The following is a 144179-nucleotide window of genomic DNA, read 5'->3' as shown; positions in this document are numbered from 1 at the left end:
GATCTCAAGTGCGGGGGTCGGAGGGGGGGGAAGGCAGTTGGGATGAAGAAAGGACCACTAACTAAATGATAGAGGGATGGCTCTGGATGGGAGATATGTGCTGAAAGTAGACTAAGGACCAAACATGATGGCCTCTCATTATCTGTATTGCAAACCATAACTCCCAAAAGTAGAGAGAGAGCAAGAAGGAAGGTGCCTGCTGCAGAGGCAGGGGGTGGGATGGGGTGGGGGTGGTGGGAGGGATACTGGGAGCATTGATGGTGGAAAATTCATACTGGTGGGGGGATGGGTGCTTGATCATTGTATGACTGAAACTTAATCATGAAAGTTTATAACTGTATCTCACGATGTTTCAATAAAAAATTAAATTAACTAAGTACCACTTACAGTTGCTGAGAACACAAGCACAGAGAAGGGAATCTTATCAAATATGTAAGAACTTGCACAATGGAAACTATAACATGCTGCTGAACGAAATCTAAGGATGAAGCTGGCTTCATGGATCAGAAGATGATGTAATATAGATGTATAAGCTCTCCCCAAATCAATCTACATACATATTTAGTGCAGTGCCATAAAGATTCTACCAAGGTTCCTTGTGAAAAAGATAGGCTTGAAAGAAAAGAAAGAAGACCACGGTGTAGCCCAGAACACAAAATAACAATTAAAATATTGGGACAAAGAAGATGCTCAGCAGACTGGTGTGCGTAGTTTTTCTGTTTGGTTTTGGTGTTGGAACCATACCTGGTAGTGCTCAGGGATTACTTCTGGCTCTGTGCTCGGGAATCACTTTTGGTGGGCTTGGGGGACCATATGGTATGCAGGGATTGAACACAGATTGGGCATGTGTGAGGCAAGTGCCCTACCCACTGTACTATCTCTCTGGCCCTAGTGTACATTTTTTGCAGTTCGAGGCCTGGATTCAGTTCCCTACACCAGACAAGGCCAGAATTGAACCCTGAGTATTGGAATATGTGCTTCCCTCATGCCCCCAACAAAAATTAAGAGGGTAGAGTTTGTAGCTCATGGGTTGAGCACTTGCATTGTATGCTTTTGTGTGAAACCCTGAGTTTGATCCTGGCTCTACAGAAAAAAATCTGTAACTAAGCGGTGCTCACTTCTTTTGACAGCATATGCACTTACTGGGAAGGAGATGTAGAGGAGTGAGCCTGGTTTGTACAGAGGAGGTGGGTTTGTTTCTATACAGAGGAGGTGAACCTGGTCAGAACAGAGGAGGTGGGTCTGGTTCTATACAGGGGAGGTGGGCCTGGTCTGTATGAAGGAGGTAGGCCTGGTCTCTGCAAAAGGCTGTCATGCAAATCCGTGAAGCTCTCTGTGTTTTTCAAATAGAATCATTTGTTGTAATCAATCTTCAAAATAAAAACCATAAATAAATAAAGAGGATGCAATCACCAGCTACGGACTAGGAGGAAAAAAATGCATATCACATATCTCACAAAAGGTTTATTCACATCTAGGACATATAAATGTGTCACTGTCACTGTATCACTGTCATCCCCGTTGATTGTCGAATTACTCGAGCGGGTGCCAGTAACATCTTTATTCCTCCCAGCCCTGAGATTTTAGCAGCCTCTTCTTACTCATCTTTTCCCATAGATTGAGGGCTCTTTCAGAGATAGGGGAATGAGACCTGTTGTCATTACTGTTTTTGGCATATGCCACGGGGAGCTTCCCAGGCTCTGCCCATGCGGGCGGAATACTCTGGGTAGCTTGCAGGGCTTTTTGAGAGGAATATAGTTATATATTTTTCTGTTTGATTTGTTGCCTACTGTCTGAACCCCATCAGATATGGTGCAGTAATTGTGGAAAATGGGGTGCAGTAATTGTGGAAAATAGATAAACGTGTACTTACCTAAATACAAATCTCAAAATGGCAGTAAGAATTCAACAGTTTGAGTCAGAAACAGGCAAAATGCCTGACTTCACATTTTTCTGGAGAGGTTGTATGGATGGGAAATAAGCACATGGAAAGTGCTTATTTGTACTAAGTGGTGATGCAAATTAAGAACATACTGAACGGTGACTACATGCCCAGAAGAAGAGAAGATCCCAAATCAAAGTAATAGTGAAGGAATGCTGGCACGAATCGGGAGGAACCAGATCGATGTCTAAGCACCGGGATGGAAACTGGTATAACTGCTTTAGAAGTAGTTTGGCTATTTCTTAAAAACTAGGTGCCAGTCTGGGTAGGGATGGGTTCTCGATCATTGTATAACTGAAACCCAAGCACAAAAATTTGTAAGTCTACAACTGTACCTCATGGTGTTTCACTAATAAAAATTAAAAAAAAAACTCTAGGTGCCAGGGTAGGGGTTTGCCTTGCACACAGCTGACCCAGATTTAATCCCCGGCATCCCATATGGTCCCCCAAGCACCACCAAGAGTAATTTCTGAGTGCAGAGCCAGGAGTAGCCCCTGAGCATTGCTGGGTATTACCCAAAAAGCAGGAAAAAAAAAACACACCCTCTGGAAAGAAAGATGGCGGCCGCACGGGAGCCTTGTGGACAGCAGGTTTGAGCCGGGTTCGGCGGGAGCGGCAGGGACCTCATGGGAAGGGGGGCTTTGTGGGCCGTCCCCCATGCCCCACCGAGGTCGCCAGCTGCCCCCCACGAGCGGCTCTCCGGCAAGGCCACGACTCCAGGGCACAGAAACCAATCTCTTAACTAGCTAACTTTTAATAGAAATTCTTCCAGGGTCAATAAGTAAAATAGTAGAAATTCAAAACCGCGCAGCCGCAATAGCGGCCGCACGACATCATTTTATTCTTAAACCAAGTTGTAGAAAGCAAATCATTTCACAACACTGTTTCAGCATGTCTGATTGTGGGGGGTGGGTCGTAAACTCTAAACAATTGTGCATCTTCTATCGAAATAATCTATCTAGTCAAAGTAGATAGAGTATTAACTAGAACTCATCTGCCTCACAAGAATTGGGAGGGGTGGGAGGTGGGGGTCTATTGGGGTTCGGGGTTAAAAATAAGTATTGGTAAAGGGAAATGTGTTTGATATCTACATGACTGAGACCTAAACCCGAAAGCTCTGTAACTTTTCCCACAGTGATTCAATAAATAAATAAATTATAAAAAAAAAATACACCTAGGTGTCAGAGAACTCATACAGCAAGTAAGACACTTGTTCTGCATGCAGCTGACCCAGGTTCAATCCCTGGTACCACATATGGTCTCTCTAGGGAATGATTTCTTTTGAATTAATTAATTAATTTTATTTTGCGGCCACATCTGGGGATGCTCAGAGGTCACTCCTCGCTCTGTCCTCAGGAATCATTCCTGGTGGCACAGGGGGGCCAATGGGGTGAGATGCCGAGGATTGAACCCAGCGCCTCAGGAGTGATCCCTGAGCACAGTGGGTGTGACCCCAAATACAAAAACAAATGAAAGCTCAGTTTTTGTTTTGCATTATAATCTGACAATTAGAAAAAAAGTTGTGACAATACCACTGTGACAACTCTGCCACAGTTACTCTAGAGAAATGATCTCCCCCCCCCCCCCCCACACACACACCTAGCTCTGTTTGTGCTAGCCTCAAAGCAGAAACCCAGATGGCCTTCTTTGGGCGAGTGGCCTGATAAGTGCTGAGTGTGTGTCCCATGGAGTCGGCCTCAGTCACACACTGTTGTGGAGTGCAGGGAGAGCTCCTGGCAATGCCGCTGGTCTCAGGGAGAGCTCCTGGCAATGCCGCTGGTCTCTGAGGCCACACTCCCTAATCCCCACCTGTGCATCACTGTTGACTTCATTTCCTGTCGGTTTTCATGGCAGAGACAGGAAGGAACTCGGGCCTGGCTTCACAGCCTCCGTGTCCCAGCAGGTGGCTCGGTTATGACCTGCCCCCACTCAGGACAGAGCAGGTTGAGGACAGGGAGCCGTGACCCATCCCTCTCTCCAGCTGCTCTCTGACACAGGGCCTGGAAGAGCTAGACAGAAACAGTGATGTCTCCATGGTTGAAACTTCCAGAATGTTTCGTGCCTGAAGGTAAAGCTACCCCTGCAATGATCACTCCCGTGGGCTAATATAACATTATCTTTAATTAAGAGAATAAGTAGGAAGAGTGCAGTAGGTGGGTGCTTCCCCAGCACATGGCTGACTGTTCTATCCTGACACCCCGTATGGTCTCCTGGGCCTGGTCTGAGTACAGAGCCAGGTGTAAGCTGTGAGTACCACCAAGTGTGGCCCCCAAACCAAACCAAAACTAAAACAGAAAGGGACAAAAACCAGACTGTAAAGTGTCCCCTGGTCAATTCATATGGCAATAGATGACCCGAGGCCTTGTTCTGAATGGAGGAAGTTGCCAGCCAGGGAGCGAGTACAGTGGGTAGGGCACCTGCCCTGCATTCAATCACCAGCATCCAAATGGTCCCGAGCCTGCAGAGCCAGGAATAACCCTGAGCATCACCAGCTGTGACCTGAAAAAACAAAACACAAAACAAACAAAAATAGAATACAGTTACCTAAACCTGTCCTCATGATGGAGGGAAGCAGGTAGATAGGAAAGGGCCCCCCAAGGCAATGGAATTCCCAGGGGCTACTCCTAGCCACCCTGCCCTAAGGCTGTCCAGACCTACCTTGTGAGCACAGGAATTAAGGCCTGACCAGACTTTCATCTGGCGCCAAGAGACCCAGAGAAAGCTGAACTTCCCACCCCCCTAAAGGAAACCCAGCAGGAACAAAGACCAGAAAAGGAGTTTCAGAGCATTTGATCCACCACTCCCAACTCTACCTGCCAGGCAACTACTCTAGAGATGGGCCTTCACCCAGGTAGAAGCCCCCCATGGGACAGGTTGGATAAATCCCATAATAGTCACTTGAACAAAGGAAGCGTGAATATGCTGCCCGAGTTCAGGTGCTGCCTGTGCCCACGCGTGACATCCGAGCACATGTGTTACCCGCATCAACCCTCTTGAGATGTGTGCTGGGGCTCTCTTCACTTCTGGAGAGGTCTGTGTTCTCACCTGAGCATGTGACTCTTATTCCCACTTTGTTCCCTCCTTCCCCTTCTTCAACTTCCAAATAAACTCTGTTTTTACTTCACTGCTGTCACCCTGAAATTCCTTTCTATGAGAAAAGACAAGGACCCAGAAACCCGGGTTAGGTCCTAGGACTAATTTTCCCTTCCTGCAAAGAGCAATTCCTTTCTCCAGCCTGAGTTCGTGGATCCCTGAGAAATCGGGTGGTGGTGAACAACTCCTGTGCTAAGAAGACCAAGTGGACGTCACCAAGTGACTTGGTGGCCACCTCAAGAAGCTCGGAGGGGCCTTGGCCCGTGCTGTGCAGGGGCTCATTGCAGACTTTATCTGTCCTAGCCTTATTGGCTAATCCTGGGTGGCAGCAGAGGATCAGGAGAAAGTAACCGTCTTTCTCTTCTCCACCTCACATGAGCCACCGATGGGGGCCTGCTGACGTCACTCACAAGGATGCAAAATCCCGAAGAGTCCAGAGCATTTGGCCAGACCCTCACCTGTTTCGCTGATGCTCTTGTGTCACTCTCACTAAGGAATAACTCTTTGATTTCCTCAGTGGAGCCAGGATCACACTTGCCTATTGAGGGTGGCGGAGGAGGGGCTTCTCACGGATGCTCAGGAGGTTCCCACCAACTGGGTCAGGCGTTCAGTGTGAGGCCCCAACGTTCTGTGGGTACTGGGCTGTGCCTCCTCTCCCCTACAGTGCTCCAGGACCCTCCAGAACCCCCTTGGCAGTGCTGGTGAGGGGAACCACAATATCTGCTGCCTGCAAGACATCTGCCTGACACCTACACTCTCCCGCCCCAGAATCATGCTCTCTCCTTTCCCTCAAAAAGCCCGGGAGTGCACTGAGGGCCTGGATGCTTCCCGTAGATGCAGCTTCTCGCACCAGGCGCCAAGGGGGATCGCGCTGCACAGGCCGGCACTGTCCGGGCATTAGAGGGCTGCTAATGCCTCCCTGTCTTAGCCACCTGGTCCGTGCTGGCTTTTTTTTAGGGAGGATGAGGGTTTTCGCTCCAAACCTGGGGGAATGCTCAGGAGCTATTCCTATTTCTGTGCTCAGGTGTGAAGCCCAGTGTTGCTCAGGACTGACTCCTGGCTCCATGTTCAAGGGCAGCTCATGGCAGTGCTCCAGTGCAAGACAAGTTCCTGAACCCTCAGTCCTAACTCTCTGGACTGTGGTCCAGTGGGGGGACACACCTAGCTGTGTTCAGGGCTCACTCCTGGCTCTGTGTTCAGGGATCATTCCTGTTTTTTTAAATTTCTTTTGCTTTTTGGGTCACACCTGATGATGCACAGGGGTTACTCCTGGCTCTGCACTCAGGAGCCTAAACCTGTCCTAAACCTGTCCTCATGATGGACATGATGGTCCATCATGAGGACACACAGGAGTTGTTCACCACCACCCGATTTCTCAGGGATCCACGAACTCAGGCTGGAGAAAGGAATTGCTCTCACTGGTGGTGCTCAGGGGACGATGTGGGATGTTGGGGATCGAACCTGGGTCAGCCTTGTGCAAGGCAAACGCCCTACCCGCTGTGCTATTGCTCCAGCCCCTCATTCCTGGTTCTTGATCAGCAATCACTCCTGGTTCTGTGCTCAGGGCTCACTCCTGGCTCTGAGCTCAGGGATCACTCCTGACAATCTCCAGGAACCAAATGGGATGCCAGGAATTGAACCTGGGTCTGCTGCATGCAAGACAAGCTTCCTACATGCTGTATTAGTTATTTAGCCCCTTAATTACATGTTTTCATACAGTACTTTCTATTTATTTCATGTGAATTAGTGTTGTCCTGGAAATTAAGTTGTTTTCTAAATTGTGAAAAATCTTTTTAAAATTTTCACCATGTTTTGGAAGTGCAGTTCTATGGAATGAAATACATTCACAGTTATGTGCCACAGATTTAAGAACTTTTTTATCTAGCAAAACTGAAACTCCTTCTCCTTGTCTCTATGGATTCACCTACCCTTTGGGACCTCATGTAAGTGTAATTGGGTCATATTTTGGGGGCTGGAGTGATAGTACAGCGGGTAGGGCATTTGCCTTGTATGCGGCCGACCTGGGTTCAATCCCCAGCATCCCATATGTTCTCCTGAGCATCGCCAGAAGTAACTCCTGAGTGTAGAACCAGGAGTAACCCCTGAGAATCACCGGGTATGACCCCGTTCCCCCCCAAAAGCAAAAAAAAAGGGTCATATTTTTGTGTGTGACTGATTAGAAACTCCAAGTATACTCCATATTATCAGAATTCCCTTCATTTTGAGACTGAAAATATTTTGATGTATTTATTTTTGTTTTTCTGGTCACACCTGGCAGTGTACAGGGGTTACTCCTGGCTCTGCACTCAGAGGTCACTCCTGGCAAGGCTCAGGAGACCAGTATGGGGTGCTGGGATGGAACCCCGGTCAGCTGCGTGCAAGGCAAATACTCTGCCTGCTATACAATATCTCCAGCCCTATTTTACTGTATGTATAGTGATTCCAGGCTGGAGTGATAGCACAGCGGGTAGGGCGTTTGCCATGCATGCAGCTGACCTGGGTTCGATTCCTCTGTCCCTCTTGGAGAGCCCGGCAAGCTACCAAGAGTATCTCGCCCTGCAAAGCAAAGCCTGGCAAGCTCCCCGTGGCGTATTCAGTATGCCAAAAACAGTAACAACAAGTCTCACAATGGAGACATTACTGGTGCCTGCTCGAGCAAATCTATGAACAACGGGAGGACAGTGCTACAGTATAGTGACTTCTTACTGAGAACTCTGGATGTAGTTGAGATAGGCCTTAAAATGCTTTTCCCAGTGAACCCATCCAGAGAAGTCCTCAAAGACCTTGTTTGCACGATCTTAAACAAATGTTGTTTGGGCCAGGAAGTGAGCTTGAAGGGCATATTGGAGGCCCAGAGTCACTCCTGCCACCACATGGTGCTCGGAGCACTGCTGGGAGCTTTTCCCAAACACTGAGCTGGGTAGACCCCTGGAGGATATTTGGGGGAGGCCACAGACAAGACCAGAAATGAGTATCATTGCCAGAGCTTTTGGGCTGGAAAGCTTAGGAAGGGAGACAATAAAGGGACAGTAAGCTTCACTATGGAAAGTCAAAATTAAACAAATTAGCAATTCTTCATTACTTCGGTAATGAAGTGGTAGCTTAAGTAATATTATCTCAGGGCTGGGGAGATAGTGACTGGGACAGTGCGAAGGGTCCTCATCACTTTGGTGGTGGTGAAAGTACAGGAACACTGTACAGCAAAATCCTAATTATGGGTGCGGCACACCCGCTGGGACTCAGGGCTTACTCCTGGCTCTGTGCTCAGAGATCACTCTGACTGTTCTTGGGGTTCCATATGTGGTGCTGGGGATCAAACCTGGGTCAGCCATGTACAAGGTAAGCACCTTACCCAGAGTTGAAATTTTACTTATGTAATGAGAATAGGCATGTTATTTTATTGTATTAAATAGTTTTACTTTCCTTATTTCTATAGGTGAAAATCATATAGCAGTCACCATTTGGCTTCCTTCCCCTGATTTGTTTTCTGAGCATTCTATTTTCTATTTCTTTAAGTTTTGATGGGCTGGAGTGATAGCACAGCGGTAGGGCCTTTGCCTTGCACGTGGCTGACATTGCCTACCTGAGTTCGATTCCTCCGCCCCTCTCAGAGAACCTGGCAAGCTACCGAGAGTATCTCGCCTGCTCGGCAAAGCCCGGCAAGCTACCCGTGATGTATTCGATATGTCAAACACAGTACAGTACTTGCCTTGCACATGGGCAACCCGAGTTCAATTCCCAGCATCGCATATGCCCCCCCTGAGCACAGAAAGAGGAGTAAGTCTTGAGCACAGCTGGCCATAATTCAAAAACCTCTAAGTGCCTGGCACGAAGCTTCTTAGCCCTTTGGGAGTTCCTGCGGGTGAGAAGGTGCTTGTTATTCTCTAGGGTCAGAGTGAGCAACACAGACTTCAGGTACAGGAGCTCCAGGTTCTAGCCCAGCAGCACATGGTTCTGTCATACTGACCAGGGAAGGAGTGACCCCTGAGCATGGAGCTGGCGGGAGCCCCTGAACACCACTGGGTATGGACCCCAAACTCCAAACAGCAACAGAACACACAATCAACCTCCATCGAGCCAGCCTGAGTTTCTGCTGAGAAGGTCCCCGGAGAGGCCCCAGAGGACTCCTGTGAGAGAGTCTGGGGCTGGGAAGCGCCTGGTGAGTGAGAGGGTTGGAAATTCTACATCTGGAGAGAGAGGGTGACCGAGCTACAGCACTAATGGCTCATGGTTAGATCAGCATTGCCCGTGGGATGAGACGCCCATAAATTCCTCTGAAGGAGGGGTTCAGACAGGTTCCCGGCAGACTCCGGGCTCTCGATTGGGCTACTTCTGAGCTGTGCTATTATAATAGGCCAGTAAAGATAAGTCAGATAATCCCCTGAGCTCTAGCCCATTGTTAAAGCTGAGGGCCCCGAGGAGGGGCCAGAGGAGCCCCTGAGCTATCAGAACACGCACCTCCCAGGTGCTGAGGAGGGTGTGCTGGGTTGTCTTGAGGACCCAAATCCCTAAGCTCAGACTCACGATTGGACTGAGTTGAGTTGTTGGATGCACACTCGGTGTCGGAGAGAGTTCAGGAGCTGGACCCAATCCACACAGCCTCTCTGGATCCTGAAAGAGCACAGTCTTGAGCACAACTCAAGAAGAAAGAGCATCGGGGAAGGAGTTTGAGCAGGCCAGCCTGTGCGACAGTGTCCGTCCGGCTTCAGGAGCAGAGACGCTGGGCTCAGTGGCTCTGCGAGGACCCACTCACCTTGAGCACAGCAAGGCTGTTCTCATCAAAATGATGAGACATTTACCAAAGACACAGGGGCTTTGTTTGGGGAGCCACACCCACAGTGCTCAGCTAACACCTGGCTTGGTGCTCTTCAGCATTGAGCCAGGAACAGACTCTGAGTGCTGTTGGTGTGGCTTTACTCTAAGCCCAGATAAATAAGTAATTTTAAAAGAATACATAATAATATTTAGGAATAAAGGCTTTTTAACACATGATATTCGGAGAGAGAGAGTGAGAGAGAGAGAGAGAGAGAGAGAGAGAGAGAGAACAGTGGATAGAGCATTTGCCTTGCATGCAGCTGACCCAGATTTGATCCCTGCCATCCCATTTGGTCTGCCCTGAGCACCACTGGGAGTGATTCCTGAGTGCAGAGCCAGGAGTAACCCCTGAGCAACAACACAGGGTATATCCCCCTAACAAAAACAAAACAAAAGACAAGTGGGGTTGGGCTTGGGGAAGGGCATTGTTATAGGGAAGTGGACGCTGGTGATAGGGTTAGTGTGGAAATGTTGTATGCCTGAAACCAATAATAAATAACTTTGTAATTTCACAGCAACTACATTTAAAAAGCAAAACTAAACAAAAGAATAACATACTTTTAAAAGGTAAAAGGTAAAGACCCTCCCGTTGATCGTCCATTTGCTCGAGCGGGCCCAGTAACGTCTCCATTGGAGACTTTGTTGTTACTGTGTCTGGCATATCGAATACTCTCGGTAGCTTGCCGGGCTCTCCGAGAGGGGCGGAGGAATCGAACTCGGGTCGGCCATGTTGGCCGCTTGTAAGGCGAACGCCCTACAGTTTGAATCCTTGCAGGTGGTTTTGAGTGATTTATTCTGTCCAGATTCACCCCACACTGTTGACCACAATCCCTGGCATTGTTGGTGTGATCCTGACCTACCATCACCAGGGTGGGACCCTGGACGCTGCGACACTGACCCGTCTAACAGCTCCGGCAAGCCTGCTGGCAAAGAGCTCAGACTATTTGTTTTGGGGCCACAACTGGCAATGCTCAACTAGGTTGCTCCTGGGTCTGCACGCAGGAATTTCTCCTGGTGGTGCTCCAGGGACCATAGGGAATGCCGGGGACTGAACCCAGGTCAGCAGCATGCAAGGCAAATGCCCTCCCTACTGTACTATCGCTCCATTTCAGGATTTTTTTTCTTTTTGGGTCACACCTGGAGAAGCTCAGGGGTCACTCCTGACTCTGCACTCAGGAATCACTCCTGATGGTGCTCAGGGAACCATATGGGATGCTGGGAATTGAACCCGGGTCGGTTTTGTGCAAGGCAAACGCCCTACCCGCTGTGCTATCGCTCCAGCCCCCATTTCAGGACTTTTGAGATGCGAAGTCTGCCTTAACTCCTCAGGTTGGTCACTGACATTATACCCATTCTCTGGAAAAGAAAATTAGTCTTCTGTGAATAATTCTTTCAACAAATCATTAACCTATTGGCATTAAAAAAACAAAAAAGATGGTGGAGGAGGCTGGAGTATAGTACAGCGGGAAGGGCACTTTCCTTGGATAAGGCCGACCGAGGCTCCATCCCTGAAATCTCATATAGTCCCCTGAGCCCTGACAGGTGTGATCCCTGAGCACAGAGCTGGGAGTAAGCCCTGAACACCACTGGGCATGGCCCCACAACAAAACAAAATAGATTGTGTAGAGATAAATATCTGGTTTTTTTTTTGTCTTTTTTGGGTCACACCCAGTGGTGCTCAAGGGTTACCCCTGACTCTGCACTCAGTAATTACTTCTGGTGGTGATCTGGGGGACCATATGGGATGCTGGGGATTGGACCCAGGCCAGCCGCGTGCAAGGCAGACACTCTACCCACTGTATGATCGTTTCAGCTCCTGTAAGTAGCTGTCTAAAGATGCTGATTTAAATGTAAAAAGCAGAGCTGAAGTGATCCTAGAGTGAGTAGGGCATCTGCCTTGTCCACAGCTGACCTGGATTCTATCTCCAGTACCCCATGTGGTCCCCTGAGCCCACCAGGATTGATTTCTGAGTGCAGAGCCAGAAGTAAACCCTGAGCACTGCTGGATATGAAATAAATAAATAAATAAATAAATAAATGTATATGGCTAGAGAGATAATACAGGGCTTAAGCTGACATGGATTCTATCCCTGGCACGGTAATATGACTCTCTGGGTACCACCAGGAGTGATTCCTGAGCACGTAGCTAGGAGCATGCCATGGGCACCAACGGAGCAAAACAAACAAAAAAGCACAGTGAAAGCAGAGACAGAACAGGGAAGGGGAAAGGATCAATCCTCTAATCCTGGTGCTCCGGGGTCCTCCTGGAAGCACTGCAAGACTCTGGGGCACTGGGTGTCACACCTGCCTCCTGCATGCACGGCTATGGTGCTCTGAAGGGCTCAGGGAAGCTCTGAGGTCTGAGCCACCGAGTACTGGGCCCCAGAGTACTCAGTAAGCACTAGGCCCTTTGCACACGAAGATACTGCTGTGTGCAACAGACATGGCTATCAGCTTGCTACTATTATCTGAATCAAGAGCCAGTGTTTTTCTCTTCATTCTGCAGGCTGAAATACGAGATGAAGCTGCGGTATTTGGTTCTTTTAAGTGTGTCTCCTTATTACCTTCTTCTTACATAGTACAAGGCTACCCTTTGATCTGTGTATTACCTCTATCCTCATCTCTTCTTATCTTTTTTTTTTTTTTGCTTTTTGGGTCACACTCGGTGATGCTCAGGGGTTACTCCTGGCTCTTCACTCAGGAATCACTCCTGGTGGTGCTTGGGGGACCATATGGGATGCTGGGAATTGAACCCGGGTCGGCCTCGTGCAAGGCAAATGCCCTACCTGCTGTGCTATCGCTCCAGCCCTCCTCATCTCTTCTTAAAAGGACACTTGACTACCAGGAAGATGGTTAAAGAGCTGCAGCTTATGCAGGAGTCCTGGGGCCGGTCCCCGGCACTGCTGGGAGTGACCCTGAGCACAGGAGCAGCTTCTGAGAAACGCTAAGTATATCCTCTCCAAAACACAAAATAAAACTAAAAAGGATCCCAACTATATTGGATGAGGTTCTTATTCTACCTTAGTCAGCTCTGTCAGGACTAAAGATGGCACAGCAGGAAGGGCACTTGCTTTGCGTAAGGCCGACCCAGTTCGACCCCTGGCATTCCATATGTCTTCCCGAGCACGGCCAGGAGCGATTCCTGAGTGCAGAGTCAGGAGTAAGCCCTGAGCACCGCCAGATATGCCCCCTGCCACAAAAAATAACGAGCTCTGTTATGACCCTAGTTCCAAGTACAGTCATATCTTGCGGTAGTAGGAGTTAGGATTCCAGCACAGGAAATTTAGGAGCTACAGCTCAGTTGTGGCAACACCATCACAGATCAGTGAATGAGGTGCAAGCACTTGTGAAAGAAAAGTCAGAGGACCATTCTCAGGGGGTGATGCTGGGGTTAAAGGCAGACTGGCCATCAACCCTGGTTTCTGGGAGGGGCCTTTAATGCTTTAGAACTTTCTGAGTAATAAGTGCTACTACATTTATGAGCGTCTTAAAGACCATTTGAGCTTGTGCTGAGAGACAAAGTTATTCTGGATGGGGGCTGGTCCTGTGAACTGTTTGCCTTGTCTGTGGAACAGCCCTTGGTGCTTGAGGGCTCCTCCCTGCCCTGTGCTTGGGGAAGCAGGTGCTGCTGACCACCAAAGCAGGGCTGCTGCAGGCTTTGCAACTCCTCTGACCCACAGTTAACCCCTTATAGGACTCAAGAGGTAGACCAGGAGTGAAGGCACTTGCCTTGCACCCAGCCAATCCCATTTCAATCCTCGGCATCATAGACGGTTCCCCAAGTTTGACTAGGAGCACAGAGTCATGAGTAAGCCCTGAGCATGACTAGGTGGAGTCCAAAAATTAGAAAACATAAAGACCACCCGTTGACTACAGGGCTAGGGCTTTGAGCCATGTAATGTCAGAGCATCTCAGAGAAAGCTGTGAGGGATTTAAGATTGAGTCTAATCACAGTCAACAATCAAGTCAGTCTGTGTTTGGAAATCCCGTTCAAAACTCTGGCTGGAGGAACCTGGCAGATGGCTCCATGGCTAATGCACTGGCCAGGCCAGAATGAGGTTGGAATGAGGTTGTGGGTTCAAACCCCAGCACTGCCTGCATGGAGCTCAGGGGTCACTGTTGGCAGTGCTGGGGGGGACCATATTTGGTGCCTAGGATTGAGCTGGAGTTGGGAGCATGCAAAGAAAGGGTTTTTTTTACCCCTGTGCAATCTCCCTATGCCCACAAACTCGATTCTTGGTTCTGTATAGTGTACTGAGGTCACACCCCTCTATGCCCCCTTGGAAAGGAAAAGAGAAATACACAAAATTAGGGGCACCAGAATCCGGTGGAGTGCACAGGGAGGGGGGGTGACGTGTCCTGACAACAGAGGCGAGGTAGGCATCCTTTCCATCAGCACTTAGCACGAATTTCTCCATCTGCTTCATCACATATTTACACATCATGTATTTCATACACCTATTTGGCTGGTGTTGATTTGGATACTGTGTTTTTCCAGGGGAAAGTCAAACCCAGGGCCTCACTTATTTAAGGTAAGTGCTCTATTGCTGAGCTCAATCCTTGCCCAATTTGATTTCTTTCTATTAAACTCTTAACTCTACGTTGAGGGTTTTCCTGAGTCCTGTGAGTCTCTTTCACAAAGCCTTGACCAGAAAGTGGCAGTGGGCAGTGCTTTGATTTGCAGAAATGAATGTGGAGTCGATATATTAGGGCACTCAAACCTCTCATCCCGGACCAGCTGCTCTGGGTACCCAATATCAGACTTGCACGACAGCACCCTAGGTAGTGTCAAGAAAGGTGGTCACCTTGAAGGGTCATCAACCTTTGTGATGAGAAATCCCTGCGTGGTATGGCTACCCATAGAAGTGATTGGTTTGTTACAGGACAGAGGCTTGAAGCAACTGATGGAATCTACAGAAACATCAAGAGTTTACTTATCAGAACACTCCAACTCTTCTTTGCAGCTTTGATCTGAGCTCCTGTGGGGTAAGAGAGTAAGAGTAAGAGATAACAATTTCATGCATGTTCTTATTTCATCTTATTTCATCCAGGATATAATGGAGCACACAGTACAATGTCCAGAGAGAGTGTCCAGCAGATAAGGCACCTGTTCGCAGGTAGGATCCTGTGCTCCTCATATGATCCCCTGAGCTCCACCAGGAATGATCCCTGAGCACAGAACCTGGAGTAAGTCCTGAGCACCACAAGATGTGGCCAAAATCCACTCCTACCCCAAAAGGGCAGGAGTTCCAGTCTAAATCCTGGAAACCCCCGGGAGCTCCAGGGGGCTGTTTGGGCAACTTGCTCAATTTGGGAGGACTTCATATTTTTTTTTCATTTATGAAAGTAGGTAATTTCTTTTTATAATAACTCACGGGTCTATCACCTGTAGAACAAGATCATACCATGAAGGGAAAAAATGAGAATAAATTATATTCCCAGTAGGGATGGACCTTAAATCATATTGAGCAGAAACAGGCAGATGCAAAGTATGACACCATTCATATAAAGTTCAAACCCAGACCGACAGGCTGTGTGAGCGGGCAGCGAGCCACTGCCGGGGGCATGGCACCTAAGATGACTAACATAAGGACAGTCCAGAACAATGGGAATGTTTTATTTCTTGAGCTGGGTGTGAGTACACATGTGTTTTCACTGGTTATAAGCACAGATTTCTATACTTTTCTGAATGTAATTGTAGCACTGTAGCACCGTCCTCCCATTGTTCATAGATTTGCTCTAGCGGGCACCAGTAACATCTCCATTGTGAGACTTGTTATTACTGTTTTTGGCATATTGAATATGCCACGGGGAGTTTGCCAGGCACTGCCGTGTGGGTGGGATACTCTTGGTAGCTTGCCGGGCTCTCCAAGAGGGATGGAGGAATCGAACCCATGTCGGCCGCATACAAGGCAAACACCCTATCTGTTGTGCTATCCCTCCAGGCCCTGTATGTAATTACTACCTAAAAAGTAAATGGCAGGGGGGCTGGAGAGAGAGTACAGTGGGTGAAGCTCTTGATATGCATGTGGTCAACCAGGTTATCCCCAGTGTCCCTTATGGCCCTCTGGGTACTGTCAGGAGTAATTTCTGAGTGCAGAGGAGGAGTAACACCTAAGCACCACGGTGTGTGGCCCCAAAACAACAACAACACAAAAGAAATTAAATTGAAGGAGGGCTGGAGAGATAGCACAGGAGGAAGGGCACTTGCTCGGCATCTGGTCAACCCCAGTTTGATCCCTGACACCACACACAGTGGTGAGCACCACTAGGTGAGATCCCTGAACACAGAGCCAAGAGTCATTCCTGGGAACTGCTGAATATGGCCCAAACAAAATAAAACAACTGAAATACGAGTAAGATGGCTCAAGGGAGTAGAACTCAGGTCTAGCTACAAATTTCATCCCTGTACTCTTGGTGCAAATGGGCCAGAGCATTACTGCCCTGGGCACAAACCATCACACCTGGACCACCAGGCCTGTGTGGCTAGAAGTGGACCTCGGGTCACCAGTATTCAAACAAAATGTTCAAACAACTGACTGAAGAGAATATATATATATATGTATATACATATATACATATATATATATATTTGTATCACCTGAAAGTTTTTTTCTAACATGGAACACACTTGTGTTATTTATCATGTCCCCTGCCTTGTTTGTTTGTTTTTTTGGGCTATCCCTGGCAATGCTCAGGGCTTCCTCCTGGCTCTGCACTCAGGAATTAATTACTCCTGGCAGTGCATGAGGGATCGTTTGTGATGCAGGGGATCAAACCCAGGTTGACCACGTGCAAGACAAGTGCCCTACCTGCTATACTACCACTCCAGTCCCTCCCTGGCCTTCTATCTCTGGCCAAAGAAATATGCAAGTGAACAAAGCAGTTGAAGAAAATTCACAGGTCCTGAGGAAAAGCAGGGTGGCACAAGAAGGAACCTGCATTGCCTTGGGGCTAGGAGGCATCTTGTCTCCTGCGGAGCCGGTCACTTGACTTTGCTGAGCCATGGCTCTCTCCTTTGATTAGTAAATGTCCAAGCCATGCCCTTAGGGGTGATTAGGCGGAGTTCCTGACCTGCTTATTCCCTGGCCTGGCAGCCACACTCACACCCCACAGGCACTGCTGTGCCAGCTGCCCAACTCCATTGCTTCTCGTGTAATCTCTCCAAAGACACTGAACTGCAAAAATTCCAGGTATGCCGTTTTTCAGGCTGAGAACTCTGGAGTTTTCTTGGAGAGGGGGTTGGCAGCCCCGTCCCCCCTTACTTCTGGAAGCCACACCCACATTCCACCGTTGCCACTATGTCAGCTCATTCATTGGTCCAACTGTACAAACTCATGATGAAATCTCAGAAGAAATGCAAGCAAGCCGCAAAAATTCACGAGCACTCTGGTCTTTTTTTTTTTTTTTTGGTTTTTCGGTCACACCCGGCAATGCACAGGGGTTACTCCTGGCTCTGCAGCTGCACTCAGGAATTACTCCTGGCGGTGCTCAGGGGATCATATGAGATGTTGGGAATTGAACCCGGGTTGGCTGAGTGCAAGGCGAACACCCTACATGCTGTGCTATCTCTCCAGCCCTGGTACTCTGGTCTTCTGGCTGTAAACTCTGGGGCACCCTGGGAAAGGGGCCTGGGACACGGCACCCTCCTGCTGCAGACAAGCCAATGGTCCCACTTAATTGCTTAACAACTAATTTCTGCAAAGATGCCAAACTGCTGAAAATTCCAGGGACACAGCTTTTCAGGCAGAGAACTCTGGGGTCTTCTTGGGGTGGGGGTGGGAAGTCTCCATGCACCCCACCCTCATACTACCAGAAGCTCCAACATCCAGACCCACATCCCACAACTGTAGCTGTGTAAGTTCATGGTCCAGTTACATACCCCAGAGTTTCTGAAGCTTGCATAGTGCAACATCTCCCAACTCAACCATACTGACAGCCCAGTAGGACCCACCAAATAACACCATTCTTCTATGGGAATGCACCATAGAAGCCAACTACACTCGATAAACAATAACATAAAAGGCTCAACGGGCAACAAACAGCTTAGCAAACCCTCAGACAAGGACTTAGTGACTCCATGGTGAGATATAATAATTGTCACACATTTTCCTTTATCAAAGTATTTTTGATAATTCCACTAGCCATTTAGTTGTAAAAATCCATATAAAATATTGTGTGCCTGCTAAGGAGGCAGGCCGGGAAGATGGGAACAATGGTGGAGGGAAGGTCCTGCTGGTGGTGGGATTGGTGTTGGAATGTTGAACGGCCATAACAACTGTCTTAGGAATAAAGTTGCCAACTGTAGCCCTGTAGCACTGTCCTCCCATTGTTCATCGATTTGCTCGAGCAGGCACTAGTAACATCTCCATTGTGAGATTTGTTGTTACTGTGTTTGGCATATCGAATATGCCATGGGGAGCTTGCCAGGTTCTGCAGTTCAGGCAGGACACTCTTGGTAGCTTGCTGGGCTCTCCGAGAGGGATGGAGGAATTGAACCCAGGTCTTACCCTCGGGCAAGGCAAACGCCTTACCCGCTATGCTAAATTTGCCAACTACAGTGTTTAAATAAAGAGGGGGAGGGGGGTAGTGCCCAAGCAGTGAGTCACTGAGAGTCAAACAGGCCCTGCGGTGGCTTGCTCCTTGTGCACACAGTGGAGCTCAGACAGCAGAGAGCATGGCCAGCAGCATGGGAGGGATAGCAGAGCTTGAGGGGCCATGCTGCCCTCTCCTGCTGTCTGGGTCGTGGACTTGGGGCCCCAGATGTGGGCTGCTGGAAAGACACGGTCTCCAACGGCTGCTCACCCGCAGGCATTTGTTGGCTGCAGCCTTCAATAATATGGCTGGAGCAAACACAACTTTCCAAGAAATGCAGTTCACCTTTCTTACCTTCCAGGAAACCCTTTGCTGTTCCAACTGCCACATTCAGCTATTGCTGGGAAGGACTGTGCCAGGCGGCGGTGCCAAACACAGCCTTCCTGAGTGACTCTAAAAACTGAACTGAATGGCGATTTTATGTCTGATGGGAGCTTTTCCTGCCAACCAACTGCCGACAAGAGCTGATGCTGGCCAGGCCGAAATCTCGGCCTGAACATTTCAGGAAATGTTGCAGGAAATTGCGTGGGTGTAGAGGAAGGTACCTCTTAGCTGTGCTGTGCAAGAAGTAACCAAGTGCCTAAAAATGAAATGCCTAAAATATATGATTTTAAAAGTACATTAGTAGGTCGGAGAGGTAGCATGGGACAGGGTAGGTATTTGCCTTATAAGCAAGCACCAGGATCAAACCAGACCTACCAGATTTAATCCCTGGCAACCTTTGGTCCTGCAAGCCTAACAGGAGTGATCCCTGAGTGCAGAGCCAGGAGCAAGCCCTGAGCATCATTGAGTGTGGGTCCTGTCTGGTGCTGTCCTCCCCAAGAAACGTCTGTTAAATGTCTGGACAGTGATCTCTGTGAGCATGTGCTCAGGGCCTGAGACGAGACAGACCTGGTGGCAGGTCTGATCCTCCTGTTTAGCCTGATCATCAATGCCAACTTCCATCAACAATGCTCAGAGGGCAGCAGGACCAGCATACCCAACAAAACTTTTGTCTCCCAGGTCACCATGGCCTTGGAAGGGTGGGTAGGCCTCAGGAGAGTTTTCTGGGAGCACAAGATGATATAATGCCTTCCTGGAATAGACACACCGAAGCGTAGAATGAGGAGGTGGAGAGACAGTACAGCAGGCAGGACACTTGCCTTCCACTCAGCCAACCCTGCATCTCTGACATGGCGTATGGTCCCGGATCGCCTGAGCACAGTCAGAAGTAATTCCTGAACATCACTGGATGTGGCCCCAAGACCAAAAACAATCAATCAAATTAAATATGCAAACAGAAATGTTTGTCGAAGGAGAAAAGGAACCTCAAGGCTTTTATTCCATTATTTTTGTTTATTGTTTGGGCCATATCAGGTGATGCTCCAGAGCTACTTCTGATGGTGCTTGGAGGACCCGGAGGTGCTGGTCTGGAGTTTGGAATGGCCACATGCAGCGTCAGTGCCCAGCCTGTTGACTCTCCTTCCTGCCCAGAAACCCAAGGTTTGAGCATCATCCTTTTTTTTTCCCCCTTGCTTTTTGGGTCACACCCGGCGATGCACAGGGGTTACTCCTGGCTCTGCACTCAGGAATCACTCCTGGCAGTGCTCAGGGGACCATATGGGATTCTGGAAATCGAACCTGGCTTGGCCTCATGCAAGGCAAATGCCCTACCTGCTGTGCTATCGCTCCAGCCCCTGCATCATCCTTCTTAACCACATGACACATGTGGCTGTGTCAGGTGGGGGAAGCTTTCTTGGTGGCTTGGGGGCATTCCTGGAGGCACTCAGCCTATGGTGCAAGTCTGACAGTTAAGTTCTTGTCTTGACTGAGCTGGGGATCATACCTGATCATGCTGCGGGGACACAGGGGGAGGCAGAGATTGAGCTCAAGGTCTCTTGCACACAAGGTGTGTGCTCCAGCCTGTGACTGTGAACCCAGCCCTTGTTTTTTGCTTTTGTTTTGGGGCCACACCTGACTTGTAATCTCGGCTTTGTAATAGAAGACTAAAGGTTTGCCCCCATCTGATAGTTTCCTTGTCCCAACTTTCTATACCACAGATGATTGAAGCCATCCAGTGTTTGTCCCTCTGACTATGTGTTTATCTTCTTCTGATTATACTTACCATGCTACCCTCCAGTTCCACCCACTTTGCAGCAAGGTGCAAGATTTTATCTGTCCTTATAGCTGAGTAATATTCCATTGTGTAAACGTCCTTATTAATTCAAGTGTTGTTGGATGATTGGGTTGTTTTTGAATCTTGGTATAAAGTATTTCTCACTATAATAAAAATAGGTATGCATTGTTTTGGGCCACATTCAGTGGTATTCAGGGATTACTCCTGGCTCTGCACTCAGGGATCATTCCCGATGAGCTCGGGGACCATATGGGATGGTGGAGATCTGTTGGATGACATTGATTTGTCCTTGCTTCTCCTGCAGGAAGCTTAGGTTTATTGAGTTATTCCCACCAACAGTGCCCCCAAGACACACTCAGGCACTAATAATCCTATATCACTTTTCCTCTTTCCTTCATGGTTTAGCAATGTCCTTTTTGTATAGACACAGGAAGACAGTTGATGCTATGCTTTTGTAATATGGGAGTTGACTCTGAATATTATTTACTCTTGGGCATCCATCATATTTACTGACTTAAGCCTCAGTTGCTCTTACTTTGTAACACCCCCAAGAGCAGGGTCCTGCCAAGGGACTTTGAATGGACCCATGGCAAGCTATAAGCTGTCCTGGCATTGAAAAGGGAAAAGCCAAGCTCCGTAAGAAGTATAATAATTTAAGAGCATGTTCATGAAACAAACTGTCATGACCCAAAACAAGAAGTAACTGAATAAGGACTCTGCTGGGGTTAGGAAGACTAACCTGGCCCGAGGACTGTAGTCTGGGATATATAGTGAGATGTCACCAGGAAGAACCATTTTTTTCTCTTTTTGGGTCACACTCGACGATGCACAGGGGTTACTCCTGGCTCATGCACTCAGAAATTACCCCTGGCAGTTCTGGGAGAACCATATGGGATGCTGGGGATTGAACCCGGGTCTGCTGCGTGCAAGACAAACGCCCTACCCACTGTACCATTGCTCTGGCCCCAGTTAATCCTTTCTAAAAAAAATCTCTTTTGAGATTTATTTATGAGTTTCTGGGGCAAGGCTAGTAGATGAGCTTACCTAGTGGCACTGGGGGTGGTTCATGGGCATGACTGCCAGAACTTCCAGAAGCACAGGGAGATGGTGGTAGGTAGCCCACCCTGACTCTGAGAAACCCTGGAGATTTCAGTCACAAGACCCATTTACCTGATTTTTCAGCAGGTTAATGTCTCAGTGAGGTTCATCCCCAGACGATGGAGTCCAGCTGGAAGCATGGCAACCTTGCAGTATGGGAGCAAGTGGCTGTGAGATCTCTGTCTGGACAGGGACCAGGCTGACTGTCTCCTCTCAGGCGTGTCCCAGATGTCTCAACCAAGCACAGGGGTCTGAAAAAAATGTTCTGTGGCTTGTGGATCTCTTTCCAGGTTTATTTATCATCAATTACTCCTTTTTAAAAGCTCTTTACCAGAAGATCTGTTTGCTTTTGGGTCACATTTGGCAGTGATCAGGGATTGATTATGTGCAAGGCAAGTGCCCGACTTGCAGTACTCCGGCCCCAAATAATTAAAAAAAATTTATTGTAGGGACTTGATTTTCCCCACGGTTCTAGCAATATTACTCACATTGGTAGTGGCAGGGTTTCATGCATAGAACACTTCCATCACCACCAGCGTTCGCTTCCCTGCACCAGGCCCAGTGTCCCCCGTCCTCAGCCCCATCTCCCTGCCTCCATTAGGGATATGTTTCCTACTAAAGATCATTTCTCAATTTAAAATTCTGTTGCCTTTGGATATTCGTTGCTCCCTCCTTTGTTTCTCTGTATCCTACATATGAAGGAGATCGTTCTCTGTCTGTCCTTTCTTTCGGACAATCTTCACCCAGAGTGAGTGATACTCTCCAGTTCCATCCATATAACAACGAATTATGATCTTTGCATGATTTCATCATTTCTTATAGCTGAGTAGTATTCCATTGTGTATATATACCACAGTTTCTTTATGTACTCATCTGTCCTTGGATACTTGTGTCGTTTCCAGATTTTTGGCCATTCTGAATAGCACAGTAATGAACATAGGAATGCAAGTATCTTTTCTGACTAGAATATTTAGACCTTTGGGGTAAATGCCAAGAAGCGGAGTGGCTGGGTCATACAGAAGCTCTCAGTTCCCAGTTTTCGTGAGAAGTGTCCATATAGTTTTCCAAGGTTGAACCAGTTGACATTCCCACCAGCAGTGAATGAGAGTTCATCTTTCTCCACCTCCTGCCAACACTGCTCATTTTGTCAGCAATAGATTTGGAATTTTTAATTTTTTTAGGATACAACTAATAGTACTCAGGGCTTATTTCTGGTTTTGTATAGGGATCACTCCTGGTGGGAACTGGTAGACCAGATGGGGTGCCAGGGAATCAAACTCAAATTGATTGTGCAAAGCAAATGCCTTACCTGATGTATTATTTCTCCAGGGTCCCAGATTTTTTTTTTCTTTTTGGGTCACATCCGGCAATGCACAGGGGTTACTCCTGGCTCTGCTCTCAGGAATCACTCCTGGTGGTGCTCAGGGGACCATATGGGATTCTGGGAATCGAACCCGGGTCGGCCGCGTGCAAGGCAAATGCCCTACCCGCTGTGCTATCACTCCAGCCCCCCAGATTTTTTTAAAAAAAGTAATTATAAAAGATATATTTCCCCTACTTTTCTAGCAATATTACTTACATTAGCCAACAACTGGAACCATCCCAGGTGCCCACTGGCAGAAGATGTGGTGTATGTGTACAAAAGAAGATAATTCAGCAAAAGAGTACAGTGTAGCCATTTGCAACAGCAGATGAATCTAGAGGGGTTTATGCTTAAAGGCAAACTGCGGAGGATTTCATCAGATAAGAGAAACCAAACAGACTTAACAGAATAAAACACCAACTTTCACTATATTACTATCATTTTGTGATTTTGGCCAGACCTGCCTGTGTTCAAGGCTTAATCCTTACTCAGCACAGGGTTCACTACTGAGTAGGCTCAGGAATATACGTGGTCCCAGGGAGTGAACCCGGGTTAGCTGCAGGCAAAATTGTCCTACCCACTGTCCCATCTCTCCATCCTCCAAATTAGCTTTCAGACTATAGGACCAAATTAAAGGGAGGGAGGGGGTCAGACACAGTAAAACCGGTGAAAGGATGATGAAACAGTGAAGGTTGGACTTAGCCCCCAGTGGTGAGTTTCTCTCACTGGGACCACCATCAAGTCACTCATTATTCTCTCCCGCTGAGCTACACCCCAATGTTCTGAATCCTGATTTCATTTTCTCACTTTAATTTTTTCCTTTTATTTTGCTTTTTGGATCACTCCTAGTGATGCTCAAGGGTTTCTCCTGGCTCTAAACTCAGGAATTACGCCTGGTGGTACTCGGGGGGACCCTCAAGGATGCTGGAGATTGAAACCAGATCAGTCCCATGCAAGGCAAAAATACCCCAACTGCGGAACTACCCGCTCCAGCCCCTGTTTAATTTTTCACTTGATCACTTGATCACTTGACTTCCCGTTAATCGTCGATTTGCTTGAGCGGGCACCAGTAGCGTCTCCATTTGTCCCTGTCGCGTGCTAGTGTAGCCCAATGGTGTCTGTTCATTCTAGGAACACGAAGAGCCTCAAACTGATCGTTCATGATTTTGATGAAGAAGTCTGACCATCTGGTAGGTGGGCGGCCACGCGGTCTTTTGACATCCCGTGGAATCCAGTCGGTAATAGCTCTAGTCCAGCGGTCGACTCTAAATCTCATTACGTGACCAGCCCATCTGATTTTTGACACCTTGGCAAATGAGACAGCGTCCCTGATTCTTGATCGTTGACGAGGTCGAAACTCTTTCTCTCATTTGAGTGAAACATGATACTCCAAGCATAGCAATTCCTCTTTGGGAGACCCGAATAGTGTTCTCATCCTGTTTTTATAGGGCCCAGGTCTCTGAGGCGTGTTAAGTTTAACACCTTCAAGAGCGTCGTTTAATTTTTCATTTCTATTAAAACACCGCGATTTACAAAGTTGTTTATAATACAGTTGTTTCAGTCACTTAGTGTCCCAGTACCACCAGTGTGACCTTCCCTGCACCAATGTTCCCGGGTTCCCTCCCAACCCCAATATGCCTCCTTGAGCACATAACAAATTTACTTTATATTGCAACTCCAGCAAAACTTAAAGAAATGACCAATAGAATGCTCAGAAAACAAATCAGGGAAAGCCAAATGGTGATTGCTATATGACTTTCACCTATAGAAATAAGGAAAGTAAAACTATTTAATACAATATAATAACATTCCTATTCTCATTTACATAAGTAAATTTTCAACTCTGGAATCTAAAATATATTGCATTAAATTTCATTTTATACTTGGATCTCATTATGGTAAAATTATGCATTACCTGTCATTCACGGTCACGGTCTTTCCGTTGTTCATCGATTTTCTCGAGCGGGCCCAGTAACGTTTCCATCATGAGACTTGTTGCTACTGTGTTTGTCACATCAAATATGTCACGGGTAGCTTGCCAGGCTCTGCCGTGCGGGCAAGATACTCCCGGTAGCTTGCTGGACTCTCTGAGAGGGGCAGAGGAAACAAACTCGGGTCGGCCATGTTGGCCGCTTGCAAGGCAAACGCCCTACCGCTATGCTATAGCTCCAGCCCTACCTGTCAATAATAAACTTAAAAGAAAAACCTCTGTGCTAATATATTTTGGAGTTTATATGAAATAGGTCTATAAATATTTTTCCCCCTACACTTTATTAAATAAAGTTTATTAAATAAGAGTTTATTAAATAAGAGTTTAAATACTCTGGTTTCCAAAGTTATTCATGACGAGTTGTTGCAGGCATTCAGTGTCTCACCAACACTCTCATCTATCTTTTACCATTGTCTCAGTTTTCCCAAGCAGCTCTCAAGCCTGCCTTCTTAGCAGGCCCACGATAATTTATTTTATATTGCTTGTTACTAATAAATTATTAACAGAATGATCAAAAAACATTTCCTTGGAAGAAAATTAGTGTAAATTGTTGCATCTCACCATTGCGGCCACCTAGGAGTCCACCTTGGAGGGATTACCAAAATCTTACAAGTTAATGTAACTTGTGTTAATGTTTTTGTTAGTTGAGATTGGTTGGCTTCTAATTTACATTCCATCCTATCTCGTGCACTACTACTGTAATATCAGTGTCATAGAGTTTGGAGTTGTTTTTGTTTGATTTTTGCTTTTTTTGGGGGGTCACACCCCACGATATTCAGGGGTTATTCCTGACTCTGCACTCAGGAATTCCTCCTGGCGGTGCTTGGGGGACCATATGGGATGCTGGGAACTGAACCTGGGTCAGCCGCGTGCAAGGCAAACGCCTTACCTGCTGTGCTATTGCTCCAGCCTGATATTACATTTTTAACTGAGGGGCTGGAGTGATAGTACAAGGGCTAGGAAGTCTGCTTTGCACACAGCTGACCCTGTTTTGATCTCTGGCACTCTGAGATATCCCTGGATGTCTCAGCCAGAAGCCGTGTCTGGGAGATTTAGCAGATCGCTGGTCTCTTTTGAGCTTTATTTATGAGTCTCTGGAGTAGGCTGGCTGGTGAACTTACATGGCACCAGAGGTGATTTGTGGGCCCTTTTTCCACTTTGGACATATTTTTATATTGCGTGACTTACCAGTGGTCTTCTCCTAATCAAATCTATTTCCGAGAGCCTGTTAAGGTATTTCTAATACTCAGAACATAATGTTAAAAGAAAATATGCAACAACTATAGTTAGGACAGATTTAATTATTTTTGGCAGCCTCAGGTTCTTAACCCACATCAAAGCAAGTGCTATGTCTTTCAGTCACCATCCAGCCCTACATTCAGGCAAAAATTATCTCTTACTGTTTTAAAATTTTATTTATTTTTACTAAGGGCCTGGAGTCAGGAAGACAGCGAAAATTACTGTTCCATCAGCTAAGTTTGTGGCATTTATTACATTTTATTTTTGCCCCATAAAATACAGGTAGATGTCACGGGATGGGAGTGAAGAGGGTGATTCATATTCTGAAGGCGATAATCGTTCCAATCTCCTACCCGCAAATCCCTGAGCACATTAAAGCAGTGGTTTCCAACAACGCATCTGGAGCCAATCTGAAGGAGTAAGCAAACAAGTTCGAAATCACTGCATCAGAGCTGGAAATAGTACAGAGTTAGGGTGCTTGCCTGGCCTCCCACCAGCCGTAGTTTGACTCCTCAGCACCACATATAGCCCTGTAGGCACTACCAAGAGCCACTCCTGAACAGAGCCAGGAATACCCGGTGGGGACTCCCTGGCACAGCTCTCAAACTCAAACACACTCTCCCCTGCCCCCCGGTAAAAAGAAAATAACAGGTTTTTTTTTTCTTTTTCGGTGACAGCCAGCGATGCACAGGGTTTACTCCTGGCTCTGCCCTCAGGAATTACCCCTGGCGATACTTGGGGGACCATATGGAATGCTGGGAATCGAACCCGGTTGGCCGCATGCAGGGAAAACGCCCTACCTGCTGAGCTATTGCTCCAGCACCCGAAAAAAGCACTGTCCTGTATTACTGTCCTCCCATTGTTATCAATTTTCTCGAGCAGGCACCAGTAACGTCTCCATTGTGAGACTTGTTGTTACTGTTTTTGGCATATCGAATATGCCACGGAGAGCTTGCCAGGCTCTGCCCTGCGGGTGGGATAGTCTCGCCCTACCCACTGAGCTCTTGCTCCAGCCCTCTCGAAAATAACAGTTTTAAAATACAAATCAGGCTGGAGCTCTCTCCCACTCAGCAGGGTGAGGTCACGCTCTGCATGCATGAGGTCTGGATTCAATCCTTGGCACTGTGTAGTCCTGAGCAGAATAGCCCCAAGCACTTCCAGGTGTGCGCCCCACTTCCAAAAATAAAATAAAACAAAAACTGTGTTAATTTGCAAGTGAGACGTTTAAAAAAAAAACACCAGTGCCTTAGTTTGACTGAAACATACATATATAAATTCTTTGTAAATTTTCCATTTCTGCTTCATAAAATTAAGATACACTATATGTGAATCATAAACTTCATTCAAAAAAAGAAAAAGATTAACTGCCTGCCCTCTAGGAACTCAAGTGGCAGTCATTTTCTAGAAGTCAGTGACAAACTCCAGGTAGAGCAGCGGTGGTGCCAGATGCAAGACCTCACGGGACAGGGGGAGGAGTGAGACCAACCCAATGGGACTCTGAGATGATGCCACACCCAGCCACTGCCAACTTAAGTTCCCACATGGCCAGGATCCAGAGTCACACAAACGAACCTCGGACCCGGGCAACCTGCTGCTGCAGCGACCTCTCCAGATCCTGATTATTAGCATTGTAGCACTGTCCTCCCGTTGTTCATCGATTTGCTCAAGCAGGCCCAGTAACGTCTCTATGGTGAGACTTGTTACTGTGTTTGGCATATCGAATACATCACGGGTAGTTTGCCAGGCTTTGCCGTGCTGGCGAGATACTCTCGGTAGCTTGCCGGGCTCTCCGAGAGGGGCGGAGGAATCGAACTTGGGTTAGCTGAGTGGGCCGGGTGCAAAGCAAACGCCCTACCCGCTGTGCTATCGCTCCAGCCCCCCTGATTATAAAAATTTTAGAATTCCTAGAGTGACATTATATTGTATCCATAACAAACATTACAAAACACATTGTCTAGCATTGCCTTTTTGGTAGGTATGAGTGGTGGTGGGACTGGTCTCGAAATATCGAAGGTAACTGAAGTAGAGAAAGAGAGGATTGTGCAAAGGGGGAGGTGTGGAATGGGGGAGGGGGGATACTGGGGATTTTGGTGGTGGGATTTTGGCCTGGATAATGTGCTGGTGAAGGGATGGGTGTTGGATTACTGTATGGTCGAAACTCAAACATGAAAGCTTTGTTACTGTACCTCATGGTGAATCAATTTAAAAAAAAATTAAGTTTGGGCCAGAGTGATAGTACCCTGGGGAGGGTACTTCCCTTGCAGTGTGGCTCCTCAGAGCTTGATCCCTGTTACCCCACATGGGCACCACAAGGAGTAATTCCTGAGTGCATAGCCAGGAATAACCATTGAGTACCAGCGGGTGTGGTAACCCCCCAAACAAACAAAATTATTTTATTATTATTATTATTATTATTTTGGGGTCACATCCAGCAATGCTCAGGGGTTACTTCTGGCTCTGCACTCAGGAATTACTCGTAGCAGTGCTCAGGGGACCACATGGGATGCTGGTGATTGAACCTGGGTCAGCCACGTGCAAGGCAAAAGCTGTACCATCGCTCTGCCCCCCAGAGAAAATTATTAAGTCAAATTTGTTCAAGTATAAAAGCTGTGTACCCACACAATATTCCAGACTTCACACTCCAGTTCTGTAAGGTAAAGACCCCTACAGGAGCCTTCCTCTATACAAATGCTTTGCTCCTTGAACAGAGTGAAAAGAGCTCATCGAAAAAGCAGAAGCCAGACACATGTCCCAGTCCTATTGCTCACATACCAGCCCTGTTCCAGAGACTCAGGATTAAATCTCGAATGAGATCAAGTAGCCGCAAAAATTTCTCAGTTACCCAGTCCCGGCTGAGACCTCCAGTTAAATGTTCTAGCCACATCTCAGGCCACACAACACCTCCAAACTCTGCAATCCCAGTAGGAGAACACCAAACTCTATGGAAATGCAGTGTTGAAGTCAACTGATCTGAATAACAAAAACATTAATACAGAAGGCATAGCTTGCAACAACACCTTAGTAAACCCTTAGGCAAGGACCTAATGTCCCCATGATGAGATACAACAACTTTCACTAATTTTCTTTCACTGAAATTTTTTTTATTAATTAATTTATTTTGAATACCCATTCCTCCACCAGTGACAACTTCCCACCACCACGGATCCCAGTATCCCTCCCACCCCCCACCCCCATCCCACCCTGTCTCTGTGGCAGGGCATTCCCTTTTGTTCTCTCTCTCCTATTGGGTGTTGTGGTTTGTATAAGAGTTAAGCCTGATTTTCAGGGAGAAACGTTGGATGATTTATTTTCCATTGATGACTTTGTATATAGGGAGATGTCGTGCGGCCGCATAAGTGGCTGCGCGGTTTGGAGTAAAAGTCCTGGTTCCCGCATACTCGAGCTATGCTTGTAGAAGCTCATGGTCACCAGGGTTCCATCTGGAGGAGGCGGGATGCGGCACCTACCCCATCTGGGACTTCCTGGTGATCTCGGCTCTTTTTGGGACCTGGTGCATTCTCCGGGAGCTGTGGAGCTGCCCAGCGGCCTTTCTTTTTTCTCACTGAAATATGTTTTGATCATTCCATTAGCCATTTATTTAGTGGTGGGGACAAGCAATAGAAAATAAATTCGTGTGGGCCTGTGAAGGGGACAGGCTTGAGAAGTGGTTTGGAAAATGGAGATGGAGACAATGGTGGAGGGAAGGTGACAGTGGTAGAATTAGTGTTGGAATATTGAGCATCTGTAACAAATCATCAAGAATAACTTTGTAAACCACAGTGTTTAAATAAAGTGGGGGAAGAAAAAAACCCAAGAACTCGGTGGCCAGAATGGTAGTACAGTGGGTAGGGTTGCCTGCATGTGGGTTCGATCCCTGATTTCCCATATTATTCCCCAAGCCCACCAGGAGTGATCCCTGAGTGCAGAGCCAAGAGTAAGCCCTGAGCACCATCAGGTGTGGCCCCCAAAACAAAAGAAAACAAGGCAAAACCTCCACAGAACTCACGTGGCAGGGAGAACCTAGATACTGACGGGGAACAGAATTTCGTGAGGATTTTTTCCAACTGAATAGTAATCAGATTCATTACTGTACTTTGCAGTCAGACCAGCTCACGTCCGTCATGGTCTACCTGAAGATGGGACCAATGTTCAGTTCTTTTAACAGAATGACATGCCCTGAGTGTGCAGTATTTTTCTTTTTTTTCTTTCTTTTCTAATAACTGTGCTATCACTCCAGCCTAAAGTAGATTTATTTGTCTTTCACTAAGGTTTTATCTTGAGGACATAACTGTGTCATCACCAAGCCCCACTCGATTCGGAAGAATGGTTCACTTCACTTGATCACTTGACTTCCCATTACTCATCAATTTGCTCGAGTGGGCACTAGTAACGTCTCCATTCATTCCTGTTGCGTGCTAGTGTAGCCCAGTGGAGACTGTTCATTCTAGGAACACGAAGAGCCTCAAACCGATTGTTCAGGGTCTTGACAAAGAAGTCTGACCAGCTTGTAGGTGGGCGGCCACGCGGTCTTCTGACGTCCCGTGGAATACAGTCTGTAATGGCTCTACTCCAGCAGTTTTCTCCAAATCTCATTACGTGTCCAGCCCATCTGATTTTCGATGCCTTGGCGAATGAGACAGAGTTCCTGGTTCTTTTTTTTTTCCCTTAAATTTTTATTAGTGAAACACCATGAGGTACAGTTGTAGACTTACAAATTTTTGTGCTTGGGTTTCAGTTATACAATGATTGAATACACATCCTTCCACCAGTGCCCATTCTCCACCACCACTGATCCCAGTATCTCTCCCACCTCCCATCCCCCCCATCCCACCCTACCTCTGTGGCAGGGCATTCCCTTTTGTTATCTCTCTCCTTTTGAGTGCTGTGGTTTGCAAAAGAGACTTTGAGTAGCAATACTGATATCTCCCCTGAAGCGTTCCTGATTCTTAACCTTCATCGGAACTCCAGATTCCTTCTCTCTTTTGAGTGTAACGTAATACTCCAAGCATAGCTCTTTGGATTCCTCCTTGGGAGACCCGAATAGCAAATAGCGTTATCATCATGTTTTTGTAGGGCCCAGGTCTCTGAGGCGTATGTTAGTGCAGGGAGAACAATGGAATTGAAGAGGTGTGCCTGGAGATAGCCACAAAAAAATGCCTGTCTTCGAAAACTATTAAGCTTATTTGCCAATGTGACTTGGCACATGCCTCAGGCAACCATAAGCAAACATCCAAACTCGCAAAGTAGTGCAGAGAAGCGACCAAGAAAGACCTCAAAGAGAGAAGAGCAGCAGTGCTGGCAGATGCGGCAGAAATTGAGAAAAGCATTTGCAACGCCCGCCTGTCCTTCGCCAACTACAAGACCAAGATGACTGCCTTCCAACGTCCTGATGGATCTATCACATCTTCCAGAAGGGCAATGGAGAAGATAATCCAAGACTTCTACTAAGATCTCTTCGATAGCCACGTCCACCTGCCCACATATCAAATTCCGCAGGATGGATATGTTGTTCCCAATGTTCTCCCTTCTGAAATTCAACATGCCATTTCATCCGTAGAGAAACAAACAGCTCCTGGCCCAGACAAGGTCAGACCTGAACACCTGAAGAACCTGCCATCAGTACTCATCAATACACTGGCTCGGCTCTTCACTCGCTACCTGTCTGAATGCAAGGTTTCATCCCAGTGGAAAACCAGCAGGACTGTACTACTGTACAACAAAGGAGATATCCACGACATTGGCAACTATCGCCCAATCTGCCTATTGTCTGTCATCTACAAGCTGTTCACTTGAGTCATCCTGAATAGGATTGGCAGAACACTAGATGGAAGAACAACCATGCAAGCGAGCTGGGTTCCACAAAGGATTCAGCACAATTGACCATATCCACACGATAACCAAGCTCATTGAGGTTTCTCGGGAGTTCAAGATTCCACTCTATCTAATGTACATTGATTTAAAGAAGGCCTTTGATTCTGTTGAGATGGAAGCGGTCATTGAAGCCCTAGCCAATCAGGGCATTCAAACTCAATACATCAGGATCCTCTGTGAGCTGTATTATGGATTTGCTACCAGGATCTCACCATTCTACAAAGAAGTGATCATTGATGTCAAGAGAGGGGTTCAGCAGAGTGATACCATTTCACCAAAACTCTTCAGTGCCACCCTCGAGAATGTCATGCAACAATTAGAATGGGAAGGAATGGGAGTGAAGATAGATGGTCGGCAACTATACCACCTCCACTTTGCTGATGACATCATTCTAATGATGACACCAAACATCAGCCAAGTGGCACAAATGCTGACCGACTTCGACCGTGAGTGTGGAAAGGTCGGACTACAGCTGAATCTCACAAAGACAATGTTTATGAGAAACAGCCTCGTTCCTGACGTTCCATTCGCTCTCAATGGAACGACCATGTCCGAATGCAACAGTTATGTGTATCTAGTTTGAGAATTCAACATGACAAATGACCTGGCACCCGAGCTGAGCAGGAGGAAGAGAGCGGCTTGGAACGCCTTCAAGAGCGTCGAAGAAATAGCTAGGAGGACAAAGAACCTCCAGCTCCGGGCATACCTCTTCGAAGAATGGTTAGTATAGCATTATTAAAGTGGTAGGGAGAACCTGGCCAGTTCCCTGTGGCATATTTGATATGCCAAAAACAGTAACAATAACAGGTCTCATTCCCCTGACCCTGTAAGAGCCTCAAATCATTGGGAAAGATGAGTAAGGAGAGGCTGCTAAAATCTCAGAGCTGGGACGAATGTTACTGGTGCCTGCTCAAGTAAATCGATGAACAACGGGATGACAGTGATACAGTGATGTTAATTAAAGTGGAAATGAATAGTGTGAAGGGCTGAAACCAACAATAACTGACAAAGAATAATCTCCTTCTATAACATCGTAAAATGTGTTAAGTAAAAAAAGGAAAAATGGGCAGGGAGAGAAGGAGGCAATGGGGGTTTTCAGATTGAACGAGATCCTCATACTTCATTCAGTCCATTCAGTCCTGGCTAGAGTGTTCCAAGTGGAAACAGGATTATAAGGATATAAAACATCCACTAGACTTTGCTGTACAAACTTGTATTCCAAGCCCATCCTATCCACTTACGCTTCCAGCTCGATTACTTCCCAGCCTGGTGGGCCTGCGGGAGAAGGAGCATGTATCTTCTCTGAATCCAGTGTTTGTTGTAAGACTGGTACATCTGGGAATCAAGTCGGTAAACAAGGCAGCAGAGGTCTGCTGGATCATCACTAAAGTCAAAAAACTGACTGATAACATATGTGATAGAGGGGCTGTTGGGGATCATACTCTTCAGATGTTCTCTGTACATTTTACAAGCACCTTTCATGTATTCATTCACAGATTCAGACTCGGTGTGAGTTTTTTTTTTTAATTTTTAATTTTTTGCTTTTTGGGTCACACCCGGCGATGCTCAGGGGTTACTCCTGCACTCAGGAATTACTCCTGGTGGTGCTCGGGAGACCATATGGGATTCTGGGAATCGAACCTGGGTTGGCTACGTGCAAAGCAAATTGCTGTCCCAGCTGTGCTATTGCTCCAGTCCCTCCATGTGAGTTCTGCCTCTGGCCTAGTAAACAGTGTAGGACACGGCATTCAGGTCTTGATGCAGCTACTACCAACACCAACATTGTACATGGGCCGAGCTGTGTGCAGTATGTCTACCCTGCCTGTTGCTGTATGTAGGCTCCCTGGGAACGCCAGGATCACCCATGAGGAAAGTGTTCATCGCTTTTCTCTGTGGTTTGACAGTAAAAGTCCTGGAGCCATTTTCTGCTTCTGCAGCAAGTTGCCTTTTGCTATTGCAAAGGTTTTGCTTTCTTTTGCTCTCGGCTCTGTGCCTGGGGGGGTCACTCCGGACAGTGCTGGGAGCTGACCTTGGGGGCCACTCTTGATAGTGCTGGGTGCTGACCTTGCGGTGAGCAGGGTGGCACCTGGGGCTCTTACATGAACGACCTGTGCGGCAGTCCTGTGAATTCTCCAGCCCCAACAAGGCTGTTTCCATTAGAATCAATGACAATACCAAAATTGGCTAATTCCTACTGAGCATATTCTAAAGTATCTTCAAAAAGAAGAAACCTGAAGACCTTCTATATTGTGGGATGGAAATGATCTTTACTTTCAAGACACCTGGGCTTTATTTTTTTCCAAGGGTGGTCACTTCTGGCAGCTCTCCGAAAACCATCTGATACTGGGGACAGCCCCCAGGCTCCTGCATGCAGGGCCGCACTCCAGCCTTTGAGCATCTCCCTGGCGCTGGAATTTCCTGTTTGACAGATGGTGTGGGAATGTTCAGTGCTGGCAGGTGTGACAGTGATTTTTATAGCTCACAAAGGGAAGAAGAAAATAATGTCATATGACCATTTAATTTCTTCCCCTTTTTTGTGTGTGGGGGGCTCACAGGCAATGCTCAGAGGTTACTCCTGGCTCTGCATTCAGGGGTCCCTCCTGGCAGGGCTTGGTGAACCATATATGGTGCTGGGGATTGAACCCAGGTCAGGCGTGTACAAGCCAAGTGCCCTACCCATTGTACTATCTTTCACGCCACTGACCATTTAATTTCTGATAACTATTATTCTCTTGAGGCTGGAGCGATAGCACAGTGGTAGGGCATTTGCCTTCCAAGTGGCCAACATGGCCGACCCGAGTTCGATTCCTCTGCCCCTCTCGGAGAGCCCGGCAAGCTACCGAGAGTATCTCACCCGCACAGCAGAGCCTGGCAAGCTCCCCATGACGTATTCGATATGCCAAACACAGTAACAACAAATCTCATGATGGAGACGTTACTGGGCCCGCTCGAGCAAATTGGTGAACAACGGGAGGACCGTGACCGTGATTATTCTTTTGAAATGATACTTGCTGTTTCAATCCTATTTACTTATTGAATTTCATTTCTATTTATTAGGGTTTGGGGCCACACCCAGCAGTGCTCATAGCTGACTCCTCGCTCTGCACTCAGGGGTCACCCCTGACAGGGCTCTGGGTCCATTCTGGGTTCATATCTTGGTGTTGGGGATTGAATCTGGGTGGCCAGGTGTGTGCAGGGCAAGCACTCTCCCTGCAGTATATCCCTATGGTCTAGCTTCGACTCTACTTATAAGAATTTATGGGGGGGGGCTGGAGTGATAGCACAGCAGGTAGGGTGTATTTTCCTGGCATGCGGCCGATCCAGGTTCGATTCCCAGCATCTCATATGGTCCCCTGAGCACCTCCAGGAGTAGCTTCTGAGTGCATGAGCCAGGAGTAACCCCTGTCCATTGCCAGGTGTGACCCAAAAAGAAAAAAAAGAATTTAGGGGGCTGGAGAGATAGTATAGTGGGTAAGGGGTTTGCCTTGCACAATGTGGACCCAGGTTTGATCCCCGGGATCCCATATGGTCCCCTGAGCACCGCCAGAAGTAATTCCTAGACGCAGAGCCAGGAATAATCCCAAATGTTCCTGGGGTGACCCATAAACCCGCCCCCCCAAAAGAATTTAATCTATGAGAATAAACTTTTTTCTCTCCCACCATACTAGTGGTGCTCAGGGACTATTCCAGAAGTGTTTAGAAGACCATGCGGTACCAAAGCATGTGCTCCAGTCCTGTGACCTGTCTCTTGCTCCATGAACAGTTGTTTGGATTTGGGGGTCACACCTAGCTGTGCACAAGGCTTATTCCTGGTGGGTCTTGGTGCCTGGGATGGAGTCTGGGGCTGGGAACAGGTTGGACAAGGACCTAATTACCTATCTTATCTCTCTGGCTCTGAACACATTCTACTTGCAGAAGAAGCATCAGAGGTAGGTGTCCTAAACGTGAGTCTGCAGCACCATGGAAGAAGGCTATCATTGACCTCTAAGCTGGCCCCGCTCATTTCTACAAATTGTTATGCACTATTGGTTTCAGAAGGGAACATAAAGTACCAGTGAGGTGGATTGAGGATGAATAACCTGCCAGCTTACCTGAAGTCACTCCAAGTGTCCTGAGACTGTGACTGCCAAACATAGTACAGGAATCCTAAAGGGAGTGGACAGACCGGGCCTGACTAGGTGGAAAAGTGTCTGCCCTGCAGCCAAGAAAACTGGGTTGCATTCGCCACACCTTAAGGGTGGATATTAAGTGTCCTGCAGTCTTCTGAAAATAAGGACATTCATGAGGAAGGAATTAAAATGTGATACTTGCATGTAATAAAAGCTGAATAGGGGTTGGGGAGATGACCCACAGGGCTGGTTTGGATCCTTTGTATGTTGGAGGCCTGGGTCCAGCCTAGCCCGGGGATGGTCCCTGAGCACTGGTAGGTGTGAACTCCTAGATTCTGAATAGACTTATGCTATGAATTGGTTATGTCTCCCTGATACTTATGGGTCCTTTTTTGGTGGGGGAAGGTTGGATTCCATCCAGTGATCCAGTGGTGCAGAAGGACCCAGGTCTGTGTTCAAGAGTGACTCTGAGCACTGCTGAGGAATCCAACTGGGGTTAGCAGACTACACATGAGCACCTCAATTCCTGCACTATCTTTCTGTTTTTTTGTGATAAACTCATACCCCTTAAAGTGGTCATCATGATCACGATCACGATCATCCTGTTGTTTGTCAATTTCCTCGAGCAGGCACCAGTAACGTCTCCTTCTTCCTAGCCCTGAGATTTTAAAAAAGCCATTTCAATGCTTTTTCAGGATTAGGAGAATGAGACCCATAATTGTTACTGGTATTTGGCATATTGAGTACGACACGGGAAGTTTGCCAGACTCTGCCGTGCGGGCAGGGTACTTTTGGTAGCCTGCCAGGTTCTCCAAAGGAAAAATAAGATAATAAGATGTCGGAGCTGGGTTTTATAGTCTCTGCGTCTGGCTGTTGATGGGACCAACCTGGCGCTGGAGGCAGCTGGTGGGTGTGACGCCTACCTACTGGAAGATGGGGGGTCTGGGTGGAGAAGGCCCAATCCCAATCCGAGTAGGCTTTGGAGACCTCAGCCCCGGGACCCGCATGTCTGGGTCCTTCTGCCAGTTCTTCCATGCATGAGACCTGTCCAGACGTGTGGAGAGTGGTCCCAGCATGGCTGTGGCTGGCTTCGGAGGTCCTCAGCTGCTGGGGTTCGGCTAGCGACTGGGTGGGGGGATGGAGAGAAACTCAACCCTGCCCCCTCCAAGGGGCCCCGGTGAGAACAGCCAGGCATGGGGGCAGGAGACATGACAAAAAAACCCCACAAAACAAACAAACAAACAACCAAAAATGTCATCATGGCCGGAAGTGGGGGAGGTGTCACCTGCTGTAGTGCTCAGGGCCCCCCTAGCATGTGCGGTCACAAGTTACCAAGGTTTGGACCTCAGGCTCCCCTATGCAGAGCATGTGTTTCCCCCTTCAAGCTCTCTCCCTGCCCAGGAAGCGGGGACTTTGAAGCCATCAGACCATGAAGGCAGAGCCTTCAGAAATGGGATGAGGGAGGTGGGGGAAACAGGGAAGATTGGTGGTTGAAAATGTACATTGGTAAAGGGATGCGTGTTGAAACACCATGAATGAAACCCAGCTGTGAGCAACTTTGTAACTGTGTATCTTAGGTGACTCAAAAATAAAAACTAAAAAAGCTTAAAAAAAAAAACAGGATGTGTCATTCTAGGAAGCCACGCATTCTAGGGTGCGTCAGTTCCTCTGGCCTTTGCCACTGTGACCGTGGTCTCAGAGACTGTCCTCTGCACATCAGGGAGGTTGGTTCCTGGCACCTTGTCTGTGGACTTTTTGGTGTCAGAAATGTTAGGAGGGGCAGAGACATTCAGTGGGCGGAGAGCAGGTTTGCAGGCAGGACACGGGGTCTCAGACCCCACACCGCATGCCACACTGAGCACTGCCAGGTGATACAAAAAACAAAAACCAAACAGACACAAAAGGGAGGAATGTTGTTTAGGTCACTATGGCACCTTGTCGGAAAGCTAGAATGCATAAGTGACCTTCCTAATGACAGGAGGACTGAGTTAGTAAAGAAAGACTTTACAACAAAGACACCACAAATATCTGACTTCAGAAGTGACTTCTACTAATCACTGAAAGAAAAATCAGGGACCGGATTGATAGTGCCATAGGGAGGGTGCTTGTCTTGCACGCAGCCATCCTGGGTTCAATCCCTGACACCCCATATGGCCCCTTGAGCCCATCAGGAGTGATCCCTGAGCACAGAACCAGGAGTACGATATGAGCACAGCTAGGTGAGGTCACAAAACAAGTAAGAATTGATACCATTCTCAAACTCAGCACAGTGAAGAGAGAATTCTTCAATTAAGATCAGCATTATTATCCCACTATAAAAATTATATAAAGATTCTATCTGTAACTAGATAAGATCTCTTAAAAATTTTTTGGGGGGTTTAGTCACACCTATTTGTGCTCAGGATTTACTCCTGGCTCAATAGTAAGGGCTCAAAAGACTATATGAGGTGCCAGTTTGAACCCAGATCAGCTGTGTGCAAGATATGTGCCCGACTTGCTGTCCTAACTCTCTGGCCCCCCAAAAGTTCTTATAAATATAGGTATCAATACAAAATAAATTAACAGTAAAACTGAATTCAGAAGGTCTGGAGTGATAGCACAGCGGGTAGGGCATTTGCCTTGCACATGGCTGACCTGGGTTCAATTTCCAGCATCCCATAATGTCCCCTTAGAACCACCAGGAGTAATTCATGAGTGCAAAGCCAGGAGTAACCCCTGTACATCACCAGTGTGACCCATAAAGCAAAACAAACAAACTGAATTCAGCAGCATACTTAAAAGAATTATTCCTGAATGCAAGGATGATTGAACATACTACAACTAAGAAAGTAAGTAAGAATAATAGAAGTAGTAAGGCAAATGATCTCCATTGATGCAGAAAAAGCATTTGCTGGAACTTAACTCTCCTGGGACCAGAGCGACAGTCCAATGGGTAGGGTGTCGCTTTGTGAAAACACTGAATGTGAACGAGAAATGAGCCATCTAGACCGAAGCCTGACATGCTATTTTTAAGGTGAAGACATGTGGTGACTTGATTGAAAACGATTTCGCTTCATTAAAAAAACAAAACAACATGACAGCCCGTCATGCTTGCAGACTGTCAGTGCCAATAAACATAGCTTGATAAAAAGAATAATCTACTTAGCAATGGAAAGGTGGTATGCGGCGAGGGGCAGGAGAGAGAGTCCCAAGGGAAGGGCAGTCTTCATATGGGAGGTCTGTGGCCAGTCCCTGGCACGGCAGGGGCCTCTCACACCTCTTGGGTGACCCCCCCAGCACAGAGCCAGGTGTGACCCCAGAGCACTGCCTGGTATGGAAAACAATTTGGTAGTTGCTCAGAAAGCTAAACACTGAATCACCATCTGAGTCAGAGACTCTATTCTTAGATGCATAAAAGAAAAGCAGGCAAACATCCAAACATTACAACATAGTAGCGAAAAGGTGACAACAGCCAAATGGCCATTAACAGACACATGGATAAAACATGATATGGTAAATACATGTAACAATGTTTTTCAGACATGAAAAGGAATAAGGTTCTGATGCATGCCATCTCCTGGATGAAACTAAAAGACCTTACTCTAATGAAATAACCCAGATATCAAAGTTACACATATTGCTGCATGACTTCATTGATATGTTAACACTGTCCTCCCGTTGTTCATCAATTTACTCGAGCGGGCACCAGTAATGTCTCCATCGTGAGTCTTCTTGTTACTGTTTTTGGCATATTGAATACGCCACGGGGAGCTTTCCAGGCTCCGTCATGTGGGCAGGATACTCGGTAACTTGCCGGGCTCTCTGAGAGGGACAGAGGAATTGAACCTGGGTTGGTCGCGTGCAAGGCAAACGCCCTACCCGCTGTGCTATCGTTCCACCCATTTATATCGGTCACGGTCACGGTCCTCCCGTTGTTCATCGATTTGCTCGAGCGGGCCCAGTAACGTCTCCATCATGAGACTTGTTGTTACTGTGTTTGGCATATCGAATACATCACGGGTAGCTTGCCACCCATTTATATGAAATACCTAAAATAGACAAATTCATGGAGACAGAAAATAATTGAGAGATTACCTGGGGGTAGGGAAATGGGGGATAGTTGCTTAATGAAGCCGGACCAAGAGAACAGAAAAGATGGGGCCAGAGCAACAGGGAGGGCGTTTGCCACTGGGTTCAATCCCCGCATCCCATAAAGTCCCCCAAGAACATACAAGAGTGACTCCTGAGTCAAGAGCCAGGCATGAGCATGAGCCAGCCCTGAGCATGTCAGGTGTGGCAAAAAAAAAAAAAAAAACCCAACAACAACAAAAAACAAAGAAAACAGTAATAATAACAACAAAGATAGCAGAAAAGAGAAACCACAGATGAGTATCTCATATAACACAGATGCAACCAAAGACTTGGCTAATTGGTTACCATACTTCTTCTCTGATGTTTTGGTTTAAGGGGTCAAACCTGGTGGTAAATAGGGGTTACACCTGCATGGTGCTTGGAGGTTGCCCCTGGTGCAGTTCAGGGGACCCTGTGGTGCGGGGGTGGATGTACCTGGCCTTCTGGGTGCAGCCTGCTGAATCTCTCTGGCTCAGTGTTTGCACGTTAAATCTAACATGTGTGTAAACAATTATCCACCACAGCCAGTGGGGCCCCTTTCACACATGCTGGGCAGCCTGGCTCAACAACGAGGAATGTATGAAACAGGATCGTGCTAAGGATGAATGCTCCTATGCTCATCTCATTTCACGCAGAAAAGCATGTGACAAAATCGGCTACCTGTGAGCGGTACCCCAGGCACCTTCCTGATGCCAAGGGTGGGTCCCGGAGCTCCCCCAGGAATGTCGCCCCTGCTGAGCACTGCACCCAGAGTGTGCACAAGCATCACGAAAGTGTGCGATCCCTTCTGAGCACTGCCACCATGTATGTGCCAGTGAGTCACAGTGACAAAAACAAAACAACGGCCTTAGTGAAAGAAAATAGTTCAGTGGAACTTAAGTTATGGGACAAACACAAATATAGCCAATTGATTTTTGGCAAAAGCGACCTAGTCTTACTTTTTTTTTTTAATTGTAGCTAAGGTAACATAGTTAAAGGTAAAGGTAAAGGCCCTCCCGTCGATCATCGATTTGCTTGAGCGGGCCCAGTAACGTCTCCATTGTTGTTACTGTGTCTGGCATATCGAATACGTCACGGGGAGCTTGCCAGGCTCTGCTGTGCGGGCGAGATACTCTCGGTAGCTTGCCGGGTTCTCCGAGAGGGGCGGAGGAATCGAACTCGGGTCAGCCATGTTGGCTGCATGCAAGGCAAACGCCCTACCGCTCCAGTTATAATAGTGTTAATGTGGGCCAGAGAGATAGCACAGTGGGTAAGGTGCTTACCTTGTACATGACTGACCCAGGTTTGATCCCCAGAACCACACATGGAACCCCAAGAACAGTCAGGAGTGATCCCTGAGCACAGAGCCAGGAGTAAGCCCTGAGTCCCAGCGGGTGTGCCCCACCCATAGTTATGGTTTTGCTGTACAGTGTTCCTGCACTTTCACCACCACTGAAGCGATGAGGACCCTTCGCACTGTCCCTGTCAGCTCCAGTACCCCTCTTCCTCCCATTTTACCTTTCCAACAATTGGTGATGAAATAATTGGACAGTCACATGCAACTACAGACCTTATCAGTTTGTCAAAAAATGATCTCAAAATGGATTATAGATCTAGATGTAAATCTGTGAAGCTCCTAAAATAGCAGAAACCTAGGCTACACTAGAGTTGGCAGTGACTTTTTTTTTTTGCTTTTTTTGGGTCACACCCAGCAATGCACGGGGGTTACTCCTGGCTCTGCACTCAGGAGTTACTTCTGGCAATACTTAGGGGACCATATGGGATGCTGGGAATCGAACCTGGGTCGGCCACGTGCAAGGCAGACGCCCTACCCACTGTGCTGTCTCTCCAGCCCTGGCAGTGACTTTTTAAGGCCTCAAAGGATGACCCCATAGAAACTGGATCCTTTTATGCTCAATGCTATTCCAGGACTGGAGGCCCCTAGATGCCACGGCTCCTGAAGCATCAGTGCCAACCTCCCTGTAGAGCTGCCAGACTCCCACGTCCATGACGGTGCCAACCCTTGGGGTCATCCTGAAGACTGAGCAGGAGCAGCAGTAAATAAGCATGGACGAGGAGGGCAAGTGTGGAAACAATTCAATGTGCATTTATTGGAAGTGACTTAAATGACCAATTACTGACAGTAACTAGTCTCAACAAGAACATTCTCTCAGGGTCCAGGGATTGGGCTGAGATCTCTGGGCCTCCTCAGAAGGGGGTGGGGCAGATCCCTCTTTCTGCCTGAATGCCCTGCAGCCTGAAGCCACCCGGACACCCTCTGATATAGACATGACCCAGCTCCACAGCTGAGCCTCACCAAGCAGCCCCGCCACCAACTGTCCTAGCTCCACAGTTCCTGAAGTGTGTGGCCAACGTCTCATCATTTCACAGTTTAACAGCCCAGCAGGAGCACAGCAAATGTGATGGGAAAGTCGTGTAGATGCCACCAAGCTTAGTGAGCAACAGTAACCCAGGAGGCTCAGCCAGCATCAACCAGCCCACGTTACCCTCAGACGATGACCTTCGAACAAGCGTATGAGAACAGTGATCACAAGTAGACTTTTATCTATATTTTTTGATAATTCTGTTTGCTTTTGTGTGGTAAGAAGGAATATGAAGCCTGTGCCTGCTCAGGGCAGACTGGAGTGCGAATAAGAACCTGGAGACACTGGTGAAGGGAGGGACACCAGACTGGTGGACGGATTGATGTTGGAACACGGAATGCCGGAAACAACTGTATTAAGAATGACGTGGTAAATCACACTGTTATTATAAAAATAACTTACATCACTTCACTTCATCACTTAACTTCCCGTTAGTCGTCGATTTGCTCGAGCGGGCGCCAGTAACGTCTCCATTTGTCCCTGTCGCGTGCTAGTGTAGCCCAATGGCATCTGTTCGCTCCGGGAACATGAAGGGCCTCAAACCGATCGTTCATGATCTTGACGAAGAAGTCTGACCATCTGGAAGGTGGGCGGCCACGTGGTCTTTTGACATCCCATGGAATCCAGTCGGTAACAGCTCTAGTCCAGCGGTCGTCTTTAAATCTCATTACGTGACCAGCCCATCTGATTTTCGACACCTTGGCAAATGAAACAGCGTCCCTGATCCTTGATCGTCGACGGATGTCAGAACTCCGGATTCTTTCTCTCATTTGAGTGAAACGTGATATTCCAAGCATAGCTCTTTCAATTCCTCTTTGGGAGACCCGGATAGTGTTCTCATCTTGTTTGCGTAGGGCCCAGGTCTCTGAGGCATATGTTAATGCAGGAAGAACAGTGGAATCAAAGAGATGTGCCCGGAGCCGGAGGTTCTTCATCCTCTTAGCTATTTCTTCGACGTTCTTGAAGGCGTTCCAAGCCGCTCTCTTCCTCCTGCGCAGCTCAGGTGCCAGGTCATTTGTCATGTTGACCTCTCGACCTAGGTACACATAGCTGTTGCATTCGGAGATGGTCGTTCCATTGAGAGCGAATGGGGCGTCAGGAACAAGGCTGTTTCTCATAAACATTGTCATTCTTATAAACAGTAACGTACTGTGGAGTCCGGCTGCATTTCTGCCAAAAGCCACTGGGTTTTGAGATTTGTTTCTGAGTTTCTGGGATCATGGCCGTTAAGCAGCTTGATCAGGAGCCAGAGAGGCCATTCGTGGGCGATGACTTGGAGTCTCATTGGGGTGGAGAGGACAAGCCCGGCTCCACCCCCATCCCGTGAGGCCCTCTGTGTCTCGTCACTGGGGGCCCAAATGTGACTATCCAGTGGCCTCAGATGGATGGCGGCCACTGGGCCGCCAGGGGGAACAGGCCAAGGCACGAAACCTATTCTCACCTGGGTTGGCCCAGCACCGGTAGCCTACTGCAGAGACCAGACGCATTTCTACCTAAAGCCACTGGGTTCTGAGATTCGTTTCTGAGTCTCTGGGATCATGTCCATTAAGCAGTTCAATCAGGAACCAAAGAGGCCTTGCCTCCAATTATATAGCTGAGCCAGAGGTGGTTTGTGGGTGTGTTTCCCACATACCTAACTTTTGGCCGTTTACTTTCTTGGTAAACTTTGCCCCAAGTTTTGGGGGTCTGGCCAAAGGCACAGCAGCAATTTTGGGGTATCTGCAAGTCTGAAGGCGCCATGAGGCTGCTGATGCACTCGCCTCACAGGTACAGATTGACCTGCTAGCGGCACCATACCCCCTGACTTCATCCTTTATAACAGCTGCATAGTATTCCATTGTGTAGATGTACCGAAGTTTCTTTAACCAGTCATCTGTTTTCAGGCATTTAGGTTTTTTCCAAATTCTAGCTATTATAAACAGTGTTGCAATGAACACAGAAGAGCAGATGTCATTTTTACTATACTTTTTTGCAACTCTGGGATATATTCCCAGAAGTGATATTGCTTGGTCAAATGGGAGCTCAATTTCTATTTTTCTTTTTTTTTGCCTTTTGGGTCACACCCAGCAATGCTCAGGGGTCACTCCTGGCTCTTCACTCAGGAATTACTCCTGGCGGTGCTTGGGGGACCATATGGGATGCCGGGGATTGAACCTGGGTTGGCCACATGCAAGGTAAATGCCCTACCGGTTGTGCTATCGCTCTGGCCCCCTCAATTTCTAATTTTTTGAGAATCGTCCATACTGTTTTCCTAAAGGGCTGAACCAGTTGACATTCCCACCAGCAGCGAAGGAGGGTCCCTTTCTCACCACATCCGTGCCAGCACCAGTTGCTTTTGTTCTTTTGGATGTGGGCCAGTCTCTGTGGTGTGAGATGATATCTCATTTTTGTTTTGATCTGCATCTCCCTGATGATTAGTGATGAAGAGCATTTTCTCATGTGCCTTTTGGCCACTCAGGCTTCCTCTTTGAGAAACTTTCTGTTCATTTCATCATCCCATTTTCTTATGGGGTTGGGTTTTTTCTTCTTGTAGAGTTCAACCAGTGCCTTGTATATCCTTGATATCAATCCCTTATCAGATGGGTATTGGGCGAATATCCTTTCCCATTCTGTAGATGTCTTTGTATTCTAGTTATTGTATCTTTTGAGGTGCAGAAGCTTCTTAGTTTGAGATAGTCTTTGGGTCTATTATTTCTTTGGCTTCTGGGTCATACCTGGTGGTGCTCAGGGATCAACCCTGGTAGTGGGGAAGGAGGGGCATGCGGGGTGCTGGGGACTGAACCCGGGTTGGCCTTGTACAAGTGCCCTCCCTGCTGCATGTAACCAGCACTCCTGACCTCTTGTTTCAGTACTGGAGGATCAAACCCACATCCTCACAATTGCAAGGGAAACACTCTATTGCTGAGGGTATACCCGTGTGCTCTCTGAGGACTGCTCTATCTCTAGCGTGCGTAAACACACACACACACACACACACACACACACACACACACACTCCAGACTCCCAATGTAATGTACAATACCCGCAACAGATGTAGCATATGAGATGTCCAGCATGAGGCTGCCGGTTGGACACACAGCAGGTAGGGTGCTGGCCTTGCACGCGGCCAACCCAGGTGTGACCCCTGATTGATATCCAATATAGTATCATGAGCATCACCAGGAATAATTCCTACTCCTGAATGCAGAGCTAGGAGTAAGCCCTGAGTATCACCAGGTGTGTCAACTCCCCACCTCCTGGACCAAAAAAACATTAAAAAACAAATTATGTCAAGCCAAAAAGCCAGACACAAATATGTACTTTATCTTCCCACTTAAATGAAAACTTAAGAAAAGAAAAACTCCTGGGGCAGAAGGAGAGACAACAGGAGCTACGGCATCTGCCTTGCCCACAGCTGCTCTGGCCGCTCCAGTCTCTGGCACCGCGTGTGGTCTCCGTAGCACCCCAGGAGTGATCCCTGGACACAAAAACTGGAATATACCCCCCCCCCTTTTTTTTGTTCCTGTGCCACACCCAGCAGTGCTTAACACTTACTCCTGGGTCTGTGCTCAGGGACCATATGGGGTGTTGGGGATCAAACCACGACCAAGGTTCACGGTATGCAAGGCACTTATTTCATCCTGGCCCAGGAATAGCCCCTGAGCACTGCTGGCTGTGGATCAATTTCTTCCCCTGTAATGCCCTCACCCCCCGCTCCCACCCCCCAAAGAGGAGACCAGACAAAACCTATCTGTGATGAAGACCAGGGCAGGAGAATGGGAATATCCCGAGCACAAGGTATTTGATCTGAGGAAATGCTGAATTAGGCTTTGAGTGCTTACTGAGAATAGGCCACAATAGGATGATCATTCCTTGCACGCAGAGCACCTCCGGTTTGATCCCTGGCACCACATATGGTCCCCTGCACCCCCGCCAGGAGGAACCAAGTAGAGTCAGTGGCCCTGAGCATTGCCAAGTGTGGCCGGGCCAAAACAAACCAAAAAAGCTCCTCTGTGGCCAGGTAGAGAGCGTGGTTTGGTAATTGAGTGGCTTCTGAACATTCTCCACCTTCTCTTTGATGGTCACTTCAGTTGTTTCACCTTAAGAATGTCTGAGGGGGCTGTGAGCTCACCCTCTGTGTGCAGGACGCCTGCTGAACTGACTCCAGCCCTGCGTTGTCTTTTTTTTTTTTTTTTTTTTGGCTTTTTGGGTCACATCCAGCGATGCTCCTGGGTTAGTCCTGGCTTTGCGCTCAGGAATTACTCCTGGTGGTGCTTGGGAGGCGGGACTATATGGGATGCTGGGAATCAAACTTGGGTCAGCCATGTGCGAGGCAAAGGCCCTCCCTGCTGTGCCATCGCTCCAGTCCCCCGCATGGTCTCTTGAGCACTGCCAGGAGCAAGCTCCAGGCACAGAGCTGGGAGCAACCCTTGAGCACTGCCAGATGTGCTCCCACACCAAAACATACTTACTTCTTACAAAGTAGAGCTAAGAGATGGGTTGATCTTTTTGGGGGCTACACCCAGTGGTGCTGGGGGCAAACGCAGGGGTGCGCAGTGGGTAGCGCCTCAACTTGATTGTAAATCTCTGGCCCCTTGTTTTAGACTAAACTGTTTGGGCCACATCGGGGAGTGCGTGGGGACATGCACTGCTGAGGGTCAGACCTGTGCTCCTGCCCTGTGAGCATCTCCTGGCCGAGCGTGTCTTCAAAGAATGCTGCGAAGAATCCAGACAGACACCCACCTGGCTTCATATGCACTTACACAACTTGTAGTAAAACAACTTCCAGTCAGAGGATGGGGGAGGACGGGAAGAGGAGAGTGTGAGAGGGAGAGAGAGGGTGAGAGAGGAGAGAGAGGGAGGCGGAGAGACAGAGACAGAGGCAGAGGGCGAGCACTTAGGTTTCTTCGAGCATACATCTTAAGCAAAGACAAGATGTGGTGTAACTCCAGTGCAGAAAATGCAGTTCTTTTCAGTACCTAATTTTCCGAATTAAGATTTACTTCTTTGAACTTGTTTTCGGGCACATATTGGGGTGCTCAGGGCTTGCTCCTGGCTGTGCGCTCAAAGACCACTCCTGGTGGGCTGGGGGACCATTATAGGGAGTCAGAAAGGGCAGACGTCCTACCTGCTGTGCTTCCACTATGGGTCTCCCTTTCTTTATTCAAAGCTCTAGAATTCTCAAGACTCTTTCTTGTTCACAAATCCCTAACAGAACTAACATAAAAAATATATGCACAAGCGTATGTCCATACAAAAACAGAAATGTGCAAAACTGGTCTATCTGTAATTGCCCAAGCCTGTGAATGACCAAATGTCTTTTGAGGTAAATGGATAATTTGTAGAATATACTCATATTGGAATACTTGCTATAGCCACAGAATATTTGCTACTTGGCAATAAAAAGCAATAAATGATTGAAATAAGGCACATGAATAATCTTGGTTATGCATCATGCTTGGTAAATATTCAGCATAAAAGATTTTCTCCCGTTTAAAACTTCAGAAAATTGGGTTGGAGTGATAGTAACCAGGTAGGGCGTTTGCCTTGTGTGATGGGGCTGACCAGGGTCTGATCCCCACATCCCATTTGACCCCCTGAGATCTCCCAAGAGTGATCTGAGTGCAGAGCCAGGAGCAAACCCTGAGCACTGCCGAGTGTGGCCCCAAACAAACAAACAAAAATCCAAAAAAATTGCAAAATAATCAAGTGACTAAAGGTAGATTAATAATAGCTTGGAGATGGGTGGGTAGAAACACTAAATAAGAATTCACAGCACAGGAACACTTTCAGGCTCTGATGAGGTTAGCATTTTTTGGTTTCACTCCTGCCTCCCCTTTATCCCCCCCCCCACTTTTCCCCTCCCCCCTTGTGTCCCCACATTCTCTGACTGGAATCACTCCTGGTGGTGCTTGGGGGACCAGAGGAGGTGGTGGGTATCGAACCAAGCTTGGCTCAAGGAAAGTGCTCTATGCTGTGCACTATCATTCTGGTCCAAGTCGACTCTTGGCTGTGACTTCTTCAGGGAGTCCAGATCTGCTGCTGCTGCCTGGCTGGTGGCGCTTGGGGGTGGAGCCCAGCAGTGCTCCGGGACTCAGTGGTAGAGACTGCACCTGGGCTTTCTCTGTGCAAACAACAGGCTCTGTTCAGTGACCTCTCTCCGTTCTGAAATGCGACTCCCCCAAAGAGGCTCTTTCTCACGATGCGGTGAATGAGTCCTTTCCCCTGCCCATCCTGACTGCCGAGTCTGCTGGGCCAGCAGAAGACTTGCTTCCAGGGCAGTCCAAGGCCGGCCAGGGTGAGACGCAGGCCCCTAACACCTGAACCCTGTGTTCTAGAAAGCATTTCTTAACAGAAACGGGGCACTATCTGCACAAATGAGAAGCTGAAATGAAGCCACTCCTTCTGGCGCAGTTTCCCCCTGCTTCACTGTCTCAAGCCAGCTCCACACACTGAACCCCTGATGGGAGGTCCTCGCAAGCAACTAAGTCTCCACTGTGGTCTCACGGGCGCCTGCAGGGGAAGGATACATGTTGGCTCTCGCGTCTTTCTCCTCCTATTCCTGAGCAGGAGTGCTGACCATGGCTACAGGAGAGAAGCGGCAAGTCAGGGTGAGGACAGCACAACTGTCATTCAGCGCCAGCCAGGCCTGGCAGACTCCGCCTCTCAGCCGGTTAGGAGCAAAGCTGCCTCCCAAGAGCAGCATGTAGACAGGACGGAGGGGACCTGGCTGCACTCACATAGAGCAAACGGCACCCCGAGGACAGCCACCCACAGGCACCCAGTGCCCCCAGGCTCCCCGACTGCGGCCTCTGCTACCCTCAGTGACGACTTTCCACCCGCAGCGCAGAGCAATGCAGGAGCCAACACGCTCCACCTCTGAGACGGGCTTCAAAGCACCAGCACGAGCGGGACTTTCCCTGCAGTGAAAGACTCAGATGGGTTATAGACAATGAAGGGATGCCTGGCACCAGGGGACTCAATAAAGAGAGAAACTGTCATGTACAAAAACCTCTTGAGTCCTTTATTACATTTGGAGATGTGGAGTACAGACAGTTAACAGCATCGCACCAGGCACGGAGTACTGAGAACCCAGAGTGGACTCGGAACGAGCGTCCGGAGGCGCCCATGTGTCTGCCTGCTCGGCACCGCTCCACAAACCCATCTCCCGACACACACAGGACACACAAAAGAACGATTTCACTCTGAAATGGTTCTTCCAAGAAAAGGAGAAGGCAAGGAAAGGAAAAAGAAACAAAAGATGAGACTCGGTAGGTGAGCCGGCTGGAGCGGGCCGGCGGGCAGCTGGGGTCCACCGGGAGAGCCGGCCTTGGTGCCCGGGAGAGGCTGGACTTCAGTGTCGAGGGAACAGACGGTCCGAGGGGGACTTTCAGTCTGGGCCCAGGCCGGGTCCTGCAGGGATCCACCAGATAAATAGAGTCTGTGAAGTGGGAGGCTGGGGAACGGCCATCTACCCCGGCACTGATTCTGAACGGCCGACACTGGTGAGCGGGAGCCGCTGATGGCACGGCAGGGAGGAAGGTGGGAGGGGGCGCCTGGGAGGAAGGACGCAGTCCAGTCACCGTGTCACGCCAGGCCTGATCCGCGTGTGCCACTGGACGCCAAGGGTCCCTCTGCTTTCACACCGGGAGGAAAGCTTCCCTTATCTCAATGTTCCACGTGAAAATTGCCGAAAACCCTCCCCCCGCCCCCATCATCATTCTTCATCAATTCTGTTTCCGAAGTCCTGATTCTTCTGCGTCTAGACCTTTTCTTTCCGCTTCAATTTTGCCACCTTCTTCACAGTCCCATTCTTGTTTAGAAGCTTCAGGACACGATCTTTGTGGTCCAAGACCTTCAGCATGGAGTCTCTGGCCTCGCTGATCTGGTCCATCACCAGCTTGCACCTCTGCATGTTGCCCTGGAACAAAGCACATGGAAGCATTAATCCACAACCCTCAAGACAATCAGCTCTGCGCAGAATGCCTCCTGCCTGGAGGCCATTCTGCGGCTTTCACTCAGAAGCAGAGGCAGTGGTTCTTGTCCACCCAAGGCTAAAGTGCCATGGGTGGGGAGGAGGAAGATGGGAAGATGGGAGGAGGAAGGCTCTGGGCGAGCAGGAAGGCCGGGCCCTGCTGACCTGTATGAGCTCGCTTATCCGGTGCAGATCGTCGTCCGTCGCGGCCTTCTTCTTTGGGATAATCCCTTCCTGCAGGTTGGTGAGCCTTTCATAAACATCGTGTTCTAGATTCGTCTGCAAGACATGGAGGAAGGGCCTGGTGACCTCAGAGACACTTGGATTCACATGCAGTCACCCCTGAAAACTGGCACCAGACCTGTCTGGGGGATAAAGGCCTTTCTCCCAGGGACTGAGGCACTGCAAAGGGTGAGATGATGGTTAAAGTCTTCCTTCAGGGACGCCTTTTAAAGAGTGCTCAGACTGTCTGCTGCATCTGGGAAAATGAGTCTGCAAGTTTTAGAGAAGCACGCTTTCCTGCTCAGTGTAAGCCACAGGGCATTATTTAGATTTTTAAATTAGTGTTGTGGGATCGCTGCTCCTCTTCTGACAGGCAGATTCAAGAGACGAAGCCTTGACAGCCTCCCCGATCGCCTCAGTGGAAAAGGGGCTCCCTCTCTGGGGTTACAGATGTGGCTGGACCCTTCACACCGGCCAGCGATGTACCACACAACTTACTCCCACTCACCCTCAGGGAGCACGCAGGCATCACAGAGGGCACGCGGCAGCAGAGGCCTGGTGGTGCCAGAAGGTTCCCATGGCAGACGGGCTGTGGCTGGCTTATCTGGGCCCGGTGCCCATAGGAGCAGAGGGAGCTGGGTACAGTACAGTTAGTTAGGCCACCCGAGGAACGGTGACACACAGTGCTAAAGCCAATTCTAAGTCTCAGACCAAATTTGTTCCATGAATTTTGATTCTGGGTATTTGGAATGTGCACTAAGCTTTTGTGCCACACCAGATGGTGCCAATGTGCCAGCTGCTGCGGTGGGGCTTGGGACTGATGCCAGTGGTGTGGGGGAACACGCAGGGCTGGGGCCGAGCCCGGAGCTCCGACACGCAGAAGGAAAGGCCCCAGGCACCTGCACTGCGTCCTTGGCCCCCAAATAAATCTATGGTATGATTCCTTCTGTGAACAGATTCAGCAATGATTATATGGCACCCATCAGAGTGTCCCCAGGCCCTACGAGGACGAAAAATGCTTTAGAATCACGCGCGAGGACGCACTCTATGAACTTATGACACTCCTCCCCATGATGCACCGTGGCACCTACCAGCTGTAGTAACTGGGCAGCGCAGAGGTGGACCTTCCAGCCTTGGGCACGGCAGGACACTCCTTTCTGATTAGCTATTTCCTGCAGCATCGCTTTCTTCTCCTCTAGAGCCATGGGGGAGAAAAAGCATCTTTCAATTCCACAAAACTAAAATAATTTGTGTTCACGCTGTCAAGTGCCACTATTTTGCCCAGAATTTCTATACTTAAACTGCTTTTGAAACTTTTTTTTTTTGCATTTAAGTTATTTGGAATAGAGGTCACAGCATGAACAGAAAATCCCTGTTGTGCATGCCAGAAGCATGAAAGTATCCGCTGCTGGCCTCCTGAGTTCAGGAGAGAGCAGGCTGACATTCGCGTCTCTGGAGTGGTGTTCAATCTCAATGCCAGAGCGTGTGCAGGCAGGCACGAGTCTCAAAAGCTCTCTGGTGCTGTCCAGATTTGGGGAAAATCACAAGAATCAAATCCGAGTAACACTTCAAATCTGGTAGAAAAACCCAATAATCAGAACCTTGGCAAATCAATATAAAGTAAAGCTTTGGATCAAGGAGTTCACACTGGCACTGAGCAGGCCGGCTGAGGGTGAGGCAAGCGTCGCCTCTCCATTCTGGTGATGAGCTAGTCTTGGTTTGGGGGCCATGCTCTTGGTGCTCAGGATCCACGGGGTACAGGGATTGCAGGCTGCTTGCATGAGGAGCACGTCATCAGCCTCGGAGCTCTCTCCAGCTAAGCAGGAGATGCAACGGAGACTAGTGTCCTCACACACCAGTGACTTTGCCCCGCCACGTTCTGTTGCAGTGCTCAGGGGCTGAGGCTGGCTGCACAGTGCCCGGGACACATCTGTAGATTGGCTGGTCACGCAGTCTGGGGCATGACTCTCTGAATCTGCAGCCGTACTCAGGCAAGGCAGGCAGTTCGACATTTAAGGCGTAGCCCTGGAAGCCCATAAAACCTTTGAAAAATTAAGGGCTGGAGCCACAGTACAGATGATAGGGCGCTTGCCTCGGATGATAGTCTGCTGCATATCATACAGATGATATGCAGAGGACCCATATGGTCTCCTGAGCATCACCTGCGTGGCTCCAAAACAAACCAAACAAACAAGACCCCAAAGAAATAACAGATCTGTAACTGGGTTTCTCTAATAGAATCCAGAACTCCAAAATAGAAACACAAACCAAGTAAGAATGTCAAAGGATCTGAAGATACACTTCTCTGAAAAAAGAAACACAAGTGGCCAATGAGCACACACATGAATTCAACAACATTAGGTACCAGGAAAACGCAAACCAAAACCGACTGCTTTACACCCACCAGGATGTGAAGGTAAGGAAGGAAGTGTGGGGAGGATGTGAAGAGATGGAAGCTTCAGGCACCACATGTGGAAAAATACAGGATGCATTTGCTTTCTATCTGGTTGGTCTCAGACTCTGAGACACAAAATTTCATATCCTACCCAGAAATTCCATTTCTAGTTTTCCCCTTTCAGACATGGGCACCCCGTAGAAGGATGCTGTTATTAAGCTGAACGCACCAGATCCCTTACTACTGGAGTAGCATGCGGATTATACTGTGTCTTATGGGTCAAAGAAAGATGACTACGGAGACTGTGTGTCGGAATATTGGAGAATGAGTGCTATCTATCTGGGCCCAACAGTGATGGATTTTGTGGGGCAGCTTCACTGCATGAACAGAGAAGAAATTCTGACACTCACTAAATCATGTCAGCATGAGTGTGGTAGACTGAGTACTAGTATTGGCCACGACCCTCGACACTCATCTCAGTTTGTCCAGACACTTACTTTGTATGATAGTATTAACGTGATTGGTGTAAGCAAAGTTGTAGGATCCGTTCAGAGTCTACAGAAAGACGATGGTTCTTTTGCTGGAGACATTTGGGGAGGAACTGATACAAGGTTTGCTTTCTGTGGGGATAGCAACTTCGGCTCCCCCGGCGAAGCTGGACACTATTAAGGTGGAGAAGACAACTGAATTTGTTTTGTCATGTATGAGCTTCGATGGTGGACTTGGTTGTAGTCCAGGATCTGCGTCTCATGTGGGGTACATCTACTGTTGCACAGGATTCCTGTTATTACTAAGTCAGTTGCATCAAGTAAATTCTGACTTACTGGGTTGGTGGCTTTGTGAATGGCAGTTACCATCAATGGAAGGCCAGAGAAGCGACCAGATCTATGTTATTCATGGTGCGTATTGGCTTCCTTAAAGATAACTGGGAGACTTCACTCGACTGAGAGACTGCAAACTTAGCATGCCAAGATGAAGAAACAGGAGGATTTGCAGACAGGCCTGGGGATATGGTGGATCATTTTCATACTTTATTTGGAATTGCGGGATTATCACTTTTGGGAGAAGAACAGATTAAAGCTGTTAGTCCTTTTTTCTGTATGCCAGAAGAAGTGCTTTAGAGAGTAAATGTTCAGCCTGAATTAGTGAGCTAGATTTGTTAGTGCAAGAGTTACTCAATATACATTCAAGTATTAATACTTGTTAAAGTATTTAAAAATTGTCTATTAAGCAAAAATAAAGGTAAAAGGTAATGGCCCTCCCATTGTTCATCGATTTGCTCGAGTGGGCCCAGTAACGTCTCCATTGGAGACTTTGTTGTTACTGTGTTTGGCATATTGAATACATCACGGGGAGCTTGCCAGGCTCTGCCGTGCGGGCGAGATACTCTCGGTAGCTTGCCGGGCTCTCCGAGGGGGGCGGAGGAATCGAATTCGGGTTGGCCATGTTGGCCGCTTGTAAGGCAAATGCCCTACCGCTGTGCTATCGCTCCAGCCCCAAGCAAAAATGACTAAGTTAATATTTGTGATTTTAATGAATTTGTAATTATACAAAAACAAAACAAAACAAAAAAACCGACCCAACAAAAAACCCCCCAGAAATTCCATTTCTAGGTATACGGTCAAGAAAAATGGCAGCATATTCCTACAGAAATCTGTAGACCAATGTTCGCTGCTATTCACGATAAAAATGCAGAAGCTGACCCAGAAAGTGCAGAGAGCAGGTTAAGGTGTGTGCCTTGAATACAGCAGACCTTGGTTTGATCCTTAGCAATCAGATCTGATTCCCCCGAGTCCTGCCAAGAGTGATCCCTAAACACATTGTCAGGAGCAAGCCCTCAGCACGTCTGGGTGTGACCCAAGCTCCCACCCAGAACAACAGCAAACCAAGGCAGAAACATGCTCAGTAATCACTCCTGGTGGAGTTGGGGGACCCTATGGGGCGCAGAGACCAAGGCCAGTTGGCCATGTGCAAGACTAGTGCCCCACCGCCTGTGCCATCTCGGTTCAGCTACTGTTCTAAAAAAGAAAAAAGGAAGCAAAGGGGTGTCAAGTGTTTGTCCCTCACCCATTTCTCTCATGGGTTTCATTTCCCTGGGGCAGGGATGCAGCCCAGGGTGCCACTGACGCGGGCACGTTACCACCCTGCCTCTTCAGCTGCATCTTGCATTACTATAGTGTCGGAACTAGGAGAAAGCAAGCACCAAACCCTGTGGAAGCTGCCCCGGTCAGAGGGAGGAGACTCTGTGCCGCTCCCCCACCTTCCCCGTGCCGGCTCTGTCTGCAATGACTGTTATTCTGAGAGTGTTCTTGGGATTCCTTTGAGATTGATTTTTTTTAAACTAAACATAATGTCCTTGCCTCCATCTAAGCTGCCGCGTGATCGATAGTTCTGTCCTTTCCAACCTTAGTACTCAACGGCACCACCGTTTATTGAACCACTCATCTATTTATGCTCATTCCTGTCATTTCTAGTCTTTGCCCATTACGAGGAAAGCCACTACGTATAGCTGTGCACAGAGATTTGTGGAGACACAGGTTTGCATTTCTTCTTGAATAAACTTCCAAGAGTGCAACCATTGGGTCACTGAGTTAGCTGTCCAGTTTTTGTGAAACTGCCAAATATTTATTAGAGTAACTCGGCAAGACAGGAGACATAACTGAACTAGCCCACTCCCTTGGGGAAAGGAGCCTTCAATCTTCAAGGTCCTCAGGGCTGAGAGCAAACGAACGAGCCTCTCCTCAGATGCACGGCTGAAGTGCAGGGGCAGGGAACGCTGTCCACGCCCACCCCTGGCCAGCGCCACTCCCGGGGCTGCAGCCGGAACACGGGTTCCCAAGACGGATGGACAGATGGAGGCTTCCTTGCCGGCCGGGCTGCTGAGGCTAGCACCGGGAGGATGCCGGCAGGAGTGGGGACTCCCTGGGCTCAGCTCTTCGCTGTCTGAGGCAGATGCTGCCTGCTTTGGACTCCCTGGGCTGGCTGCTTGGGAAACGGTGGTCCCGGCGAGGAGAGCCAGGCAGGAGGCCCCACTCCCTGTGCCTGGTGCCCACCAGAGGACGGTATTTGGAGCAGCTGGCCATGGCGCCGCCTCAAAGGGGCCGCCACAGTGAAGGCAGCCGGCAGCGAACGGGTGGAGCTGACCGAGGTCTGATACCCTGGGCTGGACAGAACAAGGCAGCTCCCAGGAGCCCTCTGACAGAACAAACAACAAACACGGTCCTTCTGTTGTTAATCCATTTGCTCAAGTGGGCCCAGTAATGTCTCCATTTTGAGACTTGCTGTTACTGTTTTTGGCATACTGAATATGTCATGGGTACTCTCAATAGCTTGCTGGGCTCTCCAAGAGGGGTGGAGGAATTGAACCCAGTTTGGCAAGGCCGGCTGCGCACAGGGCAAATGCCCTACCACTGTGCTATCGCTCCAGCCCCATATATATATATACAATTTTTTTTTTGCAACATCCAGTGATACTCAGGGATTACTTCCGGTTCTTTGCTCAGAAATTGCTCCTGGTGAGCTCAGGGGACCATATGGGGTGCCAGGTACAGAACCTGGGTCGGTCGCATGCAAGGCAAGCACCTACCCTCTACTATCACTCCAGCCTGACATAGTTACAATTCTGAAAGGGGAGACAATGACATAGAATCAGAAAGATGAAACAAAAAATGAATAAAAAAGATAGAAGAGGATAGAATCTGTTTAATCTGAAGTTTTCATAGGCACAAAAAAAAGACAGTATTAGGCAAGACACAGACTCAAACTTCCGAGTAATTGGAGAGGAATGCTGGGGTAGAGGCGAAGAAAAACAGAAGAAACTGAATCTCCAGGATACACCGTCCACAGGAAAGGTCAAACACACTAACCAAAAAACAAACAACAAAACCGGCAGTAATTATACCCCCTAACAGTGACCTTAGATGAGGAAGGTCTCAATCCACCAATCAAAAGACACAGAAAGGCTGTGTGGATAAAAAGCAGCATGCATATGTATTTCGCATAAAGAGACTTCCTGGGCTGAAGACAGACATCTAGAGTGAAATACAGAGGTAAGGTATTTCAAGTCAGGCAATAAAATACCACCCAGGTATTCAAAAAGACGGCGTCGCTATCCTTCTCCCCTGCTGCTCCCCCACCCAATGAGGCAGAGTCCCTCCGTTTCTCCTTCTGTAATTTCCAGGGGGCTCCCAGTAGCCCCCTCACCTGGGGCCCAAGCATGGCTCCTGAGCACTGTGCTTCCTGTGATCCTGCGAGCACGGCCGAGACCGAGCAGCCTCGCCCCAGCACAGTCGGAACAGTAAAGACGAAGAGGGGAACAAGGAGAAGTCCACCAAGCTCGAAGGGCAGAAACAATCTCACCGAAGCACAAAGAGCACCAGCTGGCTCAATGAAGTTCTCCTCCTACGACTTGAGTGACACCAGAATGAGGATGTTTAATGAACTCAAAGAAAGGAGGGCACAGGAAGCCATTCAGTGTAAGAGTGGAAGTGAATAAACTACTACATTCAGAAACGAAGAACATATAGGCGATGTAAGAAAGTCAATAGACGCTCTGAAGAGCAGAGTAACAGAAGGGGAGGAAAGCACTGAGGAGCTCCTAGATGAGAAGGAAACACTAGGAACCAGCAGAAGGTGGAAGACAGCCCGAAAAGAAACGAACAGCATAGTAGAGAACTACGGGATGAGCTCAAGAGGAACAACACACAGGATACACACGATGGCCTTTCAGTATCTGTGCTGCAAACCATAAAACCCAAAGGGAGGGGGGATGGGCGGAGGAGGAGGAGGAGGAGGAGGAGGAGCAGGAGGAAACAGTACTTTAAAGTATCACTGAGGGGGCTGGAGCAGTAGCACAGTGGGCAGGGCCTTTGCCTTGCACGCGGTTGGCCCGGGTTCGATTCCTGGCATCCCATATGGTTTCCCAAGCAGCTTCCGGAGTGATTCCTGAGTGCTGAGCCAGGAGTAACCCCTGAGCTCTGCTGGGTGTGAGCCAAAAAGCAAACAAAACAAAAAATCATTGATAAGAACTTCCCAGAGTTGAGGATTACAGGTACCCAGATACAAAAGACCTGAAGGGTACTGACCCTTCAATTAGCAGAATCAGGAAAACTAATTAGGAGATTCACTGTCACTGTCCTCCCGTTGATCATCGATTTGCTCTAGCGGGCCCAGTAACGTCTCCATTGGAGACTTTGTTGTTACTGTGTTTGGCATATCGAATACTCTCGGTAGCTTGCCGGGCTCTCCGAGAGGGGTGGAGGAATCGAACTCGGGTCAGATATATAGGCTGCGTGCAAGGCAAACGCCCTACCGCTGTGCTAGGAAAACTCCAAGACACATTACACTCGAAATGACAAAATCCAAAAAGAATACTGAAAGCAGCAAGATCAAAAAGGGAACTTACATACAAAGGAAATGCTGTACATCTGCTGGATGTACAGAGATCTAGCAAATGAGACACTGTGAGTCAGGAGAGCCTGGAGGGCTATAGTAGAGGAACTCACCGAAACGGGCTGGAGCGACAGTATAGTGGGTCAGGCATTTGAGCCTTGCATGCAACCAACCCAGGTTCTGTCCCTGGCATCCCATATGGTCCCCCAAGAACTGTCAGGAGTAATTCCCGAGTGTGAGCCAGGAGGGACCTCTAGAGCATTTGACACACAAAAAACAAAACACAAAAAAAGAAACTCATCGAAACGAACCCCTCACCAAGAATACCCTACCCAGCTATACTGTCATTCAGATTCGAAGGAACGACACAGCTTCACAGACAGGCAACAGCTTAGGGTATTCACAGCCTTGAAACCAGCTTTGCAAGAAGCATTAAAAGTTTATTATCTGCCGGTTAAGTCTGGGAATGCAGGTGGAAGAGAGGGGACATTGGTGTTGGAAGGCTGCAGGCCTGAAACAACCCTACTGCGAACCAATCTGCAAACCATGTTTGTTTGTTTGTTTTACAAACCATGGTTTCTTAATGACAACACCAAAAAAAAAAAAAAAAAGAGAAGTCATGCTTTCTAAACCACGGAGGCACTGGGAAGTGATCATGCTAAGTAGGACAAAGCCAGGAAGTGAAAGATAATTACTGAACGCTGTCACCAATGTATGGAATACACATAATCAAAGCAAATGGCAAAAGACCACAGAAATAACCTTTAAGACTGGAGAAGATGGTGGTTACCGGAGAGAAAGGGGCAGGTGAGAAGGGGTCAACTGGACAATATGGTTAAGAATCAGACACATATGAAAGTGTGAAGCCATACTGAAAACTCACGGCATAATGACACAACAGTAAATCGGTAAAATTGGATTAGAAAGTTCAGCTGAGAGGCCAGAGAGACGCTGGGGGGCAGGAGGGGGGAAACACAACATGGATATGCTCTGCATCCAGCTGACCCTGTTTTGATCCCCGATGCCCCTCCCCCAGATACAGACTTGGAGGTCACAAGCACCGCAGGGCAGCCCGGGTCATCCCCACAGTGAACTGCTCCCGTCCCCCCAAAATCAGGAGAGCATACTTGGGGCTTTTTTGAGAGAGGCCTGTCCTTCGTTATGCTATGGCTCCTTTGATAAAACCCTAAAATAGCATCTCTCACCCAGAGCACAGGCCGCCCGCAGGATCCCAGCATATCCCGAGGCCTAGAAGAAAGGCAGGCGCACAGCCATGTGCAGGGCTAGTGGCCCACAGGAGGAGGGGGCCATAGAGGGGCCGTTTAGGGAAAGCTGAGAAACACCGGGTGTGAACAGCGGGAAATCGCTCTGTTGTGTTTCTGCACTCCAGAGGTCCAACATTAAGGTACCTACACAGTCATATTCCTTGCTGAAGGCATAGAAGGAAACCTTTCCTTCCCTCTTCTTGTATGAGTTAATCAGCAATCCTAGGCACCACTGGGCTCGAAACTAATACTCTACTGGGCTGCACTTGGGAAGATGGATCAAAGGGCCAGAAAGTCTCATTTGTACGAGGGAGCCCAGAGCTGTCGGTCTGTTTCTGAGCACTACTGTGTCTCCTGCCCTCCACCCCAAAGTGTCTAACGGACTATAGGAAGGATGGAAATTACAGGGAAATTCTTCTAGTCATTTATACACCTGTACTCTCCAAAGTTTTTAACTATAATAGTTAAATCTTTACTCTCACAATGATTTTTTTTTTTTTTTTTTTTGCTTTTTGGGTCACATCTGGCGATGCTCAGGGATTACTCCTGCACTCAGAAATTACTCCTGGCGGTGCTTGGGGGACCATATGGGATGCTGGGAATCGAACCCGGGTCGGCTGCGTGCAAGACCAACGCCCTACCTGCTGTGCTATTGCTCCAGCCCCTACAATGATTTCTCTTAAACTTTTTGTTTTTGGTAGGAAATGTATTGTATCAACCGAGGGAGAAGGTTATGTCAAATTTCTGGTACACATTTCACCCCAATAATTGTCAGAGATTTTCGGATTTTTCTGGGGTGGAGGACAAAAAAAAGCAGGCCCGGAGTGTGCATCTTGCAGTGAGTGCCTCGCGGATGCTGAGGTCAGTGCATCTCTAGGCTCCTGCTGGCTGCTAAGCAGCCCCGTCGATCTCTGACAGCGGGATGTGGAAGCCCAATCATCACCGCACTCTTGCCTTTTCCTTTTGGCGCACAGCTTTTACTCCACATTTTGAAGCTCTTGCTATGGCAACCTGTAATTCCTTTGTTTTCCTTTACTTTGGTGCTCAGGGGCTTCTGCTCAGAGTGCTGCTCGGGGGCCTGGGGTGCTGGTGCCAGGACCAGGGCCTCCTCCAGCGCCCAGGACGCGTGTGCGCGGGCTCTCTGCACAGGGCCTGCCCGACCCCATGGCCCTAACAGTGTGCAATGGTATTCTCTGCTCTGGCGACTGGCTCTCTTTTGAAGTCCAGTATAAACTTTAATACACGTTTAATATAAATTTACCTATTGAATTACTTTTCCACCTTCTTCCTATGAATGATACCCACATCGCTCTCTGAATGTCTCTTTTCCCACCGTGGGGGAGGGATGAGGCCTTGCAGTGGTATGTAAGGGCCCGAGGCCATCACCTGAACCACTGTTGGCAGGTGATGAAGTCTAACAGGGCAGCAGGATTCGGATCAGTCGGTTGGTGGGTGGTGCTCAGGGAGGTGCTACGTGATCTGGGAACTCAACACAGGGCCTTGCCTGCATGCAGCCCTTGGAAAGCTGTGGGTGAGGAGGTCTGGGTGACTCCTGATCGTGCTCAGACAATCACGAGGTACTGGGAAATAAACTAGGGTTGGGAAAAGTGCTTTCATCCCCATATCTCATTAGGGTCGGGTAAGTGCATTCATGGGTTCTGTGTTAGACTGTGGCACTCCCATTTGAGGTGGTTATTGATAGACAGTCAGCCTAATGATTTACTGTTTTGCTTCCTCCAGCTTTTGGGCCTGTTTCTGTTCTTTACTTTCTGTGAATCACCTCATCATTTTTTAGCAATTATCTTTGGTTGATTTGTATGAATGGTTTAAAACTTTTCAAAAAATTTTCTTCATGAAATTTCGGTCACACCTGGTGGTACTCAAGGCGTGTCACCCCTGGCTTCGCGCTCAGGGATCATTCCAGCTGGCGCTTGGGGGCCACCACAGAATCAGAAGTCGAACTGGAGTTGGCACACCACGATTTTAAGACTTAACCAAAGCAGATCAAGTTTAACACGCGGGAACTGACACCGAGAAAGACCACGAAGTCTGAGTCTGCGTACGGCTGAGGGTTCTGGTACCTTCTGCTGTCAGATCATTCTTTGTCTCTAACCTGGGGTCCCAGGAACAGTAGGACTCCTACCACACCCGAAAATGATCTACTGCTGTGGAGAGTCACATGGATTCCAGAGCAGAGTGTGAAGAGAAGCATAAGCGTCCTTACTGGCGCCCTCTACAGACTGGATTCTCTGCCGTTTGGAAATCTGAACTGTTCCAACCTTGGTCTAGTCATGAGAAAGAAAGGTTCAAAGTGCAGCAGTCTTTGTGCTTCTGAATTCAGGGTCTGAATTGTCAGAGGGGTCGGGCTGACAGGACAGTGGGGAGGGTGTCTGCCTTGCACAGGGCTGATGCAGCTTTGATCCCCAGGACCCAATACAGTCCCCCCAGTTCTGCCAAGACTGATTCCTGAGTGCAGAGCCAGGAGAAAGTCCTGATCACTGCCGGGCATGTACCCCAAATAAAAAGGTAAAGGTAAAGGCCCTCCCGTTGATCGTCGATTTGCTCGAGCGGGCCCAGTAACGTCTCCATTGGAGACTTTGTTGTTACTGTGTCTGGCATATCGAATACTCTCGGTAGCTTGCCGGGCTCTCCGAGAGGGGCGGAGGAATCGAACTCGTGCTCGCTTCGGCAGCACATATACTAAAATTGGAACCCCAAATAAAAACAAACAAAAAAGCCCATGCAGAATCTGAATCGCCCTGGCAGCCATGTGGCCCCCCATCCTACCAGGAGTAAACCCTGAGGATCACTCCCTACCCCCTGCCTTTTTTTTTTTTTTAACAAACAATACGATCAGATACAGATACAGGGCAGAGAAAGACACAGAGAGAGAGGGAAGAGAGAGATGGGGGGAAAGAGAGAGAGAGAGAAAGAGAGGAGAGAGAGAGAGAGAGAGAGAGAGAGAGACAGTGAGTTCAGGTTAAGGCACTTGCCACACACACGTCACCGTACAATGATCATATCTACAGTTAATGATGTTTGTCTTGGCCACACATAACGGTGCTCAGGGGACCCCGGGGGATGTCAGGGGCTGAACCCAGGTCAGCTGTGTGAAAGGAAAATGCCTCCCTGTTGTACTAATGTTCCTGCCTGATAAATGATAAAGTGTCACTGATAAAAATATTAGCAAAGAACCATCAGTTATTAAAATTATCAGTTCATTAAGTGCTGTTTTCAAGTTCAACAATAATCAAAGTTATTCCATGAAGGGCTTGCACCAAGAGCTTCATGTATACGAAGCTGAAGCATCACACCTCACATGTATGAAGCAGAACCCGTTTTGGGAGCTCAGCCCCCACTGAGCAGCCCAGCATGCTGTGGACCGACTGTTCCTGCCAGCGCGAGGGGTGGGCGCCCCGGGCCCCTCACCCCTTGGCACCCCCATGGGTTTCCAATCAACAGAGGAGGCGTCTTGAGGCCAAGGAAAGTTCTACAAACTTCACACTCAACCGAACATTTTGCCCACGTTTAACGTCAGAGTCTTAAGGGGCTGTGGGCACTGACAGTGTGACTGGCCCTTGTGTATGCAGGTGCACAGAGCGAGGGGAGGCAACGCCACATGCGGACACTGCCGTGTCTGGGAACCAACCTTTGACCCGGACGTCGCTGTACCGCTGGAAGTGGTGGTAGGCAGCTTTCCAGGGGTTCCGGTAGTGACGGAGCAAAGTGATAGGTGGTCTCGGGCGCACTGGGACATACCGCACCCCTTCTTCATCTATTCAAAAGCAAACAAACAAACAACGAGAAGATGGTGACCAGCTCCAAGAGATCTGCAAGGACCCTCCAGCCATGATTCCCGTGAGCTGTAAGTGAAACCTGGGGACCCGACCAAGAGGTTCAGGCAGACTCACGATGGAAATGGTCAAGTCTCAGAGGACCAGCGTTAGCCCGGGGTGGGAGAGTAGCCCAGGGGGGAGGGCACTTGCCTTGCACATGGCCAACCCTAGTTCAATCCTCAGCACCCTTGATGATCCCCCAAATACCATGAGGGGCTCCTGAGTGCAGAGCCAGGAGTAATGCCACAGCACCGCGGGAGTGGCTCAAAATCCCAAAACCAAACAGAAGTCCGCCCCAGGACAATCACCGATATACTCCTTGGGAGGGGACTTGCGCTTCTCCGCCTTCACCAGGAGGCTCTTGGTGGTGGACTTCTCGTCGTCGGTGCTGTTGGTCTCCATCATGTCCCCCTCCTCCGTGGAAATCACGTGCTGCTGCTTCCGAGGCTTTTTCCTTGGGGAGGCACCAGGTGGTAGGTCACTTGTGGGCATCGACAGGTTGTTAGCCAGCAACGCGAGAGACGGAGACACAGTGTTGGTAGCCAGCGGGGGGACGGCTAGCGAGAGGGAAGAGCACACACAGTGAGAACCTGAATCCGCGCACAGCTCACCGGCTCCCACCAAAACAAAGGATGGAGACGGACGGGGAGAGCGAATGTTTACTCCTCCCCAACACTGGGTGTCCTCACCTTCCTCAGTCCACAACCTTCACTTCACATTATTCCCTTTTTTTTGAGTCACACCTTGAGGCCTCGGAGCTTACTCCTGGCTGGGCTCAGGAATCACTCTTGGCAGGCCTTTAGAGATCATATGGGGTGCCGGGAATAAAGCCCAGGTCAGCCACATGCAAGGCAAACCATGCCCAGTGTATTATCTTCCTGGCTCCACTCAGTCACCATTTTTCAAGTCTTTTAGCATAACGTCGTAGAAGATGACCTATTACCACATATATATTTCTTAACATTGAAGCCAGGGGAGATGAACTCTGAGCTTCAAACACGCAAGACTTGTGCTCTCCTTCCTAGTTGTATCACTGGTCTTATGTAATCTAAAAGGTAGTTTGTTAATAGGATCTAATCAGATTTAAGACAAGAAAATGCAGCACAACAAACAACAAAATACAAAGTGGCAGTGTTGGGAGCGGACAGAGGAAACCAGATTTTGAGCTTGCACTTTTTTTTTTTCCGCTTCTGGGACGCCGTTGACTGTGTGGGCTCCACTCCGAGCTGCGCCTGACTTCAGCCCTAGCAGGACTGAGACGGGGGCACAGGGCACAGAAGCCACGCCCTTGGCACAGAGCTAACTCTGCGCCCTGGAGCTCTTCACCACAATTCACCATCTCCAGTACTGACAGAATCTTGTACTGCTCATCTGTCTGGAGGCCTAAGAAATGGTCAGGGAGGGAAGGCCCAGGCTGGATCCCAGCACCAGGGAGAGTGGGGATGGCCAGAGCAGCACCAGGTGCGGCGCCAAATAAAAACACCAAAACACTCTTCTTAAGGATCGCCTCAAATGTTCTCTCACTCCACCTTCAACAACCAGCGACTTGCCTCACGCTCCTCCGCCCTGCATGACCCCAAGGTGCACCACCACCACGCGCAATGTTCACCACCTGACGTATTCACCAAGCCGACCCTGTTCCACCTCACTCTCAGCAAAAGTTCTTAAATGCTTCGAGATTCCTGAAGAAACAGTCCTACTAATCTCTGTGGTCACTCATCCTCCTAATCCCCGCACTGAATTTTGATTCTACTGTCCAACTGGTTATTTTATTCATCGCTCTCTTGATCCTCTGGACTCACCTGGCAAAAGCCTAACAAGCGAAATCCAACTCCAACCTGTGTGCACCTATGAAGCCGGAGGGTAGGTGTGCTGACTTGTGAGTTTCAGAAAGCGTGGGCATCAAGCGTTTGTGGCCAAGAACCATTCTCCTGGCCACAGCAATGTACGAATGGGGGGGTGGGGGGGAGTGGGGGAACTAAGGAACAAACAGGGTGCACGGCTGGCTGGCTGGCAGCCAGCGACTGTGTATTTCCTTCTCACCCCATCCTACAGCTTCATTCTCCTGCAGCCTAGCTGTTTCTTCTTCCTCCTCCTCCTCCTCCTCCTCCTCCTCCTCCTCCTCCTCCTCCTCTATTACACGCAGTCATCTCCCCTTTCCCCCATGACAGTGTCATTATTTTCTTCCTCACAGTTAGATCTCTTTCCTGTGACCGTGCCAAGCTTTCTTCTCGCCCTCCCTCTTCACAGCATAGTTATACAGAGATCATGAAGGGTGGGGTACACATAGGTGGGGGGTGAACACGGTCATAACAACAAACAGAGGTCAAGTCACCCCTTCAGGGGAAGTTCCAGGAGATTAACTCAAGGACAAAAAATCTCATCGGAGGGTTCAGCACTCCAGATTACTAGGAGATCTGCTCAAGGGAGGGATTCCACCCAGGGTGTCTTGCTTTCTCCTTTCCTCAGCTAGTCATCCATTTACATAATCACAGTGAATTTACTCCTTACTAATATTTCTGGCCATTTTGTATAAACACAGTCAGAGATATATGAAACTTAAAGGTTGGCTCTTCCTGGGGACATCTCACTATATATTCCAGACCACAGTCCTCAGGACAGGTTAGTCTTTCCTAACCCCAGCAGGGTCCTTACTCAGTTACTTCTTTTTGGGTCATGACAGACTTTGTCTCCAATGACTGTGCTCTTAACTTATTATGCTTCTTATGGCACTTGGTTTGTCCCTTTCCAATGCCAGGGTAGCTTACAGCTTGCCCTGAGTCCATTCTGGTCCCTTGCTGGGACCCTCCTTTTGGGGTGTTAGGAAGTAAAGGTGACTGAGGCTTAAGTCAAGTAAATATGACAGATGCCCAGGAGTAAAAAATCATTTAGAGTTAATTGACTCTCATGTTACAAAAGCACAGCATCAACTGTCTTCCCGTGTCTTGCTAAAAGGTATTGCTAAACCATGCAAGTGATATAAAGGAAAAGAGAAAAGTAATGTAGGATTATCAGAGCCTGATGGAATTGGATGTGCCTTGGGAGCACTGTTGTGGGAGTAACCCAATAAACCTACTCTCTCTGTGGGAGGAGCACCACTGACTAATCTCAGGAGGACATGTGGCAGCAGGTCTGAGGGCTACTCAGTGGCAGGACCTATCTCAGGCTTCACTCACTGTATGTGTGGGCCTGAAGTTTGACCCTCAAGCACCGAACCACCACAATCAAGTTCCCACTCACGAGATGCTGAAGGCCAATCCCACTCTACCTGCTGAGGCCCCGTGGAGGGGACAGAGAGGTAGTACGAAGGGGAGGGTGTTGGTCTTGCACACAGCTGGCCCAGGCTCGAGGCCTGGCATCTCATGTGGCTTCCCAAGCACTGCCAGGAGTAATTCCTGAGTACAGAGCTGGAGTAACCTCTGAGCATCAAGGGTCTTACCCAAAAAGAACAAACCCCCATTCTCCCGGCAAAAAGCCCCAACAACCCTCGTGGTTATTCACCGCTTTCCTCACCTGAGGCAAACACCTCCCTCACATCCCTGGCCTCTGTCGATGGCCTGTCTTATTTCATCGGGGCGAGGAGGAGGAGGAAGTCAGAACGAATTCCTACCCTCATGCATCGTGACTGAGCATTTTGTCTTTCCTCTCTGCTTTCAGACCCTTCATCCCCACTGCAGATCTGAGTCACCTGGACCTCCTCAGACCCCGTAGCAATCTGCATCTCTCTCTTCTGGCAGCATCAATTCCGGGCCATTACCACCCACACATACAACATATTCGTCCCACCTTAAAAAGCCCCCTTCCTCTTGGCATGGTTCCCCTCCATCGGAACCAACCCAAGCACGGCCGACTCTCGCGGCTCCAGACCCTCTCCCAGGTCCCCCACCCCTCCTCCTCCTCCACCCTGTGAGCTGCCGAGTCAGCAGCAACCAGTCAGCAGCCCGCAGGCCCCATCTTTGTTCTCTTTTGAATCTTATGCTTCACGGTTCACCGTACAAACTTTCTCGGGAGTTGCCCAAAAATACTCACTCCGGTTTTGAGTCTCCCTCCTGGCCTCTGAGTTCCGCGCCCCACACTATGTTCCTTTTCTCAGCCTCCCCTGCCTCTGCTTTCTCTCCCAGTTGGACATGGTGCAATGACCTGGACTCAGTACACAGTGCTCCTGGCACTTACTCCCAAGGTGGTGTTACCTGTCCCATGGTTTCCTACAGACAATCACTGTCCTTTACAGACACATGGGAACTCCCATATTTGTGTCAGCAACTCCCTTCTCTGTTGTTAAGGCAGGCTCTGATCTCCTCCCTCGGAGACCTCCAATTTAACCACATCAGAAACGAAGTTCTTAATCTCTCCCTACAAAATGTGGGTGTTCCCACAGCTTCCCAAACCCTGATTGGCTGCTAGCTCCAGGCTTCCCGTTAGGAGGCCAGAGATGTGGCTGATGGCTGACCCCGATGTCTCTCACACGAACAGTGAAGTCCTCTGCGATCACTTTAGACACGTATCTAGGGACGGGGATCTGACTCAAGTGGCAGAGTAATGCATGGGCCAGCAAGCCTGATACTGCCCGGTTTGACCCAGTGGGCCTCGACTCGCCATAGTGTTGCCCTATCAGGCCAAGCGATGCCAGGAGTGGGGCCTGACTATTTTTTTTTTTAAAGGAACTAATCTAGAGGAGGGGAGGGTACTTGCCTGGCATGCGGCTGACCCGAGTTTGGTCCCTAGCTTCCCATGTGGTCCCCTGAGACCGCCAAGAAGGATCCCTGAGCACAGATGGGTGGGGCCCAAAAGAGAAAGAAAAGTCGGAGTCTTCACAGGGGCCTGTAGGTGCTCCCAAAGGGCTCCCCCCACTCTGGGCCCACCAGGCGCCCCCACCTGGTGCACTCACGCTAGCTAGAGGCTTCCCCTCACGGCTGAGCGCTGTGCAGCCCAGTTCTCTCCACAGCCGCTCCTGCTGCAAAGCCTGGGAGATACACTCAGGCAGCACAGCCGTACGGGGGCTGCATCCAGCCAGAGGGGGTAGTTTTCTTGGTGGAACAGGACTGGGGTAGCTACAGTAAAACCGTTTGACTTCACACTGTGTCTCTGTCTGCATTTTACATATTTTGTGTACTAAACGCTGCTGTTCTAGTTAGGAAAAATAAGATTCCACATTTATTAAAGTTTCCCCAAAACTAGCTTTTCCGTCTAAAGGATTCTCATCACTTATTGTTTTAAAAGGTTACGAAAAGTGCAAGAAATAAACTGGAAACAAGCTGGACTGAGCTATGATCATATCTTGCCCTTTAAAAGGCAGCCAATTATTTTTTAATGTATGAGCCTACTTTATTAAATATTTCATACACTTCACCATTCATACTTAGTAAACATTAACATCCATCCTACTAAACCAAACTTCCTGCTTTGTTAAAAGTTATGATTTAACTTCTGAGTAGGTATTTGAATTGGGTACTGAAAGATGAATGAAAATTTTCCTGAAAAATGAGGGGAAAATATCGGTGATTGAAAAGAACAGCAGTAATTTATAAATAAACTCTAAGCTGCTATCTTTCCTTATTCTTGGTGAGGGCAGAGAAATAGTCCAGAACCAATGTTGAGTTCTGAATATCAATGCTGTGCATCCCCTAAAATGAATATTTTTGAGGAAGTAACCTTTTTCAAGGATCATGATAAAAATTGTAAAAGGCTAAGCAAAATGATTTGTTTCCAAAAGCTGTTTGATATTTTCTTCCTTTATAATAATAAAACACGGCCAGGAAGATAGCACAGGGGGCAAGGCCCCTGCCTTGCACACGGCCAACTCTGGGCTCGATCCCTGGCACTGCACATTGTCCCGAGCACTGCCAGAAAGGATCCCTGAGCACAGCACGGTGTGGTCCCAAACCACACAAAATGAGAAGAGGAAGGAAATGTCAATTTCAAATGGACATCAAGAGACTGGGCTTCCTGGGTCAAACAAGAGTCAAACAAGAGTTGGGATAGTGAGGGGTGTTAGAGAGGGAAGAAGTGGGGCAGAGCCATACACAGCACAGTGGGGGGAGGGGGCTCATCTTGCAGTGGCTGATGTGGGTTCAATCACCCGCCACCCAGAGCCCCCCAGCACGCAGGACTGATTCCTTCCTGAGTGCAGAGCCAGGAGGAACCCCTGAGCATTGGCGGGTGTGGCCAAAAACTAGAACCAAAACCAAAGAAAATAACAACAACCAAACCCAACAAAGTGGGGGTGGGGAGAGAAAAAGCAGCAAAAGTTCAGAGTTTCCCGTGAGGAGGGAGACGATTACCGATGATTCCACCCTTCTCTGAAGGGAAGGAAAAGAAAGCAACCATGGAAGAAACAGCCCAGAGGAAACACAAACCCTGACACCTGAGCACCACAACGAGCCCAGGGGGGATGAGGAGTTGGGGGCCAGGACCTGGGCCGGGCCGAGTGCAGCGACCTGCCCTCCGCCCTGACCCCAGCCCCACAGCCGCCCACGCTAGCAGGACTCGGCCAGGGGGGACTCACCGGATACTGGCCTCATGATGTCCATGGGCTCCACTTCCTCCTTCACTTTGATCTCAGGCACGGGGGGGCCCAGCACAGAGGAGAGGCTGCCCCCCACGGCCACGGAGGGCGGGGGCGCAGCCGCCATGGTGGTGATGGGCGGCGTGATGGGCACGGCTCCGGGGAGGGTGGACAGGGCGGCGGCGGGCTGCGACGGGGGGCTGGCGGCGGCGATCATGGCGGGAATGGCGGGCGGCGGCTGGGGGGTCGCAGGGGGCACTGCGATGCTGGGCTGGTCGCTGTTCTGGCTGGACACATTTTCCAAGGACACAGGGATCGGAGCAGCCATGGACACGTGCATCTCTGATTTGGGTTTGGCACTGAAACAAAAGCGAGAGATAGGAAACAGCCTGAACCCGTATCTCAAAGACGGAGCTTCTGTCTTTTATTTCTTGGGGGGGGGGGGGGAGCGGGGCAGGGGGAGAGTTCAACGGAAACACTGTTCCTCAAGAAAAGAAATTTCGAGCTCTAAACAGTGCCCTTTCTGGAGCCAGAGCCATAGTAGAGTGGACAGGACACTGCCTTGCCCTGAGCTTCTCCCAGATGTTGCTACTCACAAGGGACATACTTTCCTGCCCCCCCCCCCCCCTTTTAAGCTTCAAGGTCACACCTGGTGATGCTCAGGAATTACACCTGGCAGGGGCTCTCAGATGTGGGGGATTGACTGTATCGTCATCCCAGCTCGCCAAGGAACATACTTTTGTACTTAACAATCTCGCCTTTGCAAGCTTCTTCCTAGCGCTGAACAGGTGCTGCTTTATTTTTAGAAACTTAAGGCAGGAATGTGGCTGACTAGTACCTCACTTGCCTTCCATGTATGAGGCCCTGCATCTGCTTTCCGCCGTGCAGGGGTGTAGGGGAAGGTACTTCGCATTGGTATTGGTACTGACAGTAGTCAAGATCTGGAAATAACCCAGATGCCCAGTGATAGATTAGCAGATTTAAAACAACAACAACAACAACAACAAGTGTTATTTGGGCCAAACATACAGTACAGTGAGGAGAGTGCCGGCCTTGTATACGGCTGACCTGGGTTTGATCCCTGGCCATCCCATATGTCCCCAGAGCTCATCACGAATAAGCCCTGAGCAGAGAGACAGGAATAAGCCCTGAGCATATCTGATATAGCCTCAAGAAACAAATCCAAAACCCCCCCACCCCCCAAAACCAAGAAACAATGGCTTATTATACACAACGGACCACCAGGCTATGATGAAAGTTGAAATCCTGACTTCTGTACAATGTGATGGACCAGAGGGTGTCATGTTAAGGTAAGCTAGAAGGAAAGTCTGGATGACTTCCCCGACAGGTGGCACTTAAAGGCTTCGAATCAAACACTTTCTCTACGGCACTCAGAAGGGTGGACAAAAAGTGGTAAGACAGCAGTGGAGGGTTTTGGGGCCGACGGTGGGGGGAGACGCAGGAATTCTACACACCCAGAGCACGACACTGACTCCACTGCACACCATCTGCTTCAGTAACGTAAAAGATTAAAAAAAAAAAGAAACAATAATAAAAGAATATGATATCAGTAAAACTGAGTATGTAACTTTGGCAAGAATGTGGAGGAAACAGGATGACAAATTCCACGTGGGCCTAAGCCAATAGTGGTGGGAAACCAAACTGCACCTCTGACCAGCGCTGTCCCAGCCTCTCTGGGACTGTTTCTGGAAGGGCTCAGAAAGAACGCAGGGATTCGCTGCAATGCTGCTTATTACACTGAGATATGGAAGTGATTCTTCACTAGCTGGGGAGCAGCTCCGGCACCAACCCCAGCCTGGCAACAGCCTAGTGGTCTGTCTGGGCTGCCATTTTCCTGACCTCTGGCGATGGCCTACCCAGGCCTGCTCTCCACCCCGTCTATGACCACTCACGCTCACTCTCAGTGGGATGCGATTGCTTTCATTTTCTGTGCTGGAGAAAATGACCATTTGTGATTCCCAACCCTTGGACAATAGTTGGTCCCTCTATCTTCTTGTCACATTCTTTGGTGTTTGTTTTCTGGGCCACACCTGACAGTGCTCAGGGGATGATATGGGATGCCAGGGATGGAATCCAGTGTTCATGCAAGGTGAACACCGACCTACTATGCTACCGCTCAAGCCCACAACCCCCGATTTTTATATTCAACGATGCACTTGACATGTCCACCTAGGAGAGTCTAATAATCTGGCTAGTCAAAGGTAAAACGAAGACCATCGAAGGCAATGTTTTCTGCTATTTGCATAGGCGTAGTTACAGAGAGAGTAACTCCTTGCCCGGCTGCTCAATCAAACTTGTTACCTCTCCTCCACAGCTCTGCTTCTCTCCAGTTCAGGAAAGGTGTTCGCTGAACCTTCCCAATTCAGAATCTGAGCCCATCCTGGCCTCCCCCTGTTGTGGGGGTGTGACCGTCAAAGCTGCACGGCCCTGCGGGTCCTGAGGAGTGTGTCTTCGCTCACTGGGGGAATCTCTTTCTTCTCTGACCCGGCAATTGCTTGAAAGCAGGTTGCTCAGGATCCCCATCTCCTCTGACCTCGGAGCAGCTCTCCTGGCACAGCTCCTGAGCCCTCGAAAATGTCCGCCTGTGCCAAATTCACCCCAGCCCCCCCGCAGGGAGGAGCACGTCCCCACTGCTGAGAGACCCGCCAAGACGCTCAGGTGTCTCAGCAGTGCCGCAGCCCCAGGCCCAAGCCGGCACCATGTTCAGGGACCGCGACACAGCAGGGGAGTTTGCGGGGGCTGAAATGGAGCAGAACATGGAGCCGCACCACTGCTGAGGCCGGACCCGTGCCGGGACCACAGCTCTTTCCCATCTTTCCACACTCCGGGTGTGGCCCCTCAGGAGGCTGCTGTCATGGCCTTCCTCCTCCTCCTCCTCACAGGGAGGGAGCCAGGCACAGCTCCCTCGGCTGTTTCTCCCGTGTCTCTTCTGCCCTGTTACGGTCACCTTCTGGAACTCCCCAGGCTGCCTGGGGAAAACAGTTGGCCCAGAGTTTGACAGAGGGAAGACAAATACTGTACCAGTAAGAAAAAGAAAGAAAAGTAGGGAGTTCAGTTTCTGAATGTCAGTGCTTTCCATGTCTTTTTTTTTCTCTTTCTGTTTGATTTCTACTTTGGTGGCAGTGTAGTTTGATACAGTTCCACTTTCATTCAAACTGTGCCCTGCTCCATGGACTGGCAGCAGGACAGCCTATGACTGCTGGAGAGGACGCAGGGTCTGGCACATACCTACTGACCCCAATCCTTCCAGCTCTTGTTTCAGTTCCTGCTGCCTGTCGGGTCCTGGCGGGCAGGGCCAGAGCCTCTGGAAATCACCCTGGACCTGTAAGCAATGCCCACCCTTCCTGACCATTGCTCTGCCCCCATGCTATCGGTCTGACGTAGACAAGTCCACCGTCAGTCTCCAGATTGTTTCTGTCTGAGCGTGTTGTTCAACCATGTCCCTTCTAGGCAGCAGACTCTGATTTGTCTCCTGATCCACATGGTCACTCTGTGCCTCTGACAGAGAATTGACATCTGAAGAAATTATTGACAGGTCGGGGTCTGCTGACGTTTCTATGGGATGCCGGCTGCTTTGTCATTTGCTCTTTGTAAGAGGCCATTAAGCATTCCTCAAACAACTGGTTTAGAGGCAACAAATGTTTAGGCTTTTTGTTCCAGAATGTTTCTTTCACTCCCTCAGATGTAAGTGAAGACCCCACAGAGAATACTTGGCTGGATTCTTTCCGTTCAGCATTTCAGTGATGTTCTACCCCCTTCCTGCTTATGATCTGAGAACTCGGACGAGAATTTTCTGTTATTTCTCTTGCTTGAGGGATTCTTTCCTGCTGTTTTAAGGAGCTTCTCTCTGATTCTTGCCATTCTGATTACAATGTGTCTTGGTGTTGTTCTGTTTGAGTTCATCTTGTTCTTCCGGACTAGTACACAAGCTCTCACCCTCAACCTGGAGAAGCCTGAAGCAATCCTCTCTGCCAGCCAGCCACTCTCTTCCTTTCTCTCTTTGCTCCCTTTCTGGAGTTCCTAACATGCACAGGTGGATCCTCCGTATTAGAATTGCTTTTTGCTTTGTGGACCACACCCGGTGGTGATCAGGGCTTACTCCTCGCTCTGCACCCAGGGGTCACTCCTGGTGAGTTTGGGGGACCCTATGGGGTGCCAGGGGTTGAACCCGGGGACTTCCTGAGTCAGCCACATGCAAAGTGAGGGCTCTACCTGCTGTACTATCTCTCTGGCCCTAAATACTGTTCATTTTTTTGGGGGGGAGGGGTCACGCCCGGCGATATTCAGGGGTTAGTCCTGGCTCTGCACTCAGGAATTATTCCTGGCGGTACTTGGGGGAACTATATGGGATGCTGGGAATCGAATTCGGGTTGGCTGCGTGTAAGGCAAACGCCATACTCGCTGTGCTATTACTTCAGCCCTCTGGCTCTAAACATTACCAAACATTTCTTCTTATATATTATCATTGTAGCACTGTCCTCCTGCTGTTCCATCGATTTGCTCGAGCATGCACCAGTAACGTCTCACAACAAACAGGGAGACTTGTTGTTACTGTTTTTGGCATATCGAATACTCAAGGGTAGCTTGCCAGGCTTTGCCGTTCGGGCAAGATACTCTTGGTAGCTTGCCGGGCTTTCCGAGAGGGGCGGAGGAATCGAACCCGGGTCGGCTGCATGCAAGGCAAACACCCTACCTGCTGTGCTATTGCTCCAGCTCATGTATTATCACATAAATTTAAATGTTTAAGAAACTGCTTTCCAGTGCCTTCTCCGCTGCCCGCACCAATGTGGCTGCACGCTCACCCTCGGGCCTCTTCCGTCTCAGAGGTCAGCCCACGTCTTCCCTCTCCTCGTTCTTGCCTCAGCACGTCATGGTGCTCTACGGACACTGCCACATGACTCGTTTGCTTTTAGGCCTCTCTCTTTCTGCTAAGTCCCGCTACTCTACTCCTCAGCTTATTTTTGTCTGGATGTGTTCTATTTTTTTCACTCAATCTCTCTTTGGATTAATTAATCCCCCCAGTGATTTCCTCAGTTCACTGACCCTCCAAAACTGTTGCTCTTAAGTCCCACTCAGGCAGGGTCTAATCCTGAAGTCATGAGGGCTCTTTGGGCTTCGATCCCATCCACTGAGATGGGTTCCATGATTCTTTTCATTCTTCCTACTTCCTTGGGAAGCTAAGGGTGCAGCTCTGGGAACCAGACAACTGAGTCGCGATGCAGTGTTCCTGTGCGGTTACCAGGATGGTTCTGTGACTCAAGAGATAGCTGGCAGCCACAGACGTCTGTTGAGGAATTCTTCTATCTGGCAGAGAGGAGTCACCCCTGGCAATGCTCAAGGCTTCCTCCCAGCTCTGCACTCAGGGAATTATACGGAATAACTAGTCTAAATCCACTGGCCATGCACAAAGCAAGTGCCCTACCCACTGCACTAACCCTTCTAAGGGTTTCTTAAATGCGTGCAAGAACCGATGCGTGTGTGTGGCTCTGCTCTGACAAGTGCACCTGAATCCTACAGGTGATGAGCAGCACAGGCTCTAGCACAAGCTCACAGGCGCGGGTCCATAGACACTGAAGCGGGGTCACAGTTCATGGGCCTGGCCTCTGACCGCAGGCCATGAGGCTGGCTGCGCTGAGAGGTGGGCGCACAGGGCTCACTCTGGGAGACAGTTGTCCCCGTGGCCACAGGGCCAGGCCTCCCCTCCTCCTACCAGACACAGCAAGCACGGCGGCGGACGGAACACAGGCACCTGATGTCCTGACTTGAAGATAAAGCCTGGTGTGCCGTGGCAGCTGGGCCATACAGGGGGGCCAAGGTTGTCACTGCAGGTGGGACCATGGCTACGTGCCTGCCGGGGCAGCTAAGGCTGCAGTTCCTCTGGGTGGCTCAAGGGCCTGACCCCTCGACTCGGGGACTCAGCGCGTCTGTGGTGCTACCAAGAGTGGTGGGAAGGTGTGTATGCTCACCCTGCAGGCCTGGGCGACCCGGACGTGCTCCGCATGGAGCTCTCCACGCGAGGACTGGCCACTTCAGGAGGCTGCGGGGGAATGAGGGTTTTCCGGACTGCCATTCTGAAAGAGACAAAGCGAGAAAACACGTCTGAAGGCATCATGGAAGGAAGGGAAAGAGCCATGCTGGCGAGGCACCCAACTGCCACGGAAAACTGCAGAAGAGTGAGCTGGTTTTCTGGGTGCTGGGAGAGAGACCCTGGGGTGCGGGGACAGGAACCTAACACTCACGCATTTCCCTCCATTCACCTCAGCTATTTCCCACTGTCTCTGAAGGTATTTTTTAATGGACTAAAATGCCAGCTTCTGGCTTTCCACTGGGGGCTCCCTTCAGCCCAGTGGCGCTCAGGAGACTGTGGTGACTGGGACAGAGCCCGGCCCCTGCACTCAGAGCACGTGAGCCCTAGAGTTACCTTCCCAACCCAGGGTTCCAGAACTGGAGCAAAGTGATGTGAACAGGGAAGTTGAAAGGCACCCTTTCCAGCCCCGTGCTCCACCAGGAGTCACCCTGGACCCTGAAGGACTCCCAAACAGAACCACGCAGGCCGTTCCTCGTCCTGTCACCTCCTGTCCACCTCCCACTGGGACCTGCTTCTTGTCGTTCCCTTCCACATAATGTTCAAGCTTAAGTTCCAGAGTTTATGACATCTATGATATGCATGCGTTTATACTCTGAGCGAGTTTGAAGGAACAATGAAAATAAAACACAACTAGTAAAGGTTGTTAGTAACCCACTGTACAAGGCGACAGAGGCCCTCGTTATCAAGCCAGGGCTAATCAGGCCAACGATGAGGAAATGGCGGGGGTCGTTATAGTTTCAGTTTTGCCTTGTTTTGGGGAGACCACATCTTGGTGCTTAGGGGACTGTGTGGTTTAGGTGATCAAGCCCCGTGCTCCCGTATACAAAGCCAACACTAGTCTGCGGAGCATCTCCCTGGTTCCGACTGTGGGTCAGAATACAGAGTGGGAGCAAACAGAAAGGAGAGGGAGGCAAGAGCATACGGCTCGTCCTGTGACAAACAATCTCACAGTGCTCAGGATATACTGGCTGCAGGTATCAGCTGTACAACTGCTAACAGCTCATCCAGGTTTAACTCCAGACATTATGCCACCTAGTAATAGATGGTCTTTTTTCCTTTTCTTTTCTTTTTGGGTCACACCCAGCGATGCCCACAAGCAATATAAAATGAATTATTGTGGGTCTGCTACAGGGGCAGGCTTGAGGGTTGGTGGGACAACAAAGACAATGGTGGAAGGAAGGTGACAGTGGTGGTGGGATTGGTGTTGGAATATTCGCGCCTGTTAACAACCACAAACCATTTTGTAAACCATGATGTTTAAATAAGGTGGGAGAGTGGGTGGGGGGGTAGGAGGATGGGGAAGACTGAGGCAAAGAGTGGCCTGACAAGAAAAAGAAACAAGAGATCAAAGGAATGCAAATTGGAAAAGCGGATGTCAAATGACCACTGTTGCAGATGACGTGGTAATATACACAAAAGATCCTAGAGAGTCCACGAAAAAGCTCCTAGAGGGGTCAGAGTGACAATACAGTGGGCAGGGCATTTGCGATGCAACTGACCAACCCAAATTCAATCTCCGACATCCCTTTTAGGCCCCCAAACACTGCCATGAATAAATCTGTAATTCCTCAGTGCAGAACCAGGAGTAACCTCTGAGCATCGTGAGGTGTAGTTCAAGAAAACAAAACAAAGGCTCCTGGAAATAATCAATACTGCAAAATGGCTGACGACAAAGTCAACACACAAAAATCTGCGCGTTTCTATATAGAAAGAATAAGTGAGAGGAAAAGGGGATCAAGGAGTCTATTCCATAGAAAGCAGTATCCAAAAACACTGACTAGCTAGTAATCAACAACAAAAGAAGTGGAAGATCTATAACATGAAACTTTAAAAAACATTCAAGAAATAACTTAGGAAATGGAAAAATATTCCATGCCTATGGATAGAGGAATAAATATTTTCAAAACGACCATTCTATCTAAACTACTATATGGACTCAGTGCAAGAAAAGTCGGATGACATTCTCCAAGCTCTTCGAAAAACAGGCAATAAAATTTGTATGGAATCAAACCAAACAGCCAAAACCATACTAAAAAATAAGGAACAGGGAGGGATCTCATCCCTTACTTGAAGCTATACTATAAAGCCATAGAGATCAAAACTGCTTCGTAATGGAAAAAGATTTTGTTTTGTTTTGTTTTTTTTGGGCCACACCTGGTGATGCTCAGAGATCTATCTTCGCTCTGAACTGAAGAATTACTCAGAGCAGTGCTTGGGGGACCGTCCGGGATGCTGAGCGTAAGGTGAGCACCCTACCTCCTGTACTATCGCTCCAGCCCGTAGGACAGAATCTCTGACCAATGAGTCAGAACAGAACATGCAAGGACAAACCCCCCATATATGGTCAGCAAATTTTTCACCAAGGAGCCGAGAGCATGAAATGGAGTGAAGACATTCTCTTCAATTAATGGCAGTGGAACCAACCCAGGTGTTTAATGGCAGATGAGTGGATTGTGCAGATGTCATGGTCTACACTGTGGAACACTTGCAGTTGCAGGGAAGGAGGAAGTCATGCACTTTGCTGCAGCTGGGACAGAACTGGATGTGTTGAGTGTAGTAAGCCAGAAGAACAGACAGGATGACCTCATTTATCTGTGGCCTACAGAAACACTGGATGAATGGACTGCAGTAAGGGGAGATGCTCAGCTCACCACCACTGGCCCCAAAGTCTGAGAAGGAGGGCAGAGAAAAAATTTAATTGAGGGGAAAAGAAAGAAGAGGCACATGGGAGGCAGGAGGGGGCCGAGGTCCAGGCCCTGGGGTCCATGTGGCGTAGAGCAGTGGGACGGCTAATACTTAAACTCAGGTCTGTTCCGATGCCTTGGGGGTGGGGACACTGGGGTCAACACCTCGACCTGCTCATAGCTACCCCATGTTCTGCTGCGCTCCAGTGTCCCCCAGTAGTATCCAGGGAACCAAATGCAGTGAATGCGCATCATGACAGGTGTGGGCCTTGACACCTGAACTACCACACAACACCCACACTAAAACTCTTAAGAGGGCTACGAATTCATCATAAAGGGTTCCTTATCAGATACTGATCCAAACTAAATCTGAGACATGTAAGACCTGATCATGTAAAAATGGCTAAATATCTGACAATATTATGGCATTATTAATTTTTTCTAAATTATGTGTAGCTCAACAGACACAGGCTGATGAAATAGACATGAATGATCTGATGAACTGTTAGGGGCCAGCCTCAGTACATGTTGGAAGGGGTGGATACGCATATAAATGAAACTTGGTCGCAAGCTAGATGCTGATAAAGTTGGATAAACATATATGTTCATATTGCAATTTTTTTGTTCAAACATTTGCATAATAAAACCAAAAAAGAACAAAACCACTAGTGAATTCTCAAACCTGACGAACACGAACGAACTACACTGCTGTAAAGCCAGAGAAGGACAAACTGAAAGAACTAAAATGGGAACAAGTTCTGGTGATGAACCAAGTGTTGGGGAGCACAGGTGGGGCCCGTGCTCGGGACGGCGCTCACTGCCCGGGAGAGCCAAGTGGGCGCGGCCACAGCCACAAGCCGCCTCTGGCACTAGAGAAGCACTTGCGCAGGTCTCAGAAGGCAAGTGGAGAACAGCCCTGTCCAGGGGATGCGCTGCTCAGGGTCTGGGATTTGCCTGCTTGGTTCCCGTCTCCCCTCTTTATCTTCACTGCATCCCCACCGGGATTTCCAGCACAGCCCACCAGGAAACCTCTGGCCCTTTGGCTGTCTGGTCATGGTCAGGCGTGGGGGGCTGACTAGTACGGGAGAGTCGAGCTCGTGGGGCTAGGCCGGGGCATGGCCAACGCCTCACAGAGGAGACCCTGGGCACTACAGCAGCAGCCCCCTGACACAGGTACGGCCCCCGACAACCCGAGCTACGGAGGGCTCCTCTACCTTCTCACGTGGTGGTGAGGAGCAGGCGGAGAGCCCGGTAGGGCCTCCGGGACCGCCCTGCTCAGTGCTCGCCACACAGCAGTGGAACCGCGCCGGCTCTCTGCCAAAGCCTCCATCACGGTTTACTGCAGGCTGGGCCGACTCATTCTCAGGAGGTGTCTGATACCTGTCCCGGGGCATACAGACGTCATAGGAAACAAAGGTGCCAGGATGTTTGTGAGAAGGGAGGCTGGCAGGGGGCAGGCTCCTGTGCTTCCACGGTGTGGGCCGGCCCACAGAAGCATGTGGGATCTGAACTCCCGGCACTTGCCAGAGTGCGTGAAAGGGGCAGTGTACCCAAGGCCTTGACCCCACTGCAGATACATTTTTGCCTGGTTCCTGTCATCCCCTGTTCTTCTTGGTCCTTCTCAAGATGCCGCGATTTAAACGAGGGTGGTTCTAGATGGCTTCTGTGCACTTCCTGCTCAGCTTTCTTTCCTTTCTTTTCCCTCCCCCTTTCCTTTTTTGGTGGGGGGAGGGAGCCGGGGAGAGCAATGCCTGGCAATGCTCAGGGAATACAGGTAGGCCAGCACACCCGACTGCCTGTGCCATCCCCTCCCTGTAGTGTTCAGAACTGCCCACACAGCAGGCCATGCCGGCCCGGCCTCTGCTGCTGCCGCTCAGCCTCCCGCCTCTACTCCGATCTCATGCTCACGGTCTTCTAAGTCCTCTCACTCAACTCGTCTCCTGTTTGGGGCCCACCCCCGGGATGCTCTGGGACTGCACAGCGCAGGTGGCAGAAGCCAGGCCCAGCATGCAGAGCACATGCTAGGTCTGACGAGTGCTTTCTTCACCTGCTGTGGCTGATCTGGGATCTGAGGTGCCTACTGTCTTTGACTTCTTTTGTCGTTTGGGCTATAGTCAGCAGCAATCGGGTGTTGTTTCGAGTTCTGTGTTCAGAGGCTGATCGGCCCTGGTGCCAAAGTGCAAATCTGAGCCTCCCACAGGCTCAGCCCGTGAAGGTATCTTCCCAGCGAGGAAGTTGTGGTACGTAACTGCACGCTTTATGCTTTATTAATCAAGGTTATTTACCATGGATGAATTTATTCTCGAAGGAGAAAGAGCTGGTCTTGGCAAAGCCTCAACAGACCTGACAATTCCACGCTGACCCGGAATCTAAGTCCTTGCTATGCTCTCATTTGATCTTGATGCCACAAGGTCAGCTGTCTCAGACACAGCACCCACTAAAGCATGTACTCCTAAACAACCCTACAGCCACGGTACTTTGGAGAAACTTAGAAATGCCAGAGAAGACGAGGAAAAGAGCCTGTTGGCAGCCCTGAAGCCGTGCCTGGGGTTTTTCTGACTCTCCAGAACCAGGCGCCACTGGCACACTGGGCCCACTCACCCGTCCGTGGCCGGTTTCTTCCGGAGGATGCTGGGGCGAGGGGATGAGCCCTGGGGCGGCGCGCTGCTGCTGGCACTCTGGCTGTGGGTCTGCACCACGGTGGTCGCTGCTGGGGCGGCACTGAACGGACTGCTAATGGGGTTGGCGACGATTGTGGCTCCGTCAGCCAAGACCACTGTGAGGAAAAAAGAGAGGAGTAGTGAGAACATGGGGAAGAGGAAACAGAGATCACGCTACTGACCTGCCACTTAAGACACAGGTGAAAAGGATCAGAGCACGAGGAAGAGTGTCTACACTGACTGTTCAATCCAAAGACGAGGGACAGGAGCGCTATGTCCAGGCGGCTAAGGACAGTGAAGGGGGACAGGGCCGGAGCACGCCGACATATAAGCAAGTCACGCAATTCCCTTTGTCTTGCATTCATGATTACTAAGAAAGGAGACTTAAAACACATACTTTATTTCAAAAATATGTTCTACAAAGTATAACTGACCCTCAATTCCTAATGCTATCAACACCTCCTACCTATTTCAATTTCACAACTGTTTCTGAGCAAAGTACTCAGAACTGACTTCTGGCCTTGCACTCAGGGATGACTCCTGGCTGGGGCTCAGGGGACCAAGCTGGATACTGGGGATAGAACCTGGGTCGGCTGTGTGATAGGCAAGTGCTGTATCCTCTGTACTTACCTCTCTAGCTCAATTTTGATGGCTTTTACACAAGAACTAAGAGAATCTTCAGCCTGCTCTTCAAGACTGCGTTCTTTCTTGAACGTGCGTCTCGTGTGCTTGTGTTTCTCTGTCTGCTTGCTTTCCACTCAGGAGAAGTCTGTGTTCTCTACTGAACATGTACCTCCCCCTCATACCTTTCTACATACATTTCCATAAAGACTATCTTGCCTCACCAGATTAAAAGTCTTCAAGAGAATGAAAACACTGCCAGTATTAGGCGAGTTTACAACAAGAGTTCTTTATATAATGCCTTTCCACCATGCGCAATTGCATTTTAGAATATTTCCGTACGTAAAGTTTTTTTTTTTTCTCTTTGTTTTTTGGCCCACGCAGCAGCACTGAGCACTTATTCCAGGGACTATGTTCAGGGGTCACTCCTGGCGGTGTCGGGGGAACCACACATAGTGCTGAGGACTGAACTTGGGTTGGTCAACTGCAAGGCAAGCATCCTCCCTGCTGTCCTCTCTGTGGCCCTAAGTCTGACAAGAATGTGACGTGAAATGCCAGCACGCTCCACAGAGGAAACTAAGGTCTAGTGGGATGACCCGAGACCAGTGAGAAGATACAGGCCTTCTCTCTCTTCCACATCAACTACAAGATTACCTGAAGTCTTGCCCTCAGATGGGGGTGGCTGAGTGCCCAGCGGTGCGGGCTGGAGTCCTTGGGTGCTGATTGGGGTGGCGGAGTGGATCCCCTGCGTGCCGATAGGCGCCGGCTGGATGCCCGGGGTGCCAATGGGGGCTGGCTGGATCCCCTGTGTGCTGATGGGCGCTGGCTGGATCCCCTGGATGTGCCGAGCGTGAGATGCGTCCACAGTCATCAACTGCATGGGGTTGAGGTGGACCGTGGATGCCACCCCGACGCCAGTCTGAGCGGTGATGGCGGAGTTGGGAGCCTGAGCGGAAACTGCACAAAAAGAGGAGGAGTCAGTGGCCTCGACGGTTCACAAGCAGAAACCTAAAGGAAGCGACTTTTCATGCTGCAGCTGGAACTCACCGCTTCAGAAAGAACGGGGGCCGGAAATCCAACATGAGACTAACCTCAGTTTGATTCCAGCCACCACAGAGTGCCACGAGCCTGGCTGGGACTTGTCTCGGAGGCCCCCAGCACCACAAAGCTGGCCCAGGTGTCTTAGTGCCACAGGCCCAGCAGCAGGGCCTCACGTGAACCCAAGCAAAGAAGTAGAGTAACTAAATCCATACTAGACATAATCAATGATCAATTTCTTTTCTATTTTCAGTGGGCGATGGGGAGGGATTTGGGCCACTCCAGGCAGTCCTCAAGGGTTACTCCCAGCTGTACAGTCAGGGCTCACTCCTGGTTGGCTCAGGGGACCACACGGAGTGTAGGAGACCAATCCCTCTACACTCAGACTGAACCTGGGCCTGCCACATTATCGCCCTGGCCCCTCAATGACCAACTTCTACCTCACTGCTTGAAAACCTGGGGTAAGAGAGACAGGTGCTTGCTTGCCTCATACGCATCCAATCAGGTTCCATCCCTAGATGACAAACAGGTCCCTGAGCCCTGTCGGGAGTGACCCCTGAGTGCAGATACAGGGGTGAGCCTGAAGAACTGTTGGCTGTCAGCCCAAAATAAAATGAAAAATTAACGATCATCTTAACCAGGGGTGAAGGGCGTCCCTTTGGGTTCCAGCTCCCTGAGCCGGAGGAGTGTCCTTGCTACTCTGTCATTTCCTTAGAATACTTAAGAAAATAAACCAGAAACCCACTCCCCACAGGATGCCGATACCTGGGTATTGCCGGATGGTGGACACAGAGCTGGTGATCGGGGTGTACGTGTGCGCGGCCAGCGGGTACGCAGAGGGTGGGTACGTTGGCAGAAAGTACTGGAACTGAACAGGAACAGACGGTCTGGGAAGGGAAGAGAGACGACAGGTTTTTCTTCTTTAATTCTTCAAATTATCTCGTCCCCCAGACCCTCCATAAACATGTCAGTCACAGAAAATTCTCGCAATTGTTACCCAAAGTGTAAGAACACACACCTAGAGATGAGCACTTTCTCAGAGAGTGAGCACTGTACAACGAGCAGGGAGCCTACCATGCATGCAGCTGATCCATGCTCAATCCCAGCACCCCACATGTGCCCTAGAGTCCACCAAGAGTGACCCCTGAGTGCAGGGTCAGGAGCAAGCCCTGAGCACGCACTGCCAGGTGTGGCCCCAAAACAAAACCAAACAAAGAAGGTGGGTATACTATAAACAGCTACATCAAATGCAGACATATTTAAGATGATTACCAAAGCTGGTAATAAAGTTACCAGTGATCAGTGGCCACTTGCAGGACAAGCCCCTTAGCCACTGTGCTGTCACACTCAACTGTGTGTGTGTGTAAAGTTCTCCAGTGATCAGTTCTACTTGAAAGACTCTAAGTTCAGATTGTTTTACTGGTAAATTCTATTGAACAAACAAAAAAGAAAAATACCCAAACGTCTGCCCTACTGCTGTGATAGCACAGTGGTAGGGCGTTTGCCTTGCGCGCAGCCAGTCTGGCCGAGCCAGGTTCGATTCCTCTGCCCCTCTTGGAGAGCCCGGCAATCTACCGAGAGTATCTTGCCCGCACGGCAGAGCCTGGCAAGCTACCCGTGACGTATTCAATATGCCAAACACAGTAACAACAAGACTCAAAATGGAGATGTTACTGGGCCCGCTCGAGCAAATCGATGAACAACGGTAGGACCCAAACGTCTACAAACTAATCCAGAGACCCAAAAAGGAAGATATTTCACTTATTGTGAGTTTAATATACTTTGGTTATAAACAGATTTCACTATCACTGATGCAAAAACTCCCATGCAAAGTAGGATTAAGTGCCATCTCAAAAATACACCAGGATCAAACAAGGCTCATCACAGTAAAGTAGAAATAATTAAACATCAGAATTCCTATCATTATTATGAATATCTATGACATTTAAAGTGGGGCCTGGAGACCAAGAACAACCAGTGCTGGCACAGATGAAGGGAAAAAGGAACACTCTTTCACTGCTGGTGGGAATGCTGATGGATCCTGCCTTTCTATAAAACAATATGGGCATTCCTCAAAAAACTAGAAATTGAGCTTGCATATGACTCAGCAATACTATTCCTAGGAATACACCCTAGGGCCCAAAAAACAATGCAGAAAAGTCACCTGCATGCCTCTTTTCCTTGCAGCACTATTCAAAACAGCCAGAATCTGGAAACAATCCAAGTGCCTGAGAACAGACAACTGGATAAAGAAACTATGGTATAGGTATATCTACACAATGGAATACTACACAGCCATTAAGAAAAACAATGAGGAATAAACAGGGTGATTGCACTCATTTGTGAGATATAAAAAACATAGTATGAGACTAATATCTAAGGACAGAAGAAAAAGGGGTTAGGACCGATAGGAAGCTTGCCACAAGTGTGTATGTGTGTGTGTGTGGGGGGGGGGGACCTGGGGAGCAGTTAGGACAGAGAAGGAACCATGATGCAAAGACAGTTGGAAGTGATCGCTCTGAAAAAAACGAGACGGGGGGGGGGGGCCCCCGCGGGGGGAGAGACACACACAAGAGACAGAGATAGAGACAGAGACACAGACTGCCAGAGGCAGCTTGGGGATGGTGGTGGGCGTGAGGGGAACCCGGCAACTGATGGTGGGAAATGTACACTGGTGGGGGGGAGGGGTGCTGGAACATTTTATCACTGAAACTGAATCCTGAACCACTTTGTAATTGTGTATTTAGTGGTGATTAAATTTTAAAAGGTAAAGGTAAAGGTAAAGGCCCTCCCGTTGATCGTCGATTTGCTCGAGCGGGCCCAGTAACGTATTAACAAAAAACTCACAAAAGTGATAAACAGAAGCTTTATTCTGCAAACTGATTAATTACCTAACCAAACATACACTGAATTTCAAGACTTCCCACTTAGGAGTAAGAAGAAGGTACCCACTGCTGCTCTTTAATATTAAGTTATTGTGACCGGGAGTGTGAGGAAGTGGGAACTGGTGTGTTCCCTAGAAAGTTTTAAGAACAAACCAACCTGGAATCAATCCGACCACAGAAAGAAATGACAATAACTGAAGAGTAATAATGAAAAAACAGAAGAAAAAAAACCCGAACAAGTCTATGCTGATTTAAACACACCCACACCACACACACACACACACACACACACGGTTGACTGTGAAAGCACAGCGACTAAGGGGCTTGTCCTGCAAGTGGCCAACCTGGGCTTGGTCTCAGTACCCCGTATGTTCCCCAAGGCCAGTCGGGAAAGAACCCTGAAAAGCCAGGAGTGGTTCCAAAACAAAAACAAAAATCACACAAAGCAACAGGGGTAGATAATGAGTCCGTCCATTCCCCTCCCTCCCCCCCCAATGAAGGCTCCTGACAGCAACGCAGGGGCCAGTAGGGGGGTGGCCCACAGCGGACCAGCCATCAGAATTAGGGCCCATGGAGGGCCGACTGTGACACTGAGGGTCTATGGGGGGGACGAGGCGGCTGTCACACGGAGGGCCCATGGTGGGGGGAGTGGTGGATGTGGGCTTCACACTCAGGACACAAAGGGGGTCAGCCATCACACCATCACACTCGGTCTTCACATGGGCTCAACCTCCTGAGCTAGGCCTGGGCCCTAGAGAAACATCCAATGGCTGGGGCTGGAGCCATAGCACAGTGGAGAGGGCGTTTGCCTTGCATGCAGCCAACCCAGGTTTGATCCCTAGCATCCCAATGGTGCCCCGAGCACCGCCAGGAGTAATTCCTGAGTGCAGAGCCAGGAGTAACCCCTGAGCATCGCCGGGTGTGTTCCAAAAAGAAAAAGGGAAAAAAAATCCCATGGCTACCTATAAATGTGGATAATACAAGAACTAGGAAAAGTTCTTATTTTTTAACAGTTTTAAAACATTAAAAAAATCCCAGTGGGTACTGGGATTGCCAATACTGTTAGTGATACTCTTCATGGCAACATCATCCCAACACCCCTTCATTGAATGAGGGCCTGCCTGTGTTCCCCCACCAGGGTCCCAAGGTTCCGTCTCACGTCTCCCCGGCCCATGTGTAAGCTTAGTTCTATAGCCAGGATCTTCAGTTCTGATGAAAAAGTCACTATTTTGGAAGGATCATATTAGAACCATAAACTGATTCAACTAATCATCAATAACAACTAAAAGCAATGAGTTTACTGGGGCAGAGACTACTTACGGGCATCAAAGGATTTCCACACACAATGTTTAAAAATGAGAAAAATGCAAACCTACAGCAGAAACAGCTAGAAGAATCCTCTTCCCTTTATGAGTGAATTAATGAGAAATTAATGAGACACAGGGAGAGAACAAGCTCTGGCACATAAACAATGAAAATAACATCACTTAAGTGGCATTTACTTCCAAAACGCAGAGCCTGAAATTAAGTATGAGAAAACCATCCAACACCCCCAAACTGAAGAGCATTCTATAGAAACTGCTGTCCTGGAGACAACTCAGGACAATGACAAGGGCAGTGATCACTCTGAAGAGGCCGAGCGCTGAGAAAGGGGGTGACATGCGCGACATGTTTTCAGTGATAGTTACGCTCTCAGTGACAGTTCCGAAAGCCTCAGTGCTACAAAGGACAGCGTCCCCCACAGAGGCCTGCTGGGGGGGGGGGGGGAGGGGGGGGGAAGGGGACCCGAGACACTGGTGGGGGGATCATGTTTATATTCCAAACCCCAATCATAAATAACTCTGCAGCTTTGTAATTCATGATGATTCAATTAAAAATATGCTGTCCTGTATATACACTTATTTAAAAAAATTCCACTACAGGGTAGATGATGGAAAGGTAAAAGGACTGTTTCAGGCGACCTATTGGGGTAGGTAAGAATCTTCCATCTTAGGAGATGAAAATACATATATTATGGGGGAAAAAAAAAAAGAGTCTCAGTTCTATAACTTTACTTTCAAAATAAGTCAAAACAAAATTAAAACACCTGAACATGTAAAACAAAACAAAAAAATAGCAGGAGAAAATATACCAAAGAGGAATGGCTGAACACAGCACATTTTTCTAAAACTCAAAAATCAGTTTGTTTTTGGGAATGGGGGGGAGGGGAGGGCACATACAACAAAATCATCAACGCGTACAGTGGCACACTGGGGTAGTCAGGTGGCCACAATCATTCCTACCTATTGTCGCTCCGAGTCTCCATGGCCACAGGGTTGGGCGAGGCCCGGTGTCCTGAGATGGGGATCAGGCTACTCCTCTCGGCCGGGTAATCAGGCTGGATCCTGGGGGACGTGTGTGTGATCTGCTGAGGCACCACCTTAGCTGCAAGACACAAAACCTGCTTCAGCCCCACTCGTTTACCTGAGCTGGCATGCCACAATACCTCACCCACAAGCTTAGAATGCACATAGTCATAAGGCTTTCCCCCCCCAGGTTTACGGAATATGAAAAAGGAAAGATGAACACATACAATCTCCATACAGTGATCCTGACATACTATTACTAGTTACCACAGGGTTCAAACTCTAACAAAAATTCCCATTTGCTAAGTTTATTTTCCCTGATCTAAGTTCTTGAAGGCCTTTTACTAAAATGAGAAGACTTCTTAAATCAAACAAAAAATTCAACAACCAAGTTTTAATTCAAAAATGGCAATGATCTGAGATTCTACTCCAGGGTCCGTAGTTACTCAATGATCTGTCATTAATTAATTAGACCAGATTATTTTCAAATCCACATTCTTACCTGTGCTAGTCTTTTCTGTATCGCCACACTCATTTCTGAGACTCCTGAGTGCCCAGTGGCCCCTGTAACCCCTCACAGACAACCCAAATGACTAGAGTTCAGTGATCTGAGGGGCAACTCTGCACCCTTTTATACCCTGCACTCAAACTCCACGGCAACACAGATGCGCTTTCTACTCTCCTTCCCAACCCCTCATCTTTGGCATGGAAATTTTGGAAAGAAGAGCAGCGATGTGTTTCAGCAGTCTAAAGAATCAGGTCAACATGTGTCCGGTCCTGCAGCAGGGGCCTGGCCACAAGTCGAGGGGGACACCACCCACCAGCCCACGTGCAGCAGGTGACAGCAAGGCCAGAGCAGACCTTTCCCAATGGATCACTGGACAGCACAGATTGGCGAGAGAAACTACTATTCTTCACCAGGAAAGTGGGCATTGGGTGGAGCACTCTGCCTTGCTTTTTTTGGGGGGGAAGGAAGAGGGGAAAATGGTAGGGGAAAATAATTCTTCCGATCGGAAAGCAGCCATCATTTGGCAGAGTTATTCAGCACTGGCTGATAATCAACCCATAAATTTCTTTCCTTAGATGAAATCATGAAATTTGTATATAAGTGGATGGACATGGAGCGTTATCAAGCTAAGTGAAATGAGTCAGAAAGAGAGGGACAGAGAAGGACTTCATTCATTTGTGGAATGTAAAGTAACATGGTATGAGACTAACACCTAACAACAGTAGAGGAAACCGTCAGGAGGATCGCTCCACGGTTTGGAAGCCGGTCTCACATGACTGGAGGAAAAGGCAGTTGGGATGGAGAAGGGACCGCTAAGTCAATGATGGGTGAAGGGACTGCTTGAGATGGTAGATGCGTCCTGAAAGTAGATAAGGGACCAAACACGATGGCCTCTCACTATCTATATTACAAACCATAACATTCAAAAGTAGAGAAGGAGTATTAAGAAGGAAGGTGCCTGGCACAGTGGCAGGGGTTAGGATGGGGTGGGGGTGGCAGGAGGGATACTGGGAATACTGGTGGTGGAAACTGTGCACTGGTGGAGGGATGGGGGCTGATCATTGTGTGACTGAAACTTAATCATTAAGGTTTGTAACTATCTCAAGGTGATTCAATAAAAAAAAAATTCTTTTTTTGGGGGGGGGAGGAGAGGGCATCACATATGGCAATGCTTAGGGGTTACTCCTGGCTCTGCACTCAGGAATTATTCCTGGTGGTGTGTGGGGGACCATATAGGATGCCGGGGATCAAACCCAGGTCAGTCACATGCAAAAAATGCCCTACGCCCTGTACAATTGCTGCAGGCCCAAATTTACTTCTTTTTCTGATTAAGAAAAGTCACTGAGGGGAGTATGGTGCCGCCAGCAGGTCAATCTGTACCTGTGAGGTAAGTGCAGCAGCAGCCTGATGGCTTCTTCAGACTCCCAGATACCCCAAAATTGCTATTGTGCCTTTGGCCAGACCCCAACAACTTGGGGCAAAGTTTACCCAGAAAGTAAATGGCCAAAAGTTAGGTATGTGGGAAACACACCCACAAACCACCTTCAGCTCAGCTATATAATTGGAGGCATGGCCTCTGATTGAACTCTTTAACGGCCATGATCCCAGAGACTCAGAAACAAATCTCGAAACCCAGTGGCTTTTGGCAGAAATGTGTCTGGTCCCTGCAGTGCTGGGCCCACGGTTTCGTGCCTTGGCCTGTTCCGCCTGGTGGCCCAGTGGCCGCCATCCTCCAGAGGCCACTGGACAGTCAGGTTTGGGCCCGCAGTGACGAGACACACAGGGCCTCACGGGATGGAGCCGGTCCTGTCCTCCCCACCCTAACGAGACCCCAAGTCATCATCCACGAACGGCCTCTCTGGCTCCTGATCAAGCTGCTTAATGGCCATGATCCCAAAGACTCAGAAACAAATTTCGAAACTCAGCGGCTTTTGGCAGAAATGCGTCCGGACCCTGCAGTAGGTTACTGTCGCCGGGCTACCCCAGGAGAGAAAGGGTGTTGTCCTTCCGCCTGCTTCCCCCTGGCGGTTCGGTGGCCGTCATCCTTCAGAGGCCACTGGACAGTCAGGTTTGGGCCCACAGTGACGAGACACGCAGGGCCTCATGGGATGGAGCCGGTCCTGCCCTCCCCACCCCAACGAGACCCCAAGTCATCACCCACGAACGGCCTCTCTGGCTCCTGATCAAGCTGCTTAACGGCCATGATCCCAGAGACTCAGGAGCAAAGCTTGGAATCCAGCAGGTTTTGGCAGAAATCCCTCCAGATTTAAGTGTTAAAATTTTGGAATTTCAAAATCGTGCGGCCACTACTGCAGCCATGCAACATCATATGTTATTCATAACCAGCAACACAAAACAAATTGTCTACTGTTGCCTTTTCAGCAGATCTGAGTGTTGGGGCAAAATCTCAAATAATAATGGTGGGTCTGGTGTCAAAATATTGAATGTGATCAAAGTAGAGAGAGAGTAATGTGGAAATCATCTGCCCCACTGGTAGGGGGAGGGTGTGGGATGGGGATATACTGGGGTTGTTGGGGGTGGAGAATGGGCACTGGTGAAGGTACGGGTGTTTCGTTGTATGACCGAGACTTAGACCCGAAAGCTTTGTAACTGCTCTCACGGTGATTCAATAAATAAAATTATATAAAAAAAAAAAAAAGAAAAGAAAAGCCACTGAGCACCTGAGACACAGTACGGAGATTATGGCGCTTGCCTTGGCTATAACTGGTTGGGACCTCTGGTACCACACATGCTCCCAGGAGCACCAGCAAGGCCCACCACTGAGCACAGGCCAATAGTAAGCCCTGAGCACTGCCAGCTGTGGTTTAAAAATAAAAACTAGAAAAATTCATTGTTTCCCAACCACTTAAAGCACAAAACACACCGCTGATGTGGGAGATTGCCCAGGGCATGAAGCGAGCTCTCCCTTCCTGGAGAGGAGGTGGGAAGGGCTGGGAACGTCCGCTCTGGGAGATCAAAATGAACGCGACGACCCCAGTCTGCTCTGCCCTCACAGCACTGCAGGCTAGAGCACGGACTGGAAGACGCTCCTTACTGCAAGTAAGGAAACCCGTCTCAGAGCAAGGTGCAGGTGCTAGACCCGAGCGGCCCCGAGCAGGGAAGTGTGAATAAGCCAGTAGAGGGGAGAAGAGTTCGCCTGCTTAGTGTCAATTTAAAGGCTTATCCAAAGGAGTATAAGCACTTCCATGCCCTGTACTATTCTCAAAGTGTCCTTAAAATGCATCACAAGGTGGGGCTGGAGGGCACTTGCCTTGGAAGGAGGATCCCCGATCACAGACCACGAGTGCTTTTGGGTACCGTCCCAAATCCACCAACCAAATCAAAGAAACAAAAATGTACCATGAGGGCTGTGAGGGTCAGTAATGGGAGGAGAGGAGGATGGGGGGATTCCAACCTGAATCTGACTTCTGAGAGCTAGGGATGTCTGTACCTGCTCACAGGAAGCAGTCTGACTCCAAACAAGTATTAAAATATGACATAACGTTGGCTTTCTCTGGCCATACATCAAATATAAAATAAGCAACAAAATCTGATAAAAAAAAACAGAATCCAAGAAAAATGGAGTGGTAGCTGGGGGAAAGGGTAAGGAAATGAGAGGTGCAGGTGGACAGGGTCAATCTGACATGGGGCCCGGGACAGGGAGCTGACGGGCTCTTCACTGCAGACGGGCTGAACAACACCCAAGAATCCCAGCCTGTGGCCCAGGATGGAGGGAGAACTACGGTTCGGAGGCCCCAGTCCCGGGTTACATGCTGGTGAGCTGTGGACTGAATCCCACCTGAAACCCATTTCTGTGCAGCCTGGGGGCTAAGATAGGCTCATATTCTATGATGGTGGTGGCTGGGGGGGGGGGGGGGGGGTGGGGGTGGGGGAGAACGAGGAAGTAAAAAAGTACCTGAACATCAAATCTGTGTGTGTGTTAGAAATCCACGCTGCCTTGAAAACCCGCGGTCATAGCCTCGGCAGTGGCCGCCCTGCTGAGGATGGGCAGTCCCTGCTGTGTCTGTGCTCAGGCCGCCGGCACTTACCCACAGGGATGTTGGAGGCAGTCACAGCAGTAGCATGGGATGAATGTGAGGGCATCGTCATGGTGACAATTGTACTCGTGGGAGCCTGTGTGTGTGACACAGATCCTGAAACAGGAGAAAAAAAAAAATTCTTCCACAATGGTCTCTTTTCAAGGCATTACAGATTCTTAGAAGCCCGCAAGCGAGCGCTGGGGGAAATGAAAGGGAGTGTCTCTATCTGGCCAGTTCCTGCCTGAAGCCGAGACACGGAGCCCTGCCTCCACTTCCCCTGCCCGCCCCCCAGCAGAGGCACAGGGCGACGACCTACCGGCCGTGGTTGCTGAGGCGATGGTGTTGGTCGCCAGGATTGGAGCCACAGTCGCTGCCGCCACGGGTGTGCCAGTACTGAAGATGGTTTTCTGGGAGGAGGGAACCCCAAAACCGTTTAATGAGAACTCCTCCCAAGCCAACCTCACCGTAGCTCAGGCCCGTCCCACGGTGCAGCTTCTGTCCGGGCCTACCTGGGCCATGGTGTGGAGCTGCTGCTTGGGCGTCCCCAGGGCAGGATGGGATGGCAGCGTGATCCTGGTGGTCACGTCGCGGGACTGAGCCGGGCGCTGGATACTGATGGCTGCGGACGGTGGGTGCTGAATGGACAGCGCTGGCCGGCTGGGGAGACAGGGGCACATGCTCACTGACAGCTCCTGGCTGGCTGCACCAGGCAAGGCGATGGGCTTCCCCGTACCAGGGCACAGGCAGGCAGCTGTGTTTTCCCGTGGGTCTGTGACGCTGACAGTCACATCACTGAAGGAATTTCTCTCCTGGAATTGCAGCCTCTCTTTGAAAGGTGCCAATATGTGCCAGGAATGAATGAATCAGCCCTTAGTCACTCTCATTATCGCTGACATAGTTAATCAACACTTGCAAATCTCAAGTGAACATTATTGTAATGAACACACTTCACTCTGTGTTCAAAGTTCAAACACATTTTTTCAAGTTATGAGGGAAGATTATAGAAAACCCTGATTAACAGCATCTAATCAGTGACTCCCACCTGCAATTTCTTTTAACATTTCTGTCCAGATAATCATGGTTAATACTGCAAAATGACTGAAAGAGACATCAACAGAGAATGTCCAATTAGCTGGTAACTGAGTGATAGAGAACTGCTTTTTTCACCGGTAAAGAGACCAGTGTTGGACCATTGACTGAAACCCAATCAAGAACAACTCTGGAACTGCGTATCTCACAGTGATTCAGTTAAGGAAAAAAAAATTGCAATAATGGCAAGAAAACTTGCCAGTTTTTCAACAAAGTTAACAGTACAAGTTGGAGCAAAGGAGAAAATGGACACTGAATAAAACATGTTCAGAGACTCTGGGGATGGGGAGGGCGGGTTTGACACACACGTAACACATTCCACCAGGATGAAATACAAACTAATCATAGATTTAATGACAAAGGAAGTAAAGTAACTGGGGACGAGGCTCAGTGGTAGGGCAACTGCTTCAAAGATTTTGGTTCCGATTCCCAACAAAACACACCCCTCCACATACACCAATTCTCCCCCAAATCCAAAAGATAACTCTGTGATCAAATAAACAAACCCCTTATGTAGCAAAACGCATTACAAGCAGAGTCAATGATTCACATCTCAAAATAGAATATGAAAATACTAAGAGATCCTTAAAATCTATGAAAAAAAAAATAACAGTTCAAAGGACCTCACAGGATCAATGAAAAAGCAAACGGCTGCTTAATTAAAAGAGTCATTCCCATTCCTAAGATGAGCTATCACTGTTCCCTATCAGACCGGTAAAACTCCAAAGCTGTACAGGAAATTTTAACTGTCCTGATGAGTCTCAGCAAGAGCTGACGGAAAGCAAACAGTCGGCAGTATGTAGCAAATTCACAACTGTTTATTCTCCAATCACTCGTGAAAATTCATCCTACATATATTCTTTTACATGTGCATAATGACATTAGTATCATAATGACATTAGTATAAGGTTAATCACAGCAGTTATTTATGATACTAAAGTCCTAGAAACATCAATGCATTTGTAAAAAGGAATCACTATATGACTACTCAAAGAATGATAAATTTCAAGTTCTGAAATGGAAAACTTTTAACATATAACAATACTGAACACTAAATAAACAATCTTTCAAGAAAAAAAGATGAAGAGAAATACACTTGAGTCAGAATGTACTTAAGAACACTGTAAGGCTATCCAAAATACTACTAATAGGTTACCTTAGATAAAGCAAAGAACACAGGCACTTGGTTGATGGGGAAGTGTAGACAGGACACTTATTCTCCTGTATTTTATTCCTTAATACTTTTCTATTTTGGAACCAGATGAATGTGACTTAGGAAAAAGAAAATATGTTGAGCTGTAAGGGTGAAAAATGGATTGGGACAAGTTTATATGCCCAAAGCAAGCAATGGTTTCACCAAAATGCTTTCAAATCAGACCTGGCAAGAGCAGCAGCATTAAGAGGAAGAAAGGTTTCCAAACAGCTCTCGAACTCCAGAACAAAGGAAATCTGAAAGCCTGGAGAGAGATGCGACTAAAGGACTCAACCAAGTACAGGCAGTCAGCCAAGAAGAAAGGACACTGGAAACTGATTTTCACCTTCTGGGTAGCTGGCAGTGTTCAGAGCCGGGGGGGCGGGGGAGTGTCCTGAGGACAAATGAGGAAAGACCCCATCGCTCCTACATGCAAACATGTACTCCAGCCTTTGGAGCCATCTCCTTGGCCCTTGCCTCTTTTAAAAATCCAGTCTCTAGGGCTGGAGATAGCACAGCCTTGCACGCACCCAGCCCAGGTGTGATCCCCGGTACCCCACATGGTTCCCCAAACACTGTGAGGAGGAATTTCTGAGTGTAGAGCCAGGAGTAACCCGAATACTCCCAAGGATGACCCAAAACAATAAAAAATAAATACAAATTCAGTCTTTGGGAGGGGGTCCTAGAGCTCAAGGAGGTGGTGCACATGCTCCACATTGTGAACACAGACCTAAGCCTCTGCACAGCAAGGTCCCACGAGCCTGCACTGGGGCAGAGGAACTGAACACACCTGGGCACAACATCCCCTATACAGGGCACCCAGCACACACTCACACACAGTGAACTGAACATTCCTGGGCTCACGTCCCCCTCTACAGACCAACCAGCACACATGCACGCACAGTGAACTGAACATGCCTGGGCACATGCGCCCCCCCCCCCCTCCCCATACAGACCACCAAGCACACACTCACAGTGAACTGATCATGCCTGGGCACACGCCCCCCTATACAGGCCACACAGCACACACACACTCACAGTGAACTAAGCACGCCTGGGCGCATGCCCCCCTATACAGGCCACCCAGTACACACTCAGCATTTACAATGAACTGAGAGACACGTGGCTAAAAATCAGGACAGACTTTAGGGTGCATGGACCTGGTTATAAAGATGGTTTGGGGACTAGGCCAACCTCCAAGCAGGCCTGGGAAGCCCATCTGGTGCTGGGCTCTGGTAGCCTCAACACTGCTGGGAGGCACTCATGAAATTTTTAAAAACTGTGTTTCATTCATTCAACCAAGCGATGAATTAAAAACTAAAAAAGATCAAAGGCCTGGCAGGCAGGCATTTTCAATAGGTAGAACTGACTTTTTTTTAAAAAGTCTGCTTAAACTTTCACTAGCAAAATTCTAAGGGAGTAACATATGCCAGATACATCATAATTATATGTCTAAGTATCTGATCTTCATAGTTTCCTTTATTGCTACAGGTTACAGCAGAGGTGCTGGCCCACAGAAAAGTTACATTTACTTCCTGCGTGAATGCTGAAATTTCTGGATAAAATTCAACAATCGTTTTTTTTTTTTTTAACTAACATCAGTACATTGAAAAATATTTCTATTCAAAAGAAGTCCAATACTTTCATTGTACATGTGTTCTGAATTTCATCCCTCTAAGTATATTTTTGGATATAAGACTGATATGAACAACAGTCTAGTTTCTATGTTGGGTAGCTGTGTCTATACCTGTGGCAACAGATTAGAACAAAGCAAATGGTTCATGAAGAGAGGATTCAGGGTGTGAGAACTAGCACACTGTCACAAAGCCAATAAATGATAAGTTAAATAAGTCCTGGCGCTACTCTGCATTTGCCTGTCAGACTCTGCACTCTTCTCTTCTCTTCTCAGGCCTCTTATGCTTCTTCTCATGCCCCTGGACTCAGCTGAGCTGTGGCGCTCAAGTCAATGACTCTTAAACCCGGTACTGACCACATGCTGGCCGGAGCCACTTCAGAACCCCTGACTCGAACTTCCTTCTCAAACCTCCCTTTCTCTTTTTGGGACCACACCCAGCAGTGCTGGGATCACTTTGGTTCTGTGATCCCTAAGTACAGTTCAGGGATCACTTCTGGAGGTGCCTGGGAGACCGTATGGGATGCTGAACCCAGGTGGGCCCAGCAAGGCCAGTGCCCTCCCTGCTGTACTGACCCAGGCCCTCCCTCCCCTTAGCACCTCAGACTTCCCTTTCCTCATCCTACTCCCAGGAATAACCAAGCCCCAGGGCTGGGACTTCTGAGGGTGCTATTCTCAGGGCACTTTCTCTTGCAGTCAGCCAGGTACTGCTCACCAGCCAAAGTCACCCAGTGTGGGCTTCCCTGTCAGATGCCCCCACCCGCCCAGCGCCTCCACACAGTGGGACTCAGAGACCAAGAAAACAAAGGCTATTGGGTGTTTTCTGTTTGTCTGAGTTCTTGGTGGCTGAGGGGCTCACAGGGCACTGGGGCTGGACCTCAGCCCACCAGCATGAAGCCCACACTCAGCACTCTGTGGGGTCTCCAGCCCAAAGCTTCATCCCTCACGCCTGACTAGGAAATACTTGCAGGTACTCTTCCTCTACTGGGCTACATCACGGCATGGCCCGGAAGGTCTCTGCAGTATCCGACCATCTCAAACACGCTCTTCTGCGGTTGCCTCTGGATTTAACATCCATCTTTGGCGAGATCTCTCATCATCCTCTATATTCTTGACTCTGCCTTCAGAGAACTCTGGCCCCAGCCTTGTGTGGAAGACATCTGCTCTCCCTCAGTCCTCCTCCCTACCCACTGTCCTCTGGGACCACCATCAGCTTCTCAACTCTCCTGGACTCCAGATCCATATGTTACCTACTCCATTTGGGAGCTCAGAAACTGCACAACCTTAAATACCCAGAACCAGAGTCTGGAATTCCTCTGCATCCTCCCCGTTTTCCATCGTGAGTCAGTGTGACGCCTTCTCCAGGCTGCACAGGCGAGACAGTGCTGGCACCAGTCCAACACCTGTTACTCTCTCCACCTTTCCGTGTACTATCTCTCAAGTTTTCTTGCCTGTCTTCAAAATTCAATACATGTGTCTATGTATGACCATTTCTAACAATCATCTCTCAGGTTCCTGCCACCCCTTCTAAAAATCTGTTTCCATGATAGCACAGCAGGGAAGGCATTTGCCTTCCACGCAGCCAATCTGGGTTCCTGTACGGTCCTCTCAGCACCACCAGGAGTAATTCCTGAGTGCAGAGCCAGGAGTAACCCATTAGCATTGCCAGGTGTGACCCAAAATAAGATAAAAAAAAAAAAATCTGTTTTCAGTTTTTGCCTCTCTAGAAACTACTCTAATCTGCAAAAGCCAATGCAACAAAAACTTCAAATCTCAGCACCAAGCACTCAGCAGCTCTGCTACAGCATCCCACTGCTGGTACAGGACACACCCCAGAGTGGTACACAGTCATCCTTTGCTCTGAGGTTGCTATAACCTCCTAGAATGATCACTTGTTGGTGCTGGGTAAACTGGATAGCTACCTGCAAAAAAATAAACTCTGACCTCTGTCTAATGCCAGGCACAAAAGTCAGATCAAGGTGGATTAAAGACTTCAATATCAGACATGAATCCATAAGGTACATAGAGAAAAATGTAGGCAGAACCCTCCATGACATTGAAGCTAAAAGCATCTTTAAGGATGAAACAGCACTGACCATGCAAGTGGAAGCAAACATAAACAAATGGGACTACATCAAACTAAGAAGCTTCTGCACTTCAAAAAAAAACAGTGACCAAAATACAGAAAGAGCCCATACAATGGGAAAGAATATTTACCCAAAAACCATCTGATAAGGGATTAATATCCAGGATATACAAGACACTAGTAGAATTGTACAAGAAAAAAAAAACCTCCAACCCCATCAAAAAATGGGGAGAAGAAATGAACAGAAGCTTCCTCAAAAAAGAAATACAAATGGCCAAAAGGCACATGAAAAAATGTTCCACATCGCTAGTCATCAGAGAGATACAAATCAAAACAATGAGATATCATCTCACAGCACAGAGACTGGCACACATTCAAAAGAACAAAAGCAACCAGTGCTGGCATGGTGTGGGGAAAAAGGGACACTCTTTCACTGTTGGTGGGAATGCCGACTTGTCCAGTCTTTCTGGAAAGCAATATGAACAGTCCTTCAAAACCTAGAAATTGAGTTTCCATATGGCCCTGCAATACTACTTCTGGGGTAAAATAGCACAGCAGAAATAACATCTGTACTGGGCTGGAGCGATAGCACAGAGGTAGGGTGTTTGCCTTGCACGCAGCCAACATGGCCGACCCGAGTTCGATTCTTCTGCCCCTCTCGGAGAGCTCGGCAAGCTACCGAGAGTATTCGATATGCCAGACACAGTAACAACAAAGTCTCCAATGGAGACGTTACTGGGCCCGCTCGAGCAAATCGATGATCAACGGGAGGGCCTTTACCTTTACCTACATGTTCATTGCAGCACTGTTTACAAAAGCCAAAATCTGGAAACAAACCAAGCGCCCTACAAAAGATGACTGGTTAAAGAAACTTTGGTACATCTACACAATGGAATACTAAGCAGCTATTAGGAGAGATAAAGTCATGAAATTTGCTTATAAGTGGATAGACATGGAGAGTATCATGCTAAGTGAAATGAGTCAGAAAGAGACGGACAGATATAGAAGGACTGTACTCGTTTGTGGAGTATAGAATAACATAACATGAGGCTGACTCCCAAGGACAGTAGATACAAGGGCCAGGAGGATTGCCCCACAGCCAGAAGCCTGCCTCATGAGCAGAGGGGAGAAGGCAGATGAAACAGAGAAGGGATCACTAAGAAAACGATGGCTGGAGGAATCAGTCGGGATGGGGGATGTGTGCTGAAAGTAGATAATGGACCAAACATGAAGACCTCTCAGTATCTGTATTGCAAACCACAATGCCCAAAAGTAGAGAGAGAGTATGGGGAATACTGTCTGCCGCGGAGGCAGGGGGAGGGTGGGGAAGGGGGATTTACTGGGGAGATTCGTGGTGGGGAATGTGCACTGGTGAAGGGATGGGTGTTTGACCACTGTGTGATTGTAACCCAAATATGAAAGCTTGTAAATTTCTCAGAGTGATTCAATAAAATTTAAAAAAGAGAAGAAAAAAAAAAAGAATGCTGTCTTGTTGCTTCCCCTACCTTTGGCCTCTTGTTGCAAATGAATCACTATCTTGGGCCCTGCCCGCTGCCGAGAGTGGCCTTATCCATCTTTCTTTGCTATGTTTGGGTGGTGTGTCCTTGAACAACGTCCACCTTGATCCCCCTTCCGGGGCATCATACGCACACTGCACAGTCTCCCTGCTCTCCACCCCCACACAAGTTCTTCTCACCGTGACTTTTGTTCACTAGGGACTGGGGAACGGTTATAGGGTCTGGAGGATATGGTCCAATACCCAGTACTGCACAGTCCCCGAGCACTGCTGAGTGTGGTCACCCCAGATGCTTTTTGGGCCTCAGACTGTCCCCAGCGGTGCTCAGGTGCTACTTCAGCTCAACGCTCAGGGATCGCACCTGGCAGTGCACGGGACACCCTGTGTTCGAGGATTCACCAGGACCTCCAGGATGCAAAGCATGCTTTCAGAGCTTTCATATCGATCAGACTGATCACTACCCCAGCACCACAATTTTTTCCCCTATCTTGCTAGCACCTTCCTGGAAGAAACTCGGTCAATGCAGGAGTCTGCTGAGTCACGTTCTGCCCATGTGGCTCTGACCACTCCCCGTGCCGAAGCAAGGTCCCCTCCCTGTACCTGAGTGCTGAGTCAGCAGCATGTGCTGCTGTCGTCGTGATGACCGGAGACTGGGCCCTGGTGGCCGAGACGGTGGCGACCACGGCAGGAGGGATGGTGTTGGAGGTGGTGACAGGCGGCCGCGACTGCCAAGAGGAAAAATACCATTTAAACAAAGAGCCCCGGGGACTGCATCGATAGCACAGCAGATAGGGCGTTTGCCTCACATGCGGCCGACCCGGGTTCGATTCCCAGCACCCCATATGGTCCCCTGAGCACCGCCAGGGGTAATTCCTGAGTGCATCCAGGTGTGACGCAAAAATAAATAAGTAAATAAAAATAAAAAAATAAACAAAGAGCCCAAAAAACACCACAGTCAGACACATGACAGCCCCAGACTCGAGCCCACAAGGAGCCATGTCCTCAGCAGCTGGACCAAGGACACCTGTTTTCAAGCTGTGAGACCAATGGTCAGCACTCTGACCACCACTGCAGTCCACTGTCAAGCCCGACTGTGAGCAGACAGTATGAAACTACCCTTCCAAAATACGACTGACTCAAAATTCCCTGTCCCAACACACTGGGCTCTGCCTTCCCAGCGCTGACCCTGCCCAGTTGGCGAGAGGCCCTGTGAGTCTGCTACGGCAACTCTGCCCACCCTCCGCACCCTGCTCTGTCGGGCACAGGCGGGAGCTGCCCGAGTGCCAGCGACGACCCAGACCGCCAAGACCGGTCACGTCCACGGAGTTCCCCTATGGCATATCTGGGGTAAGTGCAGAGCCACTAACCCCGCCTACACTGCCTCTCAGACTCCTCTGCCCTCCATCCGCCAGCCACTGCCAGCTCCCTTTCCACGCCCTAATGCAGAGCGAGGCGGACAGACACAGCCACCCCTCCACACCTTGCACTGTGTCCTTACCACCACAGTCCACCACGTTCACACCGGCTCAGTCACACTGTCTCCTCCCTCCCCGCCAGCGTCCCTTCCTTGTCTCTTGCTCCAGCCCTTGCTGCAGACACTAAGCAATCTCCAAGATGTGTTCAGCCCATCGGCAAGATCTTCGGTTCCGATTCAAGAGCCCCCGAGTGGCTGTGCACTCCATGTTCAATCTATATTCCTCCTCACTATCTAACACCCTCTAGGTGCTTCTCGCCTAGTACCCTCTGGTCCACAAAGCTATTTGAAGTCCTCCCTCCTGTATATAATTCAGCAAATCTTCCAAAGACATTGCCTCGGCAATACACTGTTTTGTTCAAATGACTTAATAGCCCTCTGCTCTGTATGATGCCAAGTTTACACTCCCTATCTTAGAGTTCCACACGTGGAGGCACCACAACAATCCTTGGTACTAATTGTTCTCCAGGAATATGCAGGTTGCAGAGCTCCTCACAGACACAGAGAAAAGGATGACTCCTTTCTAGAAAGAAAAGACAAAAAACTAAAACGTTTTCTAAGCACATAAAGCACCTGGGCCAGTGACTCCCTATCCAGCTCAGAGCTCTGAGCTCTGGCGAGATTTTGCTGAACACTGGTGTCATTCCTGCATCCTCACTGTTCTCAATAACGTCCCCTCCACGTGTGTCCAGAGACAAGTCTTCCCTTTGCCTCTCCTCTAATTCCTGCAGCCAATCACATGACACCATACCAAGTCCACCTTCATTGGTAAATCCAGCCACTCGCCAGCCCCTTGTGGGTGAGTGAACCAGGAGGCACTTCCCGCCACTGGCTGACCCCCCCCCCCCGCCCTTGCACATGCCTGGATTGGCTGGTGAATGATGTGCTGCACTGCTGGCTGAGCGGTAGCAGCATTTGGCAACTGGGAAGTCGGCCTCAGGACCGTGGTCACTTTAGAGCTGGACATCACAGCCGCCGCCGCCGCCCCTGGAAAGAGAGTCTGGTTAGCGCAGTCCGAACAACACTCCTGAGGAGGATGAGGGCAGTCTCTACAACTCAGTCTATCAGTGCTCAGCACAATTCTGTGTACATACAGACTTTGCCTTTCTTCACGGAGGTGACAAAGATGAACATACATTCAAGGACTGCCAGTTAAACCTGGTAATTGACAGGACTAACCAAGGATACCCCAAACTTAAACTGTCCTGAAAGAAAAAAAAAGTTGGTAGTAAAGTATGTAGCAGTAAAGCTCTTGGTGACTAGCTCAGCACGGGGCACTCAGGCCAGAGCTCTGCAGCTGGCCTGAACTGCCTTCGACTGCAGAAGCAGCTGTTGGCACACACGGAAACGGTGTTTTTAGAGTTCCAAGAGGGGCTGGAGCAATAGCACAGTGGGTAGGGCATTTGCCTCACATGCAGCCATTCCGGGTTTGATTCCTGGCATCCTATATGGTCCCCAGAGCACCACCAGTACTAATTCCTGAGTGCAGAGCCAGAAGTAACCCCTGTGCCATCGCCAGGTGTGAACCAAAAAGAAAAAAAAAAAAAGTTCCAAGAAAGCCTATGGCACAGAGCCCCCTGCCTCTGCAATGGGCTCTGACAAACAAGTAACAATCAAGAGAACCTGGCTTTAGATTTCTGACTCTGGTTTAGTTTGGGGGCCATGCCTGGCAATGCTCAGGGGCTACTCATGGCTTGGTGCTCAGGGGCACAAGCTGGGACTCCAGGTGCAAAGCTGCTCTCCAGACGTTGAGGTATTTCCCTAGCACACTCCCTGACTTTGGCAGCAACAACTTCACTCTCTCTAAAAGAACCGAACAGTTTATAATCAAGCAGTTGAGAAAACAAATCACATTTCATCCTTTATAAACTATTAAGACCTAACTCTAAGATTGAGTTCTTCTAGTTCATCTCATTGCTCAAATTCTTACAATTTATTCATCTTTTTTGCTACGTAATAAAGAATTTAATAGTAAACCATCGTATCTAAACTTCCAAAGTACTTGAGAGGGCAGGAGCGTGGTAAAATGGCAGAGCACATGCCTAGCCAGGGGGAGGCCCTGAGGCTGAGCATATGCCCAGGTGGCCCCAACCTCCCTACACAGCCCAAGCCGCCAAGAACTCAGGTTCCAAACCAGGCTCAAACCCAGGCCCCCTGAGCAGCTCAGCTGACCCTACAGAAAACACGAAACAGTGCTTACACCAGGACACAGCCAGTAGTCAAAACACAGCATACATGGGGAGGCCCTAAGCTCATGCATGTGCATGTGTGCGTGCGTGTACACACACACATACACATACACACACACACACACACACACACACCACCATTAAAGCTTATAGATTATTTGTTAAAACTGAAGACCATTTTCAGACTACCATACCTTGAGGAACTCATCATTATAAAAGTTCTTATACCAAAAGATCACAATTGCTTTTAAAGCAGTATTGCTCTAAAATGTATATATATGCAGACTTGCAATTCACCTATTAAGTACTTTTCAGAATAGGCAAAAAATGCGTATCGCTCCACATTTGTTTAGGCTGTTTTGCAACTCAAGTAAACCAATTCTGGATATGCTCGACATTCCCATGTTTCCCACCAAATGTTTATTTGAAATTTCTGCTGTTCTGAGAGTTTGAACAAAATACCCTGTCGTTACCTCGAGGTAAATGAGATGCTCCGATGTGAAGGGGAGGCCCAGGAGCATTGCTGCGGATAATGGACATCTGCACGTTGGTGGTCATGATATGATGCAGGTTGCTCGGGTGTCCCTGCAGAAATGGAGTATAACATGTCACCGTCACAAGCTTAGCTCAGTGTTGGTACTGAACCATTACTTCCAGGAAGTCAGCTGCCTCAAAATGTGGGTTGACCCTTTCCATGTTTATTTGGTTTACTGGGTTTTTGGGCCATCAGCTGGTGGTCCTTGGGGATCACTCTTGGTGGGATTCAGTGGGTATATGTGGTGCTGGGACTAACCAGGGTCAAATAGGTTTGCACGGCAAGTACTGCACCATCTGATGATGCAGTGCATCATCTCTCCTGCACACAGACTCAACTTTTAAAAAAATGACAGGCAGGGGCCTAAGTGACAGTACAACAGGCAGGGCACTTGCCTTAAAGTGGCTAACTTGGGCTCAAACTCCTGCAGCCCATATGGTCCCTGGAGTCCCACCAGGAGTGATCCCTGAGTGCAGAGTCAGGAGTGAGCCCTGAGCACTGCAGAGTGTGGCCCAAAACAGGCAAAGGGAAAAACACAAACAAGTCTGGAGGGATCATCCAAGAGACTGGGCACCTGCTGCGCATGCCGAGCACCAGGACGGGATCCCTGCTTCCACATGTCAGATCCCTGACCTCCTCCTCTCTAAGCAGAGTGGGAGCCGCCCCAGAAAACTGCTGTAGGGCCCCAAACCACATCAAACCAAGACTTTTAGAACCCCAAAGCAGAGTTTAAAATGATCTGGGCCTATGGGTCTCTGTGAGTGTGTCTCAGAACCCATCAGCTTCTTCCAACCTCACCAGCTTGAGACCCTAAGACACATGGATGCCAAGCATCCATTCTGAGACATGGACGCTGGCGAGCGGAGGCTTTCCCACTCTCCTTCCTTGGCCAAAGCTTGTTTTCTACCATGCCCTGTTTCACTCCCCATACGGCCATGCTTTCTAATGCTATCCTGAATATTCAATCATCAGTTAATATGCAAGAGATACTCTGTGACCAGACCTTTACCTCGTTCCAAAAATGGTCCTTTCCAAGAGCACGCTCTGCATGAAGGGGCCCAGCTGGAAGCCCTAGCTCTGGATCATGCTCCGAGAACCTCTCCTCCACAGGGCAGTTCCTTCCCTACACACATCCACCCCAGAGAGATGGCAGTGCTTCTCATATGGAGACCCAGTGAAGCATCCAACAAAAAGAATGCTTCTTTAGAAAATATTTTTTGGTTGCGTAGGCCTGCATTACAGGCTCTGCATTCAGGAGTCACTCCTGGTGGGGCTCAGGGACACAACGGGGTGCCAGGGATGGAACCCAGAAAAGCCACGTGCAGGGCAAGTGCTGTCCTCTTGCTCGGGCCCCAGAGTGCATCTCTTCAGAATACCTTTTTCAGATAGAAGAATGTTGAGAACTGCTTTTTCCTTAACATGGTAAATAAATCAAATACATATTATGGAGTAGGACTGCAATTGCAGAAGTATTTCAAATGCAAACTTAATCAGAAGTGCTACCACTGGGGCTATGCGGTACCTGCCAGCTGTCCATGAGGGTGCAACTGCACTCCTCAAGAGGGAATCAGAGGCAACCAGTCTGCTATGGCTTTTTTTTTTTTCTGTTTTTGGACCACACCAGGCAGAGCTCATGGCTGTCTACTGGCTCTGTGGTCAGAGGGCCATATGGGGTACCAGAGATCGCTGGGTTAGCCCGGATAGGGCAACCGCCCTGCCCACTGTAGATGCAACCGAGCAAACTGGATTCTGAGCTCTGACTGTCTCAGCAAGATTCATCTGCCACTGAGGGCAGTGCGCATACACAGCAGATGCCAACAAAGACCACCACACACAATGGCTTTCATTCCCCACAGCCCTCGTCTTCTCTCAAACCTCATGTCTTTCCCTCGCAGATCTCAATGACTCTCAGTTTTACCTAGACTATTGTGTACAACACACTGCGGGCATTTAGCAAAGAAGGGTCAGCAGTTTGCTCTCTCCATTACAAAAGTCAGCAAATTAAGAGACTAGGTACCTGCTGTCCGCTGATTGTTGCCACAGGAATGGCTGAGGCCTGAGGGATACTACTCTCCATGGGAACAGTCACCTGGCCTGGAACTTTGGGCGGAAGTGACAAGGTAGAAGGTGGAGCAGGAGCAATGGGGCGGCTGGGCATGGTCGGCTTTGGGGGTGGCTGCAAACAGAAGACAACAGAAAACGAAGAGCAGTTCTGCATCAGTGACACGCTTCATTCTCCTTGTGAACTTCATTCCACGTGCGAACTTCAGACAAAATCAAACTTGGTGAGTGCCAGGACAGAAAGCTATTTACATCCATTTGACAGTCTCTCCCTCAGCGTCACAGCTTACTAGCATTGACACTCCACAGGTGAGGGAGGGAGCAAACAAGCAATGGCTGCACTTTCTCAAAACATCCGGGGAAGATAACCGGTGAGAAAAGTCCAGCTCTGTGTGCTAAGAGCCCATAGTCAGTGGAGTTCATGCACAATTCAATCAGCCTAATCGGTGGCTGAATAAATAGCAGTACTCCTACATTTAAAAAAAAAAAAAGCCCATATTCTTCCTTCCAATCCAGATTTCTTTATTCCACTGGTGACCCCTCTTCCACCAAAAACATGTGGCGTGGGCACAAGCTGCCAGAAACGCCTAGTATTTATTACTTAGCTGACCGTGAATTTATAGTTATGGCGCATTCAAAGCTTTTTGCTGTCACTCATGTTTCTGCACCCCCTACGCTCAGTTGCACAGCCCATGCAGGATCAGCACTCAGTGTTCAAGCAGCCACCTAGAATTTAGGCAATGCTGTTTTCCAAGTTTGAGCAAAAGTAACAAAAACACTATTAGTAGGGGAAACAGAACCAGAAGGCATACGCAAGGCAATATTCTCAGAGACCCCCCTGCTTTACAACACAACCTACAGAGTGTGTTGCTCATTCATGAAAGCGGACTCGGCATAATCATAACATATTAAATTAACGTCGAAATTCTGCGATACTCATTACCCAGTGGATAAGATTAGGCACCTCAGAACATCAAAATTAAGTTATAGAGAAAAGCTGAACTAACGGTCAAAGGAAGGAAACTGGCAGAATTATCAGGCCGTCTCAGCCGGGGCTCAGCGTGACCATCTGCGACTCCCGTACCTTCATGAGTCCCTCCGAGAACGAGAGTGGCACTGCTGGCGTCAGGTGGGCGGGGGGCGCCGTCACTGTGACAGGGGCGCCGGACGCCACCGCGTGGTGTGTAGACAGCATCTGCACCTGGGGGTAGGGCCGCACCACCACAGGCTCTTGCTTGTCTTCCCGGGACTGCAGGGAACCGCTGGCACCCAGGTGCTCCCTGGCACCGACTTCAGCATCTCGACCAGGTTCATCATTGACTAGGAGAGACACGAGGGGTGAAACAACTTCCTTCCGACACCAACACGACAGCACAGACAACCGGAGCAACGCTAATGGGGGCTCAGGCCTGACAGCCTGGCCACTGTCCTGTTACGGTTTAACAAGAGAATCTGGGCATCAGAGTACCTGATGGAACCTGTGGACGACAGGGTATTTTTTGGACATCGTCGTTTGCCCATAATTATGAACAAAAAGCCTGACAGCTATCCAAAATGTGCTCAAAAGAGATCAATGTGCAGTTGAAGATAGGCACCAACTTCATCAAGAATAGTTAAGGGCAAGCAGGAGCAATAGCACACGGGTAGGGTGCTTGCCCGACACAGGCTGATCTGGGCTGGGCTGGGTCTCCGGCATCCCATACGGTCGCCACGCCTGCCAGGAGTAACCCCGGAGTGCAGAGCCAGGAGTACGCCCTGAGCATCGCCAGGTGTAGCTCAAAAAGCCAGGAGGGAAAAAAAAAAAATCAACAGTGACAATAAACTGAGTTTCTGCATCTCTGTTTGTAATGGGGAATATTGGCTCCCAAGGCATCCTACAGTCTGAAGGGAAAGCGAAGAGCTGATCAGCGCCACAAGCACCACTGGCTATGGCGCTGCCAGGTAGACCGGCGCAGCTGAAGGCCAGGAGTGCCCCCAGAACCAGCCCCCCAGCATGGCAAGCGGGGAGCAGCAGCTGGGTATGGGTGGTGATGGGGGAGGGGAGGAATACACTCTCCCTCTTATATGTCACACCCAAGGACATGTCACTTATTTAGAAATTAATTTTTAAAAAATTCAAGGAACTGGGGCTGGAGTGATAGCACAGCGGGTAGGGCGTTTGCCTTCCACGCGGCCGACCCGTGTTCGATTCCCAGCATCCCATATGGTCCCCCAAGCACGGCCAGGAGTAATTCCTGAGTGCATGAACCAGGAGTAACCCCTGTGCATCGCTGGGTGTGACCCCCCCAAAAAAAAATTCAAGGAACTAACGTAGTAAGAACATACTCATTGAAAAAACATTATCTGAAAAAACAATTACATGTATGCAAAAACTTTTGATTATTTGTAAAACTTTAGTAAAGCTGCACCCCAAATCTCTCCCCTCAAGAGATTTATCTTGAGGAGTGAACATTTTGATAAAACCTTCATACTTTTCACTTCTGTAAACAATGGGTGGGTTTTTAATTTAACTTTTTACCCGGCTACCTTTATAATGACGAGCCCATAAAAGTTCATCGTCCTGTGAATGTTCATGACTGAGCGACTACCCCAGTAACAAGCCCTGCACTGATTCTCCATGAACCCTCAGGTCAGCGCCACCCGGTCACTGCCCCTCACCAGGGCACTCACCACCCCAACTTACTCACAGATCACTGCTGGTTTTGTTTGTTAATTTCTAAGTGCATGAGCCAGGTATAACCCCTGTGCATCGCCGGGTGTGACCCAAAAAGTAAACAACAACAACAACAAAAAAAAACACATTATAATAAAAATTTTTTTTGGCACAGTCAGAGTCAGGAATTGGGCCTGCCAATGGGTGCTCTGCCTCTGAACTGCATCCCTGCCTCGCTCCTGGGGGCGGGAGGGAGCGAGGGCTTCCAAGCAGTGCTCAGGAGGTCTGAGGGCCCATCCTGGGTCTGAGGAGGCGCTGCTGCTTGGTCCTGCCTGCAGGACTGAGGGGACCCGGGCGCCCCCGAGTCACTGCTGGTGGTGCTCAGGCCTCCAGGGCCGCCCCTGGTGACGCTCGGGAACATGTGTGGGAAATCAAACCGTGCTCCAAACACTGCACTGTCTCCCGTTGCACACAGCATCATTTCTAAAAGGCTATGGGGAGTTCTTTACAGAGATACCAGTTTAAATGATCACGTCGCTGATGGGCTTTTAGGTTATTTCCAAACTTTTATCAACATCCTAGGCTAGCAAAGTTTTCACAAAAGCGGAGTCCTGAAACCACAACTTAACTGTGAGAAAGAGGACCTTTTCTGTTACTCGAGCAAATCCAGTCATTTGGGATGGCTGCCTTCCCTCCCAACCACTCCTGAGAGCCACAGATCTGTCTATCGCCATCACTCTGTCTTTCCTGGAACTTCATCAAGTCTCACACAACACGAACTTCTAACCTGGCTTCCCTCTTTCTCCTTTTTTGCAGTGCCCGGGACTGAAACCACCGCTTCACACATTCAAGGCTTGTGCTCTACTTGGGACTTTAGTTAAATACACATCATTTTTATGTTTGTTTTTGGTCACACCGAGACCGTAAGGTACCAGGGTCTGAACCTGGGTTCCTGCTTGCAAAGTACAATGCTCCGGCTGTTGAAATCTCCTAAGGTCCTAACATATTTTTGACGGGGTCATTCATATATGTAAACCATGTTTCTTAACAAGGGCCATAAGGACTCCTGGGCGCCCTCAGGATATTCCAAGAGGGCCACAGGTGACACCTAGATGAATGGGGGCCTGGGACGAGGGGTCAGCTGGCAGAACACGTGGCACAGAGGAAGGAAGCAAGGTAGAAAGGAGTCGTGGTCAGCAAGAGGCTGAGGAACACCCCTGTAAGCCAGAGCCCGCTGCCCTTTCTCTCTCTAACCACTGAGGAAGGATTCCACCAGACAGCTCCACCAGATCTTACTAACCTTGTTACCAGTTGATAGTTTCAACTATTTTCAGTTTCGACCAAAGTGCTTGCATGTCTGATGTATTTTCCCTTATCTTATGGAAATGCCTTGGATAGGACGGCTTGGGGAGCTGGATTCTGTAAGATGTTCCAAACTTCTCTCAAGTGGGAGGTCTGCATGCTGCACAACCACATCAGAACAGCCAATCTGTCGGGTCATTCGAAAAATCTACATTTGCTGTGTGCAGTCATTTTTCACTGTGATTTTAATTTGTGTTCCCTAAGGATCAGTGATGCTGAGGATCTTTTATATGCTAAGTGGCCATTAATACAGTTTTTTTTTTCGGTGAAGTGTACATTCAAATATTTTACATCTCTTCAAGAATGTGAGTCCTTTCACAGCCCCGTGGGAGGGGAGTGTGAGAGTGCACAGCTCGGGCTGAGGTGTGGACTGTCCCCCCCAAAATGGGGAGGAAGGGGCTGGAGGAGAGTACTACATCAGTGCCTTGGGGGTGTGGGGGCAAGGGAGGGAGACCCAAGAACACAGTGCTTCCCCCTCTCTGCCTGACCACGCAGGCCACAGGGGAAATGCCTAGTGCAGCTCAGGTCTGGGGAAGGCTGCTCCTCCTAGCACCCACAGGACAGATGCTCCCTGCCAGGGCCTCGCAAGCAGCCGCCACGCTCACCTGAAGCCCTCCTGGTCTGCAAGGACGGGAACTGGTCCCCACCACCCGACCTCTGGGAGAACCGCGGACCCAGGCGGGAGCGAGGACTTGCTCCTTGCAGGGCAGGAAAGTCAGCCCTCACCTTGGAATAATCTTCCAGGACCAGCGCCCTCCCTCACAGAAAAGTATTTCAGGAGGAGACGAAAGAGTAAAGCAAAGCAAAGCAGTTTTATTCAAAGAAATTTACTGAGAGAAGGTGAAAAAGAGGAGGAAATGCATGTTCAAGAGAGAACACAAGCACAGCGGAGAGGGTGTTTGCCTTGAATGTGGCGGAACCAGGAACCAGGTTCAATTCCCGGCATCCCATATGGTCCCCCCAGCACCACCAGGAGTGATTCCTGAGTGCAGAGTCAGGAGTAACCCCTGAGCATCGCTGGGTGTGACCTCCCAAAAAAAAACAGAAAAAAAATTTTTTTTCAGATGGGGAGAAGGGGAATGCAGAGAATGGCATTTTGGAGGTTAAATACAGTTTCTCCAAACTGTCTGGGCCAGGAGAGGTATTTACCACAACTGTCTTCTCAGTCCAGGGCTACTTTTTATTTTGTTAATTGTCTTTTAACAAAATGAAGAATGATCTATTTTAATGTTAATGAAAATGACCTGTTAGTCTCTCTCTCTCTCTCTCTGGTATTGTTTCTGGACCACACCCAGAGATGCTCAGGGGTTACCCCTGGCTCTATACTCAAGGATCACTTCTTGTGGGGTTCCAAGGCACTGAAATGGGGTTGGTGGCATGCAAGACAAATGACCTCCCTGCTGTCCTATTGCTCTGCCCCTCAGCTGCTCTGTTTATAGTGCGTTTTTTTTTCTGGTAAACTAATGCTAAATGTTTTTTGCTTAAGACTAGTTCTCCTATGTCCACTTTTTAGAATTTTTTTTTTATTTTTAAAAGCCTGGAAGCACTCGAGCTACTCTCAGCTTAGTGCTCCAGGTCACTCCTAGTGGTTTTAGGGGATCACCTGCTGCCAGGGATCGCCCCCGAGCCTGCAGAAACATGCACGGTACCCTTTTGAGCAATCTCTGAACTCTCTTCTTTGGAAATTTTTCACTTTCATGTTTAGATTCATGATAGTTTAAATTAACTTTTGGGGACCAGAGAGAGCACAGAGGGTTGTAAGCACACGCCTTGCACAGACCCAATATGGGTTCTATCCGTGGCACCCACACGGTTCCCTGAGCAGTGCTGAGTGTGGACCCAAAACAAGCAGAACAGAAATTAACTTTTGTGAGGGTAAAGCTTCACTTCACCCCACATGCAGTCTAGTGTTCTAGCACTATTTTGTGGAAAGGACAATCATTACTCTATTGAATTACCTACAAGCTTCCATTAAAATGCAACTGCGCATCCACAGGGGTGTCTACTTCTGAACTCTGCCTTTCTCCCAAGGCCCATGCTTCTATCTTTATACCAATATTAATCTCGATGCATGTTGCATTACTGAAAGTTTTGAAATAAAGCAGTTGAATTCTCTGACTTTCTTCTTTTTGTTGAAATTGCTCTAACTATTCTAGGTCTTTTGGTTTCTCCATAAATTTTAGATTCAGGCCATCAGCTTTCATAGAAGATCAGGCAGGATTTTGATTAGAATTTCTTTGAATATGGTTCTCACTCTATGAAAAAGGTCTCTCTTCATTTTACTTAGGTTTTTGATTTCTCTCAGCAGTGTTTTACAGTTTTCTAATTCCACTTCTTATATAAATCTTATTAAATTTGCCTCTAAGTATTTTTAATGTTTTTATATCATTGTAAGTGGTATTTAAAATTTTTCACTTAAATACTCAGAAATGTAACTTATAATTCACACACTGAGCATGTATCCTGCAACCATTATCAATCTCACTAGTTAAAATATTCTTTTTGGGCCACAGAGATTAAGGTGCTTGCCTTGCATGCAGCTTACCCCAGTTCAATTCCCAGGAATGACCACTGCCAGGAGTGATCCTTGGGCACAGAGCCATGGAAAAGCCCTGGGCATTGCTGGGTGTGTCTCAAAACAAAAAAGTTACATACATGTCTTTTTTCTCATTGGGACCCACAGGTATGGCTCAATGGGCTGAGTAAATGCTTTGCATGTGGGAGGCCCAGCTTCAATGCCCTGCATGGTCCCTGAGCACCACTTGAGTGACCCCCAAGCAGAGCTGAGAGCATCTCCAGATCACTGCCAAGTGTGTACCCCCCACACCAAAGTTGTACAAGTACATACACGTGCGTGCACGCATTCCTTAGGACCTCCTGCATAAATAAGGATGATGTTTGTTAGTAAAGTTTTACCTGTCTTGCCATAGTTTTTTTGTTTTGTTTTGAGGTCACATCCAATGATGCTCAGGGTTTACTCCTGGCTCTGCATTCAGGGATCACTCCTGGTGGGGTTCAGGGTACCATATGGGATAATGGGAAACAAACCCAGTTGGCCATGTGCAAGACAAGTGCCTTACCCCCTGTACTATTTCTCAGGCCCCAGTCTTTCAATGTTTTGATTTTTAACACCACAAATACAAAAAGATTCACCCTATTACACTTTTACGGGAAATGGATAATTTTATAACTTTGTCCAAAGTCATACTTGTACAGGAATGTTTTGAGTCTGACAGCTTCATTAAGATAAAATTTACTGATTATTTCCCATTGAGATTTTTGGAACCATCAGCAATTTCATTCCAGACAACTGAAGCGTTTTATTTCAGGCTATTTTGCAATCTATACATCTCAACTGCAAACACATATTTGAAATTCTGATAAGCTCAGGATCCCAAGTTACTACTAATGATAAGAGCAATAGATGCTACTGAAAAACATTCACCAAGAAATATTTTAATTCTTTTTAAGGAGTAACTGAAGGAAAAAATATATACACTATTCAGGAATAAAATTGAAGACAATTTTGATTTAAGCTGACATCCTGACAAAGCAACTATTGCTACTTGACACCTGTTTCAATGAGTATTTCTTGTAGGAAAGAAAAATATTCTCCATAGCTATGTTCATGTAAACTATCCTGTTGTGAATTTATTTATTTATTTTTTGGTTTTTGGGTCACACCAGCGATGCTCAGGGGTTACTCCTGGCGGTGCTCGGGGGACCATATGGGATGCTGGGAATCGAACCTGGATCGGCAGCGTGCAAGACAAATGCCCTACCTGCTGTGCTATTGCTCCAGCCCCGTTGTGAATTTATGTCAAATATAAAACACTGCCCCAATTTTTTTCCCCTTTGTCTTTTCTTTGTTTTGGGGCTAAAGCAAGCAATACTCAGGGCTTACCTCTGGCTCTGCACTCAGGAATTACTCCTGGTGGTGCTCAGGGTACCATATGGGATGCTGGGAATCGAACCTGTGTTGGTCGCATGCAGGACAAAAACGCTGCCCTTTGTCGCCCAAAAAGAATGTTTTAAGGAGTAAAGAGTTTATTGGGACTGTGGGAACTTGGACCACTCCTTCATCCCATACACTGCAGCAAATGAAGCACAGCAGGTGCATCAGGCCACCCCAGAGACAGGCTCCATTCCTATCCTAAGGAGAGGCCCTGAACTGATACGAGTTAGCAAAGGCAGCCTACACACAGTGACTTCTGATAGAAAACCTCGGGAGAAGACATGAGCCAAATAAGTGAGAAGAGGAAGAAGGCTGCAACAAAAGAAACAATAAAGTTCCTAGACCAAGAAAACTTTTATCACTCATTCAGAAACCATGAATAAGTGTTTTTCTGGTCACACCCAGGAGTGCTTAGACCTCCTGCACTCAAAACGTGCTCAGTCCTGTAAGCAGCTACTATTCGGCAGGGGACATGAAGCAATTTCATGTCTAAAAAGAACTAGAAAAAGGATTAGGAAAAAGGAACACTACTTTCCATTCTGTGTTGTCTTTTCACTTGAACCTATTTAAAGGCACTTCTCAGCTTTAACACTGTCGAAGGAGCGAGATGCTTGTCTCCTGCACCCTGAAACTTTTTTGGGGGGCCACATACCTGGCAATGTTCAAGGGTTACTCCTGACTCAGCACTCAGGATTCACTCCTGGAGATGCTCAGGGAACATATTGGATGCCAGGAACTGAACTACAGTGCCTTATCCACCGTAGCATTGCATTGTCAAATATTCTATGTGAGGGAAAAATCAGCTCCTGCTGAGAACTGACCTAGAGTGTTCAAACAGTCTATAACTCTCAACCAAGTTGCATACATATGAAATTTTATTTAAAATAAGCTTTTTTCCTAAATAAGCTCCTCAAAGGCAAGACTCACACACCTTTGGTCTCCCTTAACACTGTATCCCCAGGATCTTAATTAAATTAAAACACTATAATGTGACATATATATTTTAGACGTATTTCACATATAATATATATGAGATATACATACATATATATATAAAACGCCCCGGGGGGGGGGGGGGGACGGGCTGAATATCCCTCTCCGCCCTGAGCAGAGCCCCGGCAGCTGAAGACCTCCTGGACCAGCCATGGCCATGCTGAGACCACTCTCCACATGCTAGGACGAGCCTCAAGCATGAAAGAACCGGTAGAGGAACCCTGGTGTGCGGGACCTGGGGCTGAGATCTCCAAGCCTGCTCGGTTCGGGACTGGGCCTCCTCCACCCAGATCCCCCATCTTCCAATAGCTAGGCGTTACACTCACCAACTGCCATATAACTCCATCAACGGCCAAGATCCAGAGACTATAAAACCAAGCCAGAAGACCTCTTATTGTCTAGTTCTTGCTCTGAGAGAACCTGGCAGGCTACCGAGAGGATCTTGCCCGCATATATGCTTGACTGGGAACACCTGTAAAGGTGATTAGAGGCTGCTCCAAAAGCCTCCATGCCTCTCGGAGAGCCTGGCAAGCTACCTGTGGCGTCCTCGATATGCCAAAAACAGTAACAATGATGGTCCTCATTCCCCTGACCCTGAAGAAGCCCCCAATATGTCATCAGGCTACACTAGCACCTGACAGGGATGAATGGAGACGTTACTGGCACCCGCTTGAGAAAATCGATGAACAACGGGGTGATAGTGATAGTATTAATGTGATAAAAATAAAACTCCTGGGGCTAAAGAAACAGCGCAACAGGTCTGTGTACATCCTTTGCAAGGAGGCGGCCTGGGTTGGATCCCTAAAACACACCAACCCTCAAGCACCATGCCGAATGTCAGCTTATGAAGTCAAAGGCAGAACCTGAACAACAATGGGTGTGGCCCGCAAACCAAAACATTAAAAAGGGCTGTAGGCAATTCCCTATACATTCCGCACATGAAGAGAGGAAAACAGAAGGGGGGGGGGGAATCTTGTTTAATTTGGAACTATGAAATATTCTTCAAATCTGAAAACCTGATATTTACTAAAAGCACAGAAGAATCTGAATAATTTAAGTTGGAAAGAAGAGCTCTGAAAGAAAGAAACAACAGAAAGGAATATTCCAGGTCTCACCTGTGGCAGCTGGGTTTATCAGTCCTGCAGAGCCGCTGCTCGGAATCTGGGAAGAGGCTTGGCCGAGCCCAGTGGACGGGGTTCCCAACCGAGGAAACTGCTGAGAACTCATTTCCACCTGCAGTGTGAATAGCTGAAAGGTTACTGCTGACTTCTGAGATTAGAATTAATAATGCCAAAGTAGAGCATTCTGAGTCCCGCCCGGACCTTCCCTTGGGAGAAGCAAATCCAGCTCTACTTATCTTAAAACAATGACTGATGGGGGCCAGAGCGATAGTCCAGAAGAACAGGGCGCTTGCTCTGCAATGTGGCCACTCTGGGTTCAATCCTTGGCACCCCATGCGGTCTCCCAGCACCGCCAGGAGTGATCCCCAAGGGCAGGGCCAGCACCAGTACGAAGCACTGCCGCGTGTGGCCCCCAAGCAAAAGCATATCCCCCCCCCAAAAAAAAAACAAGGACTACGAATCGGCAGCACAGAATTTACGACGTGCACGGACTCGATCGGTACTGACATGTACACGATGTCCGGGGTACGGTGCCCACAGCGAGCATGCCACCCACACTGCAGCCACACGGACACCGGGGCAAGACGCGCCGTCAACACGACCCGCGCGCCCGTGCCAGGCGTTCCTGGAAACCGGCACGTCCCCTCCAAGACTTGGGACCTGCGCGAGGTGGTTACCCGGTTCCTCGGTGGATCACCCGCAGAGTGTGGCGAGCCAGCCCCCTCCCCAAACCCAGAACCTCCCACCAACACTCACCCCGAGGGAGCGCTGCAAGCGCTCCAGCGCACGTGCCCGAAGCCCGCCCCCTTCCCGGGACCCCCACCGGCCGCTCGGGAAAGGACCCCCGCCCGGGTCACCACCCGCCCCCCGCCACCCCGGAGCCCCCCGCCGAACTGGAGGAAACTCGGCTTTACGGCCCCTTCGGGGGTCTGCGAGCGTGCGGGGGGCACCGGGACGGCGGCCCGGGAGCCCCCGACGGGCGGCGCGCCCCTTCACCTGCGGTCGCCGCCCGCCCGCCGCGCTCCCACCTGGCCGGGCCGGGGAGGCTCGAGGCGCGCCGGGCGGGGCGCGGAGCCGGGCTCCCGGGGCGCGCGGGGCCGGCGCGGCAGCTGTCCAGCCCGTCCGGCCCGGGCGAGCGCGCTCGGCCGCCGCCAGCCAGCGCCGGACCCTCTTCCCCGGGACCCGGCCGCCCCCGCGCGCCCATTGGCCCCGCGCCGGCCGCGTCACTCGGGCGCCCGCGCCAATCCGCGGCTGCCGGCGCCCTCTGGGCCCGCCCCTCCCTCCCGCCGCCGGCCGGCCAATCAGGCGCGAGCCCGGCCGGGGCAGCCCCGGCCCCTCGCGGCCCAGCCAATGGCAGCGGGCGACGAGGCCGCACGGCGCGGGGGGCGGGGACGCGGGGAGCCCCGCCCCGGTCGGTGTCTGAAAGCGGCGGGCGCAGGGCCCGGATGTGGAGAGTCACTTTAAACTGCTCCGGGAGCCAAACTCCCCGGGCCGCCCGCCCCGCCCCGCCCGCGCCGGCCCCCGGCCGCCCCGGCCGCCCCGCCGGGGCCTGCGCCCGCCACGCCCCCACGCCCCGCTCGGCCCACCCCTCCCGCGCCTCTCCCGCGCCGTGCCGCCGGAGACCCGGCCCCTGCCGCCGGCCCAACCGCCGTGCCCCGCTCGCCCCAGAGCCGGGGCGCGCGCCGCCGGGCACGGGGCGCCGCTGCCCTTCCCCGGGGACGCGCAGCGGGACGGACGCTGCAGCCCGGCGCGGCCGCCCCGCCCCCTCGCCTCCTCCCCTCTGCTCCCGAGCACCCGTCCCGCCATTACCTGGGGGCCGCGCCAAGTGGCCGCCGCGCCGCCTCGAGCTCGCTCTCGCGCCCTCCCCGCTGGCGGGGCCGACGTCCTCGGGCGCTCCGGACCTGCCGCCGCCGCCGTCGCCGCCGCCGCCGGGGCGCTAGCACTCTGCCCCCCACCCCTCAGCCCAGCGCCGCTGCTTCCGCCGCCGTAACGAGCCTCCCCGCGATTGGCTGCCGCACGCCCCGCCCTCCGCCGCCGCAGCCACTCACGGCCCCGCGTGCGAGGGAGAGCGGGCGGTCCCGCCCCCGGGGGCCGCGGAGGCCTCTGGGAAATGGAGTCCCGCGGGCCCGGAGGGCGGGCCGGGGGCGGGGCCTGCGGGCGACCCCGGGCCGGGCCACACACCTCTGCACTCTGCGGTTGGTTCCGCCTTTTCTTTTCGCCCGGTGAGGACAGTGGATCCCACCCCGTGGCGTCCGCTGACAGCGCTCGCTTTCATTTTCCGCTGGGAAGCGAGCGCGGGAAAAGCGTCCTGGCGGCCTGCTGCGGCGGGCCGAAGGGGCAGCGGGCAGGCCCGGGGTGTTCCTGCCCCGCTTTTCTCGGCGCTGCGTGCAGAACCTGGTGTCGCCGCCCAAGGCCACGGCGGGCACGAGCCCGGCTCCGCGGAAGAACTGAACCCGGGGATCTGGAACCCCGTGTGCAGAGTGCGCCCGGCACCCCCCCGGCTCGGAGCAGGCCGAGGGGTCCTGTAGGCATCGCGCGCTGCACAAAGCAGCCCAAGCGGGCGCTGGCGCATCAGCCCCTGTGGAAGTCCGAAGCAAAGCTGCCCAGGCTACATGCAGAACTGGTGATAAATATCCCGCGGCCCTCCTCCCTTCCCGGGTGGCAGTTAAGGGCTCCTTAGTTTGAGGAGGGGGGCTGGTCACATCCCCAGAGCAGGTAACAACCACCGCCTAGGAAATGAGGGCCTTATCGCAGCTTTTGGAAACAAGGATGAATCTCAGATACCTCTTCTTCCCCAAACCGCTTTTCTTAACTCACTCTTGCTGGCTGGAATTTCCCTTAAAAGTCATTGAATTCAAAAGAGGCATTGAGTGGCAATCATGTTTGGTCTATAGTCTACTTTCAGCATGCTTTTCCCATCCTAGGAGGATCCTCCCACCACCGTTTATTTGGTGCTCACTTCTCTATCTGAGCTCCCTTTTCCCCTAGCATGTGCAAAAGGGAATGCCCTGCCACAGAGGCATGGAGGGATGGGGGGTGGGAGGGATACTGGGACCCGTGATGGTGGTGGTGGTGGTGGTGGTGGTGGTGGTGGTGGTGGTGGAAAATGGACACTGGTGGAGGGATGTGTATTTGATCATTGTATAATTGAAACCCAAGCACAAAAATTTGTAAGTCTACAACTGTACCTCATGGTGTTTCACTAATAAAAATTAAAAAAATTTAAAAAGTCTTTGAATTCAGAGGCTGGAGCGATAGCACAGTGGGGAGGGCGTTTGCCTTGCAAACGATTCGATTCGATTCCCAGCATCCCATATGGACCCCCGAGCATCACCAGGAGTAATTCCTGAGTGCATGAGCCAGGAGTAACCCCTGTGCATCGCCGGATGTGACCCCCAAAAAAAGCAAAAGAAGAAAAAGTCATTGATTCCAAGAGTTCCTCTCCCACCCTCTTTAGGTAACCTGTTCCTTGCTGGATTCCACTCCTGCCACCCTGCTCACTGCACCCCCAGAAGTTGCTAGTGACCTACTCTACGTCACCCAGTGCCCTTGCGTGGTTCGTGCTCCTCTCGCGTGGGGCAGTAATGCATCCTGACGATGTCTATATTTTGTCCCCTGTTTTCTCTCCCTGGTTTCCACTCTCCCTATCATGCACCTCTTTTTCTCACAATATATAGGCACATCTTGCTTTATTATTCTCTATTGTGTTTTACACATACTGCTTTTAAAAAAATTTTTTTGAAGGTTTGTAATAATCCTGCGCGGACCAAATTAATCAGCACCATTTTCCCAACAAATGGTTCTTATTTTTGTTCTGTTTGTAAAACGGTTTACATTTAAAAGTATGTGCGTTGTTCTTTAGGTTAAATAGGATCACACACTGCAGTATTGTGTTTGTGTGGCTTTTGGTTTGGGACCACATCCAGAGGTACTGACTCTCTCCTCAGGACTTACTCCTGGTGCTGCTCAGGGAACCATACAGAGTTATGGGGATCTAACTGGGCTCAGCCTCATGCACAGATTTTTCAATTTTCTTCAGAATTTGAAAATGATACAGACAATAGAAGGAGCACAATTTTAGGAAGCCCAAGCAGGCCAGAGAGAGAGAGAGAGAGTACAGGGCACGTGGCCTGCCTCAGGGTCCTGCACCACGAGGTCCCTGAGCACTGCTGAGTATAGCCCAGAAGCCCAGTGGAGCCCAGATGAAGTGGCCTGGTAATGCTCTGCACCACTGGGCCCAACTATCAGCACATCCTCCTGCCCGTTCATTGAACCCCCTGCCTGATTGGCTGGGTATTGCCAGGCAGGCATCCTGAGCACTGTGTGGGAGCCTCCCTGCTGGTATTTTGTTATAGCTACTGGTTTGCTTTTGTTTTAGGGCCACTGTAGGCTGTAGTAGATTTTCTCCTGAGTCTGAGCTCAGGGATCACTCCTGGTGAGTTTGGTTTGGGGGACCATATGGAGTGCTAAGGGTCGAACCTGGGTCTGCTGTGTGCAAGACAAGTGTCCTACTCACTGTACTATCTCTCCGGGCCCTTAAGGGTTTGTTTGTTTGTTTGTTTGTTTTGTTTTGTTTTGGGATCACACCAGCAATGCACAGGGGTTATTCCTGGCTCTACACTCAGGAATCACTCCTTGCAGTGCTCAGGGGACCATATGGGATGCTGGGAATCGAACCCGGGTCAGCCGCGTGCAAGGCAAATGACCTACCCGCTGTGCTATCACTCCAGTCCCCCCTTAAGTTTTAAAAAGCCAAACTCATGAGAAAACCATAAAATGAGTTATGAATAGGCTAAAGCAATGAAACAGAGAAATGTAGGAGCTGGTCTCCTGGGCCCCAACTGGAGTGATCCCTGAGTGTAAAGCCATGAGTAAGTCCTGAGCACATCCAGGTGTGGCCCCCAAACCAAAGCCAAACAGAACTGAAAAGAAAACTAATCCTATTTTCGGGGTTGGGATGGGCTACCTCCCCTCACCTCCGTGTACATCCAGAAACCTCAGCAGTCACATCCACACCCCAAAACTGCCACCCGGTTAAAAAACTACTCCAGCCTTACTGTCCCGATAAAAATACTAAATGCCCTGAACAAACACGTGATCTCTTAGTACATGTGTTGCGAACCAAATGCACAAAAATAGAGAGAGGCTGGTGGTGAGAGGCGGGGTGTTGGAGGATATGGGAGGGAAATGGAAGTCATTGGTGGTGGGAAATGTACACTGATGAAGGGATAGGTATTGGATCATTGTATGACTGAAACCCGATCATGAACAGCGTTGTAATCATCTGTCTCATGGATATTCAATAAAAAGAATTTTTTTTAAAAAAGCGTACCTGGGGCGGAAAGATAACATAATGAGTAGGGTGCTTGCCTTGCATGCAGCCAACCCGGGTTCCATCCCCAGCATCCTATATGGTCCCCTGAGCACCGCCAGGGTAATTCCTGAGTGTAGAGCCAGGAGTAAACCCTGAGCATCGCTGGGTGTGACCCAAAAAGCCAAATAAATAAATAAATAACAAAATGCATAGCCTGGAATTCCCTGGATGTCTGGCTTGCTACAGGTCAAAACAGAAGGGAGGGACAAATTCAGTGCTTAGTGGGAGATGAACTAATTTCAGGTAAGAAAAGCAATCTGTAGGTTAGCCTTTGGAACAGATCATGCCTTAGGGGTCTTTACATGCAGTCAGTTATTTAGCATACAGACTGACCACCCATCTTTGTATGACCATGCATAACATTAATTTGAAATATTGACTTTAACCTAAATGAGCCTGATCCTAACAACCATAAGTTTTTAAATTAAAGGGTAAAGGTTGTATCTCATGGTGATACAATTTAAAAAAAAAAGAGTGATGGGTAGGCAATATAGACTTGATACCAAGACTGCATAGTGTATAAGAGTCCTGCCAAACTTTGCTCTAAATTGGCAGAAATCATTGACTTGCTACTTACAATACATTTAAAAAATTTTTTTTATATTTTGTTTTTTGGATCACATCAGGCAATGCTTGGAAATTACTCCTGGCAGTGTTTGAGAGCCCAGCCATATGGCTTGCTGGGATCAAACCTGGGTGGGCTACGTGTAAGACAAAGACCCTACCTGCTGTATTATCACTCTGACTCCTGTTTCTAATAGTTCTGAGGCTGAGTGCCCTGCAATACAACCCTGACACTGGCCTGCTGGTTAGCGTAGGTTCCCTGGCTGAGGACATACCTCATTACAAAGCTTTCACAGATGCCAGCCATGGTCTCAGACCACCCGCTCTGAGTGACCACAAATTTAGGAATTCCCACACATTTGCTTAGTAATTCACCTAAGGATTTATAAAGCTCAGGGAAGTTTTGCATTTGTAATTCTATTTTTATTAGAAAACAGGATACACAGGGACCAGAGTGATAGTACAATGGGTAGGGCACTTGCTTTGCACATTGCCAACCTGGGGTTTGACCACCTGGTACCACATCCAGTCTCCTCATCACTGCCAGAAGTGATCGTGACTGTAGAGCCAGGAATAAGACCTGAGCACTGGGGCTGGAGTGATAGCACAGCAGGTAGGGCATTTGCCTTGCAGGCGGCTGACCTGGGTTCAATCCCCGGCTTGCCATATGGTCCCCCAAGTACCACCAGGAGTAATTCCTGAGTCAAGAGTCAGGAATAACCCCTGAGCATCGTGGGTGTGACCCAAAAAGAAAAAGAAAGACCAGGTAACTGCTCAATGTGGCCCAAAAACCAAAAAAAAGAAAACAAAACTGGATACACATTGGGTAGGGGCTCGGGGAAACATCCCTGTGTTCATAAACAAGGAAGTTCCTTTGTCCAGTCTTCACAGGAGTTCACTTGGTTGGCAGAATAAATTCAGTCAATGACAATGTGAATGATTTCACTTCCCAGGCCCCTTTCACTGTTGTAGGATCTGCTCCCACCTAAAAGTGATCTAGGGATCAGCAGTTCCCTCATGAGCACCCAAGGCATTCCTGTTACCCAAGACATTGCAAGGGTTTTTATTAGGTTTTGTTTTTCTTTCCTGAGTGTTGGTTTGTGGGGCCCCATCTGGCAGAGCTCAAGGTTTACTCTTGACTCTATGCTCAGTCTCACTCCTGGTGGGGTTCAGGAATCATACAGGGTATCAGGGATTGAACCAGGGTCAGCCCCAGGCAAGGCAAGCCGTACCATCTCACTGTTCTATCGCTCCAGCTCTTTTCTAACCCTTCTTGCGGGGTGGGGTCAAGACATGCAGGGGACAAACTCCAAGTCTCACACCTGCCGGGCTCTGCTGCTAAGTCACACATCCAGACCAAGGGTTTGGTTTGTTTTTCCAACCAGCAGGGAGGGGAGCACAGGGAACGGTCCTACCTGTTGGTGGAGGTTTTGTGTTTTTTTTTTAATCTTCTCCTTTTCTGTATATGATAATCTTTCTTGCAAACCATAAAGCCCAAAGGTGGGTGGGGGGAGAGAGAGAGACAGACAGACAGAGACAGAGACAGAGATAGAAACAGAGAGAACAACAGAAGTGTCTGCCATAGAGGCAGGCTGTGGGGTAATGGGAGGGGAACTGGGGACATTGATGGTGAGAAAAGTACACTGGAAAAGGGATGGGTGTTGGAACATTATCACTGTCATCCCACTCACTGATTTGCTTGAGCGGGCATGAGTAATGTCTCCCTTCATCCCAGCCCTGAGATTTTAGCAGCCTCTCCTTACTCGTCTTTCCCAACGCTTCCGTATTGGAGGCTCTTTCAGGGTCAGGGGAATGAGGCCCATCATTGTTACTGTTTTTGGCATATCGAATACGCCATGGGGAGCTTGCCAGGCTCTGCTGTGCGGGTGGGATTCTCTCAGTAGCTTGTCGGACTCTCCGAGAGGGTTGGAACATTATATGACTGAAATCCAACCATGAACAACTTTGCAACGGTGTATCTCAGGTGATGAAAAAAACACTTAAATAAAACAAAATCTTCTTTAAAAAAATGACATAACATTCATTTACAGAAGTGTTTTAGGGATATAATTTCACTCCTCATCACAGCACAGGCACCACCACCAAAATAGCAGTATCTCTACACTGCAGTTCATTTGCTCCCTTCTCCTTCTACTCCTCTCCTCCCTAGAACCCTCAGTTCTATGGTCTGAGTTTATGGGCTTGTTTTCATTTGGGTTTTGTTCGTTCCTGTGCATCGCTCTATATATCTGGCAATGAAGGAGATCGCCTGATATTTGTCTTTTTCCTTCTGAGTTATTTCACATTGTTAACATGACCCCTTTAATCCATCTATGCTGTGGCAAGTTAAGATTTATTTTTAATGACTGAGTTGTATTTCACTGTGTCCCTATATCATATTTTCTTTATCTGTCATTGGGCACTTTGGTTGTTTCCATATTGTGGCAAAGTATCCTTGCAGTGAAAATAGCTATGCATGGATCTTTCCAGACCAGCGTGTTTGTGTTCTTTGCATGGAATTGCTGACTCATGGTAGATCCTTTTGTTGTTTTGTTTTGAGGCTACCCCTGTGATGTTTGGGGTCACTGTGACAGGGTTGATCCCAATGGTGCTCAGAACACCAGGCATGGCGTTGGACTGGGTGGGGGGGGGGGGGCTTCCGCAAGCAAGCATCCCCTGTAGCCCTTTGAGCTGCCTCTCAGGCTGATCCCTTTGGGAGGTAAAACCATTCTAACAGGATGAAGTGAGAGCATTTCTCACAGGATGAAGTGATAGCATTCTGACTTGGATTTCCCAGATAGTAAGTTATATGATATTTTTCTCCCATCTGCCTGCTAACCTTGTGCGTGTATTTGTTTTATTTTTTCAGGGATGGAGGGAATACATTTGGCATTGCTCAAGTCTTACTCCTGGCTCTGTGCTCAGTACTATTGCTCTAGCCCTGCATGTCTTCTTCAGTGAAGTATTTTAGCTATTTCCCTTCATTTAATTTTTAAATTTTTAAAAATTTATTGGTTTGGGGGCCACATCCAGTGATGCTCAGGGTTCACTCCTGTCTCTAGGCTCAGGAATTACTCCTGGTCAGCTCAGGGAATTATCTGGGGTGCCAGAGATTGAACTCTAACCAGCCACATGCAAGTTAAGCACCCTACCTGCTGTCTTATCTCTCTGGCCCCTTTCCCCTTATTTTTAATGGTCTGTTTTGTTTATACACCAGTCTGTTACAGACTGATGTAATGTTGAATTGGTAAACAAAATTTCATTTGCATACTGTTGGGGTGAGTAAAGGGTTAAAAATCTGTCCCTGAGATTTATGGGCACTCAGTGCACTAACTTTGTAACTCTGCTGACTCTGTAACTTCCTTCTGGACCCTGGGATTTGTCAAGGACCATCTGTGCTGACTCCCTGATAAGTTATGAGAGAGTACGCCTTGACCCTGAGGATATAAGAGAAACCATTTCTCCTTTAAATCCTGTGACTGCAAATATCTTTTTTACCTTCACATCTTGTCAGGGTATGGGACAATGCTTGGTTTTACTCCAGATTGCAGTTAATCTTGTATGCTCTTAATTGACACACAGGAATGTAGTTTTAGGATATGAATATTATCATAGTCCTTGAGTCGCTTGTGGCAGGTTCAAGGCCCTGACCCACTGCAGTGAATTCGGAGTAAATTTCCCATCCATCTCTCTCCTATTATTGATCTTGGAGTTCAGGTGAACTCAGGTCTAACAGCTTCTTAATGCTGAGTTTGGCTAGTTCCTTACATAGCTTGAATACTTTTTTTCTTTTCTGCTTTTTGGATCACACCCATTGATGCTCAGGGGTTACTCCTGGCTCTGCACTCAGGAATTAGTCCTGGTGGTGCTCTGGGGACCATCTAGGATGCCGGAAATCAAACCCAAATCAAACCCTGAATGGCCGCGTGCAAGGCAAATGCCCTCCCCGCTGTGCTATCGCTCCAGCCCCAGCTTGAATACTTTTGTTAACTGTATTGTCTGCTAACATTTTCTCCCATTAAGTAGAATGTGTTCCTTTCAGTGATAATTTTCTCACTTACACACAAGTTTTTAGTTTTTGATATAGTACTGTTGTTTGAGTCTGGCGCCTTAGACCACTCGGCCATCCTGACACCCTTGCTTCTCCCCCCCCCACCCCCATAGGTCTTGGAGTCAAGTCCCCAAATGTAACACTGTAGCACTCCACTCTCCTACTGTTCATCAATTTTCTCTAGCTGGCACCAGTAACGTCTCACAACAAATTGTGAGACTTGTTGTTACTGTTTTTGGCATATCGAATACGTCTGGGGGAGCTTGCCAGGCTTTGCTGTAGGGGCGAGATACTCTCAGAAGCTTGCTGGGCTCTCCGAGAGGGGGCGGATTGAAGGCGGGTCGCCAAATACATCATAGAAATCAGTATCAGAGCTCTAGGACCCTGGGATGACAGCATCCCTGAACCTCTCCTCTTTGTCCCCAACGCTTTGCAGGTCTTCTTCCCCTCCCAGATAGTACCCCCTCCCCCCCCACACACACCAGGTACCCGTGGGGGCGTGGCCCTTTCAGAAGTGGGCGTGGCTTCCGTAGAAGTGCACATGGCCTAATTTTAGGCAGGCAGATGCTCAGGCAGCCACAGGTAGTTTAGTTGTACCAAGAAATCTAATGAAACATCTCAATCCCCTTACTTCTACACCAACAAGAAGAAACAACGCAAATCCCCACCACGTGGGGAGGACAATGAAAAGAGTTCAGAAGCCTCAGTAGGTGCTACTCACGTAAAGGAACTCTCTGAGAGAGAATTCAGATATGAATTAATGAAGATGTTCAATGAACTTAATGAACCAGTCAGACAGATATCCAGTAACATGAGAAAAACAATCGAGAAATTACGGGGAGAAATGAGAGCAGAAATTGGAAAACTACGCACAGAAATTTCATGAATAAAATATTCCGTAGATGAAATAAAAAACTCAGTTTGTCCCCTCAACAGTAGAATGACCACAGCTGAAGACAGAATCAGTGAGCTGGAAGATCAGCTGCACCGAGCCAACAAGCAACAACAAACAATAGCATGAGACCTCAAAATAGCTTCTAGAGCGAATCAGAGTCCTAGGAGATGATTCCAAGAGGAACAACATTAGAATCATTGGAGTACCAGAAGGTCAGGGAGACAATACCAAGGAAAAAGCCACGGTTAAACAATTCATTGCTGAAAAATTCCCAGAGCTGAACAATGCAGCCATTCAGATTCAAGGAGCCCGAAGGGTGCCAGCTAAAAGAGACCCTAACAAAAACACTCCAAGACATGTCATAGTTACAATGATCAATGCCGCTGATTGAATGATCAGTGCCAGAGAGACACAATACTGCATGCAGCAAGGTCAAAGAAGAAAATCACATACAATGGAGCACCCCTTAGATTCACAGCAGACCTATCAGAGCCTTCAAGCCCGAAGGCAATGGTGGGATCACTAGATCACTTGATATCCCGTCACTCACTGATTTGCTCAAGTGGGCGCCAGTAGCGTCTCCATTCATCCCTGTTGCTTCCTAGCGTAGCCCAATGGCATCTGCTCATTCTAGGAACACAAAGAGACTCAAACCAATTGTTCAGGGTCTTGACAAAGAAGTCTGACCATCTCATAGGTGGGCAGCCACGCGAGCTTTTGACGTCCTGTGGAATCCAGTCGTTAATGGCTCTAGTCCAGCGGACATCTCTAAATCGCATTATGTGTCCAGCCCATCTGATTTTCAATGCCTTGGCAAAGGAGACAGCGTCCCTGATTCTTGAGCGTTGACAGAGGTCGGAACTCCAGATTCTTTCTCTCATTTGAGTGAAGCATGATACTCCAAGCATAGCTCTTTTGATTCCTCTTTGAGAGACCCGAATAGCATTCTCATCCTGTTTTCAGAGGGCCCAGGTCTCTGAGGCATATGTTAATGCAGGAAGAACAGTGGAATGGAAGAGATATGCTCGGAGTTGGAAGTTCTTCGTCCTCTTAGCCATTTCTTTTTTTTTTTCTTTTTTGGGTCACACCCGGCGATGCTCAGGGGTTACTCCTGGCTCATGCACTCAGAAATTGCTCCTGGCGGTGCTCGGGGGACCATATGGGATGCTGGGAATTGAACCTGTGTCGGTCATGTTGGCTGCGTGCAAGGCAAACGCCCTACCCGCTGTGCTATCACTCCAGCCCAACCATTTCTTCGACCCTCTTGAAGGCGTTCCGAACCACTCTCTTCCTTCTGCGCAACTCAGGTGCCAGATCATTCATCATGTTGACTTCTCGACCTAGGTACACATAACTGTTGCATTCAGAGATGGTTGTTCTGTTAAGAGCGAATGGAACGTCAGGAACAAGACTGTTTCTCATGAACATTGTCTTTGTGAGATTCAGCTGTGATGGTGGGATATAGTGAAAAAACTCACTGAAATGAATGCTTCCCCAAGAATACTCTATCCAGCTAAACTCTCACTCAAGCTTGAAGGAAGGCTACACTATTTTCTAGATAAAAGCAGCTCAGGAACTTCATAGACTCAAAACCAAACCTAAAAGAAGGGCTAAAGGGGCTACTATAACACAAGACAACCCCTACAAGCACAAAAAACCCTTACAGAAAGATGACACAAAACCCCATAACAATAATCTCTCTCAATGTCAACAGTCTAAATTCACCGATTAAGAGACACAGAGCGGCAAAATGGATTCAGAGACAGAACACAACATTCTTTTACCCACAAGAAACTCATCTGAATAGTCAGAGCAAAAACAGACTAAAAGTTAAAGGATGGAAAACAATCCTACAAGCAAACAACTCCCTCAAAAAAGCTGGGGTGGCCATACTATTATCCGACAACATAAATTTCAGGTTGAAAAAGATTAGAAGGGACAGCAAAGGCTACTTTATGTTCATCAAGGGATACGTACAACAGGAAGAAATCACACTCTTAAATGTATACCGATCTAATGAGGGAACAGCTAAATATTTAAAACAATTGCTAACAGATTTTAAGGAGAACATTGCTAGCAACACAATAGTAGCCAGACACTTCAACATTGCCTTATCACCTCTGGTTAAATCAACAAAAACAAAACTCAGCAAGGAAGCATTGACTTTCAAAGAAGAAATAGAAGAGAGAGGGCTTATAGACCTATACAGGGCTTTACACCCCCAAAAGGAAGAATACACATTTTTTCCAGTGCACATGGAACATTTTCCAAAATAGACCATGTGCTAGGATACAAAACATACCTCAATAGAATCAGGAAGATAGAAATAGTATCAACAATCCGTTCAGACCACGATGCACTGAGAAAAGAAATGAATCTCACACAGACACGGAGAACGAAATCAAACACCTGGAAATTAAACAGCTCAATGTTGAACAATGAGTGGGTCAGGAAGGAAGTCAAGGACGAAATCAAAAGATACCTGGAAACAAATGAGAATGAAGACACGAGTTACCAGAACCTATGGGATGCAGCTAAAGCCGTGTTAAGAGGAAAATTTAAAGCTCTGCAAGCATTTCTCAGGAAGGAAGAAAGGGCCCACATAAACAACTTGACTTCACAGCTCAAGATTTTGGAAAAGGATCAACAAAAGGAGCCCAAATTAGGCAGAAGGAAAGAGATCATGAAACTTAGAGCAGAAATCAATGACATGGAAACCAAAAAAAAAAAAAAATCCGAAAGATCAATGAAACCAAGAGCTGGTTCTTTGAGAAAATAAACAAGATAGATAAACCACTAGCAACACTCACAAAGAAAGAGAGAGAAAGAATCCTAATAAACAAAATCAGAAATGAGAATGGGGATATCACAACAGAAACCAAAGAAATTCAAAAGATCAGAGACTACTTTGAAAGTCTGTATGCCACGAAACAAGAGAACTTAGAAGAAATGGATAAATTCCTGGATTCCTATAATCTCCCAAAGTTGAATCAAGAAGATCTAAAGTACCTGAATAGACCTATCAACATCAAGGAAATTGAAACTGTAATCAAAAGTCTTACCAAAAACAAAAGCCCAGGTCCAGATGGATTCACTTGCGAATTTTTCCAAACATTTAAAAGAGGACCTATTGCCAGTTCTTCTCAAGCTTTTCCAGGAAATTGAAAAAACAGAAACTCTCCCAAACTGTTTTCTATGAAGCCCATATCTCTCTAATACCAAAAGGAAACAAAGACACCACAAAAAAAGAAAACTACAGACCAATATCCCTGATGAACACGGATGCAAAGATTCTGAACAAAATACTAGCAAATAGAATTCAACAACTCATCAAAAAGATCATACACCATGACCAAGTGGGATTCATCCCGGGGATGCAAGGATGGTTTCACAGATCACAGATCATCCTGTTATTCGTCGATTGCCTCGAGCAGGCCCCAGTAACGTCTCCTTCATCCTAGCCCTGAGATTATATTCAAGGCTCTTTAGGAGAATGAGACCCATCATTGTTACTGGTATTTGGCATATTGGGTACGACACAGGGAGTTTGCCAGACTCTGCCGGAAGGATGGTTTAACATTTGTAAATCAATCAACACAATCCATCTTATCAACAAAAGAAAAGATAAAAAGCATATGATCATATCATTAGATGCAGAGAAAGCATTTGACAAGATCCAGCAACCGTTTATGATGAAAACTCCCACCAAATTTGGTATAAAGGGGACTTTCCTCAATATATTTAAAGCCATCTGCTACAAGCCTACAGCAAGCATCATCCTCAGTGGGGAAAAACTGAGAGCCTCAGGGATGAGACAAGGATGCCCACTCTCTCCACTACTGTTCAATATAGTACTGGAAGGATTTGCAATAGCAATTAGGCAAGAATAAGATATTAAGGGCATCCAAGTAGGAAAGGAAGAAATCAAGCTCTCACTATTCGCAGGTGATATGATACTATACTTAGAGAACCCTAAAACTGCTACCAAGAAACTCCTAGAAAAATAGACTTGTATAGTAAAGTTGCAGGCTATAAAATCAATACCCAAGAGTCCATGGCTTTCCTCTCACCCAAATAGTGAGAGAGAAGAAAATGACATGAAGAAAACAATTCCGTTCACAATTGTGCGCCAGAAAATCAACTACCTAGGAATTAGCTTATCTAAGGAAGTAAAGGACCCATACAAAGAAAACTACAAAACGCTACTTCAGGAAATAAAAGAGGACATGAAAAAATGGAAAGATATCCCCTGCTCATGTATTGGGAGAATTAACATTGTGAAAATGGCAATACTTCCCAAAGCATTGAACAAATTCAATGTGATCCCTGTAACTATACCCATGACATTCTTCAAAGAAATGGAGCAAACACTCCTGGAATTCATATGGAACAATAAGCCCCCACGAATAGCTAAAGCAATTCTTGGGAAAAAAATGGGAGGAATCAACCTCCCTAACTTCAAACTCTACTACAAAGCAGTAATAATTAAAACAGCATGGCACTGGAACAAAGGCAGAGCGATAGACCAATGGAACAGAGTTGAATATACTGACTTCTCCTCCGTAACATATGATCATCTAATCTTTGATGAGGGAGCAAGAAAAGTGAAGTGGAGCAAGGAAAGCCTCTTTAACAAACTGTGCTGGCAAAACTGGACGGATACATGCAAAAAAGTGGGCTCAGATCTCTGCCTAATGCCATGTACAAAAGTAAGATCAAAATGGATTAAAGATGTCAACATCAGACCGGAATCCATAAGGTTCATTGAAGATGAAGTTGGCAAAACCCTCCATGATATTGAAGCTAATGGTATCTTCAAAGATGTCATACCACTGGCCAAGCAAGTGAAAACAGAGATAGACAAATGGGACTATCTTAAACTAGAAGCGTCTGTGTCTCAAAAGAAACAGTGACCGCTCTTCCTCTTCATCTCCGAAGCTGTGCTGATCTTTTCTGCCATCCAGGTCAGTTTATCTGCCAGTCCTCGAACCCGGGACTTGGATTTCTCCCTGCAAGCCCTCCAGGCGTCCTCTCAGACGCTGGGCCTATCTTAAACTAAGAAGCTTCTGCATCTCACAAGAAACACTGACCAAAATACAAAGACAGTCTACAGGATGGGAAAGGATATTCACCCAATACACATCCAAAAAGGGGTTGATATCAAGGATATACAAAGTACTGGTTGAAGTCCACAAAAAGAAAATATCCAACCCCATCAAAAAATGGGGCGATGTAATGAACAGAAAATTTTTCAAAGAAGAAATCTGAATGCCTAAAAGGCATATGAGAAAATGCTCTACATCATTAATCATCAGGGAGATCAGATCAAAACAACAATGAGATATTATCTCACACCACAGAGACTGGCCCACATCCGAAAGAACAAAAGCAACCGGTGCTGGCTAGGATGTGTCGAGAAAGGGATCATCCTTCATTGCTGGTGGGAATGCCAACTGGTTCAGCCCTTTTGGAAAACAGTATGGACGATTCTCAAAAAATTAGAAATTGAGCTCCCATTTGACTCAGCAATACCACTCCTGGGAATATATCCCAGAGAGGCAAAAAAGTGTAGTCGAAGTGACATCTGCACTTGTTTGTTCATTGCAGCACTGTTTACAGTAGCTAGAATCTGGAAAAAACCTGAGTGCCCGAGAATAGACGACTGGTTAAAGAAACTTTGGTACATCTACACAATGGAGTACTATGTAGCTGTTAGAAAGGATGAAGTCATGAAATTTACATACAAGCGGCACTACATGGAAAGTATCATGCTAAGCGAAATGAGTCAGAAAGAGAGGGACAGACATAGAAAGATTGCATTCATTTGGGGAACATAAAGTAACGAAATAGGAGACTAACACCCAAGAAGAGCCGAGATAAGTACCAGGAGGTTCACTCTATGGCTTGGAAGCCAGCCACACATGCTAGGGGAAAAGGGAACTCAGATAGAAAAGGGAGCACCAAATAAAGGGGGTTGGGAAGATCCTCCCAGGATGGAAGAAGCATGCTGAAAGTAGACTATAGACCGAACATGATTGCCACTCAATGCCTCTTTTGCAAACCACAGCACCCAAGAGGAGAGAGAGAACAAAAGGGAATGCCCTGCCACAGAGGCAGGGTGGGATGGGGGGGATGAGGGGTGGGAGGGATACTGGGACCTGTGGTGGTGGAAAATGGGCACTAGTGGAGGGATGGGTACTCGATCATTGTATAACTGAAACCCAAGCACAAAAATTTGTACGTCTACAACTGTACCTCATGGTGTTTCACTAATAAAAATTTAAAAAAAAAGAGAGAGAGTTGTTAACAGTCAGACTCTGCACCAGGATATTTTCACTCGGAGCGCCCCGGGGGGGGGGGGTGAGAGTCCTCCCTGACCCAAGGGACCCAGTCCCAGCAGCCAACCTCCACTACCCAACCACTGCCATGCTCCAGGCTGCTTTCTGCATGCTCGGGCCAAGTCTCACACATGATGAACATATTCCTGGACATCAGAAGACACTTCCTACCCATTTTCCATATTTTATGGGGTTTAGACAGTAGGCAAAAATTCCGAGACAGAACTATGTATATATACATATACATATATATATATATATTATATATATGCCTCTCAGAGAGCCCGGCAAGCTACTGAGAGTATCCCACCCACACGGCAGAGTCTGGCAAGCTACCTGTGGATATTGGATATGCCAAAAACAGTAACAATAATGGGTCTCATTCCCCTGATTCTCAAAGAGCCTCTAATACAGCAGCATTGAGAAAGACGAGTAAGGAGAGGCTGCCCAAATCTCAGGGCTGGGACGAATGGAGACGTTACTGGCGCCCACTGGAGTAAATTGATGAACAACGGGATAACAGTGATACAGTGATACAGTGAAGAGTTGTTAAGATATGTTAAAGTATGTGTGTGTGTGTAATAGAACCACAGTTGAAAATTGTAGTGAAGAGTGGGCAGGTTGGCTAATCTCCAGGCCCTCCTTTTATTTTTATTTATTTATTTTTATTTATTTTTTTTATTAGTGAAACACCACGAGGTACAGTTATAGACTTACAAATTTTTGTGCTTGGGTGTCAGTTATACAGTGATCAAATGCCCATCCCTCCACCAGTGCCCATCCTCCACCACCACGGATGCCAGTATCCCTCCTACCCTCCATGTCCCCATCTCACCCTGCCTCTGTGGCAGGGCATTCCCTTTTGTTCTCTCTCTCTCTCCTTTTGGGTCCTGTGGCTTGCAAGAGAGGCATTGAGTGGCAATCATGTTTGGTCTATAGTCTACTTTCAGCATGCTTCTCCCATCCTGGGAGGATCCTCCCAACACACTTTATTTGGTGCTCCCTTCTCTATCTGAGCTTCCTTTTCCCCTAACACATGTCAGGCCCTCCTTTTAGGAGCTCCTGTTTGCATAATCTCCCTGACAATCCCTGAAGAGTGGCTTCCCTCCCATTGAGCTGGACTCCCACGTGGAGACGTGCTAAGCCTGTGCTTCATGGTGCCCTGCCACCTCATGCTGCCCTCTGTGCTGATGTACGTGACGCCTGCTTTGATCTCTACAGTATTTCCTGCATGACACATTCTGATGCCTTTTGTATGTATCTGAAAAATTTCTGACTTGCTGATGTAATAATTATTGCTTAAAAGAACCCAAGCAATACTTCTCACAAGTCATGAGTTCTGCGTGAATCTTACACAAGTCCTGCTGAGTCTTCCCAATCCTCTCTGGACTGCTTTCCTTCTGGAGACTCTAGGAGAGAATCCATATCTTGGCTCCTTTGCGTAGCCGGAAGAGTTGAGCTTCATGTGGTGGAGATCCTTTGATTCGATTATTGTTATCTGAAGGTCAGTCTCTTCTTTTAGTGGTCACCTACATTATTTGGGCCTTGGACCTTTCCTTTATCTTCAAACCAGCTTGTGGGTTGAATCTCTCTCATATTTTGAAGCTTCTCCCCTACCATCTCATCTCCCCGGCCATAGCCAGGATAGACACTTGTCTTTAAGGATTTTTGACTCTTGCAAAGGGAGGCAACAGAATGCAACAAGAGTCAGATGGTCCCAGGTTTGCAACAAAGAAATGGAAAGTCATTTTGGTCATTGTCCAGACTGAAGTTGCCAACTGGGGGTTGAGTGGGGTGGTTGGTGGCTTCTCACTGCTGTGTGGGCAGGCACACCCCCAGAGGTTATAGAATTTCTCTGTGGTAGCTTCCGGCTGTAGACATTCAATCATATTTACAAATGGCAGTATTTGAATTTTCACCCTCATGCCATAAATTTTGCACACTTCAAATGCTGGACTGGCAACCTAGACATGACACAAGACAGTGGTACAGGGTCTTTGGCAATTTGGCGGTGGTGCAGAGGCAGTAACTGTGCAGAAAAGCATTAACACTACTATACTGATGTCGTCTCAGTAGCATTGACACATTAAAAATAAATCAGCAAATGCCAGTCCTAGAACTGGTGTTCCTGTCACTGTCACTGTCATCCTGTTGTTCATCAATTGCCTCGAGCAGGCACCAGTAACGTCTTCTTCATCCTAGCCCTGAGATTTTAGAAAGTGACACATTCGAGGTTCTTTGAGGGTCAGGAGAATGAGACCCATCATTGTTACTGTTTTTTGGCATATTGAATACGCCACGGGGAGTTTGCCAGACTCTGCCGTGTGGGCAGGATACTTTTGGTAGCCTGCCAGGTTCTCTAGAGTAAGAACTAGATAATAAGATGCATTTTTAATGTGTTCCTGTATTACCCTAAATAATACTGGCAATGCTGGATTTGTCCTTTAGTTTTGCCTTTGAAACCAATCACCACTGCCTTGGTGAAATGGTCCTAGCAGTGGAGACTTTGGGGGTCAGCGGGTTAGTCTCAACAGTTGCCTGTGGACCCGGCAGGACTCATATCATAGAAAACTCAAGAAGCAGAAAGAGAACAAGAGTAATAAAACACGTGAATGCAGCAAAGTCATAGAATATAAGGGATATAAAAGTACATCGATATCTACATTCTGAAACAAAAATTTTGAAAATCCAGTTTTATTTATTTAAAAAATTTTGTTATAACATGGTGATTTACCAATTTGTTCATAATTCAATGATTTCAGGATTTAATATTCCAACACCAATCCCACCATCATTGTGCCCTTCCTTCCACCAGGGTCCCAGTTTCCCACCCACCACCCCAGCCTGTCCCCTTGCAGGCACAAACAAATTTACTTCATATTATTTGTTATAACACAAGGCAAATGATAATAATAATAATAAAGGCCCTCCCATTGTTCGCTACTGGAGCGATAGCACAGCGGTAGGGCGTTTGCCTTGCACACAGCCAATATGGCCGACCCGAGTTCGATTCCTCCGCCCCTCTCGGAGAGCCCGGCAAGCTACCGAGAGTATCTCGCCCGCACGGCAGAGCCTGGCAAGCTCCCCGTGATGTATTCGATATGCCAAACACAGTAACAACAAAGTCTCCAATGGAGACATTACTGGGCCTGCTTGAGCAAAGGCAAATGAAATGATCAAAAAATTAATAAAAGTCAATTTAGGATATTGTTTTATCTCACAATGGTGTTATTAAAGTCATTGTCTGAACATTTACTGGGCTGGTGGCTGTTAGTTGAAACTTCTGCATTATTGTTTTTGCTCATTGAGCTTGGTGACTTTGTAACTTTCTCATCAGGTTTGCTGTGATCCTACTGGGCTGACAGTACCACCAAAATTGGAGTTGATACATGATCCAGGAGCTATGGGTCTGGAAAAATTTGGTGGCTTGTCAGCTTGATGAGGTCCAGTTGTGGAGTTTGAATATTTCTATGTCAGAGGGTGTCGGAAGTGACTGTGAGCTACTGTTCTTCCTACTCTGAGAAGGCCCCAGAGTTTTCAGGTGAGACCCATCTAACCTGGGAAGATTCTGCAGCATCATATTCTTTTGGAGATTAGTTGTAGAGGTGGGAATTTCTCTGCTGGTAAGATAAGAGATGGTAGGGACTATTTTCCAGTAGCATCAAGGTTTGGGAGGGGGACTCTGCTTGCCCCCTTTTCTGAGAACACCCCAAAGTTTTCAGCCTTTAAACCAGTCTCATCTGGGAAGATTCAGCTGCTTGTTGTTCCTTTGTTTTGTTTTGGGGCCATCCCTGGCAGTACTCAGGGGCTACTCCTGGCTCTGCACTCGGGAATTACTCGTGGTGGTGCTCAGGGACCATATGGGGTAGCAGGGATTGAACCTGGGTTGGCATGCAAGACAAGCTTCCTCCCCACTGTATCAGCACTGCATCCCTGCTTAGCATTCTTTTAAGATGAGGTGTGGGCCATTTTCAAGTTGGAGGGTGTTGGTAGGACTGTGGGCTGCTGTGACTTCCGGCGGAAAGGGAAATCTGCTGCCCCCATTCCTGAGAAGGACCCAGAGATGTCAGCCTGGACCAGGCTACCCGGAAAGATTCTATACCGTCATGTTCTTTTCGAGATTAGATGTGGAGCTGGGCTGCTTTTCTGCATGGAAAATTCAATTTTAAAGTGTTTAAAGTGTACAAAACAAAATTTTGTGTATTTATTTTTGTTGAGGTAATACTAGTTTACAAGAGTATGCATATTTATATGTTAGGTGTACACGTTTCTGCATAGTTCCCACCAGCGAAGTTCCATCCATCACGGGCCAGACGCCCCTTCCTGTTTGTTTACTCTACCAGTCAGGTCCACCACCCTCTCCTTGGTAACCTCAATTCTATTTGCAAGTCTAAGGATTTGTCTTTCTTGGACATTATTTCTTTTCTTCCTTCATTTTTCTTTCTTTTTTTGGGGGGGGGGGCGGGTGTGATGTAGGCCACACCCAGCAATGCTCAGGTCTTACTCCTGGCAGTGCTCAGCAGGACTATCTCTGGTGTCAGGGATTGAACTGGGGTCAGCGGCATGTCAGGCCAGCACCTTATCTCCTGTACTATCTTGTAAGCCCTCTTTTTCTAAAAAAATTTTTAAAAATTTCCTGCAGATAACAGAAATAAGTTATTAAAAACAAAACATCTAGGATAGCAAAATAAAGTAAGCGATTAAAAATGAAATATTTAGGATAGCAAAATGCTAATGACTTACTTTTAAAGGTAAAGGTAAAGGCCCTCCCGTTGATCGTCGATTTGCTCGAGCGGGCCCAGTAACGTCTCCATTGGAGACTTTGTTGTTACTGTGTCTGGCATATTGAATACTCTCGGTAGCTTGCCGGGCTCTCCGAGAGGGGCAGAGGAATCGAACTCGGGTCAGCCATGTTGGCCGCTTGTAAGGCAAACGCCCTACCACTGTGCTATCGCTCCAGCCCGACTTACTTTTAAAATCAATATTACTATTTCACATGTGTCTTACTGCTACATCATGCTTGATGTGTCTTTTTAGATACCAAACATCAGGGAGTTCATCTGGTACATCTCTGTCTCTTTTTAACTTACTTTGCTCATCTTGTCATACTTCAATTCCACTTAGAGATCACAAAAAGCAGTATTTCATAATTTCTTTGTGGTGTGTGTGTGTGTGTGTGTGTGTGTGTGTGTGTTTGTGTGTGTGTGTGTGGTGTGTTTGGTCACTTCCTGTGGTACTTGGAGGACAATATGATGCAGGATTGTATAATCTCCAGGTGGCTAGGGAAGACCCCAACGGCTCTCCCTCTCACCGCCTGGGTTTGGTGGACTCGGGCTGCTCCCCCAGCCAGGGTGGCCCCTGCCATGGGCAGATGAAGGAGGAAACGAGGACAAGCCAGTTGATTGATCAGTTGCCGTTTATTCCATTCTCCCCACGCGCCTGCCCCAGTCTTCTCTGAGCCCCCCATTCTAGTCTCACGCTGCCCCTCATTCCGGTCTCCTCCTGTCTCTCCTGCTCATCTCTCCGCGCTCCCTCTCACAGCCTCGATTCTCTCTCTCTCCACGCGCCTGCTCCTCTATTCTTCTACATTCTTCTCCCTCTGTCCCCCTTGCTAGTCTCTCCGCCTTCCATCTTGCTGCCCTTCTCTCCCTCATCTCTCCATCTCTCTCGTTTCTCTCCAACTCCCCAGCACTGTGGGTAGATGCTATACCCAGTCTGGTAGCAAAATCAACATAAGAAAGCCCTTCCTTTGACACCAGACCCACCATTATTATTTGGGATTTTATCCCAACACTCAGATCATGTAATCAAAGTAGAGAGAGAGTAATGTGAAAATCATCTACCCCACAGGTAGGGGGAGGGTGTGGGATGGGGGTACACTGGGGTTTTTGGTGGTGAAGGATGGGCACTGGTGAAGGTACAGGTGTTTCATTGTATGACTGAGACTTAAACCCGAAGGCTTTGTAACTGCTCTCATGGTGATTCAATGAATAAAATTATAAAAAATGAAAAAAAAAAGTAAGGTGGAGTTCATGCCCAATTCAATCAGCCTAATCAGTGGCTGAATAAATAGCAGTATTCCTACATAAAAAAAGAAAGAAAGAAAGAAAGAAAGAAAGAAAGAAAGAAAGAAAGCCCTTTCTTTGCTCACAGAAAAAATACCACTTAAGGTATTTTCCTCCTTTTCTCAGTCCAATAACTTAATTAACATCTTAATTAACATCTTAGTTCTACTTCTTATTATTAGCTATTTTGTATGGACACAGTAAGAGATAGATTGAGCTTGTAGAGAGCTCTCCTGGGGACATCTCACTACAGACTCAGACTACAGTGCTCCGGCCAGATTAATCATTCCTAACCCTAGTAGGGTTCTACTCCAGTTATTCCTTTTTGGATCATGACAGAATTTGTCCATGACCATGCTCTTAACTTATAGTTAAGTATTATGGTGTTTGGCCAGGCCCATTTCGATGCCAGGGTAGCACATAGCTCACAGCTTGTCCTGGGTCCATCCAGTCCCTCATCGGGACCCTGCTTTGGGGGATGCTAGGAAGTAAGGGAAACTGAGGCTTAGGTCAAGAGAACAGATGTCCAGGAGGTAAATATCATTCAGAGTCAATTAAGGCCCAAGTTATAAAAGCATAGCATTTACTGTCTTCTTGTATCCATACAAAAAGGACATTGCTCTGAATTAACTATGCAAAGGACTTAAGGAGAAGAGAAAAAAATATTTACAAGTCAACAGAACACAAAGAAAGAGGTTACAAATACACACAGAGAAATGGGAGCACTGTGATGGGAGTAACCCAATAAACCTAAGTGGCAAGGCAGAAAGAACAAATCAATATCCTATACAGGCTATCAAATATAGTTCTGAAGACAATGCATACACTAGCCCAATATACAAATATACAGATAGACATATGTGTATATAGATGTATACATTTATGTAGAATATTAAATGTAGACTGCTGAACATACGCTACATTTTTATAGAATATACATATATGTATATGTTCATATATATTCTATATTTTTTATCTACTCATCTGTTGGTGAGTACTTGGGTTGTTTCCACATTTTGGCAATTATAAATTGCAGTACAACTCCGAATGCAGCAGTTATGTGTACCTAGGTCGAGAAGTCAACATGATGAATGGCCTGGCACCTGAGCTGCACAGGAGGAAGAGAGCGGCTTGGAACGTCTTCAAGAATGTTGAAGAAATAGCTAAGAGGACGAAGAACCTCCGGCTCCAGGCACATCTCTTCGATTCCACTCTTCTTCCTGCATTAACATATGCCTCAGAGAGCTGGGCCCTACACAAACAGGATGAGAACACTATTCGGGTCTCCCAAAGAGGAATTGAAAGAGCTATGTCTGGAGTATTATGCTTCACTCAAGTGAGAGAAGGAATCCAGAGTTCCAACCTCCATCAACGATCAAGAATCAGGGATGCTGTCTCATTTGCCAAGGTGTCAAAAATCAGATGGGCTCGACACATAATGAGATTTAGAGACGACCGCTGGACTAGAGCTGTTATGGACTGGATTCCACAGGCCGTCAAAAGAACACATGGCCGCACACCTATGAGATGGTCAGACTTCTTTGTCAAGACCCTGAACAAACGGTTTGAGGCTCTTCGTGTTCCTGTAGTGAGCAGATACCATTGGGCTACACTAGCATGCGACAGGGACAAATGGAGACGTTACTGGCTTGAGCAAATTGATGAGTAACGGAATATCAAGTGATCAAGTGACAAATTGTAGTACAGTGAATGTACTAATGCATATATCTTCAAATTAATGTTTTTATGTCATTGAATAGGTTATATAGATATCAAGGAGTGGGATTCCTGGACCAAGAAATTCTAGTCTCATTTTTTGAGAATTCTCCAGACTGCTTGCCATAGAGACTAAATGAGTTTACAATGTGTCAATATTCCCAGAAGCTCTGTTTGTTTCTGGCATTTTTATAAATCATCCTCAATGATAGGAGGTGACAACTCATTTACATTTGCATTTCCCTGATAGTGATCATGAACACTATTTTTATACTGTTGACAGTCTGTATGCTTTCTTTTTTAATTTTTCTTAAACTTGATTTTAACACCGTGATTTACAAAGTTGTTCACAATACAGTTGTTTCAGGTATTCAATATCCAACACCAATCCCACCATCAAGGTGACCTTACCTTGACCAATGTCTTCAGTTTCTGACCCACCCAACAAACCTGCTCTCTTAGCAGGAACTAAATAATTTACTTTATATTGCTTATGACAACATATAGCACAGCGGTAGGGCGTTTGCCTTGCACGCAGCCAACATGGCCGACCCGAGTTCGATTCCCCCGCCCCTCTCGGAGAGCCCGGCAAGCTACCGAGAGTATCTCGCCTGCACGGCAGAGCCTGGCAAGCTCCCCGTGATGTATTTGATATGCCAGACACAGTAACAACAAAGTCTCCAATGGAGACGTTACTGGGCCCACTCGAGCAAATCCATGATCAACGGGAGGGCCTTTACCTATACTCATAATGGTGTTGCTAAAGTTATGGCCTGGGTTTACTGGACTCTTAGGTTTGACTTGGGCCTTCTGTATTATTATTTTCACTTATTGAGCTTAGTGGGTTTCTATTCAATGTCCCCCATCTGGTTTTCTTGTTTCTCCTGGCTGACAGCTCTGTGAAGTTTGTGGGTGTTGTGTGTGCACATTTGCGTCTGTTCACTTCAGGGGTTTTGGAGCTGGGACAGTCAGCTGTAAGGGTCTCTGGCCTATCTTAAATCAGACTGAAGCTTGGTCTTCTACCTGGTAATGGAGGGAGCCAGGTGTGGGTGGGTGGAGTGCTGGGCCTTTTATAGGCGGGTACTTGGTCTGTCCCCATTCCTAGGTTCCAGAGATCTTGACCCAGTGATGCGAGGTCTTCCTCAGATGACTCAGTTGCTGGCATCTCTCCCCCATATATATGTTTTCTTCTGAGAGACTATGTTCAGTTCTTCTCCTGGTTTTTTGATCATGGTTGTTTTGATGTTGGGTTTTTGAGTACTTTATATATCTTAAATATGAACCCTTTGTCAAATGTATGATGTGCAAATATCTTGACCCATTCACAAGGCTGTAATTTTATTTCAACCATTATTTCCTTTTGCAGCACAGAAGTTTTTTAGTTTAATGGAGTTCCAATTGAGTTTTTTTTCCAATGAGGGTCAAATCATTGACAACACCTCTGAAACCAACACATTGTAGAGTTCTACAACATTTTCCTCAATATATTTATTGATTAATTTCTGATATCAAAGTTCTTAATCCACTTTGAATGAACTTATATATAGTGTAAAGTAGTGGTTCAATTTATCATTTTTTAAAAAAATATGTGGATATATATTTCTCAACATCATTTCTTGAATGTTTTTCTTTCTTTACCTTTGTTGTAAATTAACTGTCCATGTGTTTGAGGGCTTACTTCTGGATTCCCAATTCAATTCCTTTGATATGAGAGTCTTTTATTTCAATTCCATACTGTTTTAATTACTAATAACCTTATGATAGAATTTAAAGTTATCAAATGCAACGCCTTATATATTTTCCTTAAGGATTATTTTAATTATTCAGGGAGTTTTATGGTTCCACACAGATTTTAGTAGTGTTACTTCTATGTCCTTAAAGAATAAATCTGAAATTCTGATAGGAATTGTTCTGTATAATGCTGTGGGTAAGATGGTCATTTTAATGATATTATATATTATAGAATATTTTCCCATATCCTGGTGTCTTCTTACATTACTTTAATAGTAACATACTTTAATAGTAACATAATTTTCATCATAGAAATATCTAACCTCCTTCATTGAATCCTTGGTACTTGAGGTTTTGGGATGTAATTATTGTTTGCATATAGAAATGTAATGGATTTCTTCAGCTTATTTTGTAGCCTGTGAC

General features: G+C 48.2%; 1 protein-coding gene and 1 pseudogene across 1 annotated transcript; one reads left to right on the top strand and one right to left on the bottom strand.

The window, feature by feature from the left end:
* Nucleotides 1-49745: 49745 nt before the first annotated feature.
* SAP130 (Sin3A associated protein 130) lies at nt 49746-118988 on the bottom strand. Its single transcript, XM_056115401.1, has 21 exons — nt 118832-118988; nt 117017-117134; nt 108023-108258; nt 106895-107053; nt 104816-104927; nt 103016-103140; nt 101280-101404; nt 93673-93820; nt 93480-93570; nt 93173-93277; nt 88553-88694; nt 84151-84272; nt 83002-83304; nt 81668-81842; nt 76261-76365; nt 70274-70632; nt 64077-64325; nt 63582-63707; nt 51973-52076; nt 50825-50938; nt 49746-50605 (listed from the first exon to the last, which is right to left on the bottom strand). Exons 2-21 carry the CDS (start codon nt 117126-117128, stop codon nt 50447-50449), a joined length of 3171 nt encoding a protein of 1056 aa, XP_055971376.1. The 5' UTR covers nt 117129-117134; nt 118832-118988; the 3' UTR covers nt 49746-50446.
* Nucleotides 53463-54430, top strand: LOC130024704 (geranylgeranyl transferase type-2 subunit beta-like; annotated as a pseudogene).
* Nucleotides 118989-144179: the final 25191 nt, after the last annotated feature.

The sequence above is a fragment of the Sorex fumeus genome, unplaced genomic scaffold, assembly GCF_029834395.1.
Source record: "Sorex fumeus unplaced genomic scaffold, SorFum_2.1 ptg000029l, whole genome shotgun sequence".
NCBI classification, from domain to species: Eukaryota; Metazoa; Chordata; class Mammalia; order Eulipotyphla; family Soricidae; genus Sorex; species Sorex fumeus.
This window is presented reverse-complemented; position numbering and strand designations above follow the sequence as displayed.

Excerpts from the sequence above, each read along its gene's own strand:
- SAP130 (XM_056115401.1), bottom strand. The coding sequence starts at position 117,128 with ATGAGTTCTCAGCAGTTTCCTCGGTTGGGAACCCCGTCCACTGGGCTC. Across the intron at positions 107,054-108,022 it reads TCTCGGAGGGACTCATGAAG|CCACCCCCAAAGCCGACCAT; the intron begins GTACGGGAGTCG and ends TTCTGTTTGCAG. Across the intron at positions 103,141-104,815 it reads AGCATCTCATTTACCTCGAG|GGGCGGCGGCGGCGGCTGTG; the intron begins GTAACGACAGGG and ends CTCTCTTTCCAG.